This window comes from Astatotilapia calliptera, chromosome 4 (assembly GCF_964374335.1).
Source record: "Astatotilapia calliptera chromosome 4, fAstCal68.1, whole genome shotgun sequence".
NCBI lineage: Eukaryota > Metazoa > Chordata > Actinopteri > Cichliformes > Cichlidae > Astatotilapia > Astatotilapia calliptera.
In genome coordinates this window covers 7,431,121-7,553,016 of record NC_137425.1, presented here as the reverse complement: position 1 = coordinate 7,553,016, position 121,896 = coordinate 7,431,121, and the positions used below count along the sequence as shown (strand labels likewise).

The following is a 121,896-nucleotide window of genomic DNA, read 5'->3' as shown; positions in this document are numbered from 1 at the left end:
GTAAGAGGTCAAAATTATTAATAAGAGAGAAGTTATGACAGATCCTAAACATAATCATAAAATTACATAGAGCCTGTCTAAGAGCAATAAGAATAAGTAAATGATTATATTTTTCAGTTCTGGACAAAAGTCTGTATAGCCTGGAATTTGGTTCAGTTAGGTATTCAGTTTCATTATCCTGATACAATGAGGGGAAAGATTGTAAAATATGTGTTTAGATATGAAGTGTCGTCACTTTAGTTTTTCCCCTGTTTGCAGAAATTGAGTGTGATACAGCAGCTTGCTTCCATCTCCATGCAGGTGATGCTTAGCATTATTTGAAATAACCGTGATATGGCCATGAGTCCATATTTATTAGTACACTCAGGCCAACAATGCATGTTTAATAGATAGTTACACCATGAAAACTTTTATTATTATGGCAGACGACACTAATTAACACATAGTTGTGCATTCCTGCATTCCAGCTCTCCTTCATTTCTCGACTCTCCCCACTCCCTGTCAGTAGAAGGGGCCTTCACACTCCCATTTCATCGCCAGCTCTGTAATTAAAACGCTGTAATCTAGGTGGATCGTCTCTATTTTTAAAACCCCTACCCACCCCTCGTCACTGTGTGGGTAAAGTGACACAAAGGGAGGCATCAAGCAGTGAAAAAGAAGGAGGAGGAGAGGGTAGCTAGGCAAACAGCAGCAGGTGATCTACAACATAGTGAGAGATGAGAAAACTAACAAACTATGTTTAGTTAGCGAAATGGCCTCAAGATAATTCTTATTGCATTATCCTGTGGAGCCCTGCCATTCACATTAACTACTCTAAATGATACATTTTTAATAGAAATAAATGTGACAAAGTGTAAAAAATACTAGCATTTATTGTAATCCATTGCCCTATTACTTTAATTAAAACACCAACAGCATAAAGGGATGAGCAATACATTGATACAATCTTTTTTAAAACTGTGTTATTGTGATGATGTCAAAATTAATGACAGTAAGAAAGCAGTCAGTGTTGGATATTTCTTGTGGCATGATGAAGGGAATGAATGAGAAGACACAGAGACAAGTTAAAAAATTAAGAAATGATAAACACAGATTAGCTGGTACAAAAGCTGGTAATACAGAAGGCCAAGCCAGAACCGGAGCATAGGAAACAAGAGGCTGATATAAGGGAAACAATAGACAATTTAACAAAGAAAAACGCAAAAGCATTATGCTTTCGTTGACTGATTTTGACGGAAAGTGTTTGAAGCAACCAAACACTTCCCCTCAAAAATCCCTTCATGCTTTAGAAATTTTACTTTGAAGAGTTTTGCCTTTAAAGTCAAACAGGAAGTAACTGAGACACGAGGACTATGGCCAAATGTGATAGGAGAATAGCAACAGGCGACACGAGAATAACAAAGGCAGGTGAAACTGGAACCATGAAGAAGCGCAACAAAAACAACCATGATAACAGTATAAGAATAGTGAGTTGTAAATAAATTGCCAGTTCAGGCTGCTTTATTTGTACACAGCAGATCTAGTCTGCAGTACGTGACTCATCCATTCCCACATGCACAATTTTCAAAATTACATATGGACAGCAGAAAACAGATAGTGATTGATATTTATTTTCCAATTTTGTGTATTTAGCTACTGTACCCACAAAAAACCCAAACTTTTTTAACCACTGAGGGTTGTAAATTAACTGCTTTTGACAAGCTCTATCCTATTTTTCTGCAAAGATCATGCTGTATGTATATGTATATGTATACTATGTGCAAAACCAGTCTAGTCATTCTCCTCTGACATTAACGAGGCATTTTTTTTTACCCAGATAACTGCCCTTTACTGGATTTTTTTTTCCTATTCAGACTGTTTTCTTTAAACCCTTGAGATGGTTGTGCAGTATCCCAGTGGTTGAGCAAGCCCAGTAGCAGTTTCTAAATACTCAGACCGGCCTGTCTGACACCACCAATCACTTAAACCACATTTCTTCCCTACTTAGATGCTCATTCTGAATTTTGGCATTGCATCTTAACCATTTCTATGCATCTAAAAAGACTGAGTTAGTGCCATGTGATTAGCTCATTAGATATTTGCATTAATAAGCAGTTGAACAGGTGTACCTAAAAAACTGGTATGTCAAATATGAATCAGGCCCTGCAGCTTTCTGACTCTAATTCCCTAAAAGCACCAGGCTCCTTAAATATGTTTAAATTATTTGCGCCTCTCAGTAATATTTAATCATGTTCATGCACTCACACTCACACATTTACAGAAATGGTCGTCAGTGTTTGTCAAAGGGTTAGCTCATTCTATTAGCGATCATTTATTCATACCCCAGGGGTGGTTGGAGAAGGCCATGCATGGAGACACCCAGCAGTTCCCTCTGCTTCAAAGCTAACAGCATTAACCACATTAGCTGGATGCTCTGTTGAACGAATTAAAAACAAATAGCATCACTGCTGCTTGGAACTTATTGCATTTGTTTTGTTTGTTTGTTTTCTTTATTATCCCATTAGTGTGCTGGTTGTTGCCCCCGTAGTTCATCAGATGATGACAGAAAGATGATTTGAAGTTAAAGTGCTTATCATTAGCCTATAAGTCTGACTCACTTTCAACCCTCCTCACACTTACACACACACAGAACCCCCCCACACACACACTTTTGCCCCTCACCCCCTGCGGCATCAGCTCAAGAACATGGCCATTACCTTCCCCGGTTCCTATGGCAACACCACCCTGCAGCTCTTATGTGGAGGTAGTAGTAGTGTGCATATGTGTGTGTATTCACAGTCACACGTGGCTGTAGGTGTGTGAGCATGTTCGTGGTGGGCTAAGGCTAGTTTAGATGATGCCATCAAAGAGTATGGTCAGTTTTATTGAGGTTTAATGTCACCCACTTCCTCTTTGTCACTGCTAAATGTATACCACTCACTGCTTAAAAAACAGGCAATAGATGTTTTAAGTTTTAGGAAATAAATGCTCACGTGTTACATGTCCATTGGTACTAGTATTTGTGGGTTTGCAATGCTTTCTGATTGATCCCTCATGCTGTAGGTCGTAAATCTCTGATAGGGTAAGCGGACTTTTAAAGGCATTTTTCTTTGTCACCAGGAGCCATCTGAGGTCACCATGGCAAGTTTGACACCTTCTCACTAGCATTGATCTGCAATGCTGAATAAGAAAAAGAGATATATCTAGATGACAAGAGCACATGGGTGACACACTGGAGCTGAAACAGAGTGAAGGACAGGGCAGAGAGGGTGAATGTTATTCTCTCTTTGGTGGTCCACTGTCTGGTACAAAGAAAGGTAGAAAGAAAGCCAGAAAAGCAATGTGAGATAAGGCTTTGAATATATCTCCTCAGACTCTTCTTTTTTCTTTTCTCTCTAAGGAGCAGGACTGACTGACAGACAATCCGCATCACCACCACCACCTCCTCTCCTGGCTGTGGGCAAGCTTTGTGCTTACCACCACCTTGAGCTAATTAACACATCTATATGCATACTCTTAGTTTATTAATAAGAAATAAAGTAGTTTGCCACAGACACCAATTATCTTTCATTTGGCAATTTAAGTGGTTGGGGGAGGTGTGTCATAGGCGATGGGAAGGGTTTTAATGGTCACGCAGTACAATGGATTTGCAGTGGAAATCAATAGGATGAAGCGCCCACTGTCCCCATGAGAGGACACAGTCATTAGAGAAAAGCATATTAAGACCATTTGCCTTAGACAGAATGAGCTCCCATCCTGTTGGATGTTTACTTTTGTTTATTGTGGGCTTGATTAGTCCCATGATGATCTTCTCCATCTAAGGCAGCCAAGCTGGTGTCTTTGTGCCTCAGCTCCCTCTCTCTTCAGTACTCCTCTCTGAATGCAGACTTAATCAAACACAACCTGTGCCAGGCTCCCTTCTTCTGTTTTGATCGGATCTCCCCTGTGCAGAGCTGTCTCCTCGCTCTGACTGTGCCTGTACGTGTACCCAGATGCAGAATTTGACCCAAATGTGATCCTCGGCTAAACACAGAAACAGAGATGAAAGATTGCTTAGTGCAGTGTATGACTCGCCATCCCTCATGAGAATTAGATTTAACCCCACTGCCGGTCGGTCTGCACAGACAGTGAACCTTAGCTTTACTATGCTCCATTTAAAAGTTTCCTTAGGGTTAGAGGTTCATTGGGTGATTTAATTTTGAATAGTTTATGGTCTTCTCAATGAAAGATTAAGCACATGGGTGTCTATATAACAGTGAGTTACTAAATGAGTCTCTTTTTCTCTCAGTGCTTAAAAGCTGCATTGCAGAATCAAGGTGTACCCACCTCCCAGCCTGCTAAAGATCACACTATCACTGACTTTCGGTTTGTTTCATTTTTATTGCAAACATCTGTTCCTTTTGCATATAATTAAGCTCTTTACACAAAACAGCACATGTGAGAGCTAAACCTGTGAATGCTAAGCATTCATTTGCATTTTGTTTGTAACAATTCACGCTAAATGGACTAAAAATTGAATTGAGTAGTCCCACCTTTCAAAAGTGTAAAAACCTCCTTGAGGTAAGCATTTCTATTAATATTCTGCTTTCAGAAGCACGCAAATAAAATAAGTGTCCGCAACGGTTAAGAAGAGAATAAGAAGGGGGATAATTAATTTCTTTAAAGTGTAAAGCTTTTATCGCTCTCTATTTTCACTCGCAAATTACCTTTCCTTTTATGCCCCGGGGCCACTCTTTCACTTGACTAATTCTTGAATCAAATATTGTCACCTCGTTGTTGTTCTTTATTTCCTAATTTATTCCATTATTACGCGACAGCATGTTTTGTTTGTGTGTGTGTCTGTGAAAATAATGGTGTTGCCACTTTATAGAGAAAGATGGGTTTTTTTGTAAAGTACCGACAGATAAAAGCCATCAGAGAAGGAGGAGTGGACAGACCTGCTGGAGTGAGAACACACTGACATACTGACAGGTGAATTTCAGGACTGGACAAGTACAAAAAAACCCAGTGAACTGTCACATCGACCAAAAACTGGGGGGGAAAAAAATGCCTTAGGCTTGTATCTGACAGCACAGTGTTATCGGTTAAATTACGCTCACATTCAAGCTGAGAATATGCCACCATAGAAACACATTTCCAAGTGTGAAATGCTGTAGGTGTATCAGTTTGTGGATGGTCTGAAACCCATTAATTAAGTGTTTGTGTGTGTGTGCGTGTGCGTGCATGCGTGCGTGCATGCGTGTGTGTGTGTGTGTGTGTGTGTGTGTGTGTGTGTGTGTTTGTGTGTGTGTGTGTGTGTGTGTGTATGTGGGAAACTTTTCAAATTCTTGGTGTTGTGGGTACTGAATGAGGCAGTTTCGTTGTTTGTTGTTCATTTGCCTGCACATAATAGGTTGATTTAAAGATTCATGAACTTGAATTTAAGGACTGTTGGTCCCCTGCTGAATGGCACGTGGCACAATTTGCATGGATGATGTGGAGAAAAGGCAGTGAGTCTGTTTGAGGGCATATCAGCACCTTTGTGCACAGATGCCTATGAGTTTACACTAAATCCCCCCCCCCCCCCCGTTTTTTTTTAAAATTCCACTGATTTTGATGGAAATGAGAGGTCATGCAACATCTTTTGAAATGACTGCCAAGTCGTACTTTTTCTATTGTGTTCATGCACCTAAGGGAGAGAAAGAGAAAAAGACTGTTTACATCCACCTGTGTGAGATATGAGATACCGTTTCCATTCCTCATCTTCATTGCATGTATTATTACTTCCTCCTTTGAATACAGCACATCCCATTAGAAACAGAATGAATGGGTCTGTGAAAGGCCACTTCATCCTTGTGGGACCTGCGTCGGCATAGAGAGCAGATCTTTTGTGCGTCTTGCCCCCTAATCAAAAATGCCGAGGGAATTAAAAATGGCTATCTACGCAACGCCGCTCGTGCTGACAAATAGATGGCAGAACAAGACACTTTCACAGAGATTTCAAAAAGATTCTCGCTTAAAGGCAGGCTTCACGTGAGAGCTATCTTTGTTATGGTCGAATGCCACAGCCAGTTTAATCGCATGTATTTCTGTCATGAGTTCAGTACACCGTTCATTATTTTTTTGTGAGGTCTGTGTTGTAAAAGGTCAGCAGTGATGCTTCTTGACAGTCAAATGTACACTTTTGGAGAGAGATCTTGAAACGCGACAAACCCTTGCCAAAGACACAAGTGCACACATTTTGATTGGGGTGAAGGGATAACATGCTAATGTGTTGTTCCTGCACTGCTACATTAGCCTTTTAATATCCTCTTCATGCACTTGTATTAATTAACCATGTGTCAACCTTAGCTGACGCAGTCTTAGTCACAATCATAATTATGTTTCCTTGTAAAGTTCAACCTGCAGGCCCAGTAACAGCACATGATGTTCTTCTCTAAACAATATTCTAAAATTGTCTCAGATCATTCAGGTGATGACGAGAATCACTATAAAGATGCACACTGACAACAGATTGTAGACACGCGGATTTTGCTCCGTGGTAACTCTTTAACATATGCATCTGTGATAGTGGGCGACTAGCAGTGCTCATAATGTGACAGTTCACAGTGGGTCTTTGGCAAGAAGGTAAGTAATTTTAATTGGCACTCAGCCAAGTCAAGAGAATAAGCATTTATGTGAGAACATTAGAGAAGATTCAAAGAAAGGGGATATACTTTGAACTGTTCATCGTTTGAGCGGTACAATTACTGGCTTGAAAATATCTGCAAATGAATAGAATTTGTAACTTCTTATTTTCACATGCAGGCCAACCGATTATGCAAGTAAGTGTCATATTACCAGTTATTCACATTATTTGCTTCACCTTCTTGTTGTCTTGTTGTACAAGCGAACACCTTACGTGTCTCCTACAACCTATAGGGCATGTTTCCTGAATAACTGCATGTATTTTACTCCATAAAAAAATTGCATAGATCTATATTTTACTGTAAAGAAGTAAAAGATCATTTTGAATAGAGCCCACTTGTTGCTGTGGTTTCCAAATTATAACAACCATACAGTTAATGCTATGGGGAGGTTTGAGATGTGGTGTGAGGTGTTTTCGTGTGTTTAGTGTGTGGCTTGTTATACGACAGTTAATATATAAATGATAAATAATATTCACATGTGCCTCCCTGTATCCAGTAGACATTTATGAGAACAATACCAGGATAATTTTGGATTTTCTTTTTCAGAGTATTGACAAAATTAAAGGATTTGGAAGAAAAGATTAAGTAAAAATAAATGTTTTAATAGAAATTCTCTCTACTAAATGAAAGCAGCAAAGTCATCTGATCTCCTGTTTAGAAAGTCTGGATACACCACACACTGCAGTTACCTGTCTGTAAGAAAACATGACACTGATCCCTATAAAGTTTAATCATTTATGCTTCCATATTATTTTCTCTTGGCTATATTATACAATTTTTGTGGTCATCTTGATCTGAACTATTCCACCGATCAATATCCAGATGTTTAAATACAGGTTTTCATGTTGTGTTGAAATAGTGTGTGGAGTTGTTCTTAGCCATTAAAGTCTAATTATCTAATGTGTTTTATTAATTCATAGTGTTTGTCTGAGATATCTTTGTCAGAGTTTGATGGTCTGTTGAACACGCTGTCTTGTGTGCATGGTCAGTGGACACAGGTGTGAATGCATGGGTGTGTTTGTAAGGATTCATCTACCCGAGCTCTCCTAACAAGTACTGAAAAAATAATGAGAACATCGGTTGCTTCAGAGTGGGGTACATCAGAGAGAAAGAGGAGACGATGTCGATACATATAAGAAAGAGAAGATAAATTGATTCAAAATGCTGAGATGAATTCAGTGGAAACCCAAAATCTTTTTCTCTGTTTAAAACTCAAATAGAAAATGATATATTTTGGCTGAGAAAATAGAGGGATGTACTATTAAAGGGAAAAAGGTGTATTAAATTAATTACAGCAGTTCTTGGATGTCTGTAGCTGTATTTTGGACAGATACTGCTCCTCAAACTCCACCTACGATAAGAATTTTATGTCATTTAGTCATTGTAATTTTTCTTTCCATACATAAAAATTACCCTGTGAATGTTTAAAGTGCCCCTACATCAGGATATCACTGATATAATGCTTTTACTTTGTGAATAATCAACAATCTGATGTAATGTGAAAGGACAGAAAGGTTATTCCACACGTCTGGTCAGATCTGGGCTCACATTTTTTAAAAGAAGGTCAACAAGGTTCTTCAGAGATCTGTATAGCACAGGATTAATCACAACTGAATGTTAAGGAGAAATACTTTTTTAAAAAGACTTCAAAATGCAATTACAAGAGAAATACCACTGTAGCCTTTTCTTCTGAACATGTTCTGTTTAAAAACAATTAAATAATACAAAGTGCTAATTAATTAAGAGTTGACAAAGCTTAAAATAGTTGTTACAACTTTTTACTTGCATGCCGCAGTTTCAAGTTTTTGGTACAAAATAATTCATGCAGCATCGATGATTTCAAAGTGCAAAACAGATCCAAAGTCACTTTACAGAGCAGTTAGCGAGCATGCCAAGTAGGACCAGAGTCACTCCATAAAGCTGTAACGAAGTTTGTTGAAAACCCTAAAGGCTTTTCATACTCAAGGTGTACCAAGCAAGAACAAGAAAAAAAAACAAACAAAACTTTGTATAGAGAATACACACATACACATCCATCACGTCCACAGAGTACACTGGCAGGCGTGGAACTATAAAAATTCACAATCATGCTTTTGGACTTTTTTTTTTAAACCAAATATTAATAATCATTCGAAATTTACCAGAAAAAAAAAACAAATCAAAAATGAGGTAACGGCTTGTAAACATGTTTTTTACTTTGTTCAAGTTGGCAACGACAAATTCACTCAAAATATTCAACAGATCGGCCCACGTGTAAACAGCTGCCCTTATTTTACGCACAGACTTTACGCACAAACATTGGTCGTTGGACTACTTTCCTGTAGTCCTTTTTTTTTTCGGTAGGTCATGTTTTTGCATATCTTAGTCACAAGGACACACTTTGATAAGTACATGCAGATGTAGATCTTGATCTGCTGTTCGAAATGTGCAACAGATCTCCATACCGGTTCTCCATCCATCTCTCCATCTAGGTGAACTAGCTGAGCCCAATCATAACAGTTTCCACGTCTTTGGAGGGTCTCCGGTCTCTTACCAGAAAGTTAATCATACTTTCCGACTTAATCATCAGGTTGCACCCAAGAAAAAATACACCGAACACTACAGTGAGTGACAACACGCACAGCACTGCGATTTGCACCACACGCATCACGAAGAGTTTGCGCTCGTCTTGCAGCAGTACCAGGGACCCTCCGCCGTCGCCGGTCACCACGCTGTCGGTTGCATTGCCGGAGTATGTTGCCAGTGTCCCAGCGAGGCTCTGACTGCCGTTAAACATTGCGTCCTGGGTAACGTTGAAGAGGGAAACATTCATCTTTTGTTGTGGGTTGTTAGCAGCAAATCACGCGACTCCAACTGGTAGGCAGAGAGTTTCACTATAAAACCCCGACACCGAGCAAAACTTAGTGTCATATGACTACTGAGACAAAAAATAAGAGGAAGGTATCGAGAAATAACTAGCTTTTGAAGTCCAGTTCTGCAGCCAAACATCGAGGTTTGCCAACGCTTGAGTGCGTAATGACCACATCCACATCACCGCACCGCTACAGTCAGAGAGTGTCGATCAAGTAATAACCCAACTATGGTAAGTTTCTTTAATTCAGAGTCCAAGTTTCTCTAAGTCTTAGCGAGTCTTCTGCACAGGAAGGAAGGTGCAAAATGGTGTTCCCCGATGGTGTATTAAGAGACACTCCCTGCGCACCCGAGCTCGCCTGCGAGCGTTTTCTTCCACTGTGCCAAATCTCTCGTGCCTTTTAAAGTGATGATGAATTCTCCGTGGACCACAACACCGCTCCTCAATAGAGAATGCGGTCAGGTGGCTTTCCATAAAGCGCTACTGAATACACAAAAAAGGAGAGAAGGAAGGAAAGAAAGAAAAAAGAAAGGAAGAAAATAGTTTTCCCTACTTGTTTTTTTACTGCCACCTGTTTCAAATTCATTTTTATTGTTTTTGTTTGTTTGTTTGTTTGTTTTTATACGGATCTGAGTAGTGTAACAGTTCTAGCTTAACAAATATGAAGATGTTTGTTAAAAAGCATGTAAATGTATTTCAGGTACACCACAAATGGGGTTAAATTGCTTATTAAAAGATATTCTGATCTCCTTGAGGAACATAGTATCCATGTATGCACATTTTAAAAGCTGTATAAATCTCCCTAGTACTGATTGGGGCATTAACTGTGGTGGCTTCTTGGGAAAATATTTACCTGGATGAACATTGTGTTCAGTGAGAAATAAGTTGACCGCCTGCACTGAAAAATAAATGAGAGGTGTTAATTGATTCTAATTGGGGGGTTTTTTTAGTTGTTGTTGTTTCTGAATAAGATGTGACTATGGTTTAGGAGGTGAGAGAGGCAGCAGTATTTGCAAGCTGTAACTTGGAAATGAAGACTTGAGCTAATAAACTTCTCTGTGTTTTCCTCCAGGCTGCTGCTGAAATTAAATTTCTGAGCTCATATTTATTGGAATGTGTTACTCAAATATTACTTTGACGTTCAGGTGTAAACTGTTGGTGGCATGAAACAGAAATGAGAGCTTTCATGCAATTGTATCAGTTAAAGATTTTTTAATATACTGGAATATCGTTCTATATTAATAATGTTATCCTCCTTCACTCGTTCACACATAATGCGAGGTTTCATTTTGGTCAGTGACTAATATATGAAAGTATTTGTGTAGTTTCTTATTGCGATGTAGGAGTTTTAATCAGAAATTAACCTTTAAAAATTGCTGAAAAGAAGTACTATAATCAAAGTAGAGAGTATTAAGCTGCCTTGGCTGAATAGGCACCAATTTAATATTTATTATCTCACAGCTGCTGTGACTTCCTCAAACTGCTGATATACGACACAGTTATGCATGAGCACATTCAAATTTTAAAGCAAAGAAAAAAAATGTTTTTTCTATTTTATTCTAATACCTCACTTGTTTGGTTGTGAGATAACCGCGATACATTTCAGCAGATTAATGAAAGAAAAGAAAAGTCATCCTCACGCATTATAAAACTTACCAAGAGTTGTGTGCAGAGTCTGTCAGATTAATCTTCTGTTTGTCTAAAAACAAAGGCCATGAAATTCAATTTGGGGTGCTCCTGATTTCTGGGTAAGCAGCTTTCAGCCAGCGACTGACAGGCATGTGTACAAACAATGATTCGCTCAATCACAAATACTTTCCATGAGCCTGGGGGTGGTTTACTTTCAGATAATTTATTAATGGCTGACAACAGAAGAACAATGAGTAGTTTTTTGTGTACAATAAGATCAAATCATCTCATTAGCCTTTCGATTTGGTTGCTGCAAATTGATTGCCAGCATATAAATCAGTGCTGTACAATCTGACTTTGTTCTATTATTCACTTTAGTGTGATTATAGAAAGCAGCTTGTACTAACACCTAATCTCTCTGTCAATATGTACCAATGCTTCCTTGAGGCTTTAAACTACAGAACTTCAAAGAATGTGCAAATGATGAAAAAGTAGTTGCAAAATCAGCAGGAGGAAACTTCAGTTATTCTTCTGAACTAATTAGCAAATTCTGACGCACAAGTACAAAGAGCTCGTCGTGTCATTATATTAAGTGGTTTTTCAAGAAGTTTTGCACGTTAGAAGCTTCTTAGACTTCATTAACCTGTTGCATATTTAAACTTCAAACTCAGCAGAGCGTCAGAGGCTTTCCTGTGAATGCCTCAGATTTCATTGATGCACCAGTCACAGGAAGAGACATAACTGGAGGTTATTGTTAGTATAACTGTAGATGAAAATATATTCATATGAGAATGCATACATGAATGTGAGTGCCCGACTTGTTCCTAAGCAACAGTAGACCTGTGAGCCCAGTGACAGATGGTTGGTGAAGTTATTTTGGTTTAGAGGAGAAAGAGAGGGAGGGAGCGGTGAGGTGCCTGGACGGAGCAGAAGGGGGGAAATGTTTCCACTTAACATGAGGGAATTGGCAGCCTAGCAACACAAACTAAGTGAAGACATCCCTAGCAACAAAGATTTGGTGTTTGACCCCACCCACGTCCCTACCGTTCCTTATCCATACATCATTTTTTCTCTGAGTTGCTGACACAGGGCCTACATTCACCTTTTCAAACCCTTCCAACACAAAGATAACCAAAATTCCTCAAAACATCCTCCCCATTAATTATGAGATTTCTAATATGTCCAGTTATTAGCAAATCAAAAAACACATGGAAGGATTAATTTCCATTTCCATTTAAAAAGTGTGTTTTGATATTAAATATGAATAAATACATTATCACAGAAGAAAATGTTTTCGGCATTTCTTGTAGATTAAACACAGGCTGATAAATTTTGTTTTCTGTGGATGGGGTCAGGCAGGTCATCAAAATTCAGGGGGCTGATCTGGTGTGGAATAACTAAATCCCCGCAGTGTAACCAAGTTACAGCTACTTGGCCAACCTTAGCTTGATACCTGAAGAAAACTAATATCTGGGAGGAAATACTTGCTGTCCAGCTAACTTGTTAAACTACTTAATCAGCTAATTATGCCCCATAATATTAACTCATGTATTATTTGTGGATCTGTCACATCAAAGTTAACTTTATTATCTTGATCAGGTATACAATATAAACTTAATTAGGTACACCTTGCCAGCAGTTTCATCCCCCCTTTCCTTCAGAACTACTTTAATTCCTCAAGGCATGAATTCAAGAAGGAGTTAGCAACATTCCTCTGTGATTTTGGTTCATTTTGACATGATTGCATCACACAGATGCCAGCTGCACATAATTTTGTTTTATCTGCTCCCTCATTCACAAGTGGTCACAAAGCAGATGGATAATCATATTTGATTTGGGAGAGATTTTAACACCAAATTCCCTTCCTGATGCAACCCTCCCAGGGATTTTTGTCTCCTCTTAGTCCTTAGGGATCTCTTATGTGATAGCCAAATGTGCTAACCTCTATGTTATGGAGCCGCAGTTCTCAGTTGCATATCCATGCCATGAATCGCTTGAAATCTGGTGACTGTGGAGATGATGATTTGAATAATTTAAGTACCTCATTGTCATGTCCAGGAAACCAGTCTGAGTTGATTTTGTGACATAGCATGTTATCTTGCACCCATCAAAAGGTGGGTACATGCTGGTTATAAAGGAGTGTTTGTCAGCAATACTCAGGTACATTCAGAAATTTAAATCTTGTCAGCCACCCAGAGTGCACCAAGAAAATATCTTCCAAATGTTACACCACTCCATATTGACAAGGTAGCTTCACAGAGTTGCTGAAGATATGCTGGCTGCTCTATTGGATTAAGAGCTGGTGACTGTGGAGAGTATTTGAGTACTTTGAATGCACTGTCATATATCATATTCAAGAAACCAGTTTTAGATGATTTGAACTTTGTGGGAATGTATGTTATCCTGCCAGAAGCAGCTACTGGAAAATGTATATGTTGCAGTGAAGTCAGATGCAGAGACGTCAGCAACAATACTCAAGGCTAAAGGGTCCAACATGTGCAAATAAAATGTTTCTCACACCATTACACCACCAACAATTGCAGCATAAATCCAAACTATTCAGGCAAGGCAAATTTTCCCAATTTTGTTTAAATTCACCTGAATCCCCGTTCTGATGCTCAGTTGGAATTCAGCAGGTTTTCTTGGCCATGCTTAAATGTCTAAATGTTATTGGCTCCTATGTGTTTGGCCAGTTAGACATTTGCCTTAATGATCAGTTGATAGGTGCACCTAACAAAGTGTTTGGCAAATCAAAGCACAACATAAAACAAGGCAACAATACATATAACAGTACAGGACTGTCTCGGGTGGTTTATTTCTCATCATTGCTTGGCTCATGAGAGCTTGCTCGCACATACTGCAAGCTGCAGCTCCCTTTGCCTGTCATTAATAACAGTGGATTTACACCACTTGCACAGAAAACCTGGAGGAGCTAAACACCTATAGGACTCACAGTTACACATGATTATATTATAATAATTATACATTGACGTAAATGACATGGATACAGACCTTACACAAAACAATCATTAAAGTTATTTTTAAGAAGATAGTGACTTCTTTAGTTTATATACAAGTGGATATTAGACTCTCTAAGAATGTGTGTTGTCTGCTGTTTATTTAAGACACAGTTTGCAGAACTTATAAATTTAATTTAAGAATTTCCTCTCCTGTGCAGACATCTCATGCTCTCAGATGCCACCCATTAACCTCATTTCCACTTAGTCATAACCCCACATCTCAGTAAGCAGGCTACCATGATGTGCCTCGTCATTTCTGCCTGTTTACTCTCAATGTTCAGCCACTTTGTCATCTTCAAGCCCTTTTTTCCCTCAGCTGTCTCTATATGTAACAGCAGGCAACATTAGAGTTCCCACGGTTCTGAAGTCTTTAAAAAACAACAACAGAAAATCCCCCTTTCCATTTGTCCACCCCTCGTGTGTTCTCAGTTGAATGTTTTTTTATTTATTTTTACTTTTTTCACATATAAGCTATCATCCCCCGGGAGGCAAGTGTAAGCCGCAGAGCCGGAGGAGCTAGTGTAGGAGGAAGATCAGATAGCAAAACTTCATAACGCATATACACATTTTCCCACGTCAGTGACTGTGGGGCGCATTTCATAAGCTGGCTGACCACACACCTGAAATACACCTTAAAAGCTCATATCCCCGATTTGACCTTCCCACCTGCCAGCTAAACCCACGAAAGCAGGAAATGGTAAGCTGAGTGCAGTTAACCAAAAGCTGATTTTGCCCGAGTGTGATTGTGTTTGGATATTGGTCCAGTGTGACAGCATTTCAGACTCAGCGAAAAGCTTAAAGGGCTCCAGATAGATCTGTAACATAGGTCAGAACCCCTCCACCCCCTTTCTTCCTCCTGCTCCACTCCTTGCTTCTTGTTCAGTCTTAATTGGCTGCCATCTGACCCAGTCGGCAGCTTTTTATTCAGGACAACTGGCGCTATGCTCATCCCAATATGTCACTCATCTGTGGGTGAAATCTCCACAGATGGCTCTAGAGCCAATAGATCCAAATCAGTCAATACTGAAGTTTGGTTTTCATTGCCTGCAGTGTATTACCTGCACACTGCACCCACACCCACAGCTTAATACCAGTAGAACAGTTAACTATTATAGCTTTTCTACTCATTTCTCTATTTCTGTCATTTCTTCTAGTGGCAATTCTTGGACACTGATAGCAGTATCTTAGCAACCAGACAGAGATTAAGAACGGGACACAGGGATAAAGATTCAATAAATGGACAAATGTTCAGATAAGAAGCATTGTCTGCTTCTACAAGCACGACCATACATAAACACACCGCTGCCACCACAGACTTCCCAGGGTTGATTTCTGTAGGAAATTGTTTATCCAATTTCTTCCTCATTTTTAAAATGTATTTATTTAAGTAACTTACTTGTTCGATTGTTATAGAAGCTGGCACATGTCCAAGTGCTCCAACATTTACTGGAATCGAAGGAGGTCTACCGTGGCATGAAGCTGTGAAACTCAAGTCTCTAGTGAACTTTTAATAATAGCTTGAAGCAAAGCCAGACATTAAAACAAAATCAGGAAAGGCCTGCAAGTAGTTGCCACTTACTTATTGCTGTTAATCTATCGCCATTTACTCTATTTTCTCTTTTAGGGATTCTATAAAATCTTATAGAACCCCACATGATATGTCATGTGTTTCTAGTTTTGCCAGAACACATTTCACATTTTGAGGCGACTGTTATATGCTGTACTCCTGTCGGTCCAGTAGAGGGCATGAAGGCATGCAAAGCGAATAACATTTAACAGGATTTAACAGCCACTTTAAGCAGTTTTGTTTTGTTTGTTTTTTTGCATATACTATTATATATTGTACATATATTTATTAGTTTCAGATTTAGCCATTCGTATATTTTGCCTGTTTATGTTATTGTATTTTGCACAACTCTGTTGCTTGTGAAGCTCGCACACAAGAATTTCACTCGCATGTGCTGTACCCGTGTACCTGCACATGTGATGTGACAATAAAAGTGATTTGATTTGATTTGACATGCAAAGCAACACAAATCACCAGCTGAGGTTTTCACAGCAAGCCACCGTACAAGCTCTATTTAATCACAGGGCTCTAATGAGTAAAGCTTAAACTTGTAGTCTGCCACTGCAGTTCAGGTTTCTGACTAATAGGCATTTGTAGTCTATGTTGTAAGCTCACACTCGCAAGTGATAAAATAATGCATTCATTCTGGTGGGAACTCTTTTTTATAGGCATTTTTGCAAAAGTTGACCATTCTTAGAGTATAATAATCTAGTGATTAGCGCAATTTTGTTGCACGTGTACAACGACAGTGAAGAGCTATTTTATTCTGTTGATGGAATTCTCTTTGACGTCCCTCATATCATTTCCACCAAAAGCAATATTTAACTAAAAATGTATTTATTTCTTATGAAGCGTTGCCAAACCGCTGATGTTCTCAAAATCTAATCACGGTTTCATTTCATCACTTGTTTGAGCCACAGCTTTCAGAGTTCTGCAGACCTGCTTAAGAAATGTCTCTAGAAGGTACAAAGACTCCTAATTTCAGTCCGATGAGTCACTTTCTCTACTTCTGCGAAATGAAGAAGGATTTGTGTGCTTGATTTCTGACGACACTCGTTACTCTTGTAACCCTGCAAGTAATCCATCAGCACCGATGGTTATCAAACAACTAAGAGAGCAGTCTAAACATGTCACGGGACAAATACTGTCCCGATGGGAGTTTGTTACAGTATTAGGCGGTGGGTTATGACCCAACATGCAGAATGAGGAAGCGTGAAGTTGCACAGACACATACGACTCACTTCAGATCCCGGTTCATTTGCTGTCCAGTCATGGGGACTTTAACAGACCGTCTAGCTATACTGGTTCTCCTTTTGTCCACAGCATCAAACGTCTGCGGTAAGATGGTTTAATGAATAATATTTTATTCAGCCTTAGGCTATTTTTTTTCACCTGCCGATGTGTATTTTTGTCTCATGTCTCTGAAAGCATAAAGTCGATACATGTGCGTGTGATCACAGTTATTTAATAACCTACAATTTTCTGAAAAGGAAAAATAAAACCGCAGCTGAATATCTTAACTAGATAGGCGCTGCTGTTTAGGATCTGTAATTGCGCTGCTTCCTCGTAGCTTTCGCCACCTCTCCTTATAAGGGAGTGAAAATAGTCGGGATATGTGTCCCATTGGAAGGTGACCTGCTCTGGCTTCTCTGTACTCCACATTATAACGCTCATTATTTCAACTTAACTAATATTTTTTTCTTTTCTTTTCTTTTCTTTTCTTTTCTTTTCTTTTCTTTTCTTTTCTTTTCTTTTCTTTTCTTTTCACTTGTCATCAGTTCAACTTAAATACCTTAGCACTCACACTAACTTTTGATTTCACTGATGATCATTTTTGCTTGTTACAAAACAAAGCCAATCAATGAATGAACTTAAGTTTTGTGAATGAAAAGCAACATACAATCAGGTGAGTGTAGTAAGCAAGTGCATTTACATGAGATGATCTTTGACTATGTCTGACTATAATTACTTATTGGCACTTATTTATGAACTGAATGAACTTAGGTCATGTTTTTATATAATGCTTATTCTCTCAGATCATTTACTTTAGCTCACATTTAACAAACTTGTCACTGCTGACCGTGTTTCAGTGTTAATCTAAAATCAGCCACACCCAAAGGCCTCACAAGAGAATGCACTGAAAAGGGAGTGGACTTCATTATTCTTCTAACTTTTTACACATTCAACTCAATTTGAAGAATTTAATTATATCCTCTTAGACTGTATCAAACACTTAGAATCTTATAGTATCTGAAAAGAGCTAAGTAGCATCTTAGTGCTACTTCGTGTAAAACCAGTCAACAAACTGGTTGGAAAGTTAGAAAGACACTATACTCTATAGTATTGCATGTATTTTTACATTTTTCTGGGTGTCATTTTCACAGATTCCAATGTATGCACATCACGAGGGGTCACAACATGTCAACAGTGTCTGGCTGTTCACCCGAGCTGTGCATGGTGTTCTCAGGAGGTAAAAACACACACATAGACACGGTTTCTACTCACTCCTCCCCCTCACTCCTCAGTGAAGCAAGTTAGAACTGAAATCTCATTCCCCACCAGCTTGCTTCATTCCATCACCCTCTAAAGCTTTTTCATGGTACCTAGTCAACACAGATATACACCCTAGGCTCTCAAGCATAATTAAGAGAAAATTGTCCTGCTGCGTCCAAATAGCCAGGACAGGCACCTCCACAGATATTGGTTATTTGTTTGGCAATTTTCTTGTTGTTGTTTTTTGTTTTTGTTGTTGGGGGGGGGTTAACATCCAGATGCCTAAAGGGATTCATCATAATGTCTGGAGACTGGGGTTCTTTTGTTTGTTAAGAAAATGTATAAACCACTACACTATGGAGCCACTTACTGTTGTATTATATACATTAAATTAACTAATGAATGCAAAAGGCCCAACAGAATGGCTGTGATTGTTTCAGGAGTTTGGGAAAGGGGCATCTGGCAAATCTCGCTGTGACCTAAAAGAGAATCTACTGAAAGAAGGATGCAGCGCAGCGTCACTGGAGTTTCCCTCCAGCACCCTCACTATTCAGCAGGATGTGCCGCTTAGTGACAAGGCATCAGGAACAGCTAAAGATGTTATTCAGATCAAGCCTCAAAAACTCCAGATGACTCTAAGACTAGGTATGTTAACACCCAACCAGATATCATCTGTATAAAGATCAGGAGATACATGCAACAGCACCATTATGCAACCAGCCATAAAGAGTCATTATTATTGTTCTACATGTAGAAATAGCATGACGGATGTAAACTGATATTAATATTACATCTTTTTCTCCTGGTAGTAGACACCTTTTGAGTTAATTGTGCTGTGTAGTTAATCAGTTTTATCCTCTGTCCCTTGTCCAACCCTGTGGTCCTCTTCTTGTTCCCCTCAGGTGATGCCAAACGTTTCACTGTGTCTGTGAAACAGGTGGAGGATTATCCCGTGGACCTCTACTATCTGATGGATCTCTCATATTCAATGAACGATGACTTGGCTCGCCTCGTCACCTTGGGCAATGATCTTGCTGCAGCCATGGGCAAAAAAACAAGCAACCTGCATATGGGGTTTGGGGCCTTTGTGGACAAGACTATGTCCCCATACATGTACACTTTTCCTTCACAGGCAATCAGTAATCCGTGCTATGGGTAGGTATGATGCAGGCTGTTGTTAGGTTTAAAGTAGATAAGGAGCTCTGGTGGAGATTTTTCTACCAGATGTGTTTAGCAACTTGAAATTGATTTTCCTTTTTCACTGATTCACTTTCCCACTATCTCACGCTTAATATAAACAGGATTGGTGTACAATGCCAGGCTCAGTTCAGTTTCAAGAATGTGCTGTCACTGACAGAGAAGGTATCTCGTTTCACTGAGGAGGTGAGGAAACAGCAGATATCGAGAAACAGGGATGCTCCAGAGGGTGGATTTGATGCTGTCATGCAGGCGGTGGTGTGCAAGGTATAAATAGCATAAATATGTCAACTACAGATACACGTCCTCAGAGATTTTGCAACACAGTATGACCCTATGGAAAAGAAAAAGAATGTTTTCTTTTCCTATTAGCTGATGTTATATACACATAAGTCTCTAAACATATACTTTTCTATTATCAGCTCCTTTTGAGTTTTTTTTAACACATATTGGTAGTTTTTTCAACTTAATTATACATTTGCTGTATGCTTTATCTTTTTTTTTATGGTATATTTAACTTTTTATATTATATTTTATATTATATTTGTGTATCCATCATAATTAGGATAAGATTGGCTGGCGTCCGGATGCGTCACATCTTCTGGTGTTTACCACTGATGCCAAAACTCATATTGCTCTGGATGCGCGCATAGCTGGTGTTGTCCAACCGAATGATGGAGAGTGTCACCTTGATAGTGACAATCTTTACAACAAATCTACAGTGCTGGTAAAGAGAGACAGTTAAATGCATAATTTTAAATGTTTTTGGACAAAGTGCTGCTTTTCCAAACTATGTTCTTCTGGTGTCTTCCAGGACTATCCCTCTTTGGGGCTATTAACGGAAAAAATGACCGCAAACAACATAAATTTAGTTTTTGCTGTGACCAACGAAGTGATACCAATTTACGATGTAAGGAAAATGGACTGCTTGTGTCACGTGATAAATTTACTATTGTAAAAAACTTTCACTATCTTACCACCATGTCTCTATTGCCAGGAATACAGTAAGCTTATTCCAGGCACAACCGTGGGAACTCTGTCTGGTGATTCTGGGAATGTTATTCAGCTTATTGAGCAGGCATATGCGGTAAGGAGTTTTTGAGGTTGGAAAGACAAGTAGAATTTGCAAAATAATGTTGTCTATTTGATCTGTAAAGGTACACTAGAACCAATATGTGATTTATACCTTTAATCTGAGCAGAAAATTCGGTCTAAAGTGGAGCTGGAGCTGTTGAATGTCCCAGAGGAGTTAAATCTTTCTTTCAACGCCACTTGTCTAAATGGAGAGGTCATCCCTGGAATTAAGTCCTGTACTGGCCTCAAGATTGGAGACACAGTAAGTAACGGTTCAGGAATCTTCAGTATGCATCCAGTATTTCTACACAGACTATCAAAGAGGCATTTCTTCCTCTTCAGGTGTCATTCAGTGTTGAGGCTCAGTTGCGGAGCTGTCCTAAGGAGAAGAGTCGCACCTTTACCATCAAACCTCTTGGCTTCAAAGATGCCCTTGAGGTTACGGTGGATTTTGCCTGTGGTTGTGAGTGTGAGGCAAAGGCACAAGCCAACAGCCCCCTCTGTAGCAACGGCAACGGGACCTTCAGCTGTGGTGTTTGTCAGTGTCACCCAGGTCGGCTGGGCCCGCATTGTGAGTGCTCACTTGAAGACTACAGTCCATCTGATAATGCCAACTGCATCCGGGAACCAGAGGGCCCAATCTGCAGTGGAAGAGGCAACTGTCTGTGTGGACAGTGCTCGTGTCATACAAGAGAGTTTGGTCAGGTGTGGGGAAAGTACTGTCAATGCGATGACTTCAATTGTCTGCGCTTTAAAGGAGCTCTGTGTTCTGGTGAGTAAACTGTAGTTGTTGTTTTTTTTTTATCGTCAAATCTTAAACCATCAGTTTAACATTTTGCAATAGCACAAAACCTGATGCACAAACTGAAATCAAAGTAAACCTGCAGTGGTATGTGCAAGTATATTATTCTAAAATCATGACATTTAAAAAGTCTGTAGTAAGGATCTAGAGAAATTCTAGAGACTTTGCAAAAATGTCCAGGTTATTAAAACATCAAGCATATTTTCTTAGTTTTGCGGTTATGTTTCCATGCTGATTTGGGGATTTACACAAAATCCCCCTTCACTCAATCAGCTTTTGAAAATATCAAATCATGGGCATTGAACTACCTGCAGGGCACTAAAGATACACAAGATAATATTATATCATATTAAAAGCTGTTTTCTTCACTAAGAGCAGGAAAAATGAAGTTTCTCTTCCCTTTTCTTTCCTTGCTCTGAGGCTTTGTTGTATGCTTTCTTCCTTTCTCTCTTTGTATATAAACATATCTCAGTTGGTTTACATAGTTTTCCTATTACATAGGTAGATAAGCCAAAAAACTAGGCTACTTAAAGTGCCTGTGCCATCATTAAGACAGTCTTTTCTTGCTTATAACAGACATGTAAATTAGTACAAAATTATTAAACATAAGCAATCATACTTATCAAATGACCAACGCTTTGTCAGACCTGCAAATATTATGTCTGTGCTCTGTAGAAGGCCAGTCAGAGAACACACCCATTTACTGCTATGTTTTTGTGATATGCAATTGCTATCTCTATCATTCCCAAATGCAAGTTGGTGCAACTCACTACAGAGTTACTCAATTACAATAATAAAACTTTAGTAAGCTTTGTCCTTGAGTAATTTATTGTTGCAGCATTTTGGCTCTATGATTGGTAAGAAGGAGTATGACTAATAGTAGAACAGGAAACTGCTCTTTAAAAGAAATAAGGAAACTTTTCCTATTAGGGTTAGTACTCATTCTGTGTTTACTCAAACTTTGGAGTAAACATGTCAAGTACACGGACTTGTGTTACTGAGGTACCTCTTCTTTCTACGGTAATGAGGACGCGAATACCATGAATCACGTACTTACAAGCAAAGCTCATGGAGCTATAAGAAAGTGCATTCAGACACAATAAGTTAGCCTGAAAGATCCTGTCAGCTTTCATTACAGGACGTGTAAGAAAAATCCATTTTAGAGATGTTAGTCAGTCACCCACATTTTTTAAAGTATATTATTGAAATTGGAGACAGTTAGTAGTCCACTGTAATTTTCAGTAAAGTGCAGAAATATGACACGAAAGCCCCAAATTAGGCATGCATCCTCTGGAATCAAGTTTTACCTGAAATAAACATACATTGCCAAGCTGATATCCAAATGTGACATACTTGTGTCAACAAGGCAAATGCTCACACAGGTTCTTTCTTAAGGAAGATTAACTTTTGCAGACACAAAGCCAGCACTGGTGTAAGTCAGTCTATAGAGCATTAGTGCTAAACCGCAGTGTGCAGAAGTGGTATTTAAAGCATGAGTGTCCCTTGTCTGCATCTTAGTTGAAGCTACCACGACACAGGGCATAAAAAAAGTTAAATCTCTGTGACGTTCCCTGTGGGTGTGCAGATCTCCTACTGATATGAAGCTGTTTCAGGGCTCAAGAACAGGAGCCAGCAAGCACAGCCCCAGGGAGCACAAATAGGAGGGAGGAGACTACAGCAAAGTTTACATTCCTCTGCTGATTTTTGTTTTTTTACCTTTCCTCATCAGTACACGTTACTAGATTCTGTTTCCGCTTGTTCTCCAACAATGTAAGGTTATGTTTTAGTACTCTGTCTTTGTCCCTGTCCTTGTCCTGTTATCGTGGCCCCACTATTAACCTGTGCTCTGGGATTTGTTTAATTGACTGAATTATTGTGCTTGCTCACAAAGAAATGAGCATGATGTAAAACTAAAAACCCCTTTTCATGTTTGTGAATCATCTTTCAGTTAATGAAAGCAGCACAAATACTGACTCCTATTAAGTGTTGTGTAGAGAAAAACAAAAACTAACTTGTGACTCAAAGCATTTTTCTTGTTTCCAAAGCCTTTATACATATCTCAGCTCTTATGTTGTTGACAGAGTTACTGAGAAAGATTACACAACAACTCCACCGCCGGGCTTTATATGTGAAATTGTTAACCATTAACACGGACGGCCCTGCTTAAAACACATTTTAAAAAGAAAAGCCTCAGCTGACAGGGTGAACACGGTGGAATTGTTTGTCGAAGCTTTGTTGATTTGTTTTGAGCTCTGGAATTAGTTACCCTTACACCTTCTGTGATCTTTCAGCACTAGTCACTCCCCCTGTCTGATCCAGATGGACTGTGACTCACTCGCTTGGCTCATAATCATCCAATGCCAGTTTAGTTTCCTACCCTGTTGTCGCTGGAGCTCTGCAATAATATCCAAGGTGGTGTAATGTGCTGATGTGGGGTGTTGCACAGTAATGCAGGAAGAAAAGCTCACCAACCAATCTTCTCAGGAAATGGATGACAGCTTCCTAAAATGACTGGATATTTCCATGCTTTCATGTGCTTCACAACATCTGAGGATGTTTGTGTCACTCTGTGTGTGCCTGCTTGCCCGATGGGATCAGGAATCATTAAACTGTACTTTCACAATAGAACATTTTCTGCCCTTCTCACAGTGGGGATGATTAAGGGAAATGCGTGACTCCCATTGCTGAGTAATTCAGATGCAAAAACAGCTACCAAGTTATTGCTTAACACAGCAGCATTTTCAAGGGAAGATTAGAATGATGTGGGAAGAAATCTGAAACAGATGATTGTTTTCAAACGCTGACTAGTCTTTTTTATTATTTAAACAAAACAGTTCAAGCAAAGGTCATGACAAAGGAGGCAAAGTTATCATTTTTTACAATGAATGACAATGAAGACCTAAATATAGACCTAAAACAATTAAGCAATAAAACCACATCACTTAAAACATAGTACATACACTCTTTACTTCTGGGGCCCCCCATGTGCAGCAGCCTGTTACAGCAGCTCTGCTCATTTCTGAGCTTCTTTCTTATTTCATCTTTATTTTCTCGTAATTTTTAACTGAAGTTTTAGCAATTGGATTCTGCATGTACTACTGTTTCATGCTAGTTCTGGTCATTTTTCTAACAAATTTCCCACGAGTGGGTCTAATAAAGGTTTATCTCTCTCTCAAACACTCACTCTCTAATTCCACTTCCTTCAAAGAACATTACAGTGACCTTGCATTCATTTCATGAAGAATAACACTCATCCTATCTAAGCACACTAATTAGGTAAGTATACACACAGACAAATGTGCACACAGATTCATTTATATTTATGCAAGTAGTATTTTGTAGGTTTGTGTCCCTCTTGTAGTTGTGCACTTAAACTGTATATTTTTGATTTCAAGTATTACAGAATAAATTTGAGCACTTTTATAGTCTAACCAAAAACTCACTTTATACCACAAAGGACACTGTCTTTTTACAGAAACGTGCACACCTTACAGTCACACCTTGACCTAAATGAACCTACCTAGGTCTAGCCAGTCAGGCTGAAACCTATATTTAATCCCAGGATCTTTTTGCTGTGCCTCTACCATGTTAGACACTGCATCACCATGCTGCCACAAAGAATTAGCTTTTCATTCTTTTTCATTCTTTCAGGTCACGGGAAATGTGATTGTGGGGTGTGCAAGTGTGACGCAGGATGGAAAGGAGAAAACTGCAACTGCACCACGCGCACAGACACCTGCATGTCCAGCAGTGGTTTCCTGTGCAGCAGCCGGGGTATCTGTGATTGTGGAGTTTGCCTTTGCACTCAGCCTGGTGCCTACGGAGCCACCTGTGAGAAATGCCCCACCTGCCCTGATGCCTGCACGCTAAAAAAGTGAGTTAATCAGAGATGAAAAAACAACAGAAAAATCATATGAGAACTTGTAATTTTCAACCAAATGTAGACACATTTTCCTTGGACAAATTGATTAACCCTAAAAACAATTTCACTGGATTAGTGAGATATCTTGTTTAATTTTAGGGTAAGTGATTGATCAACTTATTGAACAATTATCAAATCATCCCTATGTGTAGACAGCATACTTGGCTTCTCAGGGCCCTACCTGTTGTTGGCAAAATAATGTTCTGCAAATAACTCACGTTTGCTTACGTTTTCCACATTTCATAACACAAACTACTCCTACATATTTTTTAGTGCAGACGCTATCATGTATAAGAGATGTAATGTGTGATGTCCGCTGAATGCATACGAAGTGAACCACTTACTGTTTTTGCAGGGAGTGTGTCGATTGTCTGCACTTCAAGAGAGGACAGTACATCAAAGACAACAGTTGTAATAGAATGTGCACCGATGAAATTGAAGTAGTGGATAACCTGGGTGAGAACTCCACCATTTCTAATCTCTTTATTGCTGCTATCCTGGCCTGTTGTGGTAATGTTGTATTTCTGCTTCAGATCATATGAGCATAATAAAATTAAAAGTATTTGGAGGCCTCATGAAAACATTGTGGTCAAAGAGTATTGTGGACTGCTCGATACTTTAGTCTCATAAACATACCTTAAAACAATGTATTACCTTGTTCTTCATCTTCACACGATCTCGTCCCACATAAGCGGAAAAACGCAATGGAGTAAACTGCTCGTACAAAGATGAGAACGACTGCGTGCAGCACTTCCAGTATTATGTAGATGTTGCCGGCAAATCCATTCTGAGCGTCGTGAAAGAACCAGGTACTGTGAAAGTTTGTGTGCATTTATGGGATTCTTAAACTGCCAGAGAACTGAGCGTTATAATTTAGGCACATTATTAGGGGAGAATAGTGTGTGCTTGAGTTCCATTTCAGTCTGTTTTTCTGGACAGCCATAGCAACAGGGGAACAGTGTGTGCATCTTGTAATGTGTTATTATCTAAAGAACACATGATCAGCCAGTTACCCACATCCACACTCTCCCACACCACAGAAACTCAGACACATTGCATTGATGCTTCAAATAATTGTGAAATGTCTGTCACCAGATTGCATTGATTGCTTAACTTCTGATTGCACTACATTTCTTAGCAAACATGGTGCCAAAAACTGTGAATTAGCTCAGTTTCTCCCTCTCTCATGTCTGTCAGAGTGCCAGCCTGGTGCTGACATCTTGGTGGTGCTGATGTCAGTGGCTGGAGCCATTCTGCTACTGGGCCTTGTTGGCCTGCTCATATGGAAGCTGCTGGTCACAATCAAAGATCGCAGAGAGTTTGCCAAGTTTGAGGAGGAGAGAGCCAAAGCCAAATGGGATACGGTGAGAAATAACTCCATTGAAACACCAGAGTACAACAAAAGCAATATCGTTTGGCTTTCTATAACCTCTAGTGCTTTTAACAAATCTTTTTTCAATTTTAAGACCCAAACATGAATATGTATAGGGTTTTTTTTTCTTTTTATTTATTCTTTTGAATTTTAAATTGTTTCCATGATATTCATTTTTTACTTGCTTTTATTATTGTTCAGCACTTACTTTGTTTGTAACTTTGTTTTGAAAAGTGATTTTCTAAATACAAGTAAAGTAATGCCAATACACTGTAATAACAGAATATATCTGCCCTCTAGTCTAGCCTGCATATGGCAATGTTACATATCACCATGGAGCTGAAGTAAACACCACTGTTTTATTTTCATAGGCTAACAATCCTTTGTACAAAGGAGCCACCTCCACCTTTACCAATGTAACATATCGGGGAAACTAACGACTAATGGCCAAGAGGAAAATCTCAGGGGTCAACGACAAAGAGGGAATGTAGCAGCACAGAAATGGATTGCAAATGAACATACTGTACACTGTCATGTGACCAGCTACTGTAGCTGAAAAAGCAGTTAATGTGGTCAAGAACTTGATGTAATGATTGTACATAATATAAAAGGAAAAAACAAAACAAAATGTTTTGTTATAAAGAACAGATGGCTGTGTTCTTAGTCATTCTGTTTCTACACTGTTTCACTTCTGGTGTATTCTAAAATACTAAATGTGCATTTAAGAAAAGGAGATTGGTTGTTACTGTGGTTTCTCATTTTTGTGGTATTGTGTCCACCACTGCAATATTTTTTAAGATGAATATTTCTGTACACCCATTACCACTTCTCCTTTTTCCTAATAGTCAGTTATAACAGTAGCAGCAACGAAACTGCAAGAATGCAGCTACTGCAGATCTAGTTTATAGTGACGTCTGGGATGTACGTTGTATTTAAACCTCCTAGGACCTGAACGTCCACATATGTGGACATCACATTTTGGGTTTTCTAGACCAAAATACAAAATTTTGCTCTACAAGGTCCTGATATCCACTTACGAGGACATTATAGTTCCACTGTTCTATCAAAATTTAAAGTGAATGTCCTCATATGTGGATCTCATTTTTCCCAGAAACAAAAATCAGGTAAAAAATAAAATCACATAATTCTTTGTTTTTACATTCATCAGGTCCCAATCAGCCCAAATAGCAAAGAGCAATTAAAAATGCATGCTATGAAAAAGTTTGGGTCTTAGAAGGTTAAATGCAAAAAAGAAATTGCCACTTCAATAATCTTATAACATAATTCTATAAAGATTTTCTTCTATTTTGGTGCTTTTGGGGATTTTTTATATATATATTTTTCTTTTGTAAAATATATAACTTATTCTGTGCTCTGTTGTACCTTTGCTTTTGTAAATGTAAGTCTGATTTGATTCAGTTCTCTACTGACCACCACTGTGCCACACCTTTTTAGCCTCTCTGAAATGTGACGTACATTTTGGTTTTACATTCGTGGTTCTCTCAGGATGTTTGCATTTTTTCACATCTTCTAAAGTTGTTAGCGGTTAAGTTGAAGACACAAATATTCAAGCAACTTTTGTGTGTCACTTGTGTGTTCCTTTGAAAAATGTATATATATTTTTTGCTTATTAAGATCTGACTTAAAACAGAAAATTGAAATTGCAATAAACATTCACTCATACACTCTTCAGCAAGGAGCTAATTGTTTTTGTTTGTTTTCTCCCAACTCTATTCATACGAAGAAAAATAATAAAATGATTTTGTTATGGAGGCATTGCAAGAAAATCAAATCCCTGCACAAAGAAATAGAAAATAAGCCTATAGTCACTTGATTTTATGCAATACTTTAATAATGAATTAGCTATGATCATGCACACAGTTTCACTGTGATGTGTGTTTTGGAAACTATATTCTGCAACAACTTATCTGCTATCAAGTTAGTCAACACTTCCTGTTTTGAAGCACACAGGATATTTTTTCACATATCTACAGTATGCAGTTCATGCAATATGATATACTTCTCTTCTATCTACATATTGCTGTCATCACTACAAGTATCCAAATTGTTACCCAGTACTGCTTTCAACTGCTTTGCATTCAGCATTTCAATATCCTGGCTTTGTTATGTCCCCAGGCTAGTCCAGGGGTTGGGGACTAACATAAAGTTAAAACAATGAAGGAGGAGTCAAAATGGTATTATTTAAAAAAAAACAAAAAAAACAAAGGTTTATGGTCTGCTAGTGTTAAAGTTCTGGTTCAGACTGAGGGTACAAGGGCAACATGACAAACAAAACATCCCTGATACGAAAATAAAAGAAACTTACCTAACTCCAAAGGAAACAAAATATACAACCTATAACCATAACAGGATCACAAAACAAAAGGCAGCTCTCCCCTACAAGCAGTCTGAACATGGAAACACAAAATGCACATACACGTCAAAAGGTAAGCCTGACAAATATGTCAACCACTACATTACAAAATTACAACCCTTACATAAACAATATATTGTTTGAATTTACTGTGTTTTCATATATTAGGAAAACGGGTTAGATACTTTATCCCACTTGTAATTTAATTGTTCACAGCCACATGCAGGTGCAGGTTTATATCTTAACTTCTGGCTTATTTCAAAATTGGTAAACTTTACAATTGGCCTAACATTATATGCAGTTTTAGCTGTTACAAAATGTTGAATGTTTATTATTTGCTTCTATTGTATTATATTTACCTGAATGTAGGATTAGTGAAGCTGTGATGTCACACAGGCGGTAGGATTAATAGTGATCCCTGTATCAACACAGCTAGGCGTGAGTAAAATTTGCTCTACAAACTAGGAGAATAAAAAGCTGTGAAGTAACACCCTGCTGTCCTGCAGAAAATGATTGATGAAAATGAGTTAAAAATGATTCAGTGTTTGCCACAGTAATTACATGCTAATCAAAAGTAACAAGAAATGATTGCATTTGAATTTCAGTACTTGTGTTACATGTTGCTTTCAGAAATAGTGGAATTATGGTACTGTACAAAACTCTTGAGCCACCCCTCATTTCTTTAGATTTTGCTTCCAAGGATCCAGGTTAATTTTTTAAAGCAGTCTTGAGCAATAGTTCTACAAGCCTTCTAAAAGTGTTTCAAAAACTTTCTCAGTTTCTTCTTCAGTCCAATCCTTGTACCTGACCATTTCCATTTCTTTTATGAATCATTAAGCATAGAAATGTACCTAACTCACTCAGGGGATTCAAGATTAGGTTTATTTTGTCACACACAATTATGCAAGTGCAATGAGAAAACCAAATCCCTACACAAAGATATATTAAAGTCTGACTGTGCATAAATAAGAGGAAAACACAAATAGAGACTGGAAAACAATAAATGTTTTGGTTTGGGGTTTTTTTTATAACTAGTAGGGCAACTATAGTCGAGTGTAGATGAATAGATGTGTAGAGGGTAGGTAGGTAGTGGTCGAGGTGGGCTAAAGTCACCGTCTCATTTAGCAGCCTAATGGCCAGAGGGTAAAAGCTCATTCTCATTCTTAGCCAGCACATGGTACTGTATCACTAATGGAAGCATATGAAATAGTCTTTTGCTGGGGTGGCGAGAATCTCTGGTTCTTTGTGAAATTTCACATTTATTATTTGCTTAGGTTGTATGGATTACCATCCTAAGGGCAAAATGGTGCTATCGGGTGCAGCTCCCCATCCGGGTGGTCATGCCCGCATTCAAACTGATCTCCATGCTGCAAGTGTTTCTGAGCAGTCAGGAGTCTGTAATTGTCTGAGGTAATAGAGGGATTGATGGGCTATCTTTACCAGGGTGTTAATGTGCTAGGACCATGACAGGGCCTGAGAAATGTAAACACCGAGTTTCTGAAGTTATCCACCCTTTCTACATGGGCACATTTTATGCTTAGAGGGTGAAAGCTTTTCTGCTGTTTTCTAGTGTTGTCCACTACTGGCTCCTTGGTCTTACAGACATTCAGCTGAAGGTTATTCCCTTTATACCAGCTCACTAGGTGGTTGAGCTCATACTGGTCGACAGACTCATCATTATTTGAGATCAAGCCTACTATCGCTGTGTTGTCAGTGTGTTTGACTATGATGTTGGAACCTGAGGTGATCACACAGTCACAGTTGTACGGGTAGTAATTGAGCACCCACCTACATGAACATTGTTTTAACTTGATCAAGCAAGTGTTTAATTAGTGTCCCTTGCTTTTGAAGGATAGGTAAGTATTGTAGTTTAACACATAAGGGTCACTGCAGTGTCTAGCCTTGTTTCTACTATCAGATATATGAGTGTGTTATCAAAAATGTTTCTTTATTATTCTGTTTCCTTGCACCATTAGTGTATTGAATTGTTTGAATGGACCTTTTATTCTGGGAAGAAAACGTAGCTCAGTTTCTGATAATATGACACCCCCTGTTGGTTATTTGTTAGATTTGTGATAAATTGTGTGCAGCAACATGAGTGACATTTCTTTTAGCTCTGGAAATCTGCCTATAATCTATACTAAGACCAAGTCCTTTGCACTACCTCCAAGAACTTTGTTCTCCAGTGATCCTTTTCTATTGTGTGCCTTTCTCTTGTTTTGTATACATTTCTCTTGGTTGTATATATGTCTCCTATTTTTTTATTTATTTATTCCTGCTGTCTTACTATTTATATTTTCCACAGTTGGCATGGAGCACCCATAATTTAACATATATAATTACAATAAAGGGCTGTTGTATTCTGTTCTTTTCAATTCTATTCTATTCTAAATGGATGTAAGAAAGTGTTCACACTTAAGGCACAAAGTAGTAGGCTGATTCTGAGATGAGATAGGTAAAGGCTAAACTGGCTAGCAAGGTAACTTCAGTACAAATCTCAACAACAAAGATGAAGATGTCTTTGACATATAGTGAAAAATGCCATGTTTTCCCATTGCCTTGATAATATTAGTCTTTTAGAACCAGTTTAGTTGAAAATCAAACTTCATAATGGGTGATGCTAAGGTAAGACTTTTATGTGAAGGCTGTCTGGTGCTTTTTTAAGAGATGCAAACAAATGAAACCTTCCTTCTTTTCAGTGAGCCACAAAGGCCCGTCCTGAAGCATAATGTGCTTTATTCCTCTTTTTGAATCTAACTGGAATTATGATTTACAAAAAGAACATCATGTAATTACGTTATCATCATTTTTGCAACCAAAGGTGTTGTCTCCTGCTTAGATAACAGGTTTAAGGCACTTCTATAATGGCGGCACTTTTCAGACTCGGATGTAACATCCTTTTCATTATAGCAGTCTATAAGTAGTTCTATTCAGAGCAGTTGAAAGTCAGACTGAACAGATGAGTGGGCATGATGCAGCTGAGCTTCAAGAAGTATTCTGCTGTATATAACTACTCAGCAGTTTAAAACTTCAGCTTTTGGCTCACGCCTCAACTTTGGGCATGTGTAACTTTTGAACATTTGAACATTATATATATAAAAGAAAAAAAACATTTTAAACGAATATTCATATATGGGCCCATTAACACAATGCTATATAAAAGAATGACATACTACTGGTTTATTGGAAATTTTGATTTACATAAGAGTTGTTTAATGTAGATTATCTCAGGGCAAAAGCTGTCATACCTCACAGAACGCTCACAGTATGTGAGGACACAGGGCTGTGTCTCTGATACGCTGGTCTGCAGTACAGGGGCCCCACAGGGAACAGTGCTGGCACCGTTCCTCTTCACCCTCTACACTGCAGACTTCTCCATCAACTCCCCACGCTGCCACCAACAGAAGTTCTCTGACAACTCTGCCATAGTCGGCCTCATCACAGGTGAGGACGACTCAGAGTACAGACAGTGGACTCTGGACTTTGTGGACTGGTGCCAGTAGAACCACCTGCTGATCAACACTGGGAGAACCAAGGAGTTGGTGGTGGACTTCCGGAGATGCAGACCCACCACATTGACACCGGTGAACATCCAGGGAGTGGACATTGAGATAGTGGACTCGTATAGGTACCTGGGTGTTCACCTGAATAATAAACTGGACTGGAGCCACAACACTGATGCTCTGTACAGGAAGGGTCAGAGCAGACTCTACCTGCTGAGGCGACTGAGGTCATTTGGAGTCCAGGGAGCGCTTCTAAAGACCTTCTATGACTCTGTGGTGGCATCCGTTATTTTTTACAGTGTGGTATGTTGGAGCAACAGTTTATTGACAGCTGAGAGGAAGAGGCTGGATAAACTCATTAGGAAGGCCAGCTCTGTTCTGGGATGCACCCTGGACTCAGTGCAGGTGGTGGGAGACAGAAGGACTCTGGCCAAAATAACATCTCTGATGGACAGAGTCTCCCACCCCATGCATGTAAATGTTGCTGAACTGCAGAGCTCCTTCAGTGGCAGACTGCTGCATCCTCGATGCATGAAGGAGCGTTTCCGCAGGTCCTTCCTCCCTGCAGCTGTCAGGCTGTACAATCAGAACTGCTCCCAACAAACATAGATGTCTACATCAGTGCTGCAACAACTTCTACTGTTATAACTGCACATTACTTTTTCTCAGCTTATATATACACTAACTTATTGTAAGTTACATGTCTACTTTTTAATGCACAGGTACAATACACAATCTGCACTTTTCTAATTATTCTAAATATTCTTAACTATTTAAACATCTTTCAGTATCCTGCTCTGTTTGCACACTATCTGTACGCTAATTTTAACAACTGTACTGTACTCTGCTCTGGTAACTATTGTCCATGATGTAAAAATGTAAAAATTTTCTACACGATCAGACAAGAGTATTTTTAAAGACGGGTTTTAGTAAGTTTTTCTAAATTAACCTCCCGAAAATCTTCCTAACATATGTTTCCCTCTAGTGTATGAACACCTGTAAGTGCTACCAGAAAAATAACAAAGTGAAACGTGAAAAAATAGTGTAAAGAATTAAAACTAGCCTCTTTTCTTTTTTTAAAATACACCGTAAATCTCCCGATAGTTTTACTATACGAGCTTGAAATATGTATCATTATTGTTATTTTATTTTATTTGTTAAATACAGCTGTTAAGGCTTTTCACATTAGTTGTAATATTTCCTCTCGCCTTTGAATGCATCATAATTAAACGTCCGCCCCTTCTTCTGCACGTCAGTTCCAACATGGCGGCGCCCCACGCTGTGGACGGGGTGGAGGGAGGCAGCGGCGAAACCGGATTGACGCTGTCGGATTCATCTACCTGTGATGTGAAGAGACCTCAGTTCGGGACACGTTTCCTTACAGACCCACGACAGGTCTTCCAGCATAACGCATGGTCGGTATCTTTTAAAAGAACTCCCCCCAATGGAGCAGACATATGTTCCTGTGCATCTCTGTCAAGGCTGCTCACTCGGACACTGTTATGACTTGCCATAGATTGTGTGTAATTCTGCGAGCCGTTATTTTTTTAACATTGACATTAATTTAATGTTAACATAACATTATGTTAACACTTAAAATAACATTAACTGAATATGGATTTCTCCTACAATGTAATCACGGGACATGGGTTGAACTGGTTGCTGAATAACATTCATAAAATTATTGCCAAGTATTTCTCTGCACCTGATTGGTCAGCCTTTCATATCTAAATACGGAGTTATTTAAAACATCTTTAACATGTAGCAAAGATTTGTGTAAAAATGTTCAGGCTACATGTCAAAGTACTTTGCAGATTTTATTACACCTGCTTACAACCCATCACCAATCTGAGTGTGAAAGTGTCATATCTTTAAGTATTTCAGGACTGAGAGTGTTTTTGTGTGCCACGTTGCTTTGGGATAATTGGGGTTTCTCACCATCAGGGACAATGTGGAGTGGACCGATGAACAAGAAGCAACCGCTAAGAAGAAAGTCTTAGAAAACAGTCAGCCGCTACCTCCAGAGAAACAAGGTTGCATCATTGCAGTTATACACGTAAACCGCACAGTGTGACTGACAGTAAAGACCAGTAAGAGATGTATAGCTTATTAATCAGGAGGACAGCCATCCCCAATGTTGCATCCACTTTCCTTTCATTTTTTGTTTCTTGTGAAAGCGACCAGATCTCTGTTGCTGCTGTTAGCACAAAAAGATTGTTGCTGACATTAATTTGTAACCACTTTTTTCACCTTCAGCTTAACTTTACAGGTTATGAGATATTATAGTTTGTTTTTGTTTTTTTATTTTGCTTTTAAATAGACTTACAAGAATTTCAGGCAAACTTTTATTCACCTTGTCATTATGAAGTATTATGTGTAGAATTTTGAGGCAAAAATTAAAGGCTGTAACATAACAAAATGTGAAACAGATGAAATGTTATGAATACTTAGTGGATACACTGTATATATAGTCTTATTAAGTACTTTAAAGTGTTTTGTGGTGATTTGTAAGCAAGGCAACATAATGCTCCATTACTTAAACACTTGCTTTACTTTGCTTTGCTTTACCTTTGCAGAGGAATACGACAGCCGGGCCAATGAGTACTGGAACGGCTTTTACACAATCCACGAGAATCGTTTCTTCAAAGACCGTCACTGGCTCTTCACAGAGTTCCCAGAGTTGGCCCCACAGTGCAGCCTGAACCATGAATCGCACCCTGGTGCCTCTGGTGCAGTAGAAAGTCAGCAGAACAGTCAGGATGGAGAGCAAAGCGGGGAACATGCAGCTTTGTCTCACACTGATGGTGACTTTCCTGGCTCGTCTGCCACCTATCGCATACTGGAGGTGAGACAGCATAACGAAAGCAAGTTAGCTAAACTTAGCTAAATTTTCAGTTAAAGGTTTTAAGAGGATTTGTTGTCATGAAACAGTTTTACTGTTTTATTTATATAAAACTCTGTACAGGTTGGATGTGGTGTGGGAAATACAGTTTTTCCAATACTAAAGACCAACAAGTAAGTGCTGGCAAAACATTTCAATCTATGTTTAAAAAGCACACATCTTATTTATTCTCTTGTAGTATAATGTGCACCATAAAACAATAATTTGCCCTTTGCAGTGATCCAGGACTCTTTGTTTACTGCTGTGACTTCTCCAGCACTGCTGTGGAATTAGTCAAGGTGAGATAATGATGATGGGATCATGAAAGGATGATCATTTCTCAGGTTGTAATCTAGCTAATAAATTAAAACTGTCCTCTTGTCATCAGAGTAATCCAGAGTACGACCCAGGGCGTTGTTATGCCTTTGTTCACGACTTGAGCGATGTAGAAGCCAATTACCCCATCCCTGATGGAACCCTTGATGTTATAGTGCTAATCTTTGTTCTATCAGCTCTGCATCCCAAGAAGTATGAACTTCTTTTTTTTTCCCCTCTTCCCTTTTGTCTTTCCTTTGGTTTCACTCGGTGGAAGTAATTAAATTGTCACTGCTTCTTATACTTTCACCCTAACTTCAGGATGCAAGCATCCATCAGTAGACTAGCACGCCTCCTGAAGCCCGGTGGAGTGATGCTGCTCAGGGACTATGGACGCTATGATATGGCACAGCTCCGCTTCAAGAAAGGTTAGTTCTGCAAGACACTGGGTTCAAAATTTTCCACAGTTTGGTCTTTAAAAAATTTTTTTACCTGCTGTAACATGCTTTTTTTTTTTTTTTTTTTTTTTTTTAGGTAATTCCAAATCTGTAAAACCCATGATAGTGAATTAGAAAAGCGGTTACGAAAATGAGTGAGAGATGGTCTTAAATATGTTTAAAATGCATTAAGAACTGCTTAAAATGCAAAAAGTAACAGTAAATCCAGCTGTGCAAGAAGTTCGAATTTGAGGTTTGAAAGGGCGATATATTAATGGATGTAATATTATTATGTAATATTACCATGTTCTGGCTTATTATTTACATGACAATGATATGTTATTTTCTACAAGTTGCTGGAAAATAATGTGCTTGTGGTTTGGGTTTTTTTTTAGGAAGGTGTCTCGCCGAAAACTTTTATGTCCGAGGCGATGGAACGCAAGTATATTTTTTTACTCAAGGTACAAAAAAGGTCTTAATAAAGATTTATTGGGGTTTATTTTTGTAGAGTTGCTTTCTGATGGTGTATCCAAAAAATATTTCTGTGCTCATTTTAGATGAGCTCCATGAGCTGTTCACTCAGGCTAAGCTGGAGAAAGTGCAGAACCTTGTGGACAGAAGGCTACAGGTGAACAGAGGGAAGCAACTCACCATGTACAGGGTGTGGATTCAGTGCAAGTACCGCCAGGCTCCAGTTTAGCCACCTGGGTGTGAAAGTGGGGAGAACCCACCTGACTTGACTGTCAACTACAGCCAGAATTTAGGAAGTGAAGAGAAGGTGGTGCTTGCTTTTTCCAGTGGGTGTATGGAGTGGACATGAAAAGCTTTGTGATGAAGGGAATGCAACAGAATATTTACATACTGTAAAGGTTTTACACTATCCCAGCTGCTAAACTGCAGATGGACACTTTTTTTATGCGTAAGTTTCCTGATGGTGCAGCAGTCCTAGCTGCAATAGTCATGTCTTGTCACTTTCTTATGGAAGCCTGTTTCAGCCACTGGAAAGAAAAAAAAATTACCAGGCAGAGCTAAGTCTAAATTTCAAGTTATCTCGAAGTTTTAAGTTGGGTTGCTGAAAATTTCAATTTACTAACTAGATCTCTTAAAATATCACCTTTAATAAGTCAAAAATTTCGAAGTACTAAATCAAAACTTTGACTTGAGAAAGACAAAAACATTTTTTTCAGTGATTGTTCAGTTCAATTATTTAAGAAAGTGCTGGTTACCTGTATGTTTCTCTTCTGACATATTGTTCCTGATGTTTTGAAATAAACTGAATGATTTTTAAGATTTTCCCTTTTGTACATGCAAAATAAAAAGAAATTTTAAAAAATGAAGTTTATTTTTAATTTAGTATTTAAAATACCTTGAAAATTTCAAGGTTGTGCTTTTTTCCGATGCTACTTTGCTTTCCATCTCACGTTTAGTGGTTGACTGGCTGGTTAGGAAAAAAGACAACAAATCAGTTAGCAATTGGTTATATTAAGTCCGTAAAGCATGTGGGTGTGAACATGATGGGAACTTTCTGATAAGTGATCCTTTTAGTAACTGTGGGTGGGCGCTGGTAAATTGTATTGTGTACAGAGGCATTTGCCATTGGTCCAGACAAGAGATTTGGAGCAGGCGTGGACTGGATGAAGGTGAAAATACTTGACCAATCTCACGAGAAAATATGAGATTTTACTGATTATTGTTTACATTGCAAAAAACATGAGAACCGAACCGAATCGATCCGGATTCAGCTGAAACGCCTGCAACAGCACAACTTCCGAAATAGATTGGTTTCTTCCCTGAAGCGAGGAAGGCGACTGGAGACGAACTTTGTTTTGGTCGAGCTGACACCCAGGACCCTAAATTCATCACATCACCGGGGGAGATAAAGATAGGGGGGTAACTAACGCTAGCTTAAAGACATCATTTATACCTGGTGAAAAACGCAGGACCTCGAGGGTCGCCATTGTGTGGAACGAGATAACCCGACCGATGCACGGTATGGTCCTCGGAGAGAGGGATGTGATGGGGATCCCCGCCTAACTGGTATAGAAAGGCGGGTTTGGGATACCCGGAGTTGTCGAGGCCTCCGAGGGAATCCTCCGTCGTCAACCCTGAGCTACGCAGCGCGCTCCCGTGTCTTGATCGTTGCAATAAGCACGCGAGGGACGCGGCTGTGGATGCGGCCTAGCCTGGGAGGGTCTGCCGAGAACAGGGGGAAACAACAGAGACAGTTTCGGGGTTAACAGGCCCTTCAGAGGACCGTGAAAATATTAAATTACAGTAAGTATTTCGGTTGGTTATCGAACAAAATGACATATCTGGGCATGCCTCTCGCTAAATGGAGACTTCGTGGCACGAGCACCTGGCAAAACAGAACAGAGAAGATGCTTCTTTTTTGAGTTAGCCCGTTGGATACCTAACGCTAGCCATGTAATATGTTCGCAAAACCCCTTACTGTTTCGGGGTTCAATTTACTATTTATTTGCTTAAGCAGCCATTTGATCGAGCAGGAATAATCAACGTTTGTCTGTTCTGGGAGCATTAATTGTTTGTCAAAATCCAATCTTTATGTTACTAGCTAACGTTAACTGTTAGCTGCTGTATTGCAATGCTACGCTAAGTGATGTCCAACATCGGTAGACTTGTAGCTCATTTAGCTCATTTTTCAGTCTTGGCTGATTACTTCGCGGGTTATTCACAGGGGATCTTTTAGATCAATATGTTGTCATTATAACGTTGAGCCAGCCAAACCTGTAATGAGTAGAATTAAGGGCTGTTTGACATGGATTGACATGGACACCACAGGTTGCACTTTTTATTTCAATCCATGCAATTCATAGATAACTGACTTGGAACACAGTATTGGGCGTGTAACGTTAACCTTTACACAAGCTAGCAAGCTGGACCCTTATTGTCTATTGTGGCCATTGCTGTGAGTGTACTTGGCAGCCCCTCCATTAGTGACCTTTCATAACTCCAGCGCCATGTAACTTAGGCCTATAATGCCAGGGCGTTATCACATGATGCTATAATTTCCAAGCAATCACTACACACATCTGGCCCACGTCTTTAATGCCTATTAAGTGTGTGTTATTAGCTATATGTTGGGCTAGATTTTGCAATATATTATTGAGTAACAAAGTTTTATGGCCGGTACTTGCTGAACACATGATGTATAACATTGTTGTCAAGCTTATTGATGACTCAGAACAGGAATTTTCCACATCCATATAGTTAAAAACAGCCATGAGTCATCACAAAAGATGGCTTTTGAAACAGTGAACCCTCACTCCCACTTGAATATTCCACACTCTTCAACACCTTCCTTAATCTGTGCTCTTGTCTCTGCAGCCATGATGGAAGAACTGCATAGCTTGGACCCCCGACGGCAGGAGCTGCTGGAGGCTCGCTTCACAGGGGTCGGTGTGGCAAAGGTTTGTGTTACAGCAGATGTCACAAAGGTGAAGCATCGGAAGTCTAGTCAGAGAGCTTATTAGAATTACAGATTTTCTTAATTAAACATTTTTGTGAATCTCTTCCCTTTCTTTGTCTAACTCAGCCTCAGTATCATTCTGCTGTTTGGCCTGGACAAGCTTGGCCCCACTCCTTTTCTTTGTCTGTCTCTGGAGAAGGTTGAGCTGTGTCTGTGTTTTTTGGCTGGTGTGATATGGCATCTCTCCCTGGCTCATGATGTAGCGGCTGTATATGCAAGTGGTGATGCCTGCCAAAAAGGCCACAGACGGGACAGGGGTGGTAGAGGGAGGAGGAGTGAAAGCAGAAGAGGAATGCAGAAATGGTTCTTGACCAGGTGTAAGTGAAGGCAGCATTTAGCCTCACACCCCTTTCTTGCTACATAGATGGAGCTGTCTTTGTGGAAGGTGATCTTGGAACAGTTAGGGAGTGAGAGTCAGTGCCAGGAGTGGGCCCTGTGCCAGCCATAGGCAGAGCAGAGCCCAGAGCATGGCATGGCTGCTGCCGCAGAGAAGATGGCGGCTCTTGCTAAGGCATCATGCCACAACCACCCTGTATGACAAGACAAGCAATGTGTGTGTGCGTGGGGGTTTAGAAAGTGAGGGACAAGTAATTCTACAAATCGCTCTGAAGAAATATGGGTTGGTGGTCTAAAAGCCTTCAATCTTACATAGAAGTTTTGAGTTTTTTCTTTGACCTTGGAAAGCCTCGTGGCACTGCTACTGTATTTGTTATCACTGACTTGGCATGAAAATTGTTGTCCTTTGCAGACAAAGATGTAGAGCACCTTTTGATAATGGAGCATAGGGGGGTTAGAATCTGTTGAAAAGTGCCCCCTTTTTTTGTAAAACAACCAAGATATGAATTTGGAGGGGGTTAAAAAGAAACCATCATTCGTAAATGATGCAAGGCATCTTTTCAATGTCTTTCTCTGGAGAGGGGCACTAGTTAAGACTATAGTGAACAGGAGAAAAATAGATGACATTATCTAAAGGTGACGGAGAGACAGAGGAATACATCCCCAGCAGCATGCCTAATGTTCAGCCATTTTAGGAGGGTTCAGTGAGAGAGCTCTAGTGTGCTCTGAATGACTAAGTATCTCTCCCTGATTGGACAGTGCCTCCTGAATTTTGATGTGAATCACTTGATTGACAGGCATCACCTAGGGAACCAGCATTAGAACCGATGCAGGTCTACATTCTGTGGGAAGTTAATGGTGATGGTATTTAGCCAAGCCTCCGCATCCTTTCCCTCAGTTTGTCACCCATTTTACTCTCTTTTCAAACTCGTTCTCTCTCGCTCTTGCTCTCTCTCTTTCTCTCACACACGGGCATGCATTTTGAGGATGAAATTTTATTTCTACATGTCTCTTGCACCTTTTAAGCATATGTGTGGTTATTTGCTCTCTGTAAATTCTCTCATGTATTTTTACCTGATTTTTAATAGGGCTCAGGTCAGAATCAAAATGAGTCATCCAATCAGAGTCTATGCAGTGTGGGCTCTCTCAGTGACAAAGAGCTAGAGGTTAGTCTCAACCCTTACAGCATTATTTTTTTGTTGTTGTTTATGTTTTTGTTTTTTTAATGCCAACCCCATCTCTGGGTGTTACATTGTAATGCATTTGGCTGATGCATGCGACTTTCCTCACAGACTCCTGAGAAAAAGGCAAATGACCAGAGAGTGAGGAAACGCAAAGCAGACCACTTTGACAGCCAAGGTAGGATTGTCTCTGAGTTCTTTTTATCATGTATCCCACATTTCCTCAGCTTTTTCTGAACTCCTCGATTCTCTGTTCCAGCCAAAGCAGGAGCAAGAGGACATAAAATTAGTGATTATTTTGAGGTGAGTGGCAGAAAATGTTCTCCCTTTTTTTGTGCTGGGAACAGCTAAGCTCACATCCCCTGGAATGCTTCAGTGTGGGGGATATAATATTTCACATATCTTCTAACACCTTCTTATAGCCACCTTGGTCTTTTCCATTGAACTGCTTTTTTCTTTTTCTTCTTCCATTCGTTCTTCCTTTACCTGTCTATCAGTTTGCGGGAGGTAGCGGTCCTGGTACCAGCCCTGCCAGGGGAATTCCACCAGTGGTCCGCTCTTCCCCACAGCACTCTCTGTCCAACCCCCCTGTCATGGTGAGCATGTTTGCTCTATGGTCTTTCTTGTGCTTTTCTTTACTCTTATTTATTTATTTATTTATTTTTCAAATCTCAGCTCTTTCCATTGTCTCTTTCACTTGTCTTATTAAGAAGATGTGAAGAATCAAATGTGGTCTATAAATGCCCCTGTACAGAAACTGTGTTTAGTGCAGTACAATGCAGTTAGCAGTTAAAACCAAGGAAAAAAAAGTATTGAATGAGAAATGGCTTATTTAGTACCGTTTGTCAAACATAAAGGCAGCTATTAATGTTATAATCAAAAAGAGTTTAGATAAACCTGTTGCACATTTGCTACTTTTGTAAACCAGAGGCCGTGCATCTCTCCAAGTAAAATGAATTGTTTAATACACCTGAGCTTCTTTTTGTCATCCAAAACTTTAGACTTGCCTATTTTATCTCATATGCTTCTCGTTTACTCTCAGATTGCGGTTTCCATAAATGTTCTTGTTCCAGATTGCTATCATGTTTTATCACAACTATTGTGATGAAGGCGACTGATGAGTGTTTCTATCTTCCAGGTGCAGCAAGGAAGCCCGTCATCCGTCAGCTCCAACACAGAACACTCCTCTTGTTCACTGAAGCCTCCTTCTCTTCACGTGCTCCACAAAGCCACACAGGTACTGGACACGCTCTTCCAGCTGGTTGTTTGTCTGGTTTAACTCTTATTTGAGTTGTAAGTTGGTAAATAGTCAGCATATGTACCAACAAGTCACAAGCAGTCATTATAAGATGGAAGATATTGTTAGATGAAACTACTTGTTGCACTGCATTTCACTGTGATGTAGACTGAGCCAGCATTAACCGACACTTTTGTGCTCAATGTACCCTTTAGTCTGACCTTACTATAGAGAAACTAACAGCAATGGAGAACAACAAGAACTCTGACCTGGAGAAGAAGGAGGGCCGCATAGACGATTTGTTGCGGGTACTAATCTCATTACACTTCACCCCTGCTACTCTGCTTGCAATTTTCATTAGTTTTGAGAATATCATGTTTTCTGTCTTGGTTTTTTTTTCACTCAAGGCATGTTAGAGTTGACATTTCTGCTTTTATAAACAAGTATTCTTTTTGTTCATTCTTCATATATGAACGTTTTTGTGCTTTATTATATGTTCTCTTCCAGGCCAACTGTGATCTGAGGAGGCAAATTGATGAACAACAGAGAATGCTAGAGCGATACAAGGAACGTTTAAATAAGTGTGTGACCATGTCCAAGAAGCTTCTGATTGAAAAGGTATGTTTATGCATTGATGTAATTTTAAACTATTAGTTTCCAAAGTGAATAAGTCATTAAATTAATGAGCTACTTGAACAAATCCTGAAATACGGCACTTCACAATAAATATTCCAGCTTTAATGCCTGCCTTTCTTCCCTCCCCTTATTTCAGTCTAAACAAGAGAAGATGGCATGTCGGGATAAAAGTATGCAGGATAGGCTTCGACTGGGTCATTTCACCACAGTGAGACACGGTGCATCTTTTACTGAGCAGTGGACAGATGGATATGCTTTCCAAAATCTTATCAAGTGAGGCTCTTCGTGTTTAATGCATTAAGTATTTGTGCTAGTTTAAATGTCAAAATCCAACTGTAAAAATTATTTTCTTTGTTTTTCCAGCATTTGTAGCAAGCAGAATCATAGTTTGAATGCTTTGTTGTGTCAAACACATTTGCTTTCCTAACAGGAGCACCATATACTCTCTGTAGGCTCCCATTGTTAATCTTTTTGTATTATATATTTATTTTAGTTTATTTTATTATTCATATTATTCTCTGTGTGGGGATTATGCTGGAGCGGCTAGGGGATGAAGGACAGGTTGGTGAACGATGGGAGAAGAAAGCAGAGGAATAGAAAAAGAAAATGGACAGAAAGAAAGAAAACTCAAATGATACACAGCACATGAAAGACAAAACAATGGGAGGTGCACGGTCCATTTTTCCTGCTAATGTATTGTCTATTTCCAGACAACAGGAAAGAATCAACTCCCAGCGAGAGGAGATTGAAAGGCAGAGGAAGCTGCTAGCCAAACGCAAGCCACCCTCCATGGCTCAGACTCCACCACCAAGCCTTGAGCAAAACAAACGCAAAAGCAAGGCCAATGGAGCAGAAAGTGAAGCGTATGATGCTTTTGTTAATTTCTTTTCTCTTTTATACCAGATATCATCCCTCTGTATATTTATTTGGAGCTGCCTTTTTTATTTTTTCTTCTTTTTTTTTTGGTCTTGCAGGTTATCACAGGCAGAGTACCATGAGCAGGAGGAAATCTTTAAACTAAGATTAGGCCATCTGAAGAAGGTAATCCTCCATGTTTTTGATGCCAGTTGCTCATTATGAACTTTTTCGTTAGTTGTTTTGTTTTGTTGCACAGCTTCTGACATTTATATTTTGTTTTGCAGGAAGAGGCTGAGATCCAAGCAGAGCTAGAGAGATTGGAGCGAGTGCGAAATCTTCACATACGCGAGCTGAAAAGGATCCATAATGAAGATAATTCCCAGTGAGATTTCTTAGTCCCATTTCAGACATGGAGTACAGTCAAGCTCTGAAATTTTCTGGGGATATGTTCCTAGAGTACCTGTGAATTTAATAAAAATAAAAGGCCTATAAGTGCCTATTTTTATTGTCGTTCAAAGGGCCATAAAAATTTGTGGAGGATATTTGCCATTTCTGCAAAATTGCAGAATGTCTACGAACGCTTATTAGTTAGGTTCTAAGGAAAAATTCACGAATGACTGAGGCCATGAACTCTGAACTGTGATTTTGCAGGGGTACAATGTACACAGCATTGCTGTTAAAGTGACACCTTAGTCATTCTTAGATAAGGTGACTTTAATTTTAATGTGTTCATACATTCCAAATCCATTTGATTAATTCCTGAACTTCACCTGTGATAATATATGCAGTTTTTTCCCTTTGTTCTCTTACTAAAAATGAATAGAGCAAAATTTGTTTATTGTGCATACAGACACAGAGTGAGTGAAGTAAGGAATCCTTGTTTTGGAGAACCAAGCTGTCTAAAAATAAAATGTTTTATGATGACCAAAATTGTAAATCTAATCTGATTATACATTGGGATTGACAGCACGGTAAGATGGACTGTTATAACTTAAAATAAGTAATGATAGTTAGATGGTTTAAAATGCTGTGTTCAAATAATTGATTAGGGTTGTACCCATTTCAGACTTCACTTCCTGAATTTTGTTTTTTTACTTATATTGGTGTCTAATCCTTTGAAAGCCTATTTGTCAGTGTAACTGGCTTCACTCCAAGTTCTATGTTAAAACGGATAACAAGTTTCTGGCTCCAGGTCAGTAATGTTGCTTTGTTACCAAATTGTTTAGTTGGGGTAAAATGCCCTCAGTGTTGGATAGTTCTTTTATTTTCTTCATCTTTCTCCTCCACCAAAATAATCTGGGGTGTCCTTCTGCTCCTAATACTTTTTTTTTTTTTTTTTTTTTATAAACTCCGTTCTGTGCAGATTCAAAGATCACCCTACGCTAAATGACCGATACCTGCTACTCCATTTACTTGGACGGGGAGGTTTCAGTGAAGTTTACAAGGTGAGTGAGTAATGAGGAAAGAGACTGATCAGTCTTTCTTTCTTTTCTTGCATTTTCATATATATATATATATTTTTGTCCATGTTTTGCTGCCTTTACAGCATTTTCAAGTAAACGATTACTTGAAACGAAAACGAAATATTAATAAACAGGACTTAAATCTGAAGTTCTGCTTTACCTAATGAAGCAATGGCTGCTACAGATGCTTACTGATTCACTTTTTTCCAGGCCTTTGACCTAACAGAGCAAAGGTACGTTGCGGTCAAAATTCACCAGTTAAACAAGAACTGGAGGGATGAGAAGAAGGAAAATTATCACAAGTGAGTGCTTTGCCATTTTGAGGCAATACTTTGGTATATTTAACACAGCTTTGACTGATCTTCTGTGCCATTGTAAAGTCACTTCATTTTAACTTCATTGCATAAATCCTTTATTTTCAGACATGCTTGCAGAGAATATAGAATCCATAAAGAGCTGGACCACCCACGAATAGTTAAACTTTATGACTACTTTTCACTTGACACTGACTCGTAAGTCATTGCTTTTAAAACAAATACTTGAAACTTGCACCACATTCTGCCAAGGTGCTTAAACACTTCTTCTTTGTTTTGAAACAGGTTCTGCACAGTCCTGGAATACTGTGAGGGTAATGACTTGGACTTCTACCTGAAGCAGCACAAGTTAATGTCAGAGAAAGAGGGCCGCTCCATCATCATGCAGATCGTTAATGCCCTCAAGTACCTCAATGAGATCAGACCGCCCATTATCCACTACGACCTTAAACCCGGTAAGTCTTCATTTTTGCTTTTGCATTGTTAGAGCTTGGCACATTTCTTCTTTATGTTCAATAAATAGTAATACCATCAGTAAAATTAACTACTTGCCTTCCTGCTGCAGCAGTTTTTAAACTGCCTAATAGAGTGCACCGCACTGGTTATTAACAAGGAGCAAACCCTCATTCATTCATAACCAAGTAACTTTCTTTTTCTTTTTTTTTTAATACCTTAATCAGAAAAAAAAAAACATCTAAGATTAGCAATGTGTTTTACAAGAGTGTTGTGGGTTGACTTAGGTGTCATTAACCTGGCATGTTTTTTGATGTTGGAAGAAACTGGAGGTTCTAGAGAGAGCCTGTGCAAGCACAAGGAGAAACATGAAAACTCCAGAGAAAGACCCTGCCTGGGTTTGAACTTTTTGTGGAATAGAAGTGCTAAACATAGATCCACTGTGCTAGCTACCATCTTATTTTATATTGGATATTTTCTTTCGTGCCTGTGAATCTTTTCCCCTCTCTTTTCAGGTAACATTCTGTTAGTGAACGGCACTGCTTGCGGGGAGATCAAGATCACAGACTTTGGCCTGTCAAAGATCATGGATGATGACAGCTACAACTCGGTGGATGGGATGGAGCTGACTTCACAGGGAGCAGGGACGTACTGGTAATATTTGCGCTGAAAGATAACGGTGTTTAGAAAAGTCAGAAACGAATGTACATGAGTGGGAAACAAGTCTTATCGAGCCTGCTGTTAATTGTTAAAGCTTGTATAAAAATTAGCCAATGAATTTCTGCAGATAAGTAGGAGAGAAATTTTCACACAACAGCTATCCGGTCTTTAAATGATGACGTGATGAATACTGCTCTGTATGTTGTTCTATTTAATTTCAACAAGCCCCTAAAAACAGTCAGTGATCACTGTCGGCTTCTCTCGCTTTTTATTACTGCTAATCATTTTAAAGCTACGTTTTTAAACCCTTACGATGTAACTACAGCTCAGCCCATGCAGCAGTATATTGACTAACCTCGTATTGTGGATGGATTATCTCAGTTGTTCTCCTGACTGAAATTTGGCCCATTTACAGCATCCTGCCATCCGAGTGCATTTGCCACTAACCATTGGGAACCCTCACATTAACGTTTATCGAGTGGAAAAAAGTCCTTGTTCGTTAGCGTTCGCCCTCCAGCCTCACTGTTTATATTATGCTAACATAGCTGTGTCGCTAGCGATCACGTAGCACATCATTATATACCAGCTAGTCCAACTTCAGTAACCCTACAAACGTCACTGCTGTTTACTTTCCTGTCTTCATTTATGTTGGAGGTGATAGCAGAGCTGTACGTGTTATTTTTTTCAGAAATCTCTCAGTCAGAACATGGTATATTATATTTAGATGGAAGCTAGCGAGCTAACTTCCTGCTAACTTCTAACTCTGTTAAATTTCATAAATTCTGTTTTCATGGATGCCTGGATGTTAAATTTAACTGTTACACCCGGTAAAGCAGCAACGCTGATCATTTTATTACAGATGAAAGAATTTAGACAGTTTTTCAACTCTTAGTAATGCTGCAGTGATCATTTGACTTGGTGACCTGCAGCGGAGTTTGGGCCCAGACATGGCTAATGACGTCAGACTTAAAGACTGAATTGGTAAAGAGAAACCATAGAGTGTTTCTGGTAGGTGGGACGTTGCTAAAATATGACACAGCTGCACAATGAAAGCTGAGCAGGCTTATAGTCAATGGAGACGGGAATTTTGTCAGATTGTCCAGCACACTGTCTGGATTGTCTGAAGGGAATGAAATTGCAAAGGAGTGAAATTAAGGGGCACTTGCAGTCACTTATGTTGAATAACTGCATTTCTTCTTAATATTGGCAGGGTAGAAATATTCAGTGTTTGTGTCATTGTAGTTGAACGGTCGAGGAATAATACCATAACAATGGAGAGAAAACATAATCAGGATAATGCATGTAAAACAAAAAACTGAAGTGAGGTTGTGGCTAAAAAGCATTTAAAGCAGTCCTCTACTGGTAGTAGTTGTAATGTTTTTGTGGTTTTTGTTAATGGCTGTTTCTGCAGTTCTGGTTTGTGTATAAGTGCATATGTAAAGGTCATCTTGCAATTTAACTCTGATTGCCTGGTTTTTATTTAGAGTGCAATGTTTATTTAAATAATTGCTATGCTATTGAATGCACCTTGAAAGTCCAGACAGTATAATTGGGCTTGCTGAAATTCATGAATATTAACATAGCTCCCGTCTTCTTTTTTAGGTACCTTCCCCCAGAGTGCTTCGTTGTTGGCAAGGAACCACCCAAAATCTCCAATAAAGTTGACGTGTGGTCTGTGGGAGTCATTTTCTACCAGTGTTTGTATGGCCGCAAGGTAGGAAACTCGCGCTGAATAAACATTTTAATAAGACAGCTGAGCTGCAGTTGGGATAATTTTAGATATTTTTTTTTTCCACATTTATTTTTAGAGAAAAGAAACTTAGTGTAACTGCACTGTATAACAGCGCATGTGCATTATTTATATTCAGTTTTTGTAGATCAACTTGGTATTGTTGGTTTGGTTTTTTTTGTTTTGTTTGCATCATCCATTTAATATCCCAGAAATATTGGTGTTATTCCCTTCTATGTTTATATTTATGCCTCTTTGTTTATCTATTTGTATCTCTAGTTCTACACTTCATTTTATTTGCTTTGTTGTCTGTTGTATGTGTGCTGCTATGACAACTCAATTTCCCTCTGGGATTAATAAAGTTTAGCTGATTCTTATCACATTTAACACATTCTAAATGGCACGTAGAGACTGACCTGGCTCAGGCAGAAGCAGTGTTTGTGCATGCCTACATTTTATTTCATTAAAGCTAACATACTGTCCAACAACAACACAAAAAATATCAGCACAAACATTTACACTTGTAACTTTCAAATATATCTGTAGGCCATTCTTTTTAAAAGGTAAACTGCACATTTGGTAGTTTCTCATCCTTATTCCTCAAATTAACCCCTTAGAAATATATTGCAAATGCCTCCCAAATTGTTTTCATTCTCCTGTGTCCAAAAAAAGCCTTTTGTTTTGTTTTGTTTTAACTGCTTTTTGCTTTTGCAGCCTTTTGGCCACAATCAGTCCCAGCAGGACATTTTACAGGAAAACACCATCCTGAAGGCGACAGAAGTTCAGTTTCCCCCTAAACCTGTAGTCACACCTGAAGCTAAGGTATTGCACTCATGATTTTTGGCTTTGCATTTTCAAATACTTCAACTGTAATGCTTTTTTTTTTTTTTTTCTTCTCTCCTTAAAATCTCTGCAGTCAAGTGCACGTACTGTCCTTACACCCTGTTTTTTGTTCACTTTCCAGGCCTTTATAAGGCGCTGTCTAGTCTACCGTAAGGAGGACCGCATTGATGTGCACCAGCTGGCCAGTGACCCCTTCCTTATGCCCCACATCCGCAAGTCAGTGGCCTCGTCGGGCACCTCAGGCATGGCAATGGCTTCCACATCCAGCTCCTCCAACAGCAGCGCCTCAAACTGAGCCCACGCCCCTTAACTGACTAGTGAACTGAATTCATTTAAAAGGGTGGGGTGGGGCGGGAGCGACGCTATACTGTGTCACCCCCCTCCTAACAGCATCCCACCTTGCCATGAAATGCCCAAGGGGAAACTGGTCAGATGGCAGCAAGGGGTGGGTGAGAAGTCATGGATGGTTTGGGGAGACAACATGTCACCCTTCATCCTTCTCATATCCATCTACCCCAGCCCACCTGTCCTGCTTTCTCAAAAGGGTGACATGACATCGTTCTAGGGGTCAAAGCCCTGGATGACTCACATAGCAAGGGGTGAGTTTTTGCAGCGTGTTGGTGAAAAATGGGGTTCAATGTTCCGGAGCTTTCTTTTCTGCTTTAGGGGAAAAAAAGAGAAAATAAAATGAAGTATAGAACTGCTTCAGCTTGGCCAGATGGAAAGGACTGTGGAAGACCTCATACCTATACACACTCACAGATACATCCATGCATGAGCCATTCTGGTCCAAGGTAGTCTGAATTCCGCTAGCTCAAATATTTTTGTTTTCATTTCCCTGAACTTAACTGAGGGAACCAGTCGGGGGGCTGTTATTGTATTGAACCCTAAATATCTGTGGCACTATGTCATTCAACCTGCTGTTCTGGGAACCCTTGCCTCGAATAAATTCCAGACCTGAATAGTCTGTGACGAGGAGGGACAGAGTTGACAGTCTCATGTACCCCCTCCCTCGCATATCCTCGTCAAACTCCTGTGACCAAAGCGTATAACTTCCAGATGGTGGCAGTGTTTCACCTCTGTTTTTATAATGAATGGTTTTAGAGTTGTGCTACTTGATATGGGGTGGAAGCTGTTGAGAGGAGATCCCTTTTAACATTTTTTTTTTTTTTACTTCTCAATTTAAACCAGTTTAATGGGGAAAACTGTTGTTTTTCAAGTTGCCTTTAATTAGAACTGTTAATGTTTTGTTTGCCCCCTTCCCCATTCCCCCACCATAAACACACATATTTATTTAGGTATGTTTGAATTTATTTTTGGACAATAAAATGCAAGGGACTGGTTTACTTTATAGTACTGTTGGGGGAGATTGGGCCTTAGCAGAAAGTTGCATAAAACATTAAATACTATTGGTTAAAATGTGTCTGTTGTTCTTGTTTTCTGTGTGTGTGATGGGGTTACCATTGCATCTTTCTTTCGATCTTCATTTTAAATGCAGGTGTATTCATGAGCATATGTATCTTTTTAATTATTTGTCCCTTCGATGTTCCTTTAGAATCGATTTAATTGACTATGAATGAAATTTGCATTCAGCCCCATTTGGCTGCAGATGGGTTGAGTCACTATTTCCAGTCATTATGCAAATGTTCTGTTTATAAAGTTAGGGAAACCTGCAGTCATAAAGTATTTTTTCCCACTGAAAATGCTACGTCCAGATGAACAGAATCAACTTTTTGGGACTTATAATTTATTCTTCAATAATTGAGCAAATGAAAGTTGTGGCAAGGAAACAAAGAATGGACACAAACAGTCTGAAGAAAGTTTACTTAATAGGGAAGCTCAATGCAACAGTTATAAATCTGATTACAATTACAGATTTTTCTGACTTCTGCTTTTCTACAGTTGCATGAAGGTCAGTATTTATACAGCTATTTTTAAAGCCCACACTCAGTGGGTTCTCATTTGTGTCTGCGGTGACAAGCTGAGTAATAGTTGATGTATTTTGTATTTGAAGACAACTGGAGAACTCAGTCGTAACACACCTAGTTAAATTTTCTAATATCTGATTTATTTTTTTTCCCCAGTACACAGAGTTGGCAACTCACTCCTTCTAATTCAGACTTTATCCTATCGTTATTAAAAAGCTTTATAAATTAGTTGTTTTAAGTGGTACTTGGTGTGAAACCCTTGTAATGTAAAATCTTTAATGCTGCATTACAGGTTATTTGGCATGTTCATATCCTTCAACTCAAGGCTCTCTACTATAGCAGGTCTCACGAGTAAGCCATGATAACTTTTCTGACGAGTTCAGCTCTGACAAAGGAGCTTAATAAGCTGATTGGGTTGGGTTTTTTTAACAGGGTTTTCAAAACATAAAATTGAAAGCTCAGATTATTATTTATACATTTTTATTAGCACTACTTTGCGGTCAAAAACACTGAATATGTGTATAATTTATTTAAAATGTAGATATCGGCCTTATTACTTTTTTAAAAAATTATTGTTTTTAGATTCCAAAGACAGTACATTGTCCAATAACTGAGTTCCGTCATGTGCAGTGTTGGGGAAACCTGTAGTCAGCTGAGAATGAAGAAGTAACTTGGGTAAGTGACGAAACGTTTCTCCCATTGGAAACGCTACGTCCAGATGAACAGAATCAACCTTTTGGGATTTGCTTACCTGGATGATTAAGCAAACATTAAGACATTACATTATAGAAGTACAACTCGACGTCCTGTATGACACGCTCGGACCTCATTTTGGGAACCATATCAACACCGTCACACACTCTCAGTGTTGACTCTGCTCCATTCATTTCACTCTCCTCTGACTGAAAGGCAGACGGAGCTCTAGCGGTCAGACTCGCCACCACCAGCTCTGCATCCTCCGTCCTCGGAGTCAAACAGTCGGTTCGTGAGTTGCTCCGACGTTACTTTGTTTCTCCACATTTGGGTGTTTTTGCAGCTTGTGCTGGCGTGTGCGGCTTCGAGCATGCAAAGCAAGCGCAGTTACCGAAACAAGGAATCGGGGGCAACATGGACAAATCGGCAACTTATACTTTACAAATGCACTTTATATTTATTCATCTTTAGTCTGGAACTGAAGAAGAGCGTAACGGGTGAGCATAAAACAGCTCTTGCTTGATTTCATTCATGTAAAGTCGAGAAAAAGCAGGAAGGCAGTAACCATATTGTGCATGCATTTGTTTTGGTAAAGACTTCCACGCGGAAAATACATTAAAAGCTTCGCATTGTGGCTTTAGTGCTTTGGTATGCCACGAACCAAAAAGGCCAAGCAGTGAGTGGAACCAGATGTGGAGAAAAACTGGGGGAGGAGGAAAGAGGCTACAGGCTTAGTGTCTGTATAGTGATTCTTATTTATGCGTAAAGTTCATCAGAAAACACAAAGAAAGGCACCTTTTTGAGAGGCCTGTTTGATCTATTTTGGTAACGGATGGGAATCTTTAGACTGCTTTGTAAAATCGACTTGGAGAGACGCTTCATTTGGCACCCTGCGGGCAGATGTGACCTTTGCATCCTGTTACAGGCTGCAATTAACACATTCAGTCCGGCCCTACATAACTGTTAGGTCTGCACATCACCTAAAAACCCACATATTCTCCAAAGATTAGAAAAGAGGTAGATAACATCATTGTTTGCTTTTAAACGCCTGGCTTTAAATCAGATTTGCTTAATTTCTCTCAATTTCATGCTTGTCATCTAAAAGTTTGTCAGACTTACTAGGCTTAACCTGTCAGTGACTATTTTGCTTCATTTTGTATGAATGATTAAATACTGTGTACAAGCAGCTACCACAAAGAAATTCAATAAGTTAGGCAATGCATTCTGACCAATCTTCATTTAATATTTTCCATGTGATTAAATTGCTTCTTATGCTGTTTAACACTTTGAAGTTTGAGGATGTCAGTCTGCACACCAATCCATGACAAAATGTGAAATAGGCCTGAAAAAGCCTTTTGTGTGTGCGTTTGTGTTTTTCTTTTCCCTTTGAATTTGTGATCAATATAGTTCAATATGCAGTATATTTTGTGTTGAGAAACACAAAAGAACTTCAGAACATGAGTCAGTATATTGAAGGTCGTGGTTAGTTCATGAACTGGATTATGCCATATAAATATCCTTTTTTGTTAGTTTTGAACTGACTTGCACCTCTCTGCCATTGTCAAGGTTTTTTAGACCAAATGGATGAGATGTGAAAAGATTATGATAGTTTACTGATTTTAAAAGATGACATGCTGCCTCCTGATGTCCTGCTTTGTGGGTGATTTTGCAATTCATAGCCACCGGATTTACCCCCAAAATATCTTTGGTCTAAAATAGGCCAGCATTTTGCAATTGTTTTAAATCTTTCATTGGATGTTGTTTGATTTTTAGTAGATGCTCAAACAAATGATGGGTTTAAAAGGGATTAAGATATGTTTGGGTTTTGTTTTGTTTTTTGTTTGTTTTTGTTCTTTTTATATAAGTGGCAGAAAATAGCATGGCATGCCATTTCAGAATAAGTTTCACATCCATTTTCAGTATTGATGTAACATCCTCCAGCGCTAAGCTCTCACGCCAAGCTTCCATTAAATTTATTTTAAAAATGTTTTATACAAGTCTCACAGTTAACAGCAGAAATAGAGCCGGCTTGTTTCTCACTTGATTTAACAGCTAAACCTACACTGTGATAAACTGTTATCACCATTACAAGTGTGGGAGTGATGGAAAGTTTCAATGGGGTGCACTTATTCTCACTCTGGGTTCTAAATTTGATCTGCACTTTCCCAGAGGTTCCTGTTCGCTCTGTTTCAGAGTGTGGCTGCAAAATGCAAATAGACTCTTTTCTCCAAACCCCTTCTCCTCAGATGAGGTAAAAGCCCATCCACAGTCAGGGTTGCTTCAAACGCCAGACCACCATAAAACGCCAATGAAGCAAAAGCAGCCAGCTGGAATTTCCTGTCTGTTTGTTGGTTGTCATTTTATCACACTGACCAGTTAAAGATCTGCTTTTTTTGTTTTATCTCATACATCTGTCACATTCAAAATAGTGTAATGTTGAGAAATTTGTTGAACAATGTTTTGAGCCAAGACTTGCTACTGACTTGTTGCCCGTATCTCTAAGTATTATTCTCCAGTCTGTTCCAACAGATGACTGCATTCAAGAATCTGAGGTTCTGGGAATATCTGGCTTTCCTGGCATTTGTTGCTAGTTGTTCTTGGCCATGTGTTTCAGCCTGTGTCTTCGGTAGGAAACCATTTTCGGCTTTGAAAAAGGGGGTGACAGGGCAAAGAAAAGGATGAGATCACAGCAGGAGAGTTGTTGTGGCTTAGCTTTCACAGGGCTCAATGACTTAAAGTTAATCTGGAATTCTGCACTCTCTCTGATTGCCCGGGAGTTTTTCTCACATCAAACATTCAGTCGTGTCGCCTCCAGGCTGGAATTAAAACTGCGAGTCTGCTTCTTGATGTCTGGAACTTCAGCTTCAGGTTGTCTAATGGTTCAAAAGCTTATGAGAGGAGAGTCTCATCCTGTCACTGTATTAATGTTAACCATATATTCACACACTGAAATTCATTCAGTGCAGTGTAATCCAGATGTTGACTGGCACGGTACTGTGTGAAACTCTTCCCACGGGCACTCTTCTGCTTAAAGCACTTCATTATTATTATTAATATTATTATTATTATTATCATTATTATTATCATTATTATTATTATTATTATTATTATTATTATATAACTCCTATTGTTAAAGGCTCAGAATAGCATCAAAGTGATTTACTTCAGTTTATCCCTCAGCCTGTTAACAAGTCAGCACTGTGTAACTTGAGCTACTCAAGTGTTCACACAACTTTTTATTTACAGTGAGACATGTAACTAAATCCTGAAAAAGACTGGAGCATAACCTCTTTGAGGCACACATCACTCTGTAATTGGAAAGCAGGAATGATTTACCGTTTAGAGCTGAGAACAAGTCAATGATAGAACATTTTATATGAGCTGGAAAGAATTCTTAGTGAGTCATTTTTAAGCAAAAATCCCTGCATTTTACTGGTTTTACTCCAGAAATGTCTCTGTTTGGTAGATTTCTAACTTCTAGGCAAAGCAGCACAGTTAAAAAAACAGAATCAGAAGATTAAATAAGTTAGAAGCTGCTAATTATAAAATTAAATGCTTTGGTTTGTGGCTGAAGGAAATACCGAAGAGACAGAAGACACTGGTCACAGAAAAGTCAGAAGTATATTTACGTTTGCCAGGCAGTGCAATAATAGAGTGAGTAGAAATACAGACACATGGAAAGATAGTTTTGCCTCAGAAGCATTCAGAATGTTTTTTTTTTTAACTTGGACGATGAAGTATAAGCTCCCACTTGCTTTTACCCTGAAAAGAAGTAAAAGCAAATGGCTTTTGTGCCCCATTCAGGCAAATTACTCCCTCTGATCTAATTCTTCTCATGATTAGAAAAGTGAGCTCGTAGTAAATAAGCCTATTGTCTCGCTGTTGCTGTATGAGTGGTTGCTATAACTTAAGAGCAGGTTGGCCTCATATCTGATGACATTGTACTTCAAACTGAACTGCTCTGCCACTGAGCTTTGGCCATTTTTTTTGCAATCAGAGCGTATATTGCTTTTGAGAAACACAGCCACAGAGGCTGAGAGCCTGTAGAAGGGCGTGTTGACTCCTTCAGATTATAGGGATGTGTTTTTTATGGCACTCATTATGAGTCTTCATTGTTTCGCCATCCATAAAATCAGAACGGGAGGTTTGTAGTGTTTTAGCTGAGCAATGGTTTGTCTAAGGTATCTATATAGAAAGAAAAATCTGAACCCTTGACCCCTTGACAGTGAATTAGTGATGACTTTTGACTTGAACTATTCTGAGTTGTCCCAATAAGGATTATTTTTCAGATAGTCCCTGTAATTGATTTGAGTTCCGTAAACTCTGAGAATCAATAGATGAATGGATTCATTATTAGTGGTAGGACATGGTGGCCCGACACCTTTCTTTGACACTTCATGTTGCCATTACCACAGTGCCCAGGGATTTTTCCATTTCTTACCCTTCTTCCTGGTCTCTTTCAGGAGCCTGCTGAGTAGGAATGCTGAGGGTCTCGCTTTTGTCCCTCAATCGCTAAACCCAGAACCACAGAGAACATATTTCTGTTTATTTTGGAAATATTTGTTCTGAAATACTTTTAATTTTAGGTCAGTTTTATGCTTCTGACTTGCCTGTTTTTGTCTGTTTTTTGCCTTCACCACGACACACAGCAGTGCCTTGACTGTCCTGATTTCTTGGTTTGTTCTAAAAAAGAAAAGAAAAGAAAAGGCAGACTTAAAATAAACCACAAACATTTTCTGAAACAGGGTGCTGGGTTTTGTTACAGAAAATCTTTGTCATTGAAGCTTGCATCCAACCACACAGGATGTGTTCTTTTTTAAATAGCTTTAGTTTTATGGTAATGTTTTATTTTACTTGGGGTAATGGTAATATGTGAATACTGTAAGGCTCTGTGCAGCAACACCAGTCTGCAGGCATCTGCAGCTTCTCAGAGAATCATTATAAAAGGGTCATAATACCAATATAGACATCAGAGCTGAGAAATCTGAACAATATGAGAACTCCATGTTAAAGCGTGGGAATGGCGTAAATTCTTGAAACCTGAAGGATGGAGAAATGATTCAACCTCTATCACTAGCCTTGAATTAAAGACATTCACAGCCATTTTTTAACAGTTTATAGCAGGTCATTTTTGCAATTCCCCCCTGCCTAAGACTCTAATATAACTTTTATGAAGGATTTTAGGGTCACTTTAGGATTATTAGCAAATTAATTCCACTGCAGTGTGTCACACTTGGACATCAGAGTCCACAACTTCCACTAGTTCTACACTAGATATTGATCCTGCCTCTGACCTCTGCTGCTCCAGCAGTTGCTAACAAGATATTGTTTTTATCAAAAGCTAGATTGAGTGCTAATGTTGTTTCTATCTCTCTCTTTGCGCAGCGCCTGCCAAGTCTGATGATTTTGCTTTCTACCTTGAGGGCCAGGGCAAGTGCCTGGGGGTGCAGGATCGCTCCCTTGCCCTGTCAGCTGCTTGTGAGGAACCCAACCAGCGCTGGAAATGGGTGACTCGGAGGCGGCTGTTCAATTTGGGCTCCTCCTTGTGCCTGGGTGTGATCGCTAATAACAGCAGCTTGAAGTTGGATAAATTTCCTTTAGGAGTATACACCTGTGATCGCGAACCCCCCAAAGTACGCTGGAGCTGGAACTGTGGCCAAGTGCTGGACAACTTCAACAGCTATCCTCTATCAGATCTACCCTGGAATCTGACAGTAGGCCGTTCCAAATGGACTCTACATGGTGGGCTGCAAGATCTGTGCTCCAAAACAAATCAGGGTAGGTGTAATTGTTATCAGTTCAAATTTGTAGTATTTATCTAATTGGTAGATAGTCTTTATCTGTGTTTGTGCCAATACATCTGTCACTCTGAAATAACTTTGTTTTTAAAACTAGCATTCCGATAAGCAAAAATTTAAATAGAATTAATGAAAGATTAAAAAACAATTGAAAACACACACGAGCCAGTTCTTTTGAATTAATTAGTCATATAATGTTTTCTGATTTTTATAAAAGCCACAAATAGTTAATTAATTTAACACGCATATACTAATTAATTTCTAGTTGGTTGAGCCTCTTTTGCCTAAATGACCTAAAGCAAATGATTCCAGTAGCTCAGTTCTGTGAAATAATCAGGAGGAATTCTAAATCATTCATCCTTCAGCTCAACTTAAGAATGCCTGGTGGGAACTGTTCTCCTCGGGTTATTCTACTGTATTTTTGTATTGGATTATGTGCTGAGGAGCTCCTCCAGAAGACAGTTTCTTTGTGTTTTTATGAGTATTTTTTGTTGTTATTCTGATTTTTAGGGTATTTATCCTCCTGCATTACACAACTTCTCCTGAGTTTCGGCAGTCTCCAGAAATGTTGTTAAAATGCTATGAAAATAATGAAACCCTTGGTGAAAATCAAAAATTCTTAATTGTAAGTCTTCTTATATCTGATATGTTCATTTCAGAGTGTTTTTAAAGTAGCTCTAATATTCATGTTATAAGCCAATGCATGCCATATATTTACTCCAAACTGCAGTAAGCTGTTAACGTTCAAATAATTTATTCCTTTTGCACAATAACAATAAAATGGTTTATTATCTAATAAGATTGTTCAAAGGCAGCTTAGATCAAGATTTAGTTTGGGGGTTCACAAATGTTGAAGACTGAGTGATGTTTTAGGAATCCAGCATGATTAAGAGACACACTGAGAAAAACATACTCACACTAAAGAGTGTGTTTATGATGTGTCTGTGCCAAGAATGCTGTATTATGTTGGTATTCTGTGTTAGTATTAGTCTACTTTGATTGCTGGAAATGAAGAGTATAAATTGAAGAGGAATGCACAGTTGGCACCCTTCTGCACGGCTGCGTCATAGCATGACATAAGCTGTGGATGAATTAAATGTTGCAAAGGCGCATTCTTTCCTACGGCCTTTGCAAAATCCCATAAAATGTTACAAAGGGCTGCAACTGCAACAGGCAGCACTTTGAGAAACCCTTAAAATCACAAGTTCGCTTCTTCTTGCTCTCGCATAGAGATGAATATATATTTCAAAATCATGTAAGCTTCACAAAAATACAATATGAAATCAGAGATATTATCCTTTAAAAATGTAGATTGGATTGAATGTTTGTAATTATAGACTCACCTGTATGACTACATAACATCATATGAGGTCATTGTATGATCACACTGAGTGAGGTCATCATTCTCTGCGTGTTTTCTGCGTCTGTGTGGCAGATAGACTTACTGCTGTGGATGCCACAGCTGTATCCGATCAAATGGATTTTAAAACATGTTGCTTTTAGGGAATGCTAGAGGACTGGCTGCCAGCCGGAAATCCAAGGAAAAACATTGTGTGTTGTGTGTGTAAACTCCGGTAAACACACACAAGTTGTTCTTGACCTAAAGTATATTTGTATTTCGTATATTTAGTTTTCTATCTAGATTAAATCTGACCATTGTGGTTGGTACCCAAGCCCCATTTCCACTTTAAGTTCCATTCTTACCATTATCAAATGTCACAGTTGTTCTTTGACAAAATTTTACAGCTAGAGTCGGTCAGCCATATAAATCTGTAGTTAACATGCTGTGCTCAGCTGCAGTTAACACAAAAAAGAAAAGTCGCCCTTTTATATTTTTCTCCCCTTTTCTTGTTTTGTGGCATGCAAACTGGGAGGATTGACATTTTTAACTTTCAAGTGGCAATCTTTACAACTTCCTTTATGAAGTCTGCTTGCGCATGGAGAGGAATGCCTCTGATATTAGTCAGCCGAGCATCGGCTCCTCTGCAGCCAAAGAGCCGGTCAATGCTAAAGGCAGAGAAGAAAGTCAGGGAGGGAGCTTCAGAAATCTTTCCTCTCTCATTTAACATGTCTGCCTCACTTTCCATTGGCGTGACTTGTTTTGGTAGCACCGCAGATCCAGCCTCTCCCTCTCACACTCCCTCGCTTTCACCCTGTTTTTCACACTGTACTATACTTGTGGAATGTGGAGACTAAAATGGCGAGTTTAGGATGGAAAAAAAAAGTAGAAATCAGACATAATTTCTTGTTAATGTATAATTTACGATTTTGCTTTGGAATATAATTAGTTGGGGCTAATCGTTTCTAATATCATAGGAATTTCTGAACTCTTTTTGCTTGATGTTCATGATAAAAGACACTTGGCTTTCTGGAAACCCCGCCTGTTTACTCTTCCTTCCGCTGACCACTATTTGACTTTACTGTCTTGACTGTAAGCTCATCCTCTGTTTTTTACCCTGAGTTTGATTATAAAAGCTGCTGAGAAAACATATAAAGTATTTGAGTTCAGAAAAGTTCACAAGCATAGCTCCAGAAGAAAACAAACACAGACTTTCTCTGCTGCTCCATGCAGGATTTTAAAGTCTCTCTTGTGTTTACTCTGCAGAGATCTATACAATTCAGGGGAACTCTAATGGTCGCCCCTGCTACCTGCCCTTCCTTTATGATGGCCAGTGGTTCCACACTTGTACCAGCACTGGCCGTGAAGATGGCCATCTTTGGTGTGCCACCACCTATGACTATGGCAAAGACGAGCTTTGGGGATTCTGTCCTGTCAAGAGTAAGTTATAGTCTTATATGTTGATGTTACAAGATACTGTAGTCTTACATTTATATTTCTCAGTCCTCAACATTAAAGTGATTCTTTCACTTTCCTCTAATTTTTTTGTTAATTTCTTTGCCCTGTCAGGTAATGGCTGTGAAACTTTCTGGGATACTGACCCGGTCACAGACAGCTGTTACCAGTTTAACTTCCAGGCAACCCTATCATGGAGCGAGGCTCGGATCAGTTGCCGGCAGCAGGGGGCAGACCTGCTAAGCATCACCAAGCTGCATGAGCAGACCTACATTAATGGTAATGTGCAGAGGTTCACTGCTGTTTGAAATATGCTTTATTCTTGATTCTTTAATGCAATTATATAAAGTGAAACCCTATCTTTACAGTTCTATGCCATTACATTTTTATGCTGTGATTCACAACATAACAATTGATCACAGTGGAAAAGTAAAATCTATTAGAATTTGGGTTTTCTGGGAGATTCTGGGTGTTTCTTGCACTTCTGTTAGATGTGCTTTCACCTTCTCAACTCCACAATCAGTGACTATAAAAACCTTACAGTTCTGGTGACATGTGATAGATTGGCCACTTGTCCAGGGTGTACCCCATTTTTCGCCCAGGGACAGCTAGGATTGGTTCCAACCCAACTGAGACATTTTACTGGATATGTTGATGGATGGATGGATGGATGGATGGATGGAAGGATGGATGGACAAAAACAGGCTTTGCTTTGTATAGTGACCATAAAAATAAAAGCAATATGCAGATGTGCCTGGTGTGATCCCACTGGACTCAGTACCTCAGGCTGTGTAACATATTGGCAAACAGAATATTTGGTTTGCAGATTCACTCTGCCAACAGGAATATTGAATTTTGTGACTGTCCTGCCAATATTAGGCTACACTTAGACTGTTGTTACATAACTATTGTGTAATCTGCCTGGTGCAGTGGTGATTGTTAAAGTCACAGCTAATCTGACAGAGTTGAGTAACTTTTTACTTTCACATAGCAAAACCATTTTCATTTATCTTTTTACTTATTTTAAGAAGATGTTGTTGTTGTTTAGGTTTACTCACTGGTTACAGTGCTGCTTTGTGGATTGGCCTCAATGACCTGGACATCAGTGGAGGCTGGCAGTGGGCCGACTCCTCACCACTCAAGTATCTCAACTGGGAGCAAGGTTGGCCTGTAAAAACAGTTCAAGCTTTTCTGTCTTTTTAAAGCTTGAAGTGTCTGTGATCTTTCTTTTTTTGAATGTTTATTTCCTGCAGATGGCTGAGAAAAAATGCATGCTTGTTTTTAGTTCAGTTCTCAGTTCAAACACCTGCTTGGCAGCTCTCTGGTGCAACCACAGTATTTGAGCCTGAGAGTATTTTGGGATTGACACCCTGGAAATCAGTGATTTTCTGAAGAGTTTGTCTCTCTTACTCATCTTCAGAACAGCCAAATCACGCTGAAGAGAAGAACTGTGCTGTAATAAGAACTGAGTCATCAGGTCGTTGGCAAAACCGCGATTGTTCAGTTGCTCTTCCGTATGTCTGCAAGAAAAGACCCAACGCCACCCTTGACCCCTTCACCACTGGTTAGTTTTTTTATGTTTCTTAATGCAAACAGTAATACCACACTGAAAAAGTCCAACTTTGATGGGTTTTATCTCTCTGGTTACACAGATTCGTGGGCAGATGATGAGAAATATGAGTGTGATGTGGGCTGGCAGGCCTTCCAGGCTGGTTGCTATAAGCTTACTTCAGAGAAAACTGACTGGAATACAGCTCAGAAAACGTGCCAGAAAATGGAGGCCAACCTGGTTAGCATCCACACTCTACCTGAGCTGGAGTTCATCATACGTGACCTGAAGAAAGGTGTGTTTGTTAGTGGGGTTTTTTTTGTTGTTGTTGTTTTTTATAGTACTGTACTATTTCCTCTCAAAGTCAAAAATGAATCAAAGTTAATGTTTTTCTTGATGTTACCACACTTTTGTTCATCAAATGTTTCTCAAATAGGTTTCAGCTTTAACTGGACATCTATGTAATGCAGATTCCTAGTGCCTCTGCAGCAGACTTCCTACAAATAACCAAGTTGAGGGAATAAAACCTTTGTTTTCAGGCATAATGTAGACACAGGATTTTTGCCCAATAAGGAGAGTTTACATAACTGATGTTAAAGCCCAGTAGATTCACAAAAAAATCCTCAAAATTTAACCGAAATGTCTGAAATTTTATGTTTTGTTTTAAACACATGGGAGAGAACATGCTAGTATTTTAGCAGTGATTATGGTGTGAATTTTAAAAGAGAATTTCATTTTAAAAGCTTGATTATTTACTCTAATATACCATGTTAAAAATAAAGTAAATAGATAGAAAACAAATACTGTTTTACAATTTCCCTGCTGTGAATCCAGTGAATCTTTAAAATGTCTTATATGATGAAAAACTTTAAAATTCTGCTTATAATGCAGTTATATATTAATATCATTGGATATAATAATTTACTCAGCAAAATTGATCAGTTTTAGACAAATTTAGAGAGGCAAGGCTGAGATGGTTTGGACATGTGCAGAGTCGATATGTTGAGCAGAGGATGCTGAATAATGCTGCACACAGGAGGAAAACACGAAGACAGCAGAGAAGGTTCATGAGTGCAGTGAAGGTGGACATCCAGAGGGTTGGTGTAACAGAACAGAGTGCTAGGAATAGTGTGAGTTGGAGGCAGATCCCTGTGGTGACCCCTAATGGGAGCAGCGAAAAGAAGATCAAGTTAGTGTTTTTTGTTTTACTGCCATGTGCTGAAAACTTTTAAGTTTGGAGCTATTAAAAAGAAATCAGTTGAAGCCTTTATGAAACAGTCATGTTGCTGCAGAACAGTAATCCTCTTTTAAGACATTCTGCACATCATAAATCTGCATCACAGTTTTGAACGTTAACAAATGTGGCAGTGGTGATACAGCATACACTGCTGAAACCAGTACTGTTAGATTTCATTGCTTGAAAAGTTCTAAAATTGTCCTTAACTTGATTTTAAAAAGATTGCAGCAACCCTCTATATGCCTCCAATCTTCATGATTAAATAAAGAGGAAACCAGACAGTTCTCTCCTTCCTTCTCACATTCTTTCCTGAGCTTGAAAACAGCACACAAAGTGTGGAATCATATTTTTAGTCATGAAACCGCTCCAACGAATTACCAGACCTAATGGAAAATGTCACAGTTGGAACTTAAGCCTATTTCTTTTGTCCATAATCATCTTTTTAACCCAACAGTCTGTTTTTTGTTTTAGACACTGAGCAATTGTGGGTAGGGCTCCATGACACTGACATGCAAATGGACTTCCAATGGACTGATCACACTCCTGTTATCTTCACCTACTGGCATCCCTTTGAACCCAATAACTTCCGCAACACCCAGGAAGATTGCGTCTCCATGTGGGGACCTGTGAGTGATCCCTTCTGCACCCTCACATTAACCAGGGGGCCATAAGAATGCCACAGTAACAGACCCTGACTATCAGCCAGACTCCGTTTGTATATATTTACCAGCTGTTTTCTCTCTTTCTGTTTGTGTCTTGCCAATGATGTGCAGGAGGGCCGCTGGGATGACAGCCCTTGTAATCTGACCCTGCCCTCCATCTGCAAAAAACCAGGAACAAAGAGTGATGGGAAGCCACAGCACCAACAGTGTAAAAAGGTATAACTCCTTTCTTCTCTCTATACTTAATTTTCTCCTTGACATTTACTGTTTATGCTTTAGATTACTGGTAATTGTTTCATTCCTACTGTAGACACAGACTTTTTTCTTTCTATATTTCCCTCTCTTTTACCATAAATAATGTATTCAGAGCTATTCAGCATAGAATTCTAGCTGTTGACAGGATAATTATTATTCTGAATATTTCACCCATTCCTTCACCTTTGGCCTCTTTTGCATGTGCTCCGCTCAATCTCTCACTCTTCAACTCCACTCCACTGCCCCCAGACTGTAACTGGAATATAAATCATAATTTAACTTGGAAAGTAACAAGGTGCACCACAGAGACTGAGTCCTGCGCACATAAACTATTCTCTCGGACAAAAAAAACTCTAAATAAATTAAAATAATTGTGTTTCTTTGTTTCAACATGTGTGTACAGCAAATACAAAAAAAAGATGTGGCATCTGTGCATCTGTCCCTGATTATACAGCTCATACTTCTCTCCACACAAGACTTTACACCACTTGTACCTGACCATCGCTGGAAGCATTCACTGTGCACGTACTACATTTACGGGCCTTTTGATTAATGTTTCACACAGCGGATCACTGTAGCGAGAAGAGAAATTACAGCTCATATCTGTGCATCTTTATGCCCTTCAGCAGTGTTTTCAGCTATATATTTTTCCTAAGTACTGATTTATGATGTAAATGATCTCAAGTTGAGGGTCGTGTTGCTTCTCAGCTGTTACATTCAGCAAAGCTCTGCATATGGACGGACCATTTGTTTGGTGTAATGAATCCTTGCCTCCCTGTCCCTGGGGACCGAGGCATCATGGGTGGTAATGTGACAGGGGTCATTTGGCATGGCCTGTGCTGCAGGCTCTTGCAGCCGTGCGGTTTGTCTCGAGCAGATGAGCTCACTTCACGCAACATGTGAAACAACAATGACAGAAAGCCCACTGACTGCTTCAGCAATATTGTGCTGCTTGATCCTGAAGCCATTTACCCCATCTAGTGCTGGGTTCATTTTTCAGAAAATGTAATGGATACTGCTGTGCTGTTGTTTCACCTACTCACTGAAGCCGTAACTTTCTGTGATAGCTGTTGTTTTTCTGCTTTTTTGGCTTCTAGTTGTACTATTTTAATTATCTGGATAATTCACTTGCTTCAAGACAGTGACTTTAATAACTTAAAGAAGTCCAGTCACCTTCCTTTCCAGCTCCTAAGACTACAATGACCTGTTTGACTGAGAACCCACACAGACACTTGCTTCATGTGTAAATAATCAGGGAGGAAATACATCAGATTTGATGCCACAGGCAGGATGGGTAATACAACTGGAACTGCTTATGGTCCTTCAACCAGGCTGTGTTGAAAGGAGGTCCTAAAATAATTGAAAACTGAACTTGGTGTTTCCCCACTTCCCCACATGTCCTTCCTGCACTCAAAAAATCTGTTGTTGGATGAACACAATTTAATCATGGCACCTTTTTCCACGTGATTTAACCAAGTACTATAACAGATTTCTGACCATGTCAAAGCAACACATTTGGGATTTGGTGGTTTAATGTAATCAGATTATGTTGGATCAACGTAGTATACTTGCATTGACTTGAAGTATGTAGAGTGAAATTTGTTTTAATTCATTCTACACAGGTTAAAAACTTTAGGAAAATGCAATGAAATCTTGTTGTTTGAACAACTACTATGTTAATCAAGGCAATTACTGCTAGTCATGCTTAATGAACCAATATGGGGGTTGATGATTTCATAGAGACAAACAACCATTTGCACATGCATTCGTAATTTAGAATCACCAATTAACCCAACTCTAATTACACACTGCAAACCAGCCAGATTGTGGATTTGAACCCAGGTCCTTCTTGCTGTGAGGCAACACCACTAACCATCATGCCAAAAACTAGGAAAGCTATGATTACAAGGCTTGATGAAGAATTTTCTGTATGTTTTTGTCATTGACAGGTTAAACCACAATAAATAGCGATAGCATACACATGGTGTGGGTGTAGTTGTCTGCCTCTTAAAACTCCAGCGTTTTTCCTGCAGTTTGACATCTAATGTGATCTTGTGAACTTCATGAGTCCAGGCAACTAACCACTCTTACTAGATTGTATCATGTCATCTCAACAAGAACAAATGAAGTTGCTGAATTTCATGCAGATGCTACATGATTTAATTACGTTCGCCATAGAAAAATGCAATTATTTAGTTCAAATTATAAGCTTGAATCTTGTACATGTAACAACCACCCAATTTCATTTTTTGAGTGTGTATGGAATTACAGCAAACTGCAAAATGAAAAGGTGTCTTTACAATGTGATCCCAGACACTTTTTCATGTCACATAGCTCCCTCAGGCCTGTGAGATGGACTTAAGAACCGACCTCTGATGGCCAAGTGTGTCTGAGCTCACATTTGATCTGGATTGTTTCAACTCAGCTAACTGCCTCAACAATAGTGCTTACTATTTCAGTCATCTGTGTCTTTCACCTTTAGAGAGCCACCGTTCCTCATACTAATATACTCAAACTAACAGATTTTCCTGCAAGCCATACATTAGCAAGCTAAAAATATTACCCCCCCCCCCCCAAAAGCTTCCCTCAGCTGCTTTAAAAAAGCTTCGGCTTGTTTTTCAGCTGTCAAGCCCACATCATTATTGTTTTAACTTACTTTCACTGCTACCATAGTGCTTTTTTCTAGAAAGAAAAATGCTCGGAAAAGCAACTTCATGCTAGCTTCTCAGTATAAAAGACACACATTAAGGAACTTGTTAAAGAAATGAAGGGAAGGCAAGTTATAGTTGTTGTTGGGGTTTTTTTCTTAGCTATATATGTGCTTTGTTACAGCATCAAAGGGACTTATCCCAATGTGCTCCATTGTTTGTGTCCATGTTTTGTGTGAGTAAGTGTGCTGGGAATAGTGTACTTCCATCTACAGAACATCAGCATACCATTTGTTGTCAAATGATGGATGGCATATGGGTGATTGTTTATGCTTCTATATAATTTACATATAAAAACACTGCAGACTAGCAGAAATAAATCATTTATGTAGCGTTCTGGAAATTTAACATCAGTCAGCACCGGTTGTTTAATGTTTTGAATGCAACACAAGCAAAGGGTGGTTAGCAAAGGGTTTTGGGGAGGTGTAAGTTTCAGTAAATAATGCTTCTCAAGCAGCTGAAACCTTTGGGGTTTCTGCCTAGATGGCAAATGTGGTTGTGCAAAAGGCCTAGGGTTGGGTTTATTCACACAGTGCTGTATATAACCTGTCTCTCTCTATCGTTCTCATGCAAAATCTCACCCCTTCTACATGTTGGCTGCACTCTGTGTCTGTACATGACCACAGCTACAGTACATGAGGTGGCAGGAGGGACTGAGTCCAGGAAAAGGTTTTTTTTCTTTCTGCAAATGGAAAATGATCAGCTTTCTGTTTTTACATACACTAATTTGTGTTTTGTGAAAAATATCATTCAAATGCTTTGCATGGAAACATACTATATGCTGTATTTTTCCTACAAAAAAGTACAGCGTGGTGGGTCTTACATGATTTTACATAGTTCGTCTAACTCTTTCTGGTGAAACACAATGAATTTAAACTGCATAACTCAGTGGTCATGATTCTGAGAGAAAACATTTTCCAAAAATAAGTATGATTGTCTCCGTGTGTGCTTTGATGCACTTTGACGTTCACACTTTAAACTAGAAAATTTGAAGAGTTGCCCAACCTTTGTAGATGCTTGCTTTCTTTGACTGGTATATTTATTTTGTAAGGCTTTGATTTTTTTGGTTTTATAAGTCTCCACATCCTGTTAAATTCCTCTCCTTTCTTCTTAGGGATGGAAGTGGCACAGTCCTGCTTGTTACTGGGTGGGAGAAGAAATGCTCACCTTTGATGGAGCCAGAAAGTTCTGCGAGGACCAAGGAGCCACACTTATTACTATCACTAACAGGTAAATACTGCACTGACAGGGAAGCGATTTTACCCTGCACCGATTAAAAGTCAGTCCTAGTTCCCTAAAACACCTCGTCGCTTTTAAAGGTTTGAGCAAGCCTTCGCCAGCAGCCTGGTGTTCGGGCGCTCTGGAGATTCCTTTTGGATTGGTCTTCGTAACAAGGGAAATCACGGTGCTTTCCAGTGGATTACCAATGATGAAGTGTCCTACACCCACTGGAATCGAGACCAGCCAGGTGGGTCACACTTCAGATTTAAATTAGCAGAATGGCATGTACAGTATGACCTGATATTGTACTGCTGGTAACTGTACTGTTGTTACAACAATTGCAGAGCAACTTTAAATCAGTTATTATTGATATACTGTAAACCACTGACGATTTTAAACAATCTTCAAAAAAAATCCTTTAGCACCATACATCCACTGAACAAGTTTTTGCCAGTAAATAAGTGCTGAGTTTTTCTTCTCTGATAATATACAAGTAAATATAATATAATGGAATCCATCTGCTAGCTGGGGCTCTTTCTGCGGGGAGTTTCCATGGATTATTTTGTATTTGCTTGGGTTATCTCCAAGTGCTCCGGCTTCCTCCAACAGTCCAAAGACATGCATGCAAGGTTAATTGGTTATTCTACAGTTACAGTACGTGTGACCGTTAGCATGAAAGGTTGTCTGTCTCTCTGTGATAGCATTGCTACAGACTGTCCAGGATGTGCTTGCCTTTGATAGTTGGGATAGGGCTGTATTATCACTAAACTACTTACATTAGCCAATTAGTTTAAGGATTTAACTGATTAATTATCTCTGCTTTATTTTTTTCATATATTTGCTATATTATTTTTAAATTGTTATATTGGGGGGGGGGGTCTTGTTTTGTTATAATAATAAGAATAAAATACAGCTGTGTTCAGAAATTTACATACACTCCTCACAGTCATGAATGTTATGCCAATTTGGGCCTTTTTATGTTTTTGTTTTTTGTTTTTTTACAATTCTTTTTCCAGGTGATTGAAAAAACAAGAATTGGTTGTACAGTTTGGTTTTATTTTTATTTGTGTCCAATTCTTGTTTTTTAAGGTAATTAAATACGTATGCTGTACAATCATTCCACCCTGGAGTTTTTGTATGGAGAATTACCTGTTTGATTGACTACAATTAACAGAAAAGAGAAAACAAAATGAAAAGAGGAACATGCAAAAGTTTCTTGTTTTCTTTTTTGTTGCTAGCTGCATTATGCTTACATAATAGCAGGTCATTTACAATAGCCCCTAAAATAAAAGTAGGTTAGTGAAGTCTCTTAATCAAAATGAATTCTGTTTCAGAGCCAATTTGTGATTTAATGTGCAAAGAAGAAAACAGATTGGTCCCAGGTGTTTTATTCTTTTGCCAAAATACAGATTTAGAACAACATTTAGAGGCATTTACTTCTTAGGCAGTCTTGATTAACAGACAATCTGCGTGTCTTGGAAAATAATCAGCAGCAGTTGCAATTAGCCTGAAGGGTGCTTTTGTGCTACTTTTAATTTAATGTTTTAAAATTGGACTACTTCTTGGGAAACTTTTAACAACCATCAGAGCAGCAGAGAAGGAAATTCTGTCAGTAAAATATTGACCATTGTGGAGTTTAGATCTACAATGGAAACAGTTTCTAAATCAAACAGATGCACACTTGTCACTAATGGATGCAAAGATGTAAACTGTCTGAACTTTACTCAGTTTAAAACAGATGCTTGTGCTCTTTGAAGCGTTCTCTGCACTTTTCCTTTGCACAGTATATGCCTGCACCATAGTTCTGCCTGACATTTCTTCCTGATTAAAAGAGAGCTTGAAATTTCTATGTGCAGCATTCTATCACTTCCCATCAGCAAATATGTCATCCTTATGGATGAACCATAAGGGAGGTGAGTAATAGAGCAACAAGTTATTTTAATGCGTGTTGTCTGTACTGAGAAAGGTTAAATACAAGATTCAACAGCCATAATTGCCCAATGAGTAATGCATAATCACATTTTTCCCTTTAGATCATTTCCACACATTTCCACAGTGCAGCCTCTTTTCCTCTCCACTCACCTACGTATCGCCCCTGTATCTATTTCAGCCAACATTAGTAGCGGCTGTGTTTCTATGGCGACGGACACAGAAGCAGGTCTGTGGGATGTGAGGGAGTGTGCATCATCAAAGGCCAAATTCATCTGCCGTCAGAACCAGAACACGTCTGTGAGCCCCGAGCTCCCCGTCCCTCAGCCCACCCCGAGCCTCAGCGGGTCCTGTCCCAGCGACTGGAAGAGCAACAGCAACCTACGCTACTGTTACAAGGTTCAAAATTAAAGTGTTATTAGAAAAGAAAAGAAAATAATTATACTTCTTTTATAACAAAGTGGTGTGGTGCTCAGACTTGTGCAGGTATGGAGTTAGTTATATCTTGGTGCCAGATGGCATCTATGGGTGGCATCTGCCAATGACTGGTGAATTTTTTGCAGCAGACCCTCCCATTGGTTCTAAATTGGGTTGCACAATTTTGTGTTGCCATGCTGGCACCAGGTTTTCTTTTCTTTTTCTTTTGCGTTTCAGTAGAAAGAAATGAATTTTTACTTATGGAAATTTTAATCTGCCACTTGTAACAGAAATAATTCTTTCAGCAATCAACAAGATTTGAAGAACAGAATTAATTAAACTGAATGACATCTTCATCATCTCTGTTCAGGTGTTTCATTTCTCCCAGCTGGAACAGAAGTTAACTTGGATGCGGGCTCATAATTTCTGCAGGAAACATGGAGCCAACCTGCTGAGTATCAGTGGCCCTGAGGAGGAGCAGTTTGTTTTGCAGATCCTACATGAGGCTTTTGGGTGTGTGTGGATTGTTGTTTAGATGATATGCCACATTGACAATGGCATGGATAGTGGTGGTGAGGCTGATGGCGATGATGTGTCCCCACAGGGAGTCAGAGGAACATGAGCAGCACTGGTTCTGGATTGGACTGAATCGCAGGAACCCCATGGACAATGGAAGCTGGAAGTGGAGTGATGGACTAGCTGTGAGTCATGATAACAAGCAGCCTACATGTCGAGTGATGAAAAATACTTCAAATGCAATCTGTTTAATCCTTGCTTGTGTCTCAGTTAACATACCAGAACTTTGGTCGGTACTACTACAACATACGGCAGTGTGCTGCGGCAGACTTGGGTAGTATGACTTGGCTGGCCATGCACTGTGACTCTGAGTTAGACTGGATCTGCAAGATCCCTAGAGGTAAAACAGCCGTGGACTTTAAGCATAAATCGTGTGTTGGATCAATACATATTGTCAAAACATATACTTGTTGGTCGTCACAACTTTTGTCTTGTATTTTTAGGTAGTGTTGAGAAGGTACCAGAAATCACTGAAGGTCTGTCTTATTTTCATAGCTTTCTTTTTATCACCTTTGTTTTTATTTTAAAACCTTCCTTCTACATGTCAACGTTTGTTGATGTTTTTTAATTTCCTGGCTCCATTCAGGCACCAGTTCACCTGAATGGATTGGCTTCCGGGAGGCTGAGTATAAGTTTTTTGACCACCGTAGCACCTGGGACCAAGCCCAGAGGATTTGCTCCTGGTTTGATTCCTCATTGGCCTCGGTTCACTCAGCAGAGGAGCAGACATTCCTGGCCAACACTTTACGCAAGGTATGGTGCTCGTCATCATTTACAGGAACTAATTTAGTCCAAAAATTGAAATTAATTGCCATTGTCTTGGCAAGCAAGTAAAGTCCAGCTTCATCATTACAGAATCTAACCATTACACTATATATAACTACAGTTATTTATATAATTAGACATTTACAGTGATACTGTGGTATAAATCTGTAGTACTCTTTTTTTTCTATAAACAGACCTCTTATGCCTAGACACACTTTTTCACAGTTTGTGTCCCACCTTCAGATGTCTAAGGTGGAAGGTGACCTCTGGTGGCTGGGACTTCACACCTATGAAAATGACGGCCGCTTCCGATGGTCTGATCACTCGGTGTTAAATTATGTGGCCTGGGCCCTTGGCAGGCCGCTCCCAATCAGCAGAGATCGGAAATGCATCTGCATGTCAGCCAACAAAGGTAAGAGCAGCTGGAAAGAGATATAGTGAGAAGCTCATTTAAATCCAGAGTATTTCCATTAGCGTGTCTTTCTCAAACCCAAACAGAGGACTGGGCTGATCAAAAGTGCCACTCTGACCTGCCTTACATCTGTAAGAGAGTGAATGTCACAGGGACCGCTCCTCCAACTCCACCATCCCCTCATCCACCATCAGGGTGTCGTGATGGATGGTCTTCCTTTCAGCATAAGGTAGAGCTAAAAGTGTAACAGCATAACGCATTATGGTCATTTGTACGAATGATGACTCAAATGAATTTTGCATGCAGCCAGTAAAGTACAAGAACTACAATAACAACAGAGCACATGCTGTATTTCAGGCATCCTTATGCAACTTGACTACAGTAAAACAGCGATATTGTCTGCTTGTGTAGTGTTTCAGAGTATTTGATCAGTCAAACCGAGTCACATGGTCCGCAGCCAAGCTCAACTGTGAGAGTCAGGGAGGTGTCCTGGCAGTGATATCCAATCATTTGCAGCAAGGTAATTAAAGGAGAATACAAATGGCATACAGTCAAAACCTGGAGGTGGACGAGGTGTGTCATCAGACTGTCGTGCAACTTATTCTCTTCCTCACAGCTTTTGTCACCACTTTGCTGAAGAACGCCAGCGCTGAACTTTGGGTGGGTTTGACTTCAGACTCTAAAGCAAATTTCAAATGGGCCAAAGCTGGCCTGCTCAGCTACACAAATTGGGCACCTGGCGAGCCTCTCGACAACAGCGGACCACACCAGAACAAGACGCCGGTACTCACATTACTTTTTATGTCATGGCTTTGTCATCAGTCTGTTCCTCTTCTAAATATTTCACTGTCACCCTTCAGGGAAACTGTGTGGTGATGTATCATGAAAACTTGCAGAAGAAAACAGGCATGTGGGCTTCTCGAGCATGTGAGATGGAAAGTCATGGCTTCATCTGTCAAAGACAACAAGGTCTGATAATCACTTATTACTATGACAGTGTAATTAAGAAGTGCTATAATAAGAATTACATATGTTAGTTAACTATCATATCTGACTTCAGAACAAGGTCTCCCTCCGGCTCCGGCCCTCATTCCTGCCTCCCTGTCTAAGCCCGTGGAGCTGGGGGGAGTGACGTATCGAGTAGTGAAAAAACGCCTGGATTGGACTGGTGCTCTGCACCTCTGTGAATCTTTGAATGGGACTCTTGCCAGGGTGAAGGATCCGTTCCAGCAAGGTTACCTCACACTGCTTATAAACAGCTTGCGCCAGCCAGCCTGGATTGGGCTTTACAACTATGGAGTAAGCCGATTATAATTAAAAATACAAATATCAGTTGAAAAGCTTTTTATCAGTGTGAGAGAAACTGCAGTGAAATAATTTTTTATTTTCTGGTTCAGGGAAGGAGCTTTACCTGGCTGAATAATGAAGATGTCACATATTCAAACTGGAATGATGGAGAGCCTAGTCTGATGGCTGGATGTGGTCACATGACCACCACAGGGCAATGGACTGTGACTCCCTGTGATTCGAGACTAGATGCTGCTATCTGTCAAATGAGTGGTATGTGTGTATCAACAACCAAATATAAGACTGCATTAAAAAAGAATGCTAATAACAATTTAGTAGGACTGAATATTCTTTGACAACATTTTGACTTACATTCAAATGTTTTGTTTTTGCCAGATGAGCCTGTGATTCATCAGTGGATCTACCCTGGCATGTGCCCCCAGTCTCTGGGAGAGTGGGCTTGGGTCCCTTTCAGAAACCACTGTTACGCCTTCAATTTGCAGCTGCTTAGACTGCAGGATGATGCACATAGATCCTGCAAAAAAAGTATGGAAGCATCTCAGAAACCACACGTCTCCACTAGCTTTATTGTACAGCTTGTACAGCTTATAACACTAAATTGAAAACCAATTAAATACAAAAGCCCTGTCCTTGTCCACGGCAAACATGATTGACAAAATACATCAATAATACTAAATTTAGCAACGTTGTCATTCAGCCTGGGGCAGAACTGTTCTGTCTCCCTAGTAATCAATTCAGTTTGGTTCCATCTCTGTTTCTTTCTTTTTTGTCTCTTCTAGTCGGAGCAGAACTTCTCTCTATCATGGATGAGACAGAGAATGGATTTGTATGGGAGCACATCCAGAGTTATGCAGAACAGGCACATGGAGCTTGGCTGGGTGTCAGCGTGAAAGGTCCAACATTATTGCCTCAGCCTGTCTCTTCTATGTCGCTCTATAGCAGCAGATTTAAAATCCATGCTGACAGACTTGTGGAAGGGAAATGCTTGCAGTTTATCTTTTGTGATTCAGTTTATTTAGTATAATTACTAAATGCAAGCGAGTCTCCTTATTCCAGAAAAGTTCATTTACTATCTTATTATTAGAGTAATTTGATAATTTATATGAAGTGCTACAAAACATATTTGGTGAGATGGTGAGAAGATCGAATTTTTAAGCAGAGTGTTTTTTTCTTTTATGCAAAACTAAAGACAAAGTCCTTGAAAACTGCACTCTGAATATGTTTATGCTCATGCTCCTACCACAGGTAGAGGTCTAGTGTGGTCTGAGGGCACAGAGATGCTGTATACCAACTGGGAGGGACATGATGTCGTTTCTTCTGTGCTCTCCATCAACTCCTGCTTCTGGATCCAGAGCAACACTGGTCGGTGGAAGCCGGGCTCCTGTAGAAATCGCACACACGGAGTCATCTGCAAACGGCCTCGCAGTAAGCACAAAGAAGTTAATTGAACTGTCATGTTAAGCAGCATTTGCCAGTCATTATTATGTTTCTTAGTAATTTGCTAAGGGAAATGCCTAAATTATGATGCAGATTCTTAGCACACTACTGACTGTTCAATATTCCATCCGCAGGTGCTGAAATCTTAACTTCGGACGGTAAGTTTTGTTCACAACTGCTAAGTTATTCAGCTCATTTGAAGCCAGAATTGTGTGCGCTTATCCAGATTTCCATCTCTCCTTCTCAATCTCTACCCAGTAGATAGTCACCGCCTGCCCACGCTGATTGTTGTTATGGTAGCGGGCCTGGTGCTTGTGGTGCTGATTGTTGGCGTGATCTACTTCTACCGACACCGAACTGTTGGATCGCGGGGCTCTTATGAAGGGGCCCGCTACAGCCGCACCAACTCCAACAGTGCAGAACAGGCCGAGAAGAATATCTTGGTGTCTGACATGGAGTTGAATGAGCAGCCAGAGTAGCCCGAGCCGCCCTGGACTGACGGACCAACCCGGGACTGAACCCGACCTGACACAGTAGAGGCTGATTTCAAAGTGCTGAATACACGTTGTGGCATGTATCTGTTTTTGCTGCCACTTTTGAAACCAAAAAAACCGAGAAAAAAACAAAACAATAAAAGATTTTTAAAGTGCTGAAAGGCTGTGTGGAGCGCAGCAGATGTTTATTTTTTAAATTGAAACCCTGTCTTCAAAATCCCGTTTTGCCAAAATCTAACAGTTTAAGTGATTTTTCCCTTCACAAATCAGATACCTCCATCTGCACAGCTCTTTCCTAAAAAGAATTCAAGAAGGCCATAATGGATCAGATGGGAATAATTTGTCCCAGCTGGAAATATTCACCATAAAACCAGTTTTATGCAAAAACTCTTTGCTGCCTTCCCTGGTGCCAAAGTCAGGTTTTTTCTCACATTGTATATTTTCTTCCTATTTTGATTGACAAAAGAAAATTGCACAGCTACGGATCAGTTTCAACAACATTTTTCTGTCATCTGAATATCTGCAGTCTTGTTCGGGATCAAAGTCATTTTTCTGATTTGCTTTTTGGTTTTTTTTCTTTCATTTTTTTGCCACGTCAGTATTAACCTGAACTTGAACTTGTTTTTTGTTGGTTCTTGTGTAAATGTGTCTTTCCCACTGACTTTTCAGTATCTGTGCAGCTGCAGAGAAGTGTAACTCATAATGCATGTGTGGTTTTGTGAGCCTGCCTCCCTCCTCTTTCCTGATGTGACACGTCGGCACCAGCTGTCAGGCGAGCAGAGGAGGAGGAAGAAGTCTAAATGTGAATGTGTGGAAGGTGAAAGGGACCAGTGACCTCAAACCGTCTGAGGGCATACACTATAATTGTGCACATAAGTAGAAGTTTGTATTGAAAGCTGGTCTTTAAATAGACTGCAGTGTCTTTTTGTTGGTATAGCAGGTCTGAAGGTTGTCATCAAATGATCAGACTTTGAGCTTCCATGACTTTATGATCTACATTTCCGCACTTTCTTCCATTGTCTTGATCTGATTCGGTCTTACTTGTTGCCACTTGCCTTTAGTCATTCTCCTTAAGGCTCAGTAACTGCTCCCAACTTGTTTGTTTTGGCTTCTCACGCTGCCATCTGGAGCTGATTCAGCATTTTTAAGGGCAGCAGTTTCTTTGTATGCAAAGCAGTTGTAATTTGATATTTTCCTGATTAATCATTTTAATGACCCTTTATTCACTTTTCCCATTCTATGTTATATCTGTCTGTCTCTTCTCTTTTTGTCTTTTTAATGATGCTGGTTTGACTTATATAAAACCCTTAAAAGACATTTGGACGCATACCCCCCTTTTATGGAATGCTGGCCACTTAAACGTCGAATTCTCCTGCAACAGAAAACATCGTTCATGTGAATGACACAGTTGCAAATATGAGAGCCAAAAAAAAATGTCTAAAAACCAAATTCAGTCGTTTTAAGTTTTCACATTTGCCTCATCAAATATTTTCCTTGCCTTTTGAGTGCATTTCTGTCTTCCTGTTTAGAGGAATGCTTTGGAGCCATTTCAGTCTGAGGCTTTTGGTGTTTCACTGAAGCTGTTATGGAAAAAAAAAAGAAAAAGAAAAAAATCACAGCCCTTTTTGCTCTGTGAGTCGGACTAAGATTGAGGGGGAAGGGAGAAGGATAGGGAGTAAGTAGAAGTGTGTGTTTTAGTGTGTGCGCAGTCTCCAGCTGTGGAATGTTGAGTCGGCAAGAAGAGCTCAGTGGCACGTCTGGAACCAATCAGCAAAGGAGGGCTTTGGGACATGAAGGTCAGAAAAAAAACGGGAAAAAAAATAAGTAAAGAAAAGGGGGAAAGGAGGAGGAGTGTAAGGAGGAGCTAGAGATGAAGGTAGAGAAAAAGGAATGTTAAAGGTGCAGGGGTTTAGTCCGGGCGTGCTCTGTCCTCTGCTGGTGGATTGCTGTAAAGGTTTGCCTTTATGCGCAGTAGATGTGAACCTACTGAGGTGATGATGTAAAAGTGAGATAAGCATCGGTGTGATCCCCAGTGTGTGTGATGCAGGTTGGCTCATGTCCCTGTGAAGATACCTGAAGCACCTGATAATTTGTAAGTTTTTGTGTCATTTTTATATGAAATGAATAAAAGTCTATGTTCTGAAAACTTTTGTTTTCACGTGAATTATCATTAATTCCAAAACAAACTCTTTTGTGACTGTGGGAACCAGTTATCTGTCAAGGCCAAGTGCTGACTTAGTCCCACTCTTTTGCAGCGAGCAGGGAGGTGGATTCAACCATCAATGTGGAAAATGTGGGCTGCAGTGTTGATGTTTTTCACAAGAGGGCACACCTCACCTGCTGTATGAGACCTCTGCTGCTGAATGTTGTTATCTGACTCCCACACTTGTCTGTAACTGGTTATTGTGTGTTTCTGACATAACTACTTCTTACACTTTCCTCATTCTTTTAATAGATCAGCTGTTCTGTGCGACTTAGGTGTTTATGTCTGATATGCTGCTGCTACTGCTGGGAATTACTACATTCAGTTTAATTGTGTCTAGTCCAATTAGAGATTGAAAATTATTCTGGAAAAACCAGACTTTATTAGGAACACCTGTTCAAAAAATTTTTTTTAAGTCATTAGCCAATAGCACGATTCAGTTACTCAACTCAGTGCATTTAAGCACATAAGCATAATGAAGGCAATCTGCTGAAGTTCAGTCTCAGCATCAGATTGAAAAACAAAGGTGACTGATGTGAGTTTAATGATGCCAGAGGAAAATGGCCATACTATTTATAGCTGATAGGAAGGCAACAGTAACTCAAAATAACCTAGTTTACACCTAAACTATGCAGAAGAGCATCTCTGAATGCACAGTAAGTGGAACCTTGAAGCAGATGAGCAGCAACAGCAGAAGACTACAACCGGTTCCACTTCTGTCACAGGAAACTGAGGCTACATTTCACACAGGCTCACCAAAATTGGACAATAGAAGGTAGGTCAGAATTTGGCAATAATGTAAGCATACAGTGGTACAATGGATGTTTTCTTGGCACACTTTATGGTCCTTAGTACCAAATGAGAATCATTTAAATGCCACATCCTACCTGAGTACTGTTGCTGACCATCTCCATCCCTTTGTGGCCACAGTGTAGTGATGGCTGCATCCAGCAGGATAATGCAAGTGTCACAAAGCTTAAATCATCTTAAACTGATTTTCTAAACATGACAGTGGAGTCATTGTATTCACATCGTCCCCACAGTCACCAGATCTCAGTTCAGCAGAGCACCTTTGGGATGTCCAACAAACAAATTTGAAGCAACTGTGTGATGTTATTTGTCAAAATAGACACAAATCTTTCCAACTTGTTAAATCTGTGCCACAAAGAACTAAGCATTACCAAGGTGAATCTTACTAGTCGATCAGTGTATATTAAGTAAGTTTGAATTGAAAAATAGTGTATAAGAAACAATGAAGACAGCAAAAAGCATATAAGGAAAGAAAATCCTGCAAACACACGCACCAAATTAATATAGTGCGACACACTGCCGACTTTAATACCCTACAATGCAAGTCAATACAGTGGTAAAGCTTATATTAATTTAGGAAAATTGACATAAATGTGACCATCTAATGATTTTGTTGTGCTATTTTGAACAACATGAACAAAAAATGTTTAAAGCTTTCTGCCTGTGTTGGGCAGCTTTTGCATCTCAAAAAGGTAATACATTTTTATAAGCCCAGGTACAACAGGTACTGCTCCACCAGCGTGACAATTATTCGAACCGGTAGACCAACAAGTGTTTTAAATCCAACACCTGGTGTACTGGGAGTTTGTGGTCTCTTCCTGTGAGAGAGCTCCACCTCTGCAGCATAACATCTGAACCAGTGAATTGCTTGTTATTCAAATCAAACTGGCTCTGTGTAATCCATCTCACTTAGGATGGATGTCACAATGCATCCAACTGCATGCCGCAGGCACTTAGATTAAAGCATCCAGGGGTTATGTACTCCAGCAGTTGTTTATAAGTTTTCCAGTCCTGACACCTGTCTTTTTTAATGCATCTCTGGTGTACGGAAACGATCCTCAAGAAACTTTTTGTTTACTGTTTAAACGTTACACGTTTCTTCTCGGTGAATTTCAGTCTCAGCTCTATCTGTCTTGAACAAAGAGCTGCGTCTTAAAAAGCTTTGTGCTTTGTATGTATCTTACATACACATCATACTTCAGTGTGTCTGTTCCAGAGTTATGAAAAGCTCTTCATCTCAATTAGTTTTGAGAATTTATTGCATGAGCTTGCCTCTGGCTTTTACTCATTAATAGTGCATCTAAAAAATAGAAATAGTTCTTTTTTAAAAGAATTTTGTCAAAAAGGCACATTTCCTTTTTCAATTATTACTCATAAGGGCAAGTCTTTTGTCATTTTAATTTTGATAATTATGTCTTACACATCATGAAAATCAGAAATCCAGTATCTCAAATTATTAGATCAGTCAAAAATCATTTGCACTACAAAACTGTCCAACTTCACTTATATAGTCAATACCAAGATGGATGCAATCAAATTGTTGTATTGCTGAGGTGCTATTGTAACCCAAGGTTGCTTTAATAGCTCCTCTTCTGGATAGTAATTTAATCGGGACAGGTCACCAATCTGTCATAGGGCTAACACGTGGAGACAGAACACCACTATCCAATTTACTCACATTAATACCTCTGTCTAATTTAGAATCTGCAATTAATCAACATCGATGCATTTGCTTGAACTGTAGGAAACTGATAACCTGAGTGCCCGGAGAGAACCCACAAAGGCACGGGGAGAACATGCAAACTCCACACAGGAAGATCCTATCAGCCTGGGCAATCAAACCCAGAAGAGCACGGACCACTGCACCACCATGCAGATAGTCAATCAAGCACAATAATAAGGTGGTCAGCTGGCATGTTCAGGAAGTAGTTTTAGCACTTTTTTTAGCACAGGTGTTAAGTCCTGCTGTAAAAGAAAAGTAGTATATCCATGAAGCTTACCAGTAGATTGAAACATAAAGTCCTCTGAAGTCTCCTGGTGGACAGCCGTGATGTCTTTGGACTTGGTAAAACACGGTAGATCAACTACCTCTAACACCAGCAGATGACACAGCACTCCAAACCATCACAGACTGTTGAAACTTCACACTATTCTTAAAACACCTCAGATTCTGTGGCTATCCCACCAGACTCTAGGACCTTGATTTCCAAATGAAATCCAAATGTTATTTTCATCTGAAAGAACAACTTTGGACCACTGTGCAACAGTCCATTTATTTTCCTCCCTGCCCCAGGTAAGCCACTTTTCATGTCATCTCTGGTTCTGGAGTAGTTTGATCTTAGAAATGTAACAGTTGTAGACCCTTTCCTGAAGACATCTGTGCATGATGACTCTTGATCCACTGACACCAGCCACACTCCACTCTTTGTGAAGCTCTTGCATGCTCTTAAGAATTTTCTCAAGGCACTAATCATTCCTTTTGCTTGAGCGTACCATACTTTTAATTCCAGTCATCTTTCCATTAATTCAGTTCCATACACTCTGTGAACAGCTAGCCTTTTCAACAATGATTGTGGCTTGCCCTTTTTTGTGGAGCTTTTTGATGATTATCATATGGAGAACTTTCAAGTCAGCAATCTTTAACATGAATATGTTTGTATGTACTGGACAAGACCAAGAGATACAGTCTACATATAGTATTTCAATTACAATTTACTTAAACTTGATATGATAAATTCAAATAACCTGAGATATTTTCATGCAATTTTACATTTCATGTAATATTTATATGTAATAAATATAGAATATACAAAGTCTACCTTTTTGAATTCTGAAAAAAAAAACCCTTTTTGAGATAAACTCCTCATTTCTTGAATACAGGTTATGTGGAGAGTATAAAGCTGTCACTCTTAGGTGAGAAGGATGAAATCCTAATCATCACAGTGGCCAATGGGCATTTCTTAACTGCAGCCACTGGAAACACAGCAGCCATCTTGCCTAAGGGTTTTTGAATACACCTGCCTGGGAAATAGAAGTTCAAAGGTAGGTAGCAAAGGGAGAGGTCTCTCCTCTGGAACTATAGCACAACATTTTTACTCTTTACTGGCCCTCGCTTCCTCTGAGATGCTTGAGTAAAACACTCCTTGCTTTAATTAACTCACAAAAATCGGCAGAAAAGAGACTGAAATTCTTCAAATAGCTGAGCTCTTGCCTAATCAATATCCTCTTAATTTGAAGGTTTGGTGTTCAGATCTTGCTCTTGTGTTGTTCACAAACTGCTGTTTATTCCTCCTCCTCCCACTCCATGTTTTCTTCCTATTTGTCAGTTTTGGCAATGCAAATTCAGGGAGGGGAACAAGAGAGAAAGCGCCATTAACAAGTGAAATTAAAAACCCATTCACTCTCCTCAGTCATCCATTTGGAGCCCAGCCAAAGGAGAAGCAGCTGTTGGGCTGGCAGCAGAGGGGAGAAAGACACAGAGATACAGAAGAGAAAGACAAAAATACACATCGAGTGAGAAAAGGTGGATTGGAAATTGTTAATTCAAAGAATATATATATATATATATACATAAATAAAAAGTTTTTTTTAACTATAACATCAAGAAGGTGCGCTTTGGGAGCTGCAACCTTCTTCCTTCACCCTCTCCAATCCCTGAGACTTTGACCCTGTACCCAAATCCTCTCCCCTGCTTTCAGTGTTTCATTGGGAAATCTGGAAAGACACAGAGACTCGACACTCAATGTGAAGTTATCAAAATGCTGTTTATTTCTATATAAAATATCAACAATTACATCATATAAACAATATTGCTCGTTAACAGAGAATAAGTGCATGACAAAGCAAAAGGAAAGCTTGTCATTTACTGTGTTCTTGAATCAGATCTTACACTTAGCCATGGAGTTCATCGTGAATCATCACATCGCTGCTGTTTTAAAGACCCCAGGGGCAGATCCCCATGATGGTTTAGTGTCTTTTTCACTAGTGTTCACCAAATACATATACATAACATGTATGACAAAGTGAATGAATTGAAAGAGATGGTCAGGTTTGCAAAAGAACATCTGGTCGGACTCAGCAATCTTAACAATCATTTCAATCTGGATTTCCACGATTCTGAACCCAAGTTGAAAAGCTGGCTTGGGTTAGGAACCTGTTCCTTGTAAATAAAAGAAGGAAATCGGTCTAAATTAAGATTGCACTTGATGAAAAATGACTGACAAATATTTGTGGGATGTTTAGAGTGGAACTTGGATACATACATACATGGAATGAACTTTTGCCTATTGGATCTACTTAAGTGTCTGTTATTTCTTTTCCATTTACCACATGTCTCCTATGTTTTTCCCCCTTATTTAATTGTAGTTCTTCAATTGTTTCTCCCTCTTTTGTGATTGTCTGCTCCATTAGTCATTAGTGTTTCCCATGCACTTTGTTCTCATCTATTTACAGTCCTCCCTTTTCCTTCTTGTTTGTCTTCTGTCCTGGCTTGTTCATCCACCAGTTTTCCTTACGCTTCTTATATTGTCTTTCTTTCTTGGACTTCTGTTTTATTTGAACCAGCCTTATGAGACTTGTGTTTTCTGGGTCTTTATGTAAGTTTAATGAGCTTTGCATGAAAGCTCGCATTTTGTTTAGGATTCCCGTCTTGTGTGTCTGCAATTGGGTCCTCTTTTGAACACACACATAACAGTTAAGTGACCTTCTCAGCTTTGGCTCCCTTTAAAACCAAACAGAGAAACAGGCTGCATGTGGAGAACAGCCTGCTAACAGCTGTTATCCCACTGTTTAAAGCTTATGGAAGACAAACAAGCCCATTAAAGCTCAGGTGAATTATGAAAAGGAGCTGAAATTACTACTGCATGAGTTTGAATACAATTTTTTCACAATAGGTGTAAATTGCTTTGCATTAAAGTCATTCAGATTGTGTTAGGCTGAAAGTTGAATAGAACACAATGTTACCATTAGCTATTGTCAATTATAAAAACCCACTGGAAGCCACTGCCTTACGATACTGGAGTGTTGATGCTAAACTTTATCCAACTGGCCTGATAGGGACAGCAGAGGAGTATTTTAATTTTGGTGAAGAGGTGCTGATATTTCAGTACTGAATTGTTATACAAGAGGAGCATATAGTAGTAGTAGTAAAACTATCAGAAAAACAGGATCCTACTGTCATGAGTCTTCCTACTTCTTTAGGAAGACTTATGAATCCTGGCTCATAACTGTCATTGTGATTATGAGATCACTCCATCCACCTGTTGTCACTGCTGCTGCCCCTGAGTCAATATAATAATCTCTTTGGCCAGTGGTTTGTCTGATAAGCACTCTGGAGGCACAGAGACACACCCAGAAAAGATGCACTTCACCCCCAGCAGTAAAAGCCCCATCTGGAATCGTCCATTGATTTTTAGTCAAAATGATTTTTTATGACCATGAAAACAACCCCAGTGTGCCACCTCTTAAGGAAGAGGGGATCAAATTCCCTAATCTTTGTCCAAATCAAAGGCTCCATGCTTCAAAGTGGCTGGATCAGCACAGATACCCACAGAGCGCCAACACCAGAGCAGAAGGGAGGAAAAAAAATGCTTTGCTTTCGCTTTGCACTCCAAGCTCATTTTAACTCCTGTCTTTCTTCTCCCTGCTCATCTTTTCAGTGAGTTTGTAGTGGCATTGTGCTTTAGTTTGAGTGGGTGTGTTTGTGTGTTTGATGGACAGTTGTAGAAGAGAAAACTTAAAGGGCCAAGAGGATGGATGGTGTATAGAGGCAGGTTGGTGACGGTGGGGGCTGGAGGCTGGGTGTGGTGCACTTATCTCCTCTCTGCAGATGAGAACACTTCATTGCCTGCGGGATGCTGCTCTTTCTCAGGCCAAGGATAGTAGCAGTGTGGTTAAAGGGATTATGGGGGACACTGTTTTCAGGGGATGTTGGGGTCTGAACTTGTTTATTGACCATTTTCAGGTATGTAATTAGCACACTTAATTGGCCTGTTTAGAGTCAACAAAGTATGTTCTAATTTCATAAGCAACCTCTTTTACACTCAGATGATAAATCAATACGAGTGCTGAGATTTAGCCAAGAAAAGTATCTCAGTGCCCTGAGACAGAATAATAACTCTTTTTTTCTCTTCACAACATTTTAAGATTATTGATTTCTCTATTCTGTTCCCATTTTCTCCCCCTGAGACACAATTTGTTAGAATATTTTCAGGCTCTTGCTTCAACAGGAACTATCTTTTGTTAAAGCTGAAACCACAAAATAAAGCACAGTGAAATAGCAGTGACAGAATCACTTCAGAAGATGCCCACTCCTCCACCTGCCTGATGACGAGTCCTTACTGTAAACAACAAAAGGTGCTATTATCACCCCCAACCAGGGACAGGATTAGACGCGTACTCATTTGCATGGATTTCAACCCCCAAATAATAATAAGGCACAAATAAGGGAAAAATAGAGACAAAAGGTGAAGTTAATTTATGGAAAGCCATGGCTGCATCACTGCTTACCACTTTGATGCTTAATCCGTTATTAACCTCCACAGTATTACACATACACGCATGCACATGTATGTGTGGGGATACTCACTCATGCATGCACACCTTGAGCAGCTGAGTCAGGGCAACTGAGTACTGAGAGCAATATTACCCCTCAGGGAAATAAAGATAGGCTGTGGGTGCAAAAGGAGGGAGATGAGGCTACTCGGAGGACACGCTGCAGAATATCAGCCCAATCCTGCTTGTGTTTGCTCTTGCTGGTTTCCAGGGTAATGGCAGAAGGCTCTGCCTTCCTGTTGAGGCAAATGCACTTAGAGGAGAGATTTTTGGCCTTGAGAACGTGTTGAGAGGGAAAATGTTCCATTACTGGGAACCTTTTGTCTTTGTGCAGCTGATTTCCCAGCGTGGAGCTGTATAAATGTGTTTGTGTGCTTGAGAAAGTGTGTAGTGTGTGCTTTAATGTTTGCTGCAAACAACAAAACAAGAAGAAATTTCACATTACAAGAAATGGTACGCCTAAAGGATTTCCATTATGCCAATTTCAAACTAAATATTTGTGTTCTTCTTCTCTGCTACTAGAGCAACTTGTGCCTGAGATAATCATATTATGGTGCCATACTCTCATTGGCATCATATGGAAGCAGTGTGCAGCAAAAGAGTAGCTGAAATGAAGAGTTCAAAGCAGTCTGAAGCCCTTTACTTCTGGAAACTTTGGCCATGTTGGAAAAGCATAACAAATCTTCCATTTATCCTTCTTCTTCTTTTTCTTCTTATATAACAAAAAACCTGCCCTATGGGTGGGTTTTGTCTGCATCAGTTACAGCTGAGAATTGTGGAAACATATTTAATGACTAACAAGTTAAAAACATTAGAAATGCAATAAGAATTTATAACTTAGAAGAAAAGACATAATGGCAACAGCCCCAATGTAAGGCTCGTGTTACAGTCAGCTGTCTATACTGATTGTTATATAGTATACATATATGTGTATACACGTACTTTTGTGTTGATCATGGTTGTTTGGATGTAGAATGGAAATATCCAGAAACATTCCCCTCAGCCATTTTTGTTGCCGATCTTTTACTCTCAGTTAATGGTGGTGAATGGTAAAGGCATAGCAGATAGGAAATAAAATCTTGCCCGTTCTTAAAACTGAAACCCCATGGTGAGCATTAAAATGTTTAATGATCACTCAGTTTCTTTGTACAAATACACAAAAAAGCACCAATACTTTTATTTGAAGTCATTTTTATCAATCAATCGACCAATCAATCACCACATAGATGCCATAGACGTTACAAATCTTGTATCATTGAGATTGAAGCAGTCATTACAGTTTGATTATTATTATCATTATTATTATGTCACATTGTCTGGTCTTAGCTATCACAATAAAATTTCTACAGCTTGTTCTGATGGGTATATTTCTATTCCTGCTTAAAAATGAACTGAAAGTTAAATAACTCTGCCTTTCTGTGGAAATCTGTGCACGTATGTGTGCATCCCGTGTGTGTGTGTGTGTGTGTTTTCACCCAGTGGTTTGCTGCTGAGTGATTTTCTCCGTGAAGCACTCAGGATATGCAGAGATGAGCTCCATTGTTGGTATAAATTGCTTGGCCCATGCATGCTGCCTCTCCACCGGGCATCTCCCCCCTCGTACTGATCAATCTAATCCTTAGCTATAATGAGTTTTTCTGTCTGACTGTGAGGAGTGGGCCGGGCCATGAAGTGGATAGGAGAATGAGCAAGAGAAGAAATGTGGGATACTGGCAATGTTGGTGAAGACAGCTGTAGGCACAGAAAGTAGCCAAGGTGTTTATAGAGGTAAGAAGTGAAGATCTGGCAGAAGATATTATTTCATGAGGGGAACTGTTTTTGCATTGCTTAATGAAACAGCTTGCCTTAGTATGTGAAACGTGAGACATAGATCAGTTTCTCACAATAATTTTTCATAACAGATTCACTCTCCTAGTACTTTTTAAATCACTGAACAGATCATTAAATATATATTAATTCAGAAGTGGCGAATACAATTACCCAAGGGCTGAAATAGTTGTCATAAATAGTATAAGCTTAGCAGGCAACTGAGTCATTTGTGTTTAATAATACAAATATCAAACTAATCAATCATTGTTTTAATATTATTAAACAGGAAATTATTATTTTCTTTAATATGCAGATTTCATTAAGTTAACCCTCCTCCACTAATGTTACCACATGTTACTCTTCACGAAAGTCTACCTGACTGTAGAAGTTGTTTATTTTGGTAATGAAATAACAGATCAGTTACTCTTTCTGGAATTTCTCTCAAGCTTTCTAGTGACTTTCAGTTTGTTGATTCTTAACGTCACTGTTTTGGATTATTCTTGCTTTTATCCCTGCTGCAGGCAGCAGTTTTCAGGGACATAGCTCTGAAAACTCACTGTACACTACACTACGATGAGTAAAGCAATTAATCAATTTAAACTCACTGACAGAAGCTGCACGTTTCCGAAGCTCAAAAGATGGATCAGAATGATTTTGACTAAACTTGTATATACAGTGGTTGGTGCTTACAAAAACTGGTCTGAAATTCATTACCAGGACACACAATGAATTGCAGTGGAGCTGCAGACTAATCGTGGAGTACCCATGGTGATGCCTATACAAAAGCACTTAAAATGTGTGTGTGAGCATCAGACTTGGATCCAGAAGTGATGATGGTGATGTCTAATAGATCACACCGGGTATATGTGCTTGTGACTTACTTGGAGAATAGATAATGTGTACTCCTTTTCATTGCAATTGTATGCCTGGATGGCAGAGGTGATCTGTTATTGTGCTTGAGCTTTAGTGGAAGAGAGGAAGCTTCACAATATTTTTTTTCAAGTTGGTGCTAATAGTATGTAAATATATTGTAACAGGGGAATTTGTCAAAAAGTAATAAAGTTTTATGTTTTTTGGGACTCTAAATTGTGGTTTGTTATTAAGTGTTCTCTATTTTCTTTATAATCCCCGTGTTTTGAAATCTTTGGTTTATAGATTTCAGGGTTTTCTTAACTTTTATAATTATAATATGCCTCTGTGTTTAGTCTTAGCATTTATTTGGCGTAATCCATTTCTGTTTTTTTGTGATCAGTATAACCTGTGCATCTAGCCTCCCCTGTGTCTCCTTGTATCTTCATCTTTGTGTTAGGGCTATCCCTGTTATTTTAATTCCTGTTTTATTTTGACACACTGTTCCCTGATCCCTCTTTTGTGACTGTCTACCTATGCGCCACTGGTTAATGTATATCATGTATTATTTTTGTTCCCTTTTGGATTTTATGTTTCAGGCTGTTACAGCTGTTGCAGTTGTAACAAGGTTATCCTTCCTGCTGAGCTTAACAGTTCTGTTAAGCTATGCAAAACCATGCAACAATCCCAATGCAAAATAACAAATTTTTTCAATGTTCATTTAGCAAAAGATGATAAAACACGGCAGAAAACAAAGTGCATAACATCCTTACCAAAGAAAGATGAATTTGTAGAAGCTTGACTGCATAAAACACAGAAAACAACCTCAAAAGCATTGCACATTCCCAGCTGCATCCAGCTACAGCGAGTGAGGTAACAATGAAAAGCAATGTTGCTTCTGTCTTGCAGAGACTAGAAGCACAGAAAAGATGAACCACAAAACGGAGAGAAGCTGAGACAGAACAGAGCGGACTGCCTGTAGTTCACAGACTGACTGTCCATCATCTCCCACAGCCTCACCACTCTGCACATCAAGGTAGAAGACTTGAGGATTTCTCACTATATAAAAATACTTTAGAGGAGCAATAAGTCAGACAGCTCCAACATGTCTGTGAATATGTATCAATCGTCTCTGAAACTTCATGCACAGATTCAAGTGGGACCCTATGCCTGGCCTTATTCTTCTCATCCTCTCTCTTCAGTGAATTTAGAAGAGGAACTTTCTCTTTTTTTAGTATTTTCCTTGTCTGAGCTTTCTTCTGAGAGTTATTTTAAGTATTTATGGTGTAAATTAATCTCTCAGAAATTAATATAAATTGCTTTCATGTAAGAAAATACAATTTGTCATGGCATTTCTTCAGAAAAGTATTTTACATCTTCAAAAATTTAGCTTGATTTCAGCATTCTAAAAGCAAAATATGTACAATTCACAGCTGCTTTTAATGAAGGAAAGTAGCGAAATCCTACATTTAAATCCTGAAACAAACACATTTTTAGCATTTTTAAGTTAACGAGTTGTCAGATTGTTGTCTTTTCTTTTTGTTGCTAGAGAAATAGGGTAAAACGGTGTCTTTCTATCTTTCCATGGCCACGCATCTCAGGTGCAAGTATAGCTAATCTGATCACCTCGTGCCTTGAAGGCACTGGCCTGGTGTGACCGAGGCGTCCGTGTGAAAGGCCTCTTTGTTGAGCCGTGTCATCATTTGTATTCAGCAGGATCAAAGTGTCCTCAGCTTCTTTAAAATTTATCCTGTGGCTTGTGTTGCTGGAGCAGTGAATGACAATGTCAAGGGATGCAGAAGAGCTGGGAAATTTACATAGAAATGGCCCTCAATATGAATGTGTAAGGAATCAATTCAGAGTCTGCAATTTGGGATTGTGTGGGCATGTATCTGTGTATGCTTTATGCTGGTTTGGGTATTGAGTGTGTGTTTGTGCCATACACATGTAAGAGACTTAGAGGGGATTGCTGAACCAGTCTTAAAGCTACTTTTCTCACTACATCACTTTTTTTAGTCTTAAATGTTCTTTTTTTTCCCTTTCTCCATTATTTCCAGCCCCATGATGCTCAGTTTTAACAAGATAATAGGATCATGCCTCTTCCATCTACTACCAGGGGGTGAGAGGACAACCTGAGGAAGTGGCCTCAAGCAGCAGTAAAAAAGCAAGTCAAGCTAAATGTGTTAGCTATGTGACGCAGTGATGTGGGACTGAGTTGAGTTGACTCTGGCTTTGTGTCTACTTTAAGATAGAAACCCACCTCCTACCTCCTTTAATAAACCTTACTCAACTTTATTACTCTGAAAGCACTGACAAGCCTTACAGCTTCTCAGACTGTGCATCACTTTACTGTGGGTAGAATCAATAATGCTGTCCCATATCTGTGGCTGCTCAGACAAGTAAAATAAACAGTAGGGGTATATTCTTGCAAAAAGTCCTACACTGAAAAAAATATGTTGTTGGATTTACTTAATTCAATGGTGGACATTTGTTGCACACAGATGTTTTGCTTTGGCAGCAACTTAAACAATTGAGTTAAATTAACACAATTTATTCATGTTCAATAAACCTGTGCAATTTGTGTTGATAAAATGTGACTTAAACATGTTTTGATGAAGTAATTTGAGCTCTTGAAATATTTTAATCCTTCACAATTTTCTCACTTTATCCCAACACCATTCAATAACTTTTACCCAATACTACTTGGTCACTTAAATACTACATGTTATCTTCAAATTACATTTTGCTATTATATTCTAGTATCAAATACACAATTTTCAAATGGAGGCCTTATAACAGATTATATTGTTCTCTTCCAAGATGGTTGCTGGCATCCACCAGTAACCTTTCAAAACAAAATGTCTAATTTCACTGCATTGACAGTAGGTAAAGAATTAAACTGACATTACTCCACTACTGAATCTATATAAACCAACAGTTAAATAATGTCAGTTCTTCCGTGTTCTCTGGAATCAATCACAGCAAAGAAATTAGACTCTTTCTTTTGAAAAATGTTGGGAAAGAACAATACAAAACATTCTATTTAAGGCCTCTGACGTCAAGATTCAGTTAAACAACAATTATAACTAAACAATTTGAGGTAATGTTAGTTTCCATTAACATTAAATTAGGTTACTGAATTGGCAAACACCTTCCTATTAACACTACCCATTTTACCCCAATAACTAAAGAAATTAGCACTTGCAGGTCAAAACCTTTATTCAAGAGATGCAAAAATAACATTGATACAGTGACTGTCAAAAATTACGGCACTGATCATACTGTGACATCTTGGTTCAAAACAGCACACTTAGAAATATTCAACGTTCCTTACTTCAACTGAATGAAACTGAAAATACCATTTCACACGGCCCATATGGGATATTTAGACTGCATAACTGTTCATGCTACATCTCTTCACTAGTAAAAGAAAGAAAAAATACAAAGAGAAATTTAAAAATGCTGCCAAACAGACAGAGAACTTGTACAGAGCAAAAGGAAAAACAAACAACAACAACAACAAAAAAACGGCTCGTCCTCATGGCAGTTGCAGTGTATATAAAAATGAACCCTGCGATCTGTTCCTGGAATTGAGCTTCAAAAATGCAGCAGAACAAGTGTGAGATTTAAATGTCTTCTCACCTAGAGCTGGTCACCTCACATGCATAACAGTGAGCTTCGTTGCAGGAGCAGTTTTGTCTTAGTTGTGAGCTTTTCTTGAGAGCTGAGTTGCTTCCAACTCCATTACCACCCTTTGAATCACCTCAAAAGTGTAGCAGAGTTGTGATGGGTAACTCATATTGAAGGAATAAAAAAGGTCCAAACAGCATGGCTACTGCAAAGGTCACGTTATCCAGATCTTGAAGAACTACTATACCCTCGATGATGATGCCAACGTCAGAAAAGTCATTGCCTGGTGCATCCTCTGGAGACAGATGTTCATTGTGGTTTTCTCAATCTGTGCAGTGGCCTCAGTCAAGTCCTGGTTAAACACAAAACATTTCTTTAAGATTCCTTTTTAAACTCATCTCTTTTGAATCTACCAGTTCTAATGTTAGAGTAATTTAAACCAATGCAAGCAACATAGTAAATAGCTATAGCCAAAGAGTGGCCTGCCATGCTGCCATTCATGGTCTAACAGAGTTTCTAAGAGAGGGTGAAAAACATAATTTCAAATGCTTTACATTAGTTTTTCTTAGAAAGACACCGGCCCATCAGAAATCCAGGTTTTGTCACTCAGAAGATGTTAGAATTTAGACTTTCAGCCCCACAATTTGGTTAGCTGTTGGTCTTTTTTTTTTTTCAAACAAAAGCTAATGTAAATATTGGTGGGATTTTCCTTTGTTCACTAGAATGACAAATTTAAAGTTTTTTCACACTGATGTGACCCCTAATACAGGGGTGGGGCCTCAAGGGCCGGCGGCTGAGTTCACTACCAGGCCTCATGTGAACTTCAAATTATTAAAGAGGACTACTGGTCCTAACTGGTCCAATGAGGATCAAGTGGATAACTAAATGCATTTTAAAATGTTGCAAAGCCACAATCTACTCATAAAACACTCACCATGAACTCCTGCACCAAGATGTTGCAATTGTCTTTCACACAGATGCGGAGCACTTTGATGAGACTCCCTTTGAGCATTAATGTCATCCTAAAGTATTATAACAAAGAAAACAGAGATTTGTGAACTTTTCAGTAGCACAGAAGAAAATGATCCCAGACCAAAACTTAAACCAGTCAACATGCAACACCAGCATCTACAAAGCAATATCAAAAGTTCCTGTTTGACATCAACTTTATGGATATATAGTTTCCAGAACATTTATTTTTTTAAAAAGATCAATTTTTCTCAGTGGGCCAGTAAATGCATGACGAAAATTATGGCATCCTTTCGGTGGAATCAGTACTCACAGGTAATAGTTGACTGTTTCAATGGATGCAGCATAAAAATCTTTTACTGACCTAATGCAATACATATACACTTTGTAGTTAAAGAATTTTAAAGTTCTTACTGTCATCATGGCAGCTACATCCTTTAGCTTTGTGCCCTGTTCCCCCGATCACTTTGCAAACACTTTCAGCAGACTGTCAGAGAGAAACTCAGCTCCGTCAGAAACCTGTAAAGGCATGGTTGGGATGCACTGGAATGCTGCATTTCATCTGAAATGACATAAAATTATTTTGAAATAACAGCAGGCACTGTGCTTGGTTAATAATCAGTAATGTTTTGTTGAATAAAAACTGTGTTTCCAGATCTTATGGGATTAAAAAAATCCAAAGATGTTTGTTTCTGATTTGCAACCCAAGAACCCACAAGTTACAACCTCATTTTAGTTCAAGTGTGCATTAATGTGAGTCCAGTAATCACCTTTCTGACAATACATACAGGTATAAGTCAAACCTATGGCAGATTTTGGATTTCTCAGTTGTATTAATAGGGTGGTCTATTTGAGTATGCATGCACCTAATAATTATAAAAAACCTATTATAATTAAGTTACAGAAACCTTAAGCGAAAATAGAATATACTTTCTTACCATAACACCTTGAACCCACAATCCATCAGCTGACTCCTGGTGAAATGCAGAATAGATGTGGTCTCTCAATGTGCATCAACAAAAACAAAAACAAAAACAAAAGGACAGCAGGTGAGGGCAGGAGGGGTAGGGATGTAAGCTAGCATAATGCCGCTGATGATATTAGCTAAAGCTGTTCAATGTCCAAAATCTCACTAACACCACGGTGCAGTAAATACACAATGTAACTGAAGAGTCAGTTGACAAATCTATTCACACCGAAAACCAAATTATGTTATGAGTGCCTCGTAATTAGGTTTAATGTGATATTACGGCTCTTGTGCCAAAGACAAATTCAAATGAAAAAGCGCCAATTCTTTGATAACAGATAAAACAGCAAATAAGCTAACGGCTCTTTTTTAGCATGTTACATGGCGGCACTTTAGACGTTTAACTACATTTGGCTGAAATATGGTAAATATTAATTCAAAAAATCAAGACATACCAAAAAACGTAGAGTTGGCTGCTCGACTTGACTGAGATGGATGCATTTTTTAAACCACGATCCAAAGCCCGCGAGATGAAATCACGCGTGGTTTCACGAGATTTAACGTTGCTATCTTATTGACTTACTTCACCTGAACATGATATAAACAATTTAATACACCCTTTCTGCATATCATGTAGTTTTTACACTATATAGTTACATTTATCTTTAAAACATGAGGCAATTGTGTTAAATACATGCAAGATGCTTACATAAATCCAAGAGATGGCCAGTCCCTTTTTTTCAGTGTAGGTCTAAATCCCGGAGCAGCCTCCATTTTTACCACAACCTTTTTGTATTTTGGTATGTGTATGAGGACTTTTGTGCAAGCAAAACAAAAAGAGAAAACAATTCTGTTATATACACAGGGTGATAAGGTTCTGGTAAGGTTTCTTTATAGTTTCCTAAGCTTAGCCTGCTCAGATGTGCTGCATACTTAACTCACAGCCAGCAAGTAAAGCAGAGCCCTGAAGGAGAAGTTTCAAAAGGTCAACCCTTTGGCCCACACACCTATCAGTTTCCAGATAACCTTTTATCTGAACTTACAGTAGTAATTACCAGGTGTGCAGTTAGAGATGATTGCAAACATTTCAAAAAGTGTTTTGCTTTTGCCCTGAAGCATATTGGTTTGCTTCTTCCTCTATGGTGAGGTAGGTTACAGCTCCCCTTGGACCTTATGTTGGATGACCAGTCAAGAGTTCAGCAAGGTTATTATGCCTCACCAAAACCAAACTAAAAGCTGAAAGTAAGAGTGGGTATTATTAATTCAGAAAATCTTTTAGTTTTTTTGCCTTAGCCTGGTCAGATTTTATTCTGAACAAATGTACATGTTGCTTTTTTGACAAATACCCCCTGTATTCTGACTAAAAACTAAAATTAGCATGTAAAATAATACTCTAAATTTAAACTAAAAATAAAAAAAAGCAATCCTATGAAGGAAACTGAAAAAAATAATAATAAGGAAAATACAAAACTACATTAGTGATACATAAGAACACAAATCCTGTGACATTGATTAATCGGTGTGAATAAGTAAGACAAGTCATTTGTTATAAAAAGTGAAAATAAGGCAAACTCTTGAAATAAGATGATTGTTTAAACATTTAATATGTTTACAAATACGGTCTTTAACCTTTAATACCGCTATATACAGACACACTTTAAAGACTGATGACATCTTGAATTGAATTTCCCCATTCCCCGGCACCTTTGTGTCACACCTTGGCCTTTCTCGTTTTCATCACCCAGAGAAAGGCTGTCAGAACATACACAGATTACACTGTGGCTGTTCTGACATCTGCTGCCTTCATTATTATGGGAGACGTGCACCATAAAATCAATAGGGTCGTTGTAGACTTAATAAAGGTAATTTCTCTACAGTCCTGCCTCATGCTGCACCAAAGTGCTTGGCTTATTTCTCAACTTATTTGATCCTTCTGCGCTGTTCAGAGCAGGAGAGATTGATTCATGAGCTATTAAAACTTTCAAAAGCAGACTGTGTAAGAGAAAGGTGAAGGTTTTGTTTTGGGTTTTGAATGAAGCAGACATTTTCAATTGAATAGCTTGTTTAGGTCTGTGGATAGGGCATTTTCTATGAAGAAAATGTTAGAATAAAGGGTGAATATGAATCAAACTACAGCCTTTCAGCCTTCTTCACAGTACCACATCAACATAAAATATTCACTGTCTCTGTACAGTATCTGCCCCACAGAAAGATCACAGAACAAAAGCATTAAACCAGGTTCACATTTCCATGCTCTGAAGTATTATCTGTACCTGGACCATATGTTTCACATTACATTAGTATAATAGAAGACTTGACATTACATATGTTTCTGCTTTTTCCCCCCTTCATAGTTAATTACAGCACACACTGAGTACCATATTTTACGTTAATCTGTCTTCTCCATCTAGATTTTTTTTTATAAAAGGAACAGCCTGCTTTGCTTGTGTGCAAATGGTGATGTTATCTAAAGCTTCACTTTGAATAAATGTGATAAGACACAAAGGTCATTCATATGCACAGATGTTTTCTATAGCATAAAGTCTCTGCTGCCAGCTTGTTATTATCAAGAAAAATACTTTCAAATGAGTTGCTTTAATTCTCTTATTATGCCTTTTGTTTTAGTGCTTTTTATGTGTCAGAGATTCTGCTTTACTATCAATCATTTTGCTTTTGTCTGCTGAACAAATATATTGATGAGGAAGATCCATATATCCAGTGACATATAGCAGCTATATTCATATATTCCATGCAAATGCAAGGTTCTGTCAGCAGCAAATATTGAAGAAGTATTATTTCTTATACCATCTAGTTTTTGCTTTCATTTTTGTGAAGACCTTTTCTATTGATTGTAATACCATACACAATATAAATTCCAGCAAAGTACCAGCAAACAAAGATATTTTAAGCAACATATTTGGTGCACAAAATAGGAGGACAGTATAAATTATGATCAGTATTGTACATATATACACTCAGTGGCCACTTCAACTGGTTCAGCTGGTTCAAGGAACAAGTTTGACATGATTTGACAAACAATGGTTGGGTGCACTGAGGTCACAAAGGAATTGCAATAATATCCAGGTAGTTAGGCTGTGGCATTTTAACAATGCTCAATTAGTGACTAAAAATGTGCTAAGGAAATATCACCCACCACATTACACCACCACCAGCCTAAAGCATCCAAATGGTTTGAGGCAAGGTTATAATAGTTAACTTAAACAAAAAAGTAAAACTAGCAAGGGGAAAGAAACATTTAAGTCAACTAAAATAAAAATAAAAATGAATTAGTAAACACAAATCTATAATCACTCTGGTTTGGGCTGGGTCGAATGTCACAGCAGAAACAGACTCATCCAAACAGATCAGTCCTTTTAGTTTTGGTGAGCCTGTGAAAACTGTACCTTCAGTTTCCTCTTTTTAGCTAATCACAGTTTGAGTTGTTGTTAAACTTCCAGATGCCTCAAAAACATTTGTTCTTGATTTCATACGCAAGCATTTTCAGGGTTACTCTGGCACTGATTTATGTAATGTTTGGTACTGGAGGATGGTAAGTAAAGCTATGTTAATGTGTGCCAACATCTTTTCTGATGGGACTTTGTCAGTGAGCCATGAGAGTGATCATACTCTCATACTTTTGTGACTATCTTGAGTCCAGCCACAATCTTTATTCTCTGTTCAGTGAATGCATCTGTTATTACAGGTGGTTTAATTCCATGCAGTTCATTAACACTGCGCTCCTCTACTAGGGTCAGCTCATTGTAAGTATGAGTCACTGCATCTTAATTTCTAACTCTGACTCAGCCATAGTTTCAACAAACACTACTGAATTTAATTTCTGTCACTGAGCACGAGCATGGTGTCATACTATTTAATTTCAATGTTCCTCATATCTGAATTTGTGGTATGGCTTTAGAGAGCTACCAGAAGATCTACAAGCAAATTGATAAGATTCCAAGGATTTCAGCTACAGCCAAACACCTCCAGAGTTTAGGTGCTGAGAAGAAGCCAGCTCGGTGGCTGGAATAACACCCATGGATTCAAGCTGTATGCCCTGCCACCCATCAGATAACCACATGGAACAAGAGGATGGCTACAGGGGATGATGCTGAGACATAAAAACTCCTCAGAGTGCATGGAAGGTTGCACCTAATACATTTTCCTCCTTAGCCCTAGTTGAACTTATGTAAGAAATTGGCTCATCTTTCACCACTTGCATGCATCTTTTCCATACAAATTTTGAAGTGCTATAAAGTTATATATGTGTGTTACCATTTCTATACCCTTCTGCTCCAGTAGAACTATTTTTATTTCAAGCTCCTGCTCCATCCATTTATTTGTCTAGCAGACTAAAGCTTTATATTCTGCATATAAACAGTGTTTGTCTCTGCCCTTGGAAATGAAGGTAATATTGCCCCTAAAGAAAAATTTTCAGTGGCAGGGTGAAATGTCTCTGAGAGGTGTAACGAGAAGGCGCTTAAATGACTGTCACAGGGTGGACAAGAGGCTGGATAAGAAGCTGTTTAAAAAGGATTGTCTAAGTTGGTGTGTAGCCTTTGGGAAGAGATTATATTATAAATAGGAAACTGTGGTGGAGCTTGCCTTGCAGCCATGCATCAGATCAAGGACATTTTCAGCTTGTACACTATTAAGATACTTTTTAGGATTAAAATTCTTTTAAAGTCGGATTTTGGTGTGCTTAAAGTTTCTTCTCCGCTCCACTTGGACAATCAGGCTAATCTGCTGCAGCTAGAGCACAGTAGCCATCAGAAAACCACTCTCAACCCTTTCGAGGGAGGATAAAGCTGGACCAGAAGAGTTGTATAAAGCTACTGAACCATCCGAACCAAGATTAGTATTGTCAGTGTCCTCTTGAATTACTGGAAAAGCTTTAATGCTGTGAGATCTAATGTTCAATTCCAGATACTCTTTGCAAGGTAGTTCAGCTATTCTGTGTGGACATAAATGCCAGCGGCGAGCACGGGCGAATTCACTGAAAAGGCAGCGGCTTTGCTTTGGCCCGAGGGTTGTTGTCTACGCAAGTTGACCTTAGGCTTACACGTTTATCATCTCATCTCTTCTCTCCGCTCTAACATGACTTCAAGTTTTAAGCACCACATCATAATGAATATTAATGTACACTCCTGAACTTGATCGTCTGGCAGAGCTGAAAATCTTACATGATAACAACACTGACATTCATTCCCAGCATGCACATCGTGTCCCAACAAAACTAAGCACATGTTTGCAGTCGACACAAAAAAGTGAGGAGGAAAATAGAAATTATATATGTTGGGAGTTTGCTGGCTACACAAAATAAACAGTAAATATGTTTAAATAATGTTTATGTTGGTTTTAGTGCAGTTTTGGCATTTGTTTCTCATTTATAAAAAAAAAAAATCAGATTAAAGGATTTCCAGTAAAAACCCAGAGATGTTCCAGAGAAAAGTTGTATTTTCATTGTTTTCTTGCACTGTTACAGTAATTATGAGACAAACCTGTTCTGTAAAATTGAAATGATGGTTACATTGTACAATTCTGATTAGAATTTATACCATTATCCTTTATTTTGCGTACCTATTATTTCACTTAAAATATTTCTGCTTGTCTACTAATTTTGAGAGTTTTGCCAGATCTACAACAATAAAAACAGTTATATTTTATTGTACGCAATAATTCAAATATGAACTAGATAGACCTCAAATTTATGCAGACAAATTCTTGTCAAGCTCATCCTGATATGCTGATTATTTTAAGATAGTCACTGATTTTAATGACTGGTCTCCAGCTATGAACCAAAGACAGTCTGCAGCTTTTTTTTCTTTTCTTTTCTTTTTTTTTTTTTGATCAGCTTAAAGTCTCCAAACCCTAAAAAACTGCTTCGGGTCAGGAGAGCATCAGAAAGACCATGCCTCTGGCCTCTGATGTTTACTAGATGGTTCACAGTGGTTCAAATTCTCAGTACTGAGGCAAGAAACACGCTGCCCAACTCCCACAAGTGTTTTTGCCACACCAACGCAATCATCGCTCACCACCTGCCCTGTTTGCCTTGTTAGCTCTGTTCCTGAAAATAAAATTCAGGTTGAGAGGTCACTGACAGAGTATACTGACACAGCAAAAGAAAAAAAAATATTTTTGTTGTGATGGCCCTCTGCTTTGGCCAGGGCCTGTTGTGTTTTCCCCTGTTTGTCCTGTAGTCTTGCAGGTTCCTGGTTAACCAGTGCAGCTGGGAGCGCCTGACCAGTCTCCCTGGAGCATTAAAGAGCTGGCTGTCGCAGTTCCTGTCCCTTCTCTCCTATTTGTGTGGTTGGCTTTGGTTAGTCACCCATCCTACTGCTGACACACTGAACACACTGATTAGCACACCTCATGGAGTACAAAGCGTTTCTGCTTTAGTTGGTAAATAAATTGGTGAGTTATGGTTTCCCATTATTCATCATGGCCTTTGTGCCAGACTATGACAAATTTGGTTGCTCTCCTCCCTGAAACACTTTTTGGGATTAGATTTAATTTTCAGCACAACACTGCATACAACATGCACTCATTTACAGCACTGATTGTACTGACTCACACATCATTTTTAGTTTAAGTTCTTTTCTCATTTCTTTTAATTGGTGTTTGTGTGCATCTCTCCTTCTCATGACTGTGCCGCCTGGTTTGTGAAAGGAAGGACGTGAAGGAGAATTCACAAGAATTTAGAAGAATAAAAAAACTACATTTATTTGAACGCACATATTTTTACATGTATGGTATATTCTTAATCTGGGTCTACAGTGTTCCAAGGATGGACTACAAGATGATGATCTACTATAATAACATTTTAGATACTTGGATTGTTTGGTTTGTCAAATGTTGTTGCTAATTTCAGGAGGGGATTGCCTACTTTCTTTTCTTTAAAGCTTTGCAACATGTCCTTTAAAGAATCTGACCACCTGTCCCTGGGATACAACAGGGTTTTGCATCAACACCTGACACCATCACATATTCTAACATGCATGGTGTTTTTATTCATACCTTCCACCCTATTTCCATTCACCCCTTATTCACCTACATTCTCTTAGCTTGAATTTACTCTCTCTCACACAGACACAGACACACACACACACACACACACAGACAAGCAATATGCATTTAATACGGTGCCTGTCATGCCAGAGAGATCAGCAGTCGATGCAAATCTCTCTACTTTGTTTCATGAAGAAGTAACACTGAGGCTGGGTAGTCCAACCCAGCACCTCGCTGCCTCCTGACTGCTGCCTTTTTCACTTTAAAGGCTATGCTCGCACACCTTCTGTGACTGTTTGTATGCAAAGTTTAGATTAACAACTACACAGCAGAATACAAGCAGTAAATACAGAGAGCAGTCACACTGTTTTGCATGGCGTTCCACAGATTATCTTTGCATCATCGCAATCATCAATGTTTTCATCTACATATCTCATTTGTCTCCAAGTTTGTGTAGGTGTGCAAGATATGAACATGACTACATGTTTTTTGTTGTTGTTTTTTTGTCTGAAAGCATGCAGTCTTGTTTATGTGCTGTATCGCTGCGTGGCTGAGTGCTTTATGAAGGATTCTCTCGACAGGCCAGGGTATAATGAGATCCCTGGGGCTGAACGCAGGCAGCCTGTAAAACAACAGATGTGACTGGACTCGCTCAGTCTCCACATTCTCCCCAATAGCTGACAGAGCTGTCACTCATCAGGAAGGAGGATGTCTACCAGGGGAGGAGGGCTCTGGTGTAGGCCAGAAGATGGGTGAACTCTGTGAAGAAAGGGGAGGCAGTCACCTGGGCTGACACCTGATTCCACAGCATGTCGCTCTCCAAACAAAGCAGACTGACAGCTGAAACATCGCAAATGTCAACAGTTCTATCACACCAGAGATGTGATGATGATGATGATGATGATGATGAGACCTTATACTTCTACTACTGATGCTGCAGTTCAAAAGCAAGTGGAATAATCTGACATTTAAAAGACATTTTGAGACTTTCAGATAAGGTTCCATCTATATTCACATCGGAAATGATGGGTCATTAATCTGTCTTAAACGCAGAAAGCTTGAAAGCGGTGCAATTGGATGAATAAAAAAATGTGTTTTTAATGAAAAGTTATGCTTTCAATAAATCCTTACATTTTATTTGGCATTTTGCCCTTTCCAGAATACCACTCCGATTCACACGTTTCATATGAAATCTAATTCAGGATGCAATCTTTCACCTGTCTTTCTTCTTGAAGTTTTAAGAGAGAGCCAGGCAGGGGAACTGGCAAACGCCCCCAGTCAAATGTTACTGCAGCATGCCAGAAACATCACAATAGAGCCTCTGTGCAAGGAAAAGACCAAATGGGTGCACACACACACACAAAAACATCCCTCTGCTCCTGGGCAGACAGCCACTGACCCAGTGCAGCCCCTCTGTCAATAGATGTTTATTGTGCTTCCTTTAGCAGGAATCTGCAGCAGAAACCTGTTACTGTGCTGTATGCAGGCTAGCACAGAATTGAAAAAAGGTAAGCTCATCTGTAGTGTGTTTGCACTTTTATTTTTGTTTTACAGATCATCCAAACTACATACACCAAAAAAAAAACAAAAAACACACATTGTGTGTCAACAGTTTATGTTTTCTCATAGAGTTTTTCCAAAGGCAAGAAGCTTTGGGGATTTTAAAAGTGATAATTCATTGTGTTTAAATTCAGATATGGCTGTTGGTGTTTTCTTTGCAGTACTATAAAACACATACTCTGTTTTTCATGCATTTACTTTGACAGATTAGTGTTGTCTCGAAATACATGGAAAGTTTCTTACCAGAAAGACAAATGAGTGATGAAAGAGGCTATAGCAGTATCATTTGGAGCTTGTCAGACCTCTGACCACACATGGCAACACGTTTGCATAAAATAATGAATGATACCACAATGCAGTAATGCTTTAGAAACTCACTCATACTCTTACTTCTAGCTAGCCAGGGTGGTTTCTCCCTATCCGCTATGTAGCCAAAATGGAGACCACTGAAAGTGAAGGGGTTCAGTAAGGATGGGCATGACTTTCAACTATTTGATTAGTCAATATATTATAAAAAATAAAACTTCAAATAATTTGCACAACTTTTTTAGTCTAAAATACATATTCATACATATTGAGTTCTTCCACACCAAACCCGCACATCCATGTCTTTATGTACCTTGTTTGTGCACTTGTGTGCAGTCATGTTGGAACAGAAAGAGGCCATCCCCAAACTGTTCCCATAAAGTTGTCCAAAATGTCTTGGTTTGCTGAAGCATTAAGAGTTCCTTTCACTGGAACCCCACTCCATAATCCCCCTCCAACAAACGACACACTTGGCACAGTGCAGTCAGACAACAACCGTTCCTCTGGCAACCAACAAACCCAAACTCGTCCATCGGATTGCCAGACGAAGAAGTGTGATTTGGCACTCCAGAGAACATGTCTCCCGTGATCTACAGTCCAGTGGCAACATGCTTTACACCACTGCATCTGACACTTTGCATTGCCCTTGGTGATGTAAGGCTTTATGTAGCTGCTTGGCCATGGAAACCAATTCCATAAAGCTCACTACATACTGTTCTTGAGCTAATCTGAAAGCCACATGAAATTTGGAGGTATGTAGCAACTGAATCAGCAGAAAGTTGGTGACCTTTGCACACTATCTGCCTCAACATCCTCTGATCCCACTCTGTGATTTTACATGGCCTACCACTTCATGGCTGAGTTGTTACTGTTTCAGTCACTTTCACTTTGTTAGAATGCACCAGTGACCCGTGATTATTTCACAACCTGACTTTTACACAGGTAGCATCCCATTTTGGTGCATAGTTGTGGACTATTTTTTACCAATTTTCAGCAGAAACTTTCAGTTGGATTGGGACTATTTGTTGATCATGTCCTTTAGCTGATATTCCTTCCCTGAAGAAAAGCTTGAATACTCTTACCTCTGTAGCAAGACACATTATCATTCTGAAAAATGGCATCATCATCATCATCAATCTTACTTTCTATCAATGGAATCAGAAAAGTGTCCGAAATTTGAGTGTAATCCTGTGCTTTTACCGTTGAAGTAATGGTTGCCATTTCCTCTAAGCTTTTACCTGGCATCCAACACCATGTCATATAAGTGGTGAAATATGGTTGTTTCGTCAGGGAGTTGTCTTAATGTGTTTCACTGGAAACATAGTGCAGATTTCTGAATCATCACTGAACTTTCATCCAGTCAGTCGGACTTTTTACTTTTTATTTTACTTGCTCAGATTTTTTGGCACATCCTACAAGTTCAGCCATCATTTTTTGCTGTTGGATTTCATTCTCAAAGTTGTCATATAGTTCTTCTCATTGTTTCCTTCCTTTTAATCTGCCAGGTGCAACAGCTCATTAATGTCTGCAAGCTCTCTCTTTTAAATCCAAATTATTTTGTGTAAGAATTTGTTTCAGGAATGGAGATTACAATGTGATTCCAAAATGTTTTCCTCAGCATTTGATATTTTTCCTCTGATGAGGAGAGAAAAGGTAATACTACGACTACTTCCACCAGGGATTAAAGTACACTGGCATGATCTGTAACTCTTAGTGATAATCAGCAAGGGGTTGATCAGACTATAAAAAGTACCCCCTCAATGGCTAACAGCTTATTTCATTTAAAGCATCCTTTCTGACACCTTTCTGAATCATAATTTTTGCAAAATGGAATAAATATTTTATTAAATTTGACCCAAAACAAGTGACAGAGCCCATAATCTCATCAGACTTAGTATACATGCAGATCAGACATTTTGCCATTGACTTCTATAGGTCTGGAAGTATTTTGATAACACCTTCTTGGTGCCATTAAAATGAATGAACATTTAAGTCGATTCTAAGTTGTTTTCACTTTCCAGGCCAAGCATTTGCCTCCAAGTACCGCTAAATGAAAAGCTTCACTGACCTACTCACTTTTCAAGTCTTTGACAACAGAAAAGACAAATGGATTCATTGGATTGGATGACTAGTGCATGGATAGATAGCACTCAAAAGAAAATAAACGTACTCTAGCAAAAACAGCCTTGATCCTGCCTTTTGTTCCCTTATCATATTGTCACATCAGTTCTCTACCAGCAGTAAAACAATGACGTTCCAAGCTAAAATATGTTTGCACACTAGAATGCAGTGTTCTACACTAGTTAATGCCTGTGCTGTAGTTCCTTGGTTTCATTATGAGACATGTCATTAGCTAGATAATCAAGCTTGTTCCCATTATCGCTACTCATTTTAATGAGGTGTGTACAACCACAGCACGGTCTCCAGAGATGAGCCATCATACAACACGGCCCAATTCTCTTCTGCATTTTCTAATGCTCTGCTAATGGGCCTAAATAAAACAACATTTCTTTTAGTTAGTTCACAGTCTTCGGGGCTAGACATTTACTCAGGCGATGTGCATAGACCTTTGTTTGTTTAAATGAATAGTAATGCTGGACCTGCATAGCAACTTCATTTCTGCTCCACTGCAATTCGATCAGCACACACTGGTTGGATATTTTCCAGAAGAAATATGTAGTGTCTCCACCATCAGAGAAGGCTATGATGCATAACCTGGTTGACTCGGCTGATAAATGATTTATCAAAAGCACACATAACCAGTCTAGGTCAGGTTTGTGGACACAGCCACATGCAAAGAGAGGCAGGAATACGAGAAAGCAGTGAATGTGAGAGCAGAATGTCGAGGCTCCAGATGGCGTCGCTGACAGGTGTGATCATCATTGGGAATTACACTACACTTGTGATAGTCTGACTGTAGACCTCACAATTTGTGATATCGCGTCTGTAATTTCAGCCACACATCACACCACAATCAAATGTCTTGAACGTGGGTGACTTTTGAAATCAACAACAGCAACATAACTAAACAGAGAGCCAACATTTGTATATAGGTAGGTAGCCTAGAAATAACATTATTTATTTATTTTAAAAAAAACAGCTTTTCAAATCATAAAATCAGATCAGTAAAATGAAAATTAAAGGGAAAACTCAAGCTTAAAAGAAAATCAATAGTAAATCAACTTCTGCTAAACTGATGTGATACATGTGGTCAGACAGAAACCAGATCAGTTTGTCAGCCGGAAGTTATTTCTCAGCTGTTTTTCTAACTGAGATAGCTGCCTTTGACAAATCTCATTACTAAGGCCTGAGAGAATCATTTCAATAAGAAAATCACCATAAAAAGACGATTTTACGTTTGCTTTATCACAAAACTTATCAGAAATTGGTTACATTAAAATGTAGAAATCTAGTTAAGTCCCATTTGTTTTACCATTTAGCTTTCAGCTCAGTGACTGTTGATTAGACATGCTGACTAATTTGACACTAATTTGAAACTAATTTAAAACTGTACATCAAATTGGTGGAAACTGTCTAGATTAATGTTTTAAATACATCTTTTTTAATTGAAGACTAAAAATGGGGATAAAAGGTTCACTGCCCTTGTATTTTACTTTGCTTTGCTCACACTATTTTTGGTTTTGGTTTTTGGATGTTCTCATGGTCGTTCTAGCGCTTTAAGTTTCTAATTTTTGTGATTATTCAAAGGCTAAAGTTTGGACTCCTGTTTAGATTTCATTATTATCCTACATCTTGGTGATTACTCTGTGTTTTGTTGTCACTTCTAGACAAAGTTTAGTATTTATTAAATTTTGAGCTCTCCTTAAAGTTACCTTTTTTTCCTCATGATATCTATATATAATTTGAATCTTTGATTTCTCTCTTCGTGGTCTCCTACTCCTCTTGTGCTGACTCACACTTTCCATCTGCTTCTCCTTTTTGTTACTCTCTCACTCGTTCTCTCTCTCTCCATCTGTGTGAGTGTGTTTGTGTGTGATCAAGGTAACCCCACTTTTGGCTTTAAGGGGCGGGATCTTCACCTAGGTAACGAGCTCACCTGTTCCCAATCATCTCATCCCCCTTACTGCAATTTAAGGTTGAGGAAGACGTTCAGTTGATCCCTGCTTGTTAAACTAACACTGTTGGTGAAGCTGGCTTGTTTGTACGTTTTTACTTTATTAATCCTTTATTTATCCAGGTAAAAAATCTCATTTCCAAGAGAGACCTGGCATCATGGCAACAAAAGTCACATACCACATAGGTATATAACATTTAAAACGAATACAATATCCCATGTGAGTTTTGCTCACCTTTTTTTCCCGTCTGTGCTTTGGCCTTTATGTGAATCTGAGAGCGAGAATATTGTGGAGGAAACAACCTGTTTTCAGATCTTGAATTTCACTAACTCTAAACCTTTTTGCCTCTAGCTCTGTGACTAACTGTGTGTGTAATTAAACCTGTGAACTTTTCTTCAGACTCCTGCGTATTAACTTCAATCACTCCATTGGACTGGACAATGATTTTGCTAGTCAGATGTTCTGCTTTGTAATCCTGTGTTTTTGTTCATGACGTCATTGTTGTCTAGTCTTACTAGATTGTTGAAATTCTGTCTGTCTGTCTGGCTGGCTTTAGTTTTTATTTTGATTTTGTTTCTCATGTAAGGGTGAACAATATAGGGAAAAAATCATAAATATCACAATGCACAGTGAAATAAATTAAAGCACTACATCTGTCAAGCTTAAAAGTTCCCTTTTACTCTTAAGTGAAGATATACATTGGTTTAAATATTTTCTGTACATATGGTTTTAAAACAGTGTTCGCATCTTTGTTATGCTCTCTGTCCCAGCAAAAATGTAAAAAGGCATAAAAAGTGAAGTGAGAAATGAGGCTCATGTAGGGATCAGATGTGCAACTTGACCAATTCTCGCCACACTCCTGTATAGCTGGGAAAGTGCCGTCTTGTTTAATGCTTACGGCGAGGGAAACTGGTAACGAGGGTCAGCTGCTTTACCAGCTGACATTTTTCACTGTGCTTACTTGCATCATAACTTTGCTATAAAGTAGGCTGCTGCATTTGTGATTTTGCTGTGTCTCTTCATTTTCACCATAAGGCATTATAGAGGAGAGCAGAGTATAAAATCTTACTTTGTGCATGCATTGCATTTTACAGGTAAGCTTTCAACTGTGCATTGTGCAATAATTGCACTGCTTCAAATGGCAAAAATGTTTCGTGGTGTTACTTGTCTTTGTGGAAACATACTTTTGACACAGTTTGCAGTGTATGCTACTCTGATTCTTTGTCAGAGTTTAAATAGCCAAATATACCCACGCTGCAGAATCCCACATAAACCCTTCTTTTCAGCAGTGTCCTTGTCTTTTGAGCCTTGGGCAGTGGCCGTTGGGGTGTCGTGTTCAGGACTGCTGTTTTTCAAGTTTTTGTTCACAATTTCCACTGACAGTTTGTCTTTTATCTCACTTACACTCTTAACCTCCTGCTGCTGGTATGTACGGCTGCTACTCTACTCTCTGTGGAGGAGGAGCAGCCATGTCGAGCTGGCTCTGTTCCCACCACTTGATTGGTTCGGTGCAGCACTACTCTCATTGCCATTGGTCTTTTATGTTGTTAAATATGGATCTGTTGACTTTATATTTATCTTGTCTCATATTTCTATCAAGGTAACGTTCATTCTCAATATTTATCTTTGTCATTTTATCTCCCAGCTCTAGTGCTAAGTTTCCACAGCGTTCCCTTTGCATTAGTTTACATCTAATGCAAGTTTACATCCATCTTTCACTAAAAGAGTAATTTCCTGTTTTATTCTAATAGCCAGTTTTATTTCTTGTTTTCTTATGTCTTGATTTATATTTTACTTCCTGTCTCTTGATTGTCCTGAATATCTGTACTTGTGCCTCATTCCCCCAGCTGCGCCTTTTCCATGATTAATAGTGTATTATTAGTTCAGTCTTCACTATGCCTTGTGTCAAGACATCTGTAATACTCCACAGTTGTTTTCCTTGTTTGTTGTTGTGTTTGTTGGATTTTTTTTGTTGGATATCATATTACATTTGCAAAAAAACACCAAAAAAAATGTGTCCGCTCTTCTTTCACGGCTAAAAAGACTTTGGCTGATGGACAATAACGGGTAGAGGGAAGGAGTGTTGGCATCGAGACATTCTGTGCTACAAACAAAATTTCTTACAGGAGCCTTGATTCAAACATCCCGTGTGTCCCAAATGGTTTGGGACAATTACACGTATCATTACATCTCTAACTGAAGAACAAGACAGGACATGTTTATTTTATTGACATTTACCACACTTTTGTGTGTGTGTGTGTGTGTGTGTATGTGTGTGTGTGTGTGTGTGTGTGTGTGTGTGTGTGTGTGTGTGTGTGTGTGTGTGTGTGTGTGTGTCATAACCAACTGAAAATACCACACAAAAAGTACATAGTTTTTTATTGTTACATATTAAACACAAATGGACTATGAAATTAAACTAAGTTCATTTTAAGGTCCCTCATATAATGCTTTCAATTAAGCAGTTCCAATGCTTTGTTTGGACTTTCACATTTCCTTGTTTGTTTAATGATTTTGTTGCTCTTTATTACACCAGTGAACAAAATACATTTACCAGCAAAGACGTAAATGCTGCAAAGTGTGGGGACATTTATATTGTCTCTGCTCAACGCTGTCGGACAGAAAAGCTGAGTTCTGCCAGTAAAAAAATGTAATTTGACCTAATGGTAACTTATCTTACGGTGCTTTGTGTGAATGTGAGAGAAAGAGAGTCTATATTTATGTCTTCAAGCACTCACTGTAGGCTGTTTTCAAAAAACCGTCACAAAATAACTGTTTAGATTACCTTGTCTTGGTTGCAGTTGAGCAGCTACAGCTGTGTGGATTGAAGTGTACTCTTCTCAAGCGGAGTGCTTTATCACTATTAACTTCCCTCCCAAGTGCTATCATTTTCTCTCTGTTTTTCTCTCCTCCTCTCATTTCCAGACATAACAACATTTTGTCTCATGGTCCTTCTCTCACTCTCACTGCTTACTGTTAACAGCAAAAAAAAAAACCATGCATGATGTATATAACATGTCTGTTACCATGCTCTTCATTTTTGCAGGCTGTCTTTCAACGTCTTTTTTTTAACACCACTTCACAGAAAGGAGATGGTGCAGTGAGAGAAAAAGAAGTGGGAATAAAACGCGGCTAGTGTTGTCTGAATACAAATTGCAGCTGTCAAAAGCTGTGATATTAACATTTGGCTCAGACAAATATGCTCCTTTGGCATAAAATATAGTTGCTGTTATTACTGCATCTTCATTTCAAACACTCATTATAATTTGCATTAATTCAGTGTTAGAAAGCTGTGAAAATGTAATTTCCAGTTCAAGAGCTCCAGCCAGAGCTTAGCAGGAGTGAAGAGCATTACACTGTCTGTTGAATTGGTTTTGCCCAGCTGAGATTGCCACGACTCCTCTGCTGAGAGGGACGGGTTAATAGAGCGACGTCTGAGGAGGCAGAGAGAGTGATACAGACGGATAAAGAAGAGCAGGAGTGTGCTTATTTAGATGTAAGGGGAGGAGTGAGGGATGCGGAGGTGTGAAGGGGGATTGAGTGATGGGCTTGATTTCACCTGTGTGTCTGTCATTAATGGACAGCTCGTCTGGCTCCATCAGCTGGCCTGGAGCTCCGATGCAGCTCATAACGCCACTCCTACCTACATCACATGGCTATTTCCAGGAAGCCGCTGTAGTTTGATGGTCAGACATATTGGTCATCACTGACTCTTTGCAGGAAATGAACAAACTGAGGGGGAAGGCAATTTCTTATTTGGCTTCCCTTTCATTTCTCTCCTATAAGCACAGTGAACAGACTTGCTGTATCGTGTTTATTCATGCTGAAAATCTTTTATTATCAGCCTCTGCTTTGTAGACAACAGTTACCATTTTTTCTTTCTGTGCTTTTGTTTCTTTTTTTTTCTTTTCTGATAAATGTTGAAAGCGTGTGTGTGTCTGTGTGTGCTTCTTGCCTGTCAGCTGCTTTTGTGCTGCTCTGTTTTAAAGTTCTGTAGGATTTGTTCTGCTTATTGGCTGTCTTGTTCCTCCCTGAACTGTTTGGCTCCAAAACAGGTTTGTGTGATAGTTGGATTTCTCTCAGGACTCCTTGCAGCTAGCTGGGCAACGCTGGCAAGTCTTCGTGTTTATGAGACAGCGGGCATGTGTTTGGTCCCACCTGGCAGGGGGAGATGGACGGGGAGGGGGCTTGAAGTAGCGTGAATGAGAGGCCTGTTGTGTCCCTGTGGGGAGCGGGTGGGCATATTGGAGAGCAGCAGGTGCTCAGCCAATCTGGGAGGTGGCCTAAGCCCCCAGAATGGTCACCTCGAAGAAGGGAGATCCTCTGATTGGCTGAGGATCAATACTGACAGGGCCAGCGATCATGCTGGTTTGCCAAGTACCCAGTCAGAGTGCACCTGGCCTGGAGTCACATGACCGGAGATGTCTCAGACAGACCCTGTGTGTGGTGTTTGTCCCTGGCTCCTTTGAAGTCCTTGATTCTGGCTTATTTGTGCTGTGACCACATGGGGAGAGGAGGCCCTTCTCTTCCTCTCAGGAGGGCCACTGGGAGTGGTTTTGTCAGTCTGCCAGTCACCATGGATGTAGCTGCTTTTCAGCGGATGCCTTTTTGTTTTTGAACTAATTTGATTTTTTTTTTCCTCAATCTCTCCAGGGGTGGCCAGTCAGTGTTCTGCCTCTTTGCTATCAGAATACCAATAACACACCCACCAGTGCCAACTTAACAGTCACCCAACCAGGAGTCCAGAGGGTCTGCTTTCTGTTCTTGGGTCTTTTGAGTGTGTAGATGCAGGCCAACAGAGCTGCCTGGACAGAGTATGAGTGTTGCTGTCACCCATATATTTCACTCCAGCCTTTGAAGCATTGTTAGACGTAAATCAAGCGTTATGAGATCACTGCAAAGCTAGCGGTTGGTCTCATTTATCAAGAAAATGAGAAAATGAGCGTAGTGATGTGCAGCAAAAGTGCCAAAGGACAGTTGTGTAACTCAAGAGGTCTTAGAAAGCACACAACTCCAGCAACTCCATACTCAGTGGGTCTTTCAAGAGGAGCCATGTGCACATGCTTGTAGTCCCTGTCATTTATCTTTTGATAACGAATATAAAAATACATTTTATAGGCCTATAATATTTCACATCTGAACTTTAACCATAAAGAAGTGATCAACAGGGCAGAATAATTTACTGTGTCCTTTGCCCTCTACAGTTCACCGCTCTAGCACTTTTCTCCTTGACCGTGAATGACCCTGAATCTGGGTGGCCAGAAACCAGAAAGATGAGGTTACCAAGAGGAAATAACAATCTCCCATCTCTGACTGTGGGTGATCCTCATCTGCTGCTTGCAACGAAAACCTACAGCTATTATGTCATTATTTCCAGCCTCTGCAATAAAAGGCTGAAAAGGAAAATGAAGAGAGATAAGAGCAGGGGAGGGAACAGAAAACTGAATAGTGCAGTCTATTGTTGTAAAATTGTTCATTTTTCTGTGTCAGGACAAAAGGGAAATCAATAGGAGATATTGATGTTGAGCTCAAGGCTCACTTGTATCGTTCCTGCTTTGTCATTCTTCTAACTGTCTCTAAATTGTGATTGTAAAGGTGTGTGGTGTTTGAAGTTGTGTGTTTTTGGTTGTGTGTGTGTGTGTGTGTGTGTGTGTGTGTGTGTGTGTGTGTGTGTGTGTGTGTGTGTGTGTGTGTGTGTGTGTGTTGTTGATCCCAAGAGCAGATGGCAGAAAGACACCCCTGCGTCAGGGAAACAGAATTTCAGCACCATGTCTGCCACTTATCCCTGTAAATAACTAGTGTAGATTCTATGAATGGCACATAGGATTTATGAGTATGTGTGTTTTTTTTTCTCTTTGGTTATACACCAAATATTTTCTGCACATTCCAGGTCCTGTATCCTCTATTTTCAACTGTATAGCAGGTGGAGGTTTGCCCTAATGCAGGTCCGCCGCAGCGGTCATTGGAAGAATCCACGAGTTTGTCTGTGAATTTCCCATTCCCTGGTAGCGTACTCGGTGCTTGCGCGGAAGTTGAGGGGTTTTTTTGCTGTAAAAAGAAGTTTTCTTCCCACGTAGTGAACAGCGGACGCTAATGTTTTTGTCACTTTTTACGGAATCAAACTCAAAGTAAGGTCAGTACTTCCACGCTTTAAACACTGCATGCTCGTACTCTCTCCTGCACTCGATATCCATTGTTGATCTGCACACAGCTGTTGCCACGAACGTTGCACTCGCTTGTCATGAGACACTCTTGCAAAACGCAACGTGCTTACGGGAAAGTAACAGTAATCTAATTACCTTTTTTGCAATAGTAATCCCTTACTTTACTCGTTACTTGAAAAAAGTAATCGGATTACAGTGTTACTGCCCATCTCTGTACAGGAAAAAGGTGCTGTGTAAAAAAAACAAACGACGAATTTATGTTTATTTCAAGCCTAGTTGCTAGCCCATACAGACCTTTGCACATCTATAAAGCCTTTCCACATTGAGAATACAAAACAAACCCAAGGTTGATTTAAATGAACTAAAAAACAGCTTTAAACAAGGAAACACAAACTCATAAATGAATTCCCATGAATACCTGCCACGTATTCATAGGTTTTGGGAATGTTTGGAGGGGGTTGGGGGTTGTTTTTATTATCTTTGTATTATAGTTCTATATTCTGTATGACTGACATTCTGGCTTTTTGTTATGGTTATGTTCCAGTTATATGTGTATTAAGTTAACAGGAAGTTGTTTATCCCTATTCTGTTTATTCAGTCTTGTCTCCATGTTTTCTTATCTTCTGTCTTTGTGTCGAGCTTGTGTCATGTCTTAGTCCAGGTCTCAGTGTAAGTCACTTCATTGTTTTACTTTGATAGCCTCTCATCCCTTGTGCACTGTGTTCTGTTTTGTCATTAGTTCATTAGTTCCTTATTTCTGCGCCATCAGGATTATTTTGTATTTTTTGCTTTCTTTCATTTAGCAATAAATCTGTTTTGAGTTTTACTTTGTACTTTGGTGTCCTGGTTTGGAACCTGACCTGCCTGCTACATGGCCATCGTGATATAATTAACAACCTTTTGTAAAGTATGTTGTCACAGATGTTGATACATTGTCAGGAATTGCATGAATAACCTAGCAAGTATAATTACATGGCAACTGGAACACAACAAAGTAAATCATATGTCCATGACCGTTTTTCTTCTTCAGTGGTACTTGAATTGCACAATATAACGCATAGCAAGTCCGTAGTAAATTCATTTAATTACATTAAATTACATTAATTACTGCATTTGCATCACCTTCACCTTATTTCAATAACACAACATATGTCAATAAGCCCATTTAGCTTACTGTCACAAAGACCATTTGTGCTTCATCAGCTTGGATATTTTACTTTAAGCTCACTTTACCCGCTAGTGACAAGTCTGTTAGCATGACCTTGCACTTAATACTAGCAGTTACAATCTCATAACATTTTATTTTATATTTAAACTTAAGTTTAACTGCTTCACAACAGTCTTATAATTTCTAATATTTTACGTACACGTCATTTTGAGGACTATTAACCTATTAATAACAGAAAGAGGCACATTTCATGACCTTGGATTTAACTGATTTTATTTTGTTAACGCTTGCCTCAATAAAGGTTTACGTTCCTCCTGAGCGCTATGCGCCACCTAGTGGCATCTTGAAGTAATGCCCTACGATATTACACATACAGTGCAGTGACATAACCATTGAATCAGTAATTAAAGGCACTATAAAATCAAGCAAAAATGTATATCTTAACTTTTTAACTACTATTTTAATCCATATTTATGTCCTAAACACAAATTTTCAGTCTAAAAACTAAATAAATAGGTAAATATATTGGACAATTGCAGAACTTGATTTACTTTGAGTGCCTTGTTCGGTGAGAATACCAGAGAATACAAATGTCAGTACTCTGACATTTGTGCAGGATATTGGAATATGCATCATGTCTCAGACCTGTAATTAACACTTGGCTTTTTATTAACCTCAGCCGCTATCTGCTCTTAACCAAGTCAGTCATCTTACCCCCACTGTACCTGATGAACATTTTATATGACATAGCTATCATTTCTAATCCTAAAAAGTAACTTGATACTAAAATCAAAATCATTGTTTTTTTCTCCTCTCTCAATGAATTTGCAGGCACTCGGCTACAGAACAAAACAACCACATATGGTTTCCAACAAACTCTAGAGCAATTCAGTTAGTTTGTTTAGTAAGAATGTGATCTTGATCTAACCCCACCTATTAGGTTTATGCTGCTAAACAGAGTTAAGTCTGAGCTCAACACTTTCCCATAGCCAGGCGTGCTTTGCATTCTGGTATACAGTAGAGTACAAGATAAATGCAGATTACATAAACTATAAATATGAATGTTATGAGTAAATTCTCCATGTTATCTGCTTGTGCCAAACACCGCACCTTCTTCTTGTACTTATGTGGTTTGTAGTGATGCATTTTGGCTCCCTTGTTTTGTTGAGTTCATTTGGAGTTTTGTCTGTGTGAAAAGAAAACAAACCACGAGAAAAAGCTGCAAGTTTACCAAGTCATTAACTGTTTCAGACCACAGGAAATAACCTACAGGTGTAATAACACCATTAAACAAGTGTGCAGTAAGAATACTGAATAGTTCAAGGTTGGCAAAAACAGGATTTTAAAGGTGTATTAAGTAATTCTTTATACATACAGTTGTTTTCATATACAGCCATTGTCAAAGGGTAAATTTAAAACATGACTTCAAGGTTGTCTCCTTGCCCTCTATTTCCCAACTCTCCAACCCTGGAAGCCCAACTCTGACCACTTGCAGGTGCACATTTGCAATTTCACCTTGGAATGTAAGTTGTGTAGGGAGCACATATGAACGTGTTGAACAGAACACAACGTTCATGTCGATGATCGTAGGTGGTAGAGAGATTTGGCCTCTAGCTACGACTCAGAAACAAAGGAGGTGTAAAATCCAGAGTAAGGGAGGACATTTGACACAATGCCTCACCCTAACAAGCTTTCCCCATCTGCCCTACTCACCAGAAGCCCACCCGCATCTTTTTTTAGTTTCCAAAAGTTGTGAGTTCATTGTTTTGACATAATAGATGGGGTTTAATTCAGTTTATTTTTATTTTTATTGCACCACTTCACAACAACAGACACCACACAATTCTTCATATTGCAAGGTAAACGCACTACAATAATACAAAATGAAGCCAAAAGCCACTGGTATTGGTGAGATAAAAAAGAACTCCATTTTAACTGGAAAAAACATCTGGCAGGACCAGACTTAGGGAGGGGCAGCTATCTGTCGCCACTGGCTGGGGATGATGGGGGGAAGACCGGGTAAAAGAATCACTGTGAATGAGAGCCAGAGATGAAAAATAATGATTAAAAATGTAATGTAATTACTTTTCTTGATGTGGCGTTATGGCTCAAGTCAAGACTTTTTAGAGCGCTTTTAGAGTAGCCTCATAACAACAAATTACAATAGTACAGCCTAGAACTATAAACTAGTTTTTCACACAGCCACATTACCCACAAAGTGGATAAGAATATTTACAGTATGTGTCTGGACTGACGTATGCAACTTTTTGGTCTCATCTCCTTAAATCTTCATCAATTGTGAAATGTAACATTCCCATCTGGTGACATGGGTTAAGTCAAAGCGGTGACACACGAGAGATGACCAAACAACTATTTACTTATTTATTATGAATTTATCTCAAGGGTTCTACAATGAATATGTCCATTCCTGCAATGAGTCTCATTCTCCAAATTTGATTGCCAGGCTGGGCTTTCTTTTTTCCACTTCTACCCAGCTTTAGAAAATATATAGTTCTGCAAATAACAGACATTTATTTTTGAATCACAAAAGCCCTCGTTGCTCGTTTCTAGGAGACAGACCTGAGTCAAGCTATCATTACTAGTCCCATCATTACTGGTGCCCACATATGTGCTACTTTATAGTCAAACTACTTAATTTTCATTACCCACACAAATGATTTGTGCACATGTGCTGGAGAACACATCACGGCACTTATAAACATTTACACCCTGCAAGACACGCACACAAACACTTACACAAGTAATTACGTCTGAAAATCTGAAATTAAATCACAAACAGGCTAATTTCCTGGGAATGGCATGGGGAAAACATCTCTCCTCATAACTGGCAATTGAGAATGGGCCTATGTCATTGTCTTAGCAAAAAAGTAATTAGTGTTAGCGAGATAGAGACTGAATTATAGCCGAATAGGTGACAGGAAAAAAGAGAGGTTGAGAGGATGGGAGTTTGACAGAGAAAAATAGAGAGAACCTTTGTGAAGGCAAGTGCTGGATGTATACATCTATAATCTGCTTAATTTTACATGGTGTTTAAACAGGCAATCCATTTTTAAATACTTCCATTTTCCTTGGCAAGCACTTTCTGTTCTGAGGTAAGGGAGCTCTTTTTTTACTGCCATTTGTTGTCTGGCGTACATACTGTGACACTAATAGCCAATGTAGTGCTATTTTAATCACAGCCACAACTGTACTTGGAAACAGTACCCTGAAAAGCATCTGAAAGACTAGCTGTTTTTTGTTATTCTGCTTGTTTAACCACATTCACGATCATTACTTGTCTAAAATTAATCTTCCCCATACCCTGTCGGACTACAGGTCTTAGCATATGCTGTGCGTCAGAAAGCGAAAGATAAGCACCATTTATCAACATGAAGTGTATTAACTAAAATGCATTTTCTTGTTGTTCTTTTCAGCCTGGTGGCAAATATTGGATTTCTAAAACATTATGTTACAGGTGCTCGTTAAAATCAAAAATGTACATATCAATTTCTTCCCTAGTGGGTATAATGTAATAATAATTAAGATGCCTGCAGTACATTTTTGTGGATTTAAGTGGTATTTAAATGAAAGTAGCAGTCTGTACAAGAAAGCCATGCACGATGAAATGTCTCCATGTGGAAAATGGGAAATGGCAGTGCAGCCAGGGAAATAAAAGACAAACTTGGTGAGGGGGGGGGGGGGGGGGGATCATAAGTATTTCTTTCAGGCAAGCAGCTGAAAACAGCACCTCTGACGAAATCACACATCGTCATAGTCAAGTCAACAAACCTAATACTTGTGCACTTGTTTTTGCCGTGGGAAATTTCCCCAGTGTGAGATGCATTTACGCTTGCATGGCTACAGTGGCCAGCTCTGGGCATTCAATGTGCTCTTCTGACTCTGTTGAGATAACTTTCCACCAGTGTGCCAGAGTCTGACCCTGGCTCCAAGCCTGCCTGAGGGGCGTGCGACTCATTTCTAAGCCAGAATGACTTTCTGGTCCTGGATGCTTCCTCATAACTGTCTTGGCTGGTTTCTGACTGGTCTGAAATTTTTATTGGACAAGCCACACGCAGCAGCTTGTGTCTTATAGGAATGTGAATGGACAAAGATCCTACCGCTTTGATTTTTTTCTCCTCTGTCGTTGTCAGAAGTTTTCAGATGAAATATGAACTAAGAACAGAAATACATCTCTGTATATAAATATATATATTTTAAAGGGTAGTAAAGAGGACGGTGGTTTTCTTCTTAGTTTTGCTTATTGAAAAACAACACTATATATAGATTTTGTGAATATTCGGGGGGTAGCAAAGTGTCTAATAGTTCGGGTGAAGAAATACTTTGTTGGGTATTTCTTTACTGTGGCCAGAGTTGTTTTCGGTGATGGGTTTGTGTGGTGTAAAGTCAGTCAGCAGGGGAGACAGTGATTTATGTGTCGTGCAGGAGGGAGGCTACACATCCTGCTGACACAATCCAGCCATCCAAAGGAGTTATGTCCACCCAAGTACACAAAGCAAACTGAAGGTGGACCAAAACAGGACATAAAATAAACTTTAGTTATTACCTCACACTTTCTCACTCTCTCACTCACACACACACACACACACACACACACACACACACACACACACACACAAACAAACAGAAATATGCACACACAGGCGTACAAAGCCTCCAGGCCAACCCTCCTTCATTGGCTGTTTGCTCATCTGCTCCTCTTTGCCCAGCAAGAAATGTATGCATTGCCACGAAGCATAAATAAACATGGATCAACACATGCACACAGGCATAGATGCACACATGCGATGCAAAGCAAAGAGACCAAATCACACAGTAAATAAGCATGTTTAAACACATTCACACATGCAAACAGAAATACCCTCCCAGTTTATGAAAATCAGCTGCAAACGTATGGGCATTCAGATGGACGGGAAACATGCTAATTAGAATTGGTTTATTAGTAGATTGTTTCTCAGCAGTATCTTTTTTTTTAAATTAACAAGGTCTATAGTCATTATCTTATCAGAAGGACACAGGCTGATGGATGCAATTGTTGTCCGTGACAATATGGAGCAGAACTCAGAGAATATACTATTGTTCTCTTTATGCATGTAAGTGCATGATAACACACATAAATAACATGCATAGATTTGTGGTCATGGTCTTGAGGTGGCAGCCTCTTCTTCGCTTCACTCTTCTGAATTACCAATTGCAAGTCAGAGCCAGATAGCTTTTATACAGCTGCCATTTAGTAACTGCAGAGGCAACATACAACAAGCTCTGCAGAAGCGCTTCACATAACAAAGTTGCCAGTCTGTTACTCAGTCTGGCCTCCGAGTCTGACAGCAATTGCTGCCAAATTGGTCATATGCCATCCAAAACTGGCCACTACTGCTCATCTGGGTCTGGACTACAGCCAGCATAGCCCCCCCACCCACAACCTTCTTATGAACTACACGTGCTTGCAGAATAATAGACAGCTGTGTTCGCAAAGCCAGTGCAAATTTACAGCCCCTTTACCCCAAAAAGCTAGGGCTTTGTGTTAATTATTTAAAACTCATTTTAAATTAATATTTGTAATAGACAATGTTACAAAACAAAATCATATGTTGATTTTTTTTTATAACATTTCAGAAGCTCAACAGCTGAGTGCCTGCTTTGTCTTTTTTTGGTTATACCTTAAAATGTTTATCTCACAGACTCTTTTATTACAGAGCAATGCTGGTAGAACATGCATAGAAAATGGTTTGGCATTGTCTTTTCCCTGAAATGGATGGATGGATGGATGGATGGACGGACGGATGGATGGACGGATGGATGGATGGATGACCATGCATATACACTAATTTGACCAATTTTTCAGATTCACCCATTCAACTGCTCATTAACACAAATATCTAATCAGCCAATTACATGGCAGCAACCCAAAGCTTTTAGGCATGTAGACATGGTCCAGATGGCCTGCTGAAGTTCAAACTAAACATGGGGGGGGGGGGGGGGATGTGATTTAACAAACTTTAAACATGGCATGGTTGATGTAATTTACACACACAACCATCTCTAGGTTTTACAGAGAATGAATTCATGCCATTATCCTAATCTTTGTAGGAAACTTGTGTTCTAACCCTAACTCGGGATAAAAAACAAAGACATATATGGTACTCCTGCATATCAGAAGGACCAATGGAGGTGGTATCTTGTTAGGAGAAAGGTGTTTCAAGGTACTCCCCACTGGGAAGAGATGATAGGGTAGAGCAAGAACCTGGTCAAGAAATTTTATATCTTGTCCAGCCTTGGAATTCCTCCAGGATGAACTGGAAGGTATGGCTAGAGAAGAAAGACATCTGGAATACCCTGCTTAACCTGCTGCCATGATGACCCAATTACGGATAAGCAGTAGGTAATGAATCAATGGATAATGGATCTAGTGAGCGACAGTTCTTTGGACAAAAATGAGTTATTGACTTCAGAGCTTAGATCAGAATGGCCCGACAGCTTCGAGCCAAAGAGTAACTCAAATATCAAAGTGTCCAGTGAGTGTTAAGCCCAAGCATTGTACTCATGCCACGTGCATTAATGATTACACTTTCCCTCTGCTCTTCAGCTGGATGATACTATATTTATGTTTTTTCAAAAGGAATTTCAAATATTGATTACCCAGAGAACAGTGTTCTGCTGTGCCTCCACGAGTACAGCAACATTTATGTATTCTGCTTATGTTTTTTTTTTCTTTTGGAGTGCTGAGTTTTAAATTGGATTTGTGATTGCGGCAACAAACTGTTGTCACTGACACTGGTTTTCACAAGTGTTCTGGAGCCCATTCAGTGATTTCCACTACAGTGCCATCCCCATTTCAATACAGTATTGGTGTTAAAGCCTTGTCCTTTACATAGAATAAAGATTTCTCTGGGTTCTTTTACTGATATTATGTAACATAGATGATGAAATCCCTACATTCTGCAGTTTGACAATGAAAAGGGCATTCTTTAACAATTTCCCAATGCGGTTTCTTACAGAATGTTGAACCATTCCTTATCTTTAATTCTGAAAAATTAAGCCTCTCTCATGGTTATTGACCTGTTATCAATAAACTTTAATAGCTATGGGGATTTCTTTTCTAGCTTTATAGAAATTCGTTCTGCCTTTTGTTCTCTTGTCTGAACTCTTCTGAAACATATTGCTGTCACCACAGATGAGCATATTTTGAAAAAGTAATAATTTTACAGTTTCAAATTTTCAATATGTAATATTTTGTCAAATGAAGAATACGGCTTAAATGATTTGAAACTGCGACATTTTAGATTTCATTACATTTTACAGTCCCTCTTCTTCTTCTGTTTCCTCTCAACAAGTTGAGTCTTCAGTGGAAATTGAGTTGTAGACATGTTCTACATAAGCATGTTTGTGTTTACTGCATACAGATCTATAGAGAGAAAGACACACACACGTATAAATCCACAAATACACAGAGAACACCAAATTACCAAAACTCATCTGAGAAAACTCATCTAAGACAGATGCATCGCAGCTTAAAGTAAGGGTTTTTTCTAAGCGTGAGGAGTTTTGGTCCTGACAATTATGGCAAAAAATGTCCTGAGTAGTGGGCCAGACAGAAGTGACCTTTTATAATGCAGAGGCAGACAAAGCAGGATGAAGAGAGAGGAGGTGGGCAGCCGTCTAAACACACTCCAGCCTTTGCGTCATATTGGAGTGTGTGCTTAGGGCTACATAGGTCTGATTAGGAATGGATCGGTGACTTTTTCCGTACCAATAAACCAAGCATGTCCACATTTTCTCTCTCGCTCACTTGGTTTTTTTCTCCTTCCTCTTCTTCTTCTGTTTCCTCTCAACAAGCTGCACTTTTTGTTTGTGCTCTGAGTGACTCACCTCTGCCAGGTAACTGACAACATATATTGGACACCAGTGAGCCCATTAGCATTCTGAAGCATCACCACCGGAACAGTTACATGACGTCAGCGTCTCTGTGGAAACTCATTCGGGGATAAGGGTCAGATTCACATTGTGCCGCAACCATATTAAAATTCCTTCTGTCAGGTTGTCAGAGAACACACTTTGAATAATCGTTGTGTGTCTCTCAATCTGTTTGCTGTTCCCATAATAGCTATCATTTACAATCAACATTGTTGTTCTGTGCTGCTGCTGCTGATAAATAGTCTGAAACACCTGCAGGGCACATGTATAGGAAGAGAAATCCAACCGCGGTGAGAGGTGACAAAACACCTCACTGACTCGCTAATGTGTGTTTAATTGTCCAAACCAGCCTGAAAGCTCATATGAGCAGGAGGACGGATTTCGGCCTGAGATTAGTTCTGTTCTGTGATACATGAGTGGACAAGGGTTTTA

The 121,896-nt window shown here is 39.2% G+C and overlaps 4 protein-coding genes and 1 long non-coding RNA gene across 17 annotated transcripts; 4 read left to right on the top strand and 1 right to left on the bottom strand.

The window, feature by feature from the left end:
- Window positions 1-16,874: 16,874 nt before the first annotated feature.
- On the top strand, window positions 16,875-28,266 carry itgb3a (integrin beta 3a). The gene is made up of 15 exons (XM_075410370.2): window positions 16,875-17,052; window positions 18,099-18,184; window positions 18,648-18,852; window positions 19,110-19,362; window positions 19,509-19,671; window positions 19,970-20,131; window positions 20,219-20,314; window positions 20,402-20,491; window positions 20,606-20,740; window positions 20,821-21,250; window positions 24,932-25,154; window positions 25,558-25,658; window positions 25,895-26,011; window positions 26,400-26,566; window positions 26,946-28,266. Exons 1-15 carry the CDS (start codon window positions 16,917-16,919, stop codon window positions 27,009-27,011), a joined length of 2,430 nt encoding a protein of 809 aa, XP_075266485.2. The 5' UTR covers window positions 16,875-16,916; the 3' UTR covers window positions 27,012-28,266.
- A 615-nt stretch (window positions 28,267-28,881) lies between these two features.
- On the top strand, window positions 28,882-36,866 carry mettl2a (methyltransferase 2A, methylcytidine). Its single transcript, XM_026163654.2, has 10 exons — window positions 28,882-29,021; window positions 33,708-33,866; window positions 34,396-34,484; window positions 35,028-35,296; window positions 35,417-35,466; window positions 35,571-35,631; window positions 35,721-35,860; window positions 35,969-36,075; window positions 36,480-36,545; window positions 36,642-36,866. Exons 1-10 carry the CDS (start codon window positions 29,002-29,004, stop codon window positions 36,782-36,784), a joined length of 1,104 nt encoding a protein of 367 aa, XP_026019439.2. The 5' UTR covers window positions 28,882-29,001; the 3' UTR covers window positions 36,785-36,866.
- A 798-nt stretch (window positions 36,867-37,664) lies between these two features.
- On the top strand, window positions 37,665-50,700 carry tlk2 (tousled-like kinase 2). Of its 9 annotated transcripts, none has more exons than XM_026164334.2 (21): window positions 37,677-38,358; window positions 39,430-39,512; window positions 40,996-41,073; window positions 41,200-41,266; window positions 41,348-41,391; window positions 41,586-41,684; window positions 42,227-42,325; window positions 42,541-42,633; window positions 42,833-42,943; window positions 43,098-43,234; window positions 43,672-43,824; window positions 43,936-44,002; window positions 44,104-44,201; window positions 45,183-45,264; window positions 45,493-45,584; window positions 45,705-45,794; window positions 45,882-46,051; window positions 46,565-46,703; window positions 48,312-48,423; window positions 49,153-49,260; window positions 49,403-50,700. In XM_026164334.2, the coding sequence occupies exons 2-21, from the start codon at window positions 39,432-39,434 to the stop codon at window positions 49,574-49,576; spliced, it is 2,094 nt and encodes a 697-aa protein (XP_026020119.1). In that variant the 5' UTR covers window positions 37,677-38,358; window positions 39,430-39,431; the 3' UTR covers window positions 49,577-50,700. The 9 variants fall into 9 exon arrangements, with proteins under 9 accessions (XP_026020117.1, XP_080156289.1, XP_026020119.1 ...); XM_080300162.1 differs by having other exon boundaries at window positions 38,218-38,358; window positions 39,430-39,539; XM_026164332.2 differs by having other exon boundaries at window positions 37,665-37,724; window positions 43,672-44,002.
- A 1,127-nt stretch (window positions 50,701-51,827) lies between these two features.
- Window positions 51,828-77,610, top strand: mrc2 (mannose receptor, C-type 2). 3 transcript variants are annotated; one of them, XM_026164328.2, is made up of 29 exons: window positions 51,828-52,399; window positions 57,288-57,680; window positions 60,306-60,479; window positions 60,609-60,773; window positions 61,543-61,656; window positions 61,915-62,058; window positions 62,147-62,338; window positions 63,752-63,906; window positions 64,054-64,158; window positions 68,020-68,135; window positions 68,225-68,373; window positions 70,237-70,454; window positions 70,843-70,985; window positions 71,077-71,173; window positions 71,259-71,388; window positions 71,492-71,524; window positions 71,635-71,801; window positions 72,039-72,225; window positions 72,312-72,454; window positions 72,637-72,745; window positions 72,842-73,008; window positions 73,086-73,194; window positions 73,286-73,524; window positions 73,623-73,785; window positions 73,909-74,058; window positions 74,313-74,426; window positions 74,779-74,958; window positions 75,105-75,128; window positions 75,232-77,610. In XM_026164328.2, the coding sequence occupies exons 1-29, from the start codon at window positions 52,273-52,275 to the stop codon at window positions 75,447-75,449; spliced, it is 4,425 nt and encodes a 1,474-aa protein (XP_026020113.1). In that variant the 5' UTR covers window positions 51,828-52,272; the 3' UTR covers window positions 75,450-77,610. The 3 variants fall into 3 exon arrangements, with proteins under 3 accessions (XP_026020113.1, XP_026020114.1, XP_026020112.1); XM_026164329.2 differs by having other exon boundaries at window positions 72,057-72,225; window positions 75,229-75,625; XM_026164327.2 differs by having other exon boundaries at window positions 75,229-75,625.
- A 13,278-nt stretch (window positions 77,611-90,888) lies between these two features.
- Window positions 90,889-94,006, bottom strand: LOC145428236 (uncharacterized). Of its 3 annotated transcripts, none has more exons than XR_013908473.1 (5): window positions 93,963-94,006; window positions 93,225-93,841; window positions 92,701-92,848; window positions 92,252-92,339; window positions 90,889-91,669 (listed from the first exon to the last, which is right to left on the bottom strand). It is a non-coding gene; the product is annotated as an uncharacterized LOC145428236 (long non-coding RNA). The 3 variants fall into 3 exon arrangements; XR_013908474.1 differs by having other exon boundaries at window positions 93,225-93,260; window positions 93,709-94,001; XR_013908472.1 differs by having other exon boundaries at window positions 93,225-94,001.
- Between the last annotated feature and the right edge of the window lie 27,890 nt (window positions 94,007-121,896).

Coding starts and splice junctions, on each gene's coding strand:
- mettl2a (XM_026163654.2), top strand. CDS start 29,002: ATGCACATACACGTCAAAAG. Junction 29,022..33,707: donor ATGCACATACACGTCAAAAG/GTAAGCCTGACA, acceptor TCTGCACGTCAG/TTCCAACATGGCGGCGCCCC. Junction 35,632..35,720: donor CTGCTGTGGAATTAGTCAAG/GTGAGATAATGA, acceptor TCTTGTCATCAG/AGTAATCCAGAGTACGACCC.
- itgb3a (XM_075410370.2), top strand. CDS start 16,917: ATGAGGAAGCGTGAAGTTGCACAGACACATACGACTCACTTCAGATCC. Junction 20,315..20,401: donor AAGTGATACCAATTTACGAT/GTAAGGAAAATG, acceptor CTCTATTGCCAG/GAATACAGTAAGCTTATTCC. Junction 20,492..20,605: donor TTATTGAGCAGGCATATGCG/GTAAGGAGTTTT, acceptor TAATCTGAGCAG/AAAATTCGGTCTAAAGTGGA.
- mrc2 (XM_026164327.2), top strand. CDS start 52,273: ATGCAAAGCAAGCGCAGTTACCGAAACAAGGAATCGGGGGCAACATGG. Junction 52,400..57,287: donor ACTGAAGAAGAGCGTAACGG/GTGAGCATAAAA, acceptor CTCTTTGCGCAG/CGCCTGCCAAGTCTGATGAT. Junction 60,480..60,608: donor GGGATTCTGTCCTGTCAAGA/GTAAGTTATAGT, acceptor TTGCCCTGTCAG/GTAATGGCTGTGAAACTTTC.
- tlk2 (XM_080300159.1), top strand. CDS start 39,432: ATGATGGAAGAACTGCATAGCTTGGACCCCCGACGGCAGGAGCTGCTG. Junction 42,634..42,832: donor GCATAGACGATTTGTTGCGG/GTACTAATCTCA, acceptor GTTCTCTTCCAG/GCCAACTGTGATCTGAGGAG. Junction 48,424..49,152: donor AGTGTTTGTATGGCCGCAAG/GTAGGAAACTCG, acceptor TTGCTTTTGCAG/CCTTTTGGCCACAATCAGTC.